This window comes from Carcharodon carcharias, chromosome 14 (genome assembly GCF_017639515.1).
Source record: "Carcharodon carcharias isolate sCarCar2 chromosome 14, sCarCar2.pri, whole genome shotgun sequence".
NCBI lineage: Eukaryota > Metazoa > Chordata > Chondrichthyes > Lamniformes > Lamnidae > Carcharodon > Carcharodon carcharias.
In genome coordinates this window covers 25,118,466-25,262,644 of record NC_054480.1, presented here as the reverse complement: position 1 = coordinate 25,262,644, position 144,179 = coordinate 25,118,466, and the positions used below count along the sequence as shown (strand labels likewise).

The 144,179-nt window shown below is 42.7% G+C and overlaps 1 protein-coding gene across 1 annotated transcript; it reads right to left on the bottom strand.

Annotated features, from left to right (window-relative positions):
• Positions 1-43,497: 43,497 nt before the first annotated feature.
• Positions 43,498-109,208, bottom strand: ntsr1 (neurotensin receptor 1 (high affinity)). The gene is made up of 4 exons (XM_041205441.1): positions 108,537-109,208; positions 88,387-88,588; positions 54,305-54,395; positions 43,498-43,747 (listed from the first exon to the last, which is right to left on the bottom strand). The coding sequence occupies exons 1-4, from the start codon at positions 109,206-109,208 to the stop codon at positions 43,498-43,500; spliced, it is 1,215 nt and encodes a 404-aa protein (XP_041061375.1).
• Between the last annotated feature and the right edge of the window lie 34,971 nt (positions 109,209-144,179).

The window sequence follows — 144,179 nt, the reverse complement described above, 5'->3', positions numbered from 1 at the left end:
AGCAGGTCTGGCAGCATCTGTGGAGAGAAAAACAGAATTAACATTTTAAGTCTGTATGAGTCTCCTTCAGAGCTAAAGAGAAGTAGAAATGTGGTGCATTTTATACTGTTTAAGAGCATGTGGAGCAGGTGGAGCAAAATAGGAGGTCAGGGATAGCTGGGAGCTAAGGAGAAATTTGACAAACTGTCATAGACACAGGACTAAGGGAGTGTTAATGCTACTGTTAAAGACTAAAGAAGGTGCTGATAGTGGCATAAAGGTGTGATAGCAGAATGTGTTAATAGCAGAACAAGGGTCAGTGCTCTGTGAAAGCAAAACATAAAAACAAGCGACAAATGGCCCTGTTGGGTGGGGGTGTGGGGGGTGCGGTGGTTCGGGAAAAAGGACAAATAAATAAATAAACAAACAATTAGATTAAAAAATGGGTAAAGATGGAGAAAAGAGTTCATGTTCTGAAGTTGTTGAACTCAATGTTAACTTTGGAAGGCTGTAAAGTGCCCAATTGGAAGGTGAATTGCTGTTCCTCCAGTTTGCATCAAACTTCACTAGAACATTGCAGCAGGCCGAGGATGGACATATAGGTACGAGAGCAAAATGGTGTGTTGAAATGGCAAGTGACAGTAAGATCTGGGTCACGACAGTGGAATGAGTGAAGGTGTTCTGAAAAGCAGTCACCCAGTCTGCGTTTAGTCTCCCCAGTGTAGAGGAGACCACGTTGGGAGCAGCAAATACAGTAGACCAAATTCAAGACGGAACTCCCAACGTCACCCTGCATCATTTCAATTTTCAGGTCAGCGGGGGCACAGGCGGGATGAGGTTTCATGAGGGATTTTAAAAAGTTAATAAACGTTTGATTAAAAGTGATGGACATGTCCCAACTCATGTGACAGTGTCACATGAGGGGACATGTCAGGGAAATTTTATTTTTCCACCTGCACCATTTTTAAATTTGGCGCCAATCCTCCTGAGGCAGCACTTAGCCTCAGGGAGATGAGTACACTCGTTCACGTACATGCACAAAAGAGCGCACTCTCAGCTGAGGGAACTCTCCCCCGCCCGCATAGTGCACTTCCTGGCGGACATCATGCTGAGCAGGCCTTAATTGGCCCGTCCACATAAAATGGCGGCGTGTCCACGCCTGATCCTGAACTCCCCCCACCCCCCCAATGGGGGAAAAATTCTTCCCATAGTATTTGTAGATGATACAAAATTTGGCAATATTGTCGATAGTGATAAGGATCGTTATAGTCTTCAGGATGACATGGTGAAATGGTATTATGAACGTATAATAATTTTTGTAATATTATTGTGCTTTATTGTAAAAGTAAGTTAATAGTGGGGTTTGGATAGTTTGTGTGTGTGTGTTGGGGGGATTTAATTCAATTGGAGACAGCTGGTCTGGAGGTTTGGAAGTATCAAAATAAGTCAGGTAGAGAGAGGTTTCGTAAACATGGCTGAACTCTTAGAATGTAAGGTGTGAGGAGAATTTGCATTTTTAGATAAATCAGGACAGTTTGAATTTCAAAGGGATAGTAGGATGTTTACATCTAACAAGATAAGCTAGGCCAAGCAGTGTGTTTATTTTCCCCAAAGGTTACTGACAATATTAGCACCATGAAAAGTTTATATTATGTGCAAGTACCTTTTCAAAGACATATGGGGCAATGGAATTTACAGATTAAAAACAGAGAAAATGTGTATCACCAAGAATGAAAGGCTATGTTGGGGAGAGGCCCTGTGACATCCAGCAGAAGCTGGCAAAACATCTTCAGGAACAGCCTCCAGCCATGTCTGCATAAGTCTGCTGCATTCAGTCCTTAAAGGTGATAACTGTGCTGGCCTGTCTTTCTAACTTTAAAATCTATTTTAGATTGTTGCCTTACAAGGGGGTGTATTTGGGAGTCAAATTAGATAGGAATTTTAGTATTTTCTAATATTTAGCATTTACTAGTATTAAGTAACTGGAATCTAATGTGGGTGTTTGGCATCTTTTCTTTTGTTAATAAATATTTTCATTTAAAACTTTAAAACTCTAAATGTCTTAGTGGACTCATTACTTCAGATTCAGTGTTCAATCTTCTTGTAATAAATACAAATTGCAAAACCGTTGTGACCACAGAACACAGTTTCCCTCGTGGATTTGGGTCTGCCTGGCACACATCATCTGCCACATCATAACAATGGGAAGAAGGATGGAGGAAGAAGTTGAATGTATACAGGTGTAAAGTGATGGATTTTGTGACGACTAATCCGGAAAGACAGTATAATATAAATGTTACGATTTTGAGCAGGTATCCATGTACACAAATCCTTGACAGGGACAGGGTAAGATATTTTGGTTGCTTGGATTTAAAAATAGAGGCATAGAATATAAAAGCTAAAAGATTATGCTGGAGCTTTATTAATCATTGATTAGACCTCAGCTGGAAAGTTCTAGCTACCACACTTCAGTAAAGGATTACTGGAATATTACCAGGGATGAGGGATATCAGTTATGGAACAGCTTGGAAAAGTTAGGACTGTTCTCCTTGGAACTGAGAAGGTCACAAAATGACCCAATAGAGGTTTCCAGGATGATGAGAGGTTTGAACAGAGTTGATAGAAAAAAACTATTCCCTCTGGTGAGTGGGTCAGTAAGTTGAGGTCATAGATTTTAAATCATTGGAAAAAGGTCTAGATGGAATATGGAATGGTCTAGCTGAAAAAGTGGTGGAAGCTGATTTTATAAATAATTTTAAAATGAAGAATTTACAGGATTACGAACAGTAAATGCAGATGTGGGACTAAAAATGGCTGGGCTTTCAAAGAGCCAGTAGAGACAAGACAGACTGAATGGACACGCTCTGTGCTTTAATTTTTCATGATTTTATGATCATGGAAATTTTAGTTATTCATAATCTGCTGAGGTCAGAGGTCTTCTTCGAGGTCAGTGCTGGTTTTCCTGAACAAATAATCCATTTTATTGCAACAAAACAAGGGGGTAGAATATTCCTCTAAGTGGTTTTCAAGTGGCACAATGGCTGAGTGCACCGTCTAGCAGCTAAATGGTGCCAATATAGCCGACACAATCACTTGCAGGGGCCCACCAATGGCAGCTAGGGTGGCCAACTGAGTAGTACCTTCTAAAATGTAAATCATGGTCCTATGTGGTATATGAGATGCCGATTTCATTTTAGGTTTCGACTGGGTAGTGCTTATGTCATGCTACACTGCACAGTTTCAGCTGGAGATCCAGCCAAAGATTAGCTCAGTCTTTTATTAAGTTCTAGCTTCTTTTTGTGGGATCAGGTGGACCCTGAGTACATTACTTGGAGCGAAAAAGAGAAACAATGTGGACCGTGGTTGCACCAGGATCCCCCACTTGAGAGCAGACCACCTGACTTATGTTTTTCCAGACTGGTGACATGCTGGACCATTCAAAATTGCAGTGACTCAGAGCTGATGGGCTGTCCCAGAGCATTCATTTTCCACCCACAGTCATTTGGTAATAAGGCCCAGTCCACAAAATGGACTGGGTCTCCCATGGCAGCTGACTGGCTGCCTGAAAACTGCACCGAGGGACAACTTACTCCAAAGAGTTTGAGGGAAGACTGCTATATATTTGTCCTGATGATAGATCATCAACATAAAATGTTAATGCTTTTCTCTCTCTCCAGAGATGCTGCCTGACCTGAGAAAGGTTTAACATATGAGGAATGTTTGGGGACTCTGGGTCTTTACTCGATGGAGTTTAGAAGGATGAGGGGGGATCTGATTAAAACTTACAGAATACTGAAAGACCTGGTTAGAGTGGACGTGGGGAAGATACTTCCATTAGTAGGAGAGACAAGGACCCGAGGGCACAGCCTCAGAGTAAGGGGAAGACCTTTTAGAACAGACATGAGGAGAAACTTCTTTAGCCAGAGAATGGTGAATATATGGAATTCATTGCCACAGAAGGTTGTGGAGGCCAAGTCATTGAGTGTATTTAAGACCGAGATAGATAAGTTTTTGGTTGGTAAGGGGATCAAAGGTTATGGGGAGAAGGCGGGAGAATGGGGTGGAGAAACTTATCAGCCATGATTGAATGGCGGAGCAGACTCGAAGGGCTGATTGGCCTAATTTCTGCTCCTATGTCTTATGGTCTTATGGTCTTATACCCGTCTGAACAGACTGTCTGTAACCTGCTTGACACAAGTGTGGACAGTTGATTGGGAGACACTGCAAAGATCACCCACCAGATGCATAGAAGTGGAGGGCAACTGTGAGCTTCAGAGGGTGTTCACCCACACAGTTAGGAGATATCTCAGGGCCAATCATCTGACAGATATAGGTGACTGTCTTCCTTGAGAGTCAGAGCCTCCTTCGGCACTGCACCTCAGTCATATTGAGCTTGCTGCTTTGCCGCCAGTATACCCTGGCAGCAGGATAGTGATGTCTTCTGCGGCCCCCTTCCACTTTAGACAACCTCTTGGCCCTGCACCTGGCCTCCCAAAGGTGGCTCCCCTGGAAGCTGATTGTCCACTCCTGGCCTCCTCCTCATTCTATCCCTCCCTTCCTCCTCAGAGGAGCTGCCTCCAGTGGAGATGTCAGAACCTATACCCCCAAGCTAAATGGAGGCCTCCAGAAAGCGGCAGACCCGAGAAAGATTACTGTCTGCAGACTGGTTTCAAGGCACACAAAAGGCTCTTGGAAATCAATATGAACTGCTAACAATCACACAGGCAAATTTAAAACACTTGCTACAATTAAAACTTTGTGGAGAACATGAACATCTCCTCTGAGTCCACATATCCCGCCAGTACATGACTTTTATTAATAAATCTCCTACCCGCCTGCCCGTTAGGCCCATGTGCCAACCCAAAGTTTGCACAGGCCCCTCAAAATCCTGGGCAATTGGCAAGTTAAGAGCCTTAACGAGGCCTTTAACTAATGGCGGGCGAGCATCCCGCTACTGTGCGTGCCCGCCGACCGAAATATCACGATGCCACGCGCTGACGTCGGGAAGCTCGTGTGACGTCAGCGTGCGACATCTTAAGCGCTGACGTGCGGGTTCCGCCACCTGCGCGTCAGCCAGAAAATTCTGCCCTGTGAATCCGTACCTGGTTTTCCAGTCTCCAATCAGCTGTTCCCTTTCTGTGATAGTCGCCAGAGTAACTGGAACATATAGGACTAGATCTTTTTGTCTTAAGGTAATTGGCCTGAATCTTTCCGGCAGCGGGCGCATCGGCGGGAGCGGGCAGGGGCATTCGCGGAGCCGATCATCGCCCGTGCCGCCATTTTTTGCAGACAGGCCAATTAAGGCCCGCCCGGCGTAAGACGTGAGCCACAGTGCTCAGCGCTAACTGTGCAGGCAGGGGCAGGAGGGAGAGTCAGGGCCAGCACTCTTTCCCGCATGTGCCTCCGTGCCCCAGGGAGATTGAAGGGCTTTTGAAATTATTAAATAAATGGATTTAAAATTTAATTAAACATGTGTCGCATGAGGGGGGACACGTTTTTATATTAGGGAAGGTTTAGGAAACCCCATCCCGCTCGTGGAAGAGGTTTCTTAAAAAAGCGTGAGGGCTGCTTAGCCTTTTCGCCTGCCTGCCAATCCTAAGGTTGGACGGGCAGCCTTAATAATTAGATTAGTCGCTTCCTTAATGGCCTTAATAGGCTGTTTAAATATTGGCGGGTGCGCAGCCCACTCCGGCGCATGCCTGCCGAATGAATCATCACAAGACAGCGCGATGACATCGGGACGCGCGCCCGAGGTCATTGTGCGTCATTTAACGCGTTGGCATGTTGGCCCTGCCCCTACACACTGACTGAAAAATCCTGCCCCGGGAGAGATGTAAAAAAGGTCCCTGACTCACTATCACCCATTTTGCATAATGCACAAAGTCAAGATCAAACACTTTTCCTTCTGTCTCCAGCTGTGCTCTGCTAAGTGGTCCTTAGGGACCACCTTGTTGTAAAGCCAAATTCCAAGCTTAACCAGAAAAGGGTTAATCCCACAATACTGCACTTACAGCAGGCAGTTTCACACCTGGGACCACACATCCAAGCTCCGGCTATAACATTGCAATTCTCTGGTCCACATTACCTGTGAGTGTGGCTACTTGCTGAGTGTGAGACTGCAAAACTAGCCCTACAAATTAATTAGAAACTGACCAAAAATGCAATAAGAATGCCTGACCTTTGAACAACTCTGATACACCAGTGGCAGCATTTAGCTGTCTACATTTTGTGCTTGTAGCCATCTCCTGTGCATTGGTGCTGCAAATGACAATGAGTCAAGGCTTCTTTTCAAACTGAAAGAAGAGTAAAAGCCCATAAACACAAGTGCAACATTCAATTTCTCCTGCATACATAATTCTAATTTATTAGAATAAAATGCTCAATTTAAGCATCCAGCAGTGAGAAAAGCTAAATGATGACAATTTACATCATTTTCATTTGCAAGGCAGCTACACAGTGCATGGAATGTGAAATTATCCCAAAAGAGTCCATATACATTAATAATAGTTGATAGTGTCTTTCATAATTGTTGAGATCTATATTGCACGTGCTACGGAATGTAATTAATGCTTCAGGTACAGCTAGTATCTAGTAGCTAGAGTTTCCACTGGGAAAACACATGCAGTTAGTTACTGATTCATATTGAAATGATTTTACATGAAGAGTGTCAATTGGATTGTGCTGTGTTTTAATAAATGTAGCGCTTTGGATAAAATGGTTCCCTCTAGACCAAGTCATTCATATTATTTGAAATTCTATACTTGAGATTCCTTCATATCCTAAGTGGATAGAACAAAACTAAAATAACTATTTTACCCACATGGAAATTAATAGCTCAATTCTATTCAGTAAAATGGACTCCTATTCAATTCTTGATGTTTAGTAGCAGTGCTGTTATAAAGGAAAACTACATTTATATTGTTGATTAATGTGCTGTTGGAAAAGCATTGTTATGTATGCTATTATGCATGCTGTGCCAAGAGCTGAAGGTGCTGTTTATGGGGGTGACTTAACCCTACCTGCCCAGTGGAAATGGTGTGGGTGGGCAGTTGACATCGCATAAGTTACTTAGCAGCTTCTGGATCTACTAGGCATCGACAGGTTCCATTTCTTCCCTGTTCTCCTGAACAGGAGGCAAGGATGCCCGCCCAAATCTGCCACCTGCCTCCATACCATAGTTGTGATGGGCCTGTACCAATAGCAGATGGCAAGGCCAGCTCTAGCACTCTCTCAGAGAATCCCTGAAAATTCTGAGGCAATTTTGCAGTTGCACAATAATCTAAAAATAAAGAAAGCTGGTTTGGAGTCTGAAAATTATAAACACTGTCCAATTTGAAAAATTCCCTGACCATCAACAGTTTAACTTGGATTGACCTGAATCTGTGTTTACTTAACATAGCTGCATCTCAGCAACAGGATGATAAATTCCATAATCCATCAGCTCAGATTTCCTGATGAAGTAACAGTGTGGCTAGTGGTGCTTGCCATTATTTGTATGCCAAAGTTCTGGCAACTTCAGGAGAGGGGCAGTGTGGTTAAAATCAAATATCCTGAGATTAGTCCCAAGTTATGTTGCTTGGCTGCCAGCTTTGCATAGACAGCATCTTGCTGTCAGCTCACCATTGAAATGCATTGAATGTTGTGCAGTTGCTTTATTTGCATGGTGGATATGAACTAAACTCTCTATACAAATTTAAGTATTGTCCAGCCAGTACAAGTGTTAATTATTGCCAAACAACTTCCCTGGGATGAAAAATTAAATAACTAATTTAAAATGAATTATTACAAATGTGGATCCTCATTCCTTCAAGGCTGTTGGAGATTAAATGTAATCCAGTTTTTCTTTCCCCGTCTTTATTTCTCTTTCTGTACCTGATTGCACTTTGAGCTCACCACTCTAATTAGTTGCTGCACTATTGTCCTCAATCCTTCAATCTGATTTCTTAAGGAGATATCCTGTTAGTTATGCCCTGTTCACTCCGGTCCCAGATGCCCTACTTTCCTCACTGCGCTGTTGTCCGCACACTTTCAGCAACATGCCATGCAACAAAGAATTAAAATCAAAACATGCATCAGCAAGTCTGACTCATGACAGACACTGTTAGATGCCTCGCTAAAGCAAACTATGACCTGTGGTGTAACATTCCTCTCCTCATAAAATCATATCTTCCACATATCATGAATAACATCATGGGAAATGTAGAGAAAAATAAACGAGAGTGATTCCAAGGGCAGAATTTTTCCATCTGTGAGCTGGGATGCGGGGCCCGCTTGCTGATGCGAAAATGACATGGGATGACATTAGGGGGGAACCCCTGACGTCATCCCGCCCAATTTAAATATTCAGGAAGGCGGGGGGGGGGACAGCGCGATCAGCTGTCCGCCTGCCGAACTGTCAATGGCCAATTGAGGCCATTGACAGGATAATTAAGCCAATTAAAGGCCCTGCCCACCCAACCTTAAGGTTGGCGGGCAGGCCAGGAGCCCCAGCGGGCTTCTGTAAAAACATGACATCTCATCCACCGGCGGGATGAGGTTTCATGTCTGTTTTAAAAAAATTTAATAAAGATTACGTGATATTTATTAACATGTCCCGTCTCGTGTGACATTCTCACATGAGGGGGACATGTTAATAATTTTTCAACTTACAAAAACTGTCAGCGCTCTCCCTGAGGCAGCACTTAGTCTCAGGGAGATGTGCGCTCTTTCGTGCTATGATAGTTGAGGAATCTCTCCCCCCACCGCACAGGAAGCACACAGCGCCTCCCCTCGGGCAGGCCGCTGGGCGGGCCTTAATTGGCCCGCCCACTCAAAATGGCGGCGGGGCCCCGTTTCGGCGGCAGCGATTGGCTGCCCGCCCGCTGCTGATCTGGTGGGGCCCACCCGCCCACCAAGGGCAAAATTCTGCCTCAAGACTATAATCTAATCTTTGAGCGAAAATTATACCAGGGACTGTGATAGTTAACATTTGAATAGTATAATTGCCATCAGAACCTCATGTCAGTCCACAGCCTTAATTGTCAGTCCCATGTACTCATCATTATATATGTTATGTGAATTTTATGAGGTTATTTTATTCATTGTGGAAGAGGTTTGAATGCCAGCAGTAAAACATGACTGCAGGTACACTCTGTGTCATTGATGTAAGAGGACATTCACACAGATTGATTAAAGTTTGTAGTGATAATATTGTAGTATTTCATGAATATAAACAAATAGATTTGCCATGGGCAACATGTACCATAAGTATTTACTAGCATCTGCTATTAATATTTCATAAATGCAATTTGTAAAATAGGTAATGACTGTGCATTTTGGGGAATCAATAATTTAAAGAAAACAAAAAAAAAAGGTTTAAGATAGTTTGGAAATGAAAGATTTTTTTTTGCAGCAAGTTGTTATGGTCTGAAATTATAGTGTGGTGGAAGCAGACTGATTGGTGACTTTCAGAAGGGTATTCAATGTATCCTTGATAGGAAAATGCTGCGTGGTTCTGGGGCAATAGCAGGGGAGCGGGACAAATTGGATAACTCTTTCAAAGTGTTGGCACAGGCATGGTGGGCTGACTGGCCTCCTTCTGTGCTCTGTGACGACCCTTCATCAATCGAAAGTAGCTACGCTATTTGAAGAGAATGTCAGTTTTCGGATGAAGGGTTACATGTGAAACATGAACCTGTTTTTCTTTACCATATACTAATCAAGCTGCTGTGCTCCCCTACAGATATATGCTGCTTGTAGATTCCTTTTTGATGCTTGTTACTTGTTTTCTTATGATAGCATTTGTCCCTTGTCCAGGAAACAACACCATCAGAAGGATGAGAAGAAATCTACTCAATCTTTTACACTGCAAACCAAACATATTTTATTTTGATACCGTCTCTACTGAAGAACAAGATATTCAGAGATGGGATTGTTTAATTCTCTTAATTATTCATCCTAAGGCTGAAAAACGCAAAGTATGCTGAATGCTGCAAAAGGTCATTTGTATTCTAGATGTACTTTTGTCGCATTGAAGTGAGGAAAATCCCTAACAGAGCATTAAATTCAGGGAATTCAGCCAAATTGGTCAACCCATGATTTCCTTACAGTTCATTTTAATGGATAGCAAGTCATGGGCCCGTGCATTGGGAATGTGACTAAATTCCATGATATGCATCTAACACAACTATGCTGGAAGTGCTGAAGCCAAAAGAAATTAATCATGTGCCACAACTGCACTCTTTCTCCCCATCAATGTGATTTTTTCTGTTTTCCAGCTGAACTATCATTAAGATCCAGCTGATGAAACCATCAATCTTATAACAATTGACTGTCGTTAATCTTGTGCCGAGGACCCATGGTTAACAAGAAATGCTTTGAAATTACTAACATAGCATACATTATAAACTGCAACCCTATCATAACAACTTGCATTTATATACCACCTCTAATACAGAAAATGATCCAAGGGCCTTATAGAGAATAGAAAGTGAAGGTTTATTCCATTTTTCTAGGACTGATTCAATCTTAAACCCCCACAGGCAGAAGGGTGTGCTTACCCATTGTTTCATCCAGTTTCCTAAATATTTAATCTTCGGATTTTAAAAGATTGGAATTTATTGGCTGTTGATTTGTGTACATTTGTCTGTTTTCATAGAATGATCATTAGAATATCTTCATTACATTTATATTAACATGTAACTTCATATTCTCAAGCCTTGTCCAAGTACATGAATGGACGCTAAAGGAGCCCTGTTCGTTTATTGATATGATTTCTCCTTTCTATAATTTGGTTTATTGTTTGATAATATTCTTCTAAATGCCCTTTGTCTACGAGACGTCTATTCACTCAGTTTCATGCTTAATTAAAGTATTTAATGATTTTCTCATGTCCGTAGACTTGGGACTAATATTATGCGGTGGGTATTGTTTTTGCTGTTCTACACCTTTTGATCTCAGTACTGCAACTAATCCATGAGCTATAACCCTCTTACCTTTTGAGTAGTATTGAGTACAATTGATGTTTGAATTTCACTGAAAAGGGCATTTAAAACGCTAAAAAATGAAACAAGTGCAATGCTTAATAAGATATTGTGATTATTTTGTTTTGACAGTCTTTTAAGTAAGGTCACTTATGTTGGGATGCTTTCTTGTTGTAATTTTTTTTTGTTACTTTAAACATTGGAGTACACATGCATCACTCATAACAATATAGATTCAGTTCTTTAATGAGGCATCATACTACATGATCCAATATCAGCAACCAAGTTTATCACACTACATGATTCCATATTGTGGACATGGATCTTTAATAAGCTCATATTACATGATCCAACATGAGCACTAAAGTGCACCACGCTCCACAATCCAATATGTGTACAACATACAGTGGTTCACCCACAACTCTTATATTAATTTTACATTTGATCTCAGATGTCATCCATGCCACCACTGAATTACAGTAAATCAAATACATAGAAGTAACATCAGAATAACAAGGCAGGGACATCAAGATGCACATCGCTTGTCTCAATCACTTCTAATCATTCTGTTACTACGGTTATGTGGCCCACTCTATTTTAGCACTATAAACACCAGCGACTATCCCAGACCATTAAAAACACAAACGAGTGCATTTCACACATTTCATAATTTCTTTAATTTTAAGAAGAACCGTTACCTTAGGTCAATTTACAACATGATCCCATATTCAGCAGAAACTGTTTTAACTCATTGCACGCTGATCCCACAAACAGCCCAAGATTTTGAGTTATGCAGGTAGCATGAACTCTCATTTCCACAACAGTTATATTTCTTTCTCTCTCAACTTTTGTAATACTATTCTCAAGCATTGTCCTTTCGGTTAACTGAGGCTAGACTGGTTTTTCTCAGTGATAGTGTGAACCAAGTAACACCAGATTATCTTTTATACACCTCTTCTGATTTTCATTTCCAAACTCCAATAGAAAGGTTTGGAATAATTGTATAACAAATGTCTGATGCAATGTCATCCTTTTTACACCATCAGCAAAGACAAAAATTACACCTTATTGGTCCATGTGTTTTAATATTAATGTTGCTTCATGCCTATTTCTCTAAAGGTACATTTTGCTGTAGCCAAAAAATATTTTAAAGTTCATGATAGAAGCAATTTAGTGTGACTACGATTCCTCATGGTTCAATGAGCAAGGAGTTCCTCAGAGTAGTGTCTTAGGCCCAGCCATCTTCAGCTGCTTCATCAATAACCTTCCTTCCATCATAAGGTCAGCAGTGGGGATGATCGCTGATGATTGCACAATGTTCAGCACCATTCGCAACTCCCCAGATACTGAAGCAGTCCATGTCCAAATGCAGCAAGACCTGGACAATACCCAGGCTTGAGCTGACAAGTGGCAAGTAACATTCATGCCACACAAGTGCCAGCCAATGACCATCTCCACCAAAAGAGAATCTAGCCATTGTCCCTTGACGTTCAATGACATTACCATCGCTGAATCCCCCACTGTCAACATCCTGAGGGTTACCATTGACCAGAAACTGAATTAGATTAGCCATATAAATACTGTGGCTACAAGAGCAGGTTAGAGACTAGGAATCCTGCGGTGAATAACCTACCTCCAAAAAGCCTGCCCACCATCTACAAGGTACAGCCAGGAGTGTGATAGAATACTCTCCACTTGCCTGCAGCTCCAACAATACTCAAGAAGCTTGACACAATCCAGGACAAAACAGGCTGCTTGATTGGCACCCCTCCACAAACATTCACTCCTCCACTGTCGACGAACAGTGACAGCAGTCAGCAGTGTGTACCATCTACAAGATGCACTGCAGCAACTCAGCAAGCCTACTTGGAAATCAGCTTCCAAACTACAACCACTAACATCTAGTAAGACAAGGGCAGCAGGCACATGTGAACACTACTACTGCAAGCTCCCCCCAAGCCACTCGCCAACCTGACTTGGAAATATATCACCATTCCTTCATTGTCACTTCGCCAAAATCCTGGCACTCCCTTCCTAACAGCACGGGTGGGGGGGGTGTATCTACACTGCATGCTCTGCAGCGGTACAAGAATTCAGCTCACCACCACCTTCTCAAGGGCAAATAGGGATGGGCAATAAGTTCTGGCCTAACTAGCAATGCCCACATCCCACCAATGAATGAAAAAACATCCCCACTGAAGAATTGGCAAAAAACTCCACAAATCTTTACTGGTCTAGTCTGTCTATAATTGTTTGGCCTTTGGTCTAGGCTGTCTATACATGTTTGGCCTTGGTGCCACAATAAAAGCTGTGCTGACAACACTATGCAATCATCAGTAAAGAACCACGTTCAAAACAGACTCTGTACTATCAGGGTTAACTCTCCTACTGGCAAAACATTCTTGTTACTGTGCAGGTATTCAGGAGAATGAAAACAGCAGACAAAAAATGACCATCCTTAGCCTGAGTTATCAAAGTCTTTGTAACATGCACCCAACTTCAGACCCATACCTTTGAGTTTAACAGTCTCACTTCCATTTTCCAATACCATGGGCCTGATGTTTTGACGCTGGTATAAATTCAGTTCTAAATTGTTAGGAACTAGTGATAATCTAGGATTATTGGAGGAAAAGTTCAAATTTGACCAAGGCACAAATTAGGTGGTAGTGAAATGGGCTCCTGTTAATCAGGTAGAACATAAAAACTTTTTGAATTTTAATTTCACTCCGTAAACTATCAGGACTCAAATTTCTTTTGTCAGATTATTTTCATAATTATTCATCTAAAAAGGTGCACATTTAGGTACCTGAAGTGACTACACCAATGGTGGGAGTGAAAATTTGTGTGCCAATGAAAATTAAAAAGACGGGGCAATTAAAGAGAGGTGTTGTAATAGGGCAACAAAAATTCTGGAAGCCTTTAGAAAAAATCAAAGTGCATCTCAATCTATTCGCAGTCTTTATCAGGGTTGAAAGAGCAACATATTAAGAAGTGACAAAAACAAAGCCATTAGGAATCCCATAGGACAGATGAATCTGCAGGCAAATGATGGAAGAACTCCATTTGACAGATAGGAGCCAAGGGTGATGTTGCATGTGATGGTTGCATTCCACAGCAATGTTCCCATCAGGCTACATGCCTATCCGGAAGGTGGAGGCACATACTAGCTGTAACTGATCAATGGATGTAACCAATGAATGCTAATGGTAGGCATCCTTGTAGCAGATGACAGAGCTTTACCTCTGGCTTTCTGTTGACCCTGATCCTATTAACTCACCTACAGACTTTGCCAAGTGGATGCAGCAATGCCTGCAAATACATACCTTTTAACATGAACATATGAAATAGGAGGAGTAGGCCATTCGGCTCCTTGAGCCTGCTCCACCATTCACAATAAAATCATGGCTGATCTGATTGTGGCCTCAATGCCATTATCCTGCCTATCCCTGATACCCTTTGACTCCCTAGTTAATTAAGAATGTATCTATCCGTGCCTTAAAAATATTCGGTGACCCTGCCTCTGCCATTCTCTGAGGAAGAGAGGTCCACAGACTTATGACCCTCTGAGAGAAAAATTTCTCCTCATCTCTGTCTCAATTGGGAGACCCCTTATTTTTAAACTGTGTTTCCTAGTTCTGGTCTCTCCCACAAGGGGAATCATCCTTTCAAGCCTCCTTAGGATCTTATGTGTTTCAATAAGATCACCTCCCATTCTTTTAAACTCCAATCAATACAAGACCAATGTGTCCAACCTTTCCTCATAAATTAACACCCTAGGAATCATTTGAGTGGACCTTCTCTTAACTGCTTCTAATGCAATTATGTCATTTTGTATATAAGGAGACAAAAATTGTACACAGAGCACCAAATGTAGTCTCACCAATGCCTAGTGCAACTGTAGCCAAACATCCTTACTTTATAAAACAAAAACAGAATTACCTGGAAAAACTCAGCAGGTCTGGCAGCATCGGCGGAGAAGAAAAGAGTTGACGTTTCGAGTCCTCATGACCCTTCGACAGAACTTGAGTTCGAGTCCAAGAAAGAGTTGAAATATAAGCTGGTTTAAGGTGTGTGTGTGTGGGGGGGGGGTGGTGGCGGAGAGAGAGAGAGAGAGAGAAGTGGAGGGGGGGTGTGGTTGTAGGGACAAACAAGCAGTGATAGAAGCAGATCATCAAAAGATGTCAACAACAATAGAACAAAAGAACACATAGGTGTTAAGGTTGGTGATATTATCTAAACGAATGTGCTAATTAAGAATGGATGGTAGGGCACTCAAGGTATAGCTCTAGTGGGGGTTGGGAGAGCATAAAAGATTTAAAATTATTTAAAAATAATGGAAATAAGTGGGAAAAGAAAAATCTATATTATTTATTGGAAAAAAAAGGGGGAAACAGAAAGGGGGTGGGGATGGGGGAGGGAGCTCACGACCTAAAGTTGTTGAATTCAATATTCAGTCCGGAAGGCTGTAAAGTGCCTAGTCGGAAGATGAGGTGTTGTTCCTCCAGTTTGCGTTGGGCTTCACTGGAACAATGCAGCAAGCCAAGGACAGACATGTGGGCAAGAGAGCAGGGTGGAGTGTTAAAATGGCAAGCGACAGGGAGGTTTGGGTCATTCTTGCGGACAGACCGCAGGTGTTCTGCAAAGCGGTCGCCCAGTTTACGTTTGGTCTCTCCAATGTAGAGGAGACCACATTGGGAGCAACGAATGCAGTAGACTAAGTTGGGGGAAATGCAAGTGAAATGCTGCTTCACTTGAAAGGAGTGTTTGGGCCCTTGGACGGTGAGGAGAGAGGAAGTGAAGGGGCAGGTGTTGCATCTTTTGCGTGGGCATGGGGTGGTGCCATAGGAGGGGGTTGAGGAGTAGGGGGTGATGTTGGAGTGGACCAGGGTGTCCCGGAGGGAGCGATCCCTACAGAATGCCGATAGGGGGGTGAAGGGAAGATGTGCTTGGTGGTGGCATCATGCTGGAGTTGGCGGAAATGGCGGAGGATGATCCTTTGAATGCGGAGGCTGGTGGGGTGATAAGTGAGGACAAGGGGGACCCTATCATGTTTCTGGGAGGGAGGAGAAGGCATGAGGGTGGATGCGCGGGAGATGGGCCGGACACGGTTGAGGGCCCTGTCAACGACCGTGGGTGGAAAACCTCGGTTAAGGAAGAAGGAGGACATGTCAGAGGAACTGTTTTTGAAGGTAGCATCATCGGAACAGATGCGACGGAGGTGAAGGAACTGAGAGAATGGGATGGAGTCCTTACAGGAAGCGGGGTGTGAGGAGCTGTAGTCGAGGTAGCTGTGGGAGTCGATAGGTTTGTAATGGATATTGGTGGACAGTCTATCACCAGAGATTGAGACAGAGAGGTCAAGGAAGGGAAGGGAAGTATATTCCATTTCCCTTGCAATAAATGACAACATTCCATTTGCTTTCCTAATCATTTGCTGTATTTGTATGCTAACTTTTTGTGATTTATGTACCCCAGGACACCTGGATCCCTCTGTACCACAGAGTTCTGCATTCTCTCCCCAATGTCGTTTTCTCTTTCATGCAATGTTATGCATAGTGTGATGACATTGGTGTGCTTCTGAAGCAACATAAAGGCCTTAATATATTTTTGCCATTGGGCTGGTTGTTATAACCAACTTTCAAAGTTTTCCCATCCCCTTGAATTTCACTGATGTTAATTGGCAGCCAAGGTCAGGATGCTCCCCTCTCTGTAGATGTGTAAGCAACTGTTGACAAGTGAGCCTTGCAGCTTGATACACTAATATCTTTTCAATAGTCCTCCTCATCTTCCTCCAAGATCTTGAGTTAGGGTTTATTGGGAAGAAAATGTTTTTAGAGCAATTGCTAGAAGGCTCATGAAACCTTAGGTGGAAAGAAAGTTAAGAGGTCAAAGTTTATCAAATTTACAAGGGTAGAAATTATTGACAATAGTGTTTTCATCCTTGCCAGTTTGAGCCAGATTAAGGGTAATTTTGTGTGGTACTCCCACGCCTACTAGGAACTGAACTGAAAGTGCCAAATTCATTTCACATAGGATCCCTACTTGCAACCTGACATAAGATTGGTGATTGAAAGTTCTGCTGCAAAAGCTAGAGGAGCTGTTACATGCAGTGCAGATAATCATTCATTCACAATTGCACAAACCCAACAACTGGAAAGAAAATGAATGTCAATAAAGGCCAGCCATGTCAGCAAGGTTTAAATCCCTAGAATTAATTCAAAAAATATTATTCTATTGAGAAAGTAGTGCCTTTTATAAACAGATCTTGTGAGACCAGAGCCTTTATGTACAGCACCAGAACCTTGAATTATGAAGGTACACTATATGGAAAGTACACTTGGGAAAAGTAGTTGACAGCTATACAGATGCTGTTTTTCTTTTCAGGTGAGGCAACTTCTTTCTCCATTCTGCACAATAATTGGCTTCAATAATCAGCTTCCAATGGGGTATAATGTTGCCTGTGGTTGGCAATTAGCCTGTGGCGATCTGCAAATAGATATTATGGTGGAATTACTCTTAATTGTCTCTGCAGGTGGAGTCAGTTGCATATTGTCTAGTGAAGACATGAGTTTACTATGGAGTAAATGTCCTTTTATCACTCCATGCTTTCTCAAGGTCACTGAAAATACTGAGAAAAAGAAATCAAAACATGAACCAAACTTGGTTTTATTAAACTTTTTGAACTTAGAAACACATGGTTGCCTGCAAGGGATAATACGTACTTTCACTCTAAACCCAATGTTTTTGCTCAATAACTTACTGTAATTCCTGTTCAAGTAAATGTTTAAGACTATAATACTTAGCAGTTAAGGTTTTGAATTTTTGAAGTAGTTTGATCCAATCTGACAACAGTCAAATTTGGATCTGAACAATTACATATTACATCAAAACCTTTGTTATCATACCATTAGCAATGCTAATGCCCCTTGATTTCATGGTCAGTAAAGAAGTAAGGGAGCTCACCATTGACCTTGAAGGAAGCTGCCCACAAGATTTCTGTCGCATGGATTTTCCCTTTCCTGGTATCAGTTGAATCTGGTGCCAAGTCAAGGGGATCTCGAGGCATCTGACAGAAATACTAACTCAAAGTATGGAGCCAATTTCACTGACAAGCTCACAGACTGCAAACCAGAAAGGAAAATGTAATGAATCTTTCACTTATAATTTAAATTTTAATATACGGAGTGAAATAAATGACTGAGATTAAGGTAGAGGCTTAAATATCTTAAATGAACTTTTATTAAAAAAAAGGAATATGTGGAATTTTATATCATAATGGTGAAATCTGACATTCCACAAAATATAAAATTAGTTTTCAGGGCCAGTGAGACTATTCAGCAATAATTACGCATTGAATACACCATTAAAAACCTAATGGCACCTTATTCAACAAAATGTAACATTTTCAAGGATTTTTACAGCAAGGCTAGTGGTTTAAAAGAGCAAATTCTGTCAGTTCACTGATTTCAAGTTGATTGCATTCTGCAGGAATTTCAAAAGGGCATCCGTCCGGAAAGTACAGAATCACGGATAGCAGCCTCTGTATCTCCGCATTTAACTGCTCAACTGTGGACTCCGGGCATTGTTGTTGTTTCAGAAGAGTAATGACAGTAAACACTGACAGTTTCACCATCGTTACTGTCCCAAAATCCAGGCCAATGTTATGTGAGAGCTGGGCAGCTGACCTTTGAAACTAAGGCACATCATTCTGGTGTCAGATTGCCACATTTGTCTAGTCCAAATTAGCTAAGATTAAATTTTCTGCATGATTTCATACTCAACTCATTGGCTAGTTACTGCAAGTAAGTTTGAAAATATTAATCTGTACAGTTTTATATAGTTTCTACCTGATAGTAAAGTTAGTTCCTTTGGGACTATATAGATGTCCTTTTGCTGATCCATTTTAGTACATATAAAATCTAAGCTCTTGTTCTCAACAAATTACCTTGTAAAATAATTGGGCATGACTCATAACAGTTTTGATTGCAATATTTTTCTGTTAATCAACTCTTTGAGTGTTACTCCGGTATCAAAGTAAACTGAAACAGTGAAGTAATGATGAAATCAATCAGTTTATTCCATAAACCTGTGCATTCAGCAATGTTCTTTAAATCTATGCAATCTTTAATTGTACTCATCATTCCTCTTGTGCAATAAAAACTTCACTTTTCAAAAGTAGCAGAGAAACAGCTGCACATTTTGAAAGCTATCGTTGTATTTCAGTACCCAAAGGATTAATAGAAATATCCAGACAAGAACAAAGTATTTGAGAAGGGATACCGATGTATAAGCAGCAATTACATTGGTTGTGGGTAATTTGAACCCTTTAATCCCCAAGCTTCACACCATTTAACAGAAAATTAACATCTAGGGATCTTTTGATCTTCTGAGTTGAACCAAATAATTTCTGATTTTGCAACTTTAAATCTTCCCTTCAAAACTTAACTCCAAACTTGAAACTCATATTATTGGTAACCAATATCACAAGTGAGCAACTTATGTCAGAATTTTGTATAGTTAGTTCTTAATTAACTGATCAGAATATCTTGTGAATTTAAAAGGTCAAATGAGTCATCAGTGAATGCAGTGAGCAGAAATTCACATACTGATAATCATAAGTATATTAATAGAAATTTGTGCACCATATTATCATCTGAATAATGCTTACCACTATAAGCTAATACGAAACTTAGATATTATCAGATAAACATCAATCTAAAAAATTACAGACACAATTTAATTTGTTAGACTGGACAACAACTCGAACACATTGTTGAACACAGAATTTCTTGACAATATAGTTAGGCAATACTTATAATATATAACACATTTTCTAACAGGAATCCTAACATAACAGACACAGTGTAGAGAACTCTCTGCATTAGGAAGCTAATATTCAGCTTCAGCTAATCAAAACCTGAAAATTTCTTTGTAAACATAAGAAAATGTACATGCAACTGGTAAATGCAAACACCCTCTTTACAAAAAGCTTTTTGAATGATCCCAAAAAAGAGACTTATGGAGAAGATCTGCTATACATGGCATATATTTATCATACAGATTTAAATGGATACCTCCATTGCAACAAAATCACTGGGATAACCTTGCATCAATGTTATTCAGCAAAGTAATGCAATGCAATGATATCATTTGTATTGCAGCATTATTCTTTCCAGAAGCTGTCTCAAGAATCCTTATTGAAACATTGGAAATTATATTCAAGAAATAGACATACAATGTTACACATTTTTGAGTTTATGTTGAATGATGGAATACAAAATGAAAAGAGTTCAACAAATCCATATTGGAACGGGATTGCAGCACAGAATGTAACATTTATCACATAATAATAGTTGCCTTTGCTTTGTGTGCCCAGTGCTATCTACTTGTATACTCTTCACACGTTAGGGGTGATTTGACACTCCCAGTGGGCAGCAGCAATTGTAGTGAATGAATTGCAGTCTGATTACTTAAGATGCTCTGAGCTTGATTGTGAACACACTCCTACTGGTTTGTGTATGTGCGCACACGTGTTGTATGTTCCTCATGGCTAATTTCTAAAAATTTATAAACTAGCCAATGACCTTTCAAAAACAGTTGAAGCTATGTCTGTCTGTGACCTTTGAACAATTGGAGTTAATCTGGTAGTATCAGTGAAATTCACACCTTGTTATCTTTGAAGAGATCTTAATGACCCCTGTGAGCTGCAGGGACCAAACTCAAAGAGAACTATACAAATGTCACTTGCATTTCAGAACCCAGGCTGGCCAACTGGAGTCTACTAGTTTTCTAGGACAAAGAGCCCTGCAAGGTTCCATTCAATTCTTAGTGGCTGGGATATTTAACAAACTTGGGGACCCAGATGAGGAATACATGTCCTTTGTTAAAGGTGGTGTGGAGAGATGGGAGTCCTCTGACATGAAGCTCTAGCTGGGAAACCAATTATACTGTCTTGCTGTACTGCAAAGCTCAGCCTGCCATCTTTCCATCTTGCAAACAGCAGCGCAGAACAGTGGCTCAGTCCAGGTTTGAATGCCTGGCCCCCATCTACACTGTTTCTACTGGAACGTCTGAAATTCTGTACCATTGCCTACAAGACTAATTCATCTCTGCCTGCCTACCTCATCATGGAAGTCATCTCTATGGGAAAAGTGAATTGTCCAGCATCAGTTTTCAACCTGCTGACCTCTGTGAAGGAGTACACCATTGGACTTTGATTCTGGACTTTGGACACACATGAAACAATAGTTCTTTCCTCTGTGGTCTTTGCCCTGTAAATCTTTCTTTCTCTATTCTCCTCTTTTATTGTGTGAATGAAAAGAAGGCAACATTGCTACCCTTGTCCCCCAGGTTGTTCTGGTATAGCTACAACATTGGCATCTACCTGGCAATGTGGAAAATTGCCAGCTATGTCCTGTGTACAAAGGGCAGGTCAAATCCAACCCAACCAATCGCCACCCCATCAGTCTACTCTCGATCATCAGTAAAGTGTTGGAAGGGGTTATCAATAGTGTTATCAAGTAGCACTTGCTTAGCAATAACCTGCTCACTGACACTCAGTTTGGGTTCCACCAGGGCCACTCAGCTCCTGACCTTATTACGGCCTTGGTTCAAACATGGACAAAAGAGCTGAACGCCTGAGGTGAGGTGAGAGTGACTGCACTTGACATCAAAGCAACACTTGACCAACTGTGTTATCAAGGTCCTCTAGCAAAATTGAAGTCAATGGAAATTGGGGAAAACTCATCGCTGGATGGAGTCATACCTAGCACAAAGGAAGGTGGTTGTGGTTGTTGGAGGTCAGTCATCTCAGTTTCAGGACATTACTGCAGGAGTTCCTCAGCACAGTGTCCTAGAACCAAATATCTCCAGCTGCTTCATCAATGACCTTCCTTCCATCATAAGGTCAGAAGTGGGATGTTTGCTGATGATTGCACAATGTTCAGCACCATTCGCAATTCCTCAGATACTGAAGCAGTCCATGTCCAAATGCAGCAAGACCTGGACAACATCCAGGCTTCGGCTGGCAAGTGGTAAGTAGCATTTGTGCCACACAAATGCCAGCCAATGACCATCTCCAAGAGAGAATCTAACCATCACCTCTTGACATTCAATGGAATTACCATCGCTGAATCCCCCAAAATCAACATCCTGGGGGTTACCATTGACCAGAAGCTGAACTGGACTAGCCATATGAATACTGTGGCTATAAGAGCAGGTCAGAGACTAGGAGCCTTGCAGTGAGTAACTCACCTCCTGATTCCCCAAAGACTGTCCATCATCTACAAGGTGCAAGTCAGGAATGTGATGGAATGCTGTTAGGAAATAGAGATAGTTAAGTAAGTTATATTGGTATTTGTAGGTGTTAGGAATAAGTTTTAGCTTTAATGTTTAAGCTTGATTTGGATTTCTGCACCTCTGTTAAGAAAGGTCAAATGCAGTTTTAGCTTCACTTTAAAAGGGTGCTTGCATTTCTAATGTGTTTTATGACTCCTAAGGAGAGGTTAAACAAACACAACAGTAGAAAACTGACTGTGGCCTAGCAACAGGGGGCCAGAGAGGCAGGTCCCTCCTAAAGACACGCTTACAGAAGACAAGAAATAGTTTGTTTTGGAAGCTGCTGGAGTTCAGCTGGTTTTTGAAAGTTGCTGCTAGGAGAGACTGGAGCAAAGGGGACAGATAGAAGTCCCAAGCTAAGGAAAACCCTGAAAATCCAGGGGAGGGAAGAAGGGAAAGTCCAAAGAAGACCTTCTTGTCAAAGGAAGGACAGGGACTTGGAAATTGTCTTGTTAAATGAAGTTAAAGGTGACAGGCAGACAGAAATGCTCCAGGTTTCAGGCTTATAGAGACAAAAGCTGCAGAAAGCAGTTTTAAAGCAAGAACAGTTTGCAAGAGGCAAGAAAGTCAAAAGGGATGGCTGAAGGTTTGTAACTCTTTGTTATGGGATGTGAAACAGTGATGTATTGTTGATGGCTGAGTTGGTTAGAGAGTGTGTGGAAGACAGCTTGAATGCACGTGGTGACCCAGGGAACAGGAACATCGGATGGAGAGTTCAAAACCCTGGAGGCGAACCCTTGCAGAAGGCATCTGAAAGAAAACATTGGTTTGGGAGAAGATTCCAAAGTGAGTTCTTGGAGAGTGGAGATTGGAAAACCTTGTGTGAAAGATGGAGTTCAGTGAGACTGGTTGGCTCATGTTTGGAGGGAGTTGAGGAGAGATCTATAGCATCTGGTTGAGGTGGCATCTGTCACTTGATTTCAGAGTGCGATGTGTCTGACCACAGGTCACCTATTGGGAGTGAGAGTGGAGAGTACCTAGAAAGAGTGGAAATTGCAGAGGTACTGGCAATAATCTTTCAATGTTCCCTGGTTTTGGGAGGTGCCATAGGACTGGGGAATTGCAAACATTACACCTTTGTTCAAAAAAGGTTGTAAAGATCTGCCCTGCAATTACAGACCCGTCAGTTTAACTTCAGTGGTGGGGAAATTTCTAGAAACAGTTATTCAGGATAGAATTAATAGTCACAAGGAAAAACGTGGGTCGATTCAAAAGAGTCAGAATGGATTTGTTAAAGGAAAATCATGTCTAACTAACTTGCTGGAATTTTTTGAAGAGGTAACAGAGATGGTTGACTGGGGCAATGCCATTGATGTGGTGTATATGGACTTCCAAAAGGCATTCAATACAGTGCCACACAACAGACTTGTGAGGAAAGTTATAGGTCATGGAATAAAAGGGACAGTAGCAACATGGATACAAAATTGGCTGAGGGATAGGAAACGGAGAGTAATGGTTAATGAGTGTTTTTCAGGATGGAAGAAGGTTTGTCGTGGAGTACCCCAGGGGTCAGTATTCGGACCCTTGCTTTTCCTGATATATATAAATGGTCTAGATCTTGGTGTGCAGGGGACAATTTCAAAGTTTGCAGACAACACAAAAATTGGGAGAATTGTAAACTGTGAGGAGGACAGTGTAGAACTTCAAAAGGACATTTTCACATTGGAGTGGGCAGATAGGTGGCAGATGAAGTTCAATGCGGAGAAGTGTGAGGTGATACACTTTGGTAAAAAGAACATGGAGAGACAGTTTAAAACAAAGGATACTATTCTAAAGGGTGTGCAGGAGCAGAGAGACCTGGGTGTATATGTACATAAGTCATTAAAAGTGGCAGGACAGATGGAGAGAGCTGTTTCTAAAGCATACAGTATTCTAGGCTCCATTAATAGGGGCATAGAGCAAGGAGGTTATGATGAACTTATATAAGACACTGGTTAGACCCCAGTTGTAGTATTATGCACAGTTCTGGGTGCCACACTATAGGAAGGATGTGAACACATTGGAGAGAGTGCAGAGAATGGTTCCAGAGATGAGACACTTCAGTTATGAGGAAAGATTGGAGAAGAGGGGGCTGTTTTTCTTGGAGAGGAGAAGAAAGAGGTTTTCAAAATCATGAGGGGTCTGGACAGAGTAGATAGGAAGAAACTGTTCCCGCTCATAAATGGATTGAGAGCCAGAGGGCACAGTTTAAAAATATTTTGCGAAAGAAGCAAATGCGAGGTGAGAGAAAACTTTTTCACATAGCGAGTAGTTCGGGTTTGGAATGCACTGCCTGCAAGTGTGGCGGAGGCAGGTTCAGTTGAGGCATTCATGAGGGCATTGATGATTAATTAAATAAAAACAATGTGCAGGGTTACGGGGAAAAGACAGGAGATTGGCAGTAAGTTAAAGTGCTCAGAGAGCAATGGGCCAAATGGCCTCCTTCTACGTTGTAACAATTCTGCGATTCTGTGGTACATGGATTGCGTACTTACTGTGGACATTAGACTACAAGATATCTTTTGTAACTTGTGTTATCCTTACAAATCTGTATTTATTTGTAAAGGTGAAGGAGTATTGTAATATAATTCATCTTTTCTTGTTGAATAAATGTCTTAATCTTTTGTTAAAAGTTCATTAGCTGACGCCTGTGCCTCTGTTTAGTAGCTATTCTCCACATATCTAAACAAACAAATAAAAGTTAAGATCTATCCAACTGAATTCCACTCTGGGATCAGGCTTGTCCAGGGGTAACCTCAGCTGGGGATCACAACAATACTCTCCACTTGCCCGGATGACTGCTGTTCCTACAACACTCAAGAAGCTTGACACCATCCAGGAAAAAGCAGCCCACTTGATTGGCACACCATCCACAAATATTCACTCCCTCCACTGCTAACACACAGTGGCACTATCTACAAGATGCATTGCAGGAACTCACCAAGCCTCCTTAGACAGCACCTTCCAAATCCGCAACCACTGTCATCTAGAAGGACAAGAGCAGCAGACACATGGGAACACCATCACCTCTCTCGACTAGCCTGATCCCAGAGTGTCCCCTCCAAGTCCCCCTCCAAACCATTCACCATCTTGACTTGGAAATGTATCGCCGTTCCTTCACTGTCACTGGGTCAAATCCTGGAACTCCCTCCCTAAAAAATACTGTGGGTGTACCTACACCACATGGACCGCAGTGGTCTGTTAGGAAATAGAGATAGTTTAAGTAAGTTATATTGGTATTTGTGGGTGTTAGGAATGAGTTTTAGCTTTAAAGTTTAAGTTTGATTTGTATTTCTGTATTTCTGGGTTAAGAAAAGGTCAAGTTGACTATTAATTTCACTTTAAAAGTTGCCTGCATTTCTAATGAGTTTTATGACTGTAAGCTAAGTTAAACAAGCGAGAGTAGAGAAACTGGGCTGTTTCTAGCAACAGGGTCCAGAGAGACATGTCCCTCCCACAGACACGCACAGAAGAAACTAGAAACAGCAGTTTGATTTAGAAGCTGTTTGAGTTCAGTTGGTTTGAAGACAGCTGCTAGGAGAGACTGCAGCAAAGGGAACAGATAGCCAGTCCAAAGCAAAAAAGACCCCAAAATCCAGGGAAGTGGAACAGGAGAAATTTCCAAGCAGACCTTCAAGTCAAGGAAGGGCAAGAACCTGCAGAAGAGCCTGTTAAATGAAGTTAAGAGTGACAGGCAGACAGAAAGGCTCCAGGCTTCAGGCTTATAGAGACAAAAGCTGCAGAAAGCAGATTTAAAGTGAAAATAGCTTGCAAGATGCCACAAAGTCCAAAGAGACAATTGAAGGTCTGTAACTCTTTGCTATGGGCATGTGAAGTGGGGAACTGTTGATGGCTGAGTCAGTGAGACAGAGTGCGTGGAAGACAGCTTGAATGCATGTGGTGACCGAGGGAAGTGAAACATCGGAAGGAGAGTTCAAAACCCTGGAGGTGAACCCTTGAAGAAGGTGTCTGAGAGAAAGCATTGGTTTGGGAGAAGATTCCAAGGCAAGGTCTTGGAGATTGGAGATTGGAACCCCTTCTGTGAAAGGTAGAGTGCAGTGAGACCGGTTGGCTTATGGGGTGACAAGCATCTGGGGGGGCGGCCCGGGGTGCGGGGATGGGTGAGGTGGGGGAGTTGAGTAGAGATCCATAGCATCTGGTTGAGATGGATAACACTTGGGGTAAAATTTTTAACGTGACAGGCGGGCACACGCTCAACTCACTCAAGAGTAAAATGACATGTGTTGACAACCGACGAGCATCCTGACGGCAACGCACAGTTGCTCGATATTTTATTCACTGGGTGCGCGCTGGAGTCGGGCGGGATGAGGTTTCCTAAAGCAAAGAAAAATAAAATTAAAAATTTTAAATTGAATTAATAACACGTCCCTGCTCATGTGACAGGATCACATGAGGAGACTTGTATTACATCATTTATTTCTTTATTATTTTCTTGAAAATGCTTCATCTCCCTGAGGCATCACCATGCCCCAGAGAGATTATGAAGCATGCGCTCATGTGCAGGTCACTCTCGCTCCGCTCGTCCTCCTTGCCCCGCCTGCACAGGCAGCACTGAGCACTGCCACTCGTGTTTCACCCTGGGCGGGCATTAATTGGCCCATCAGCGTGAAATTGCCTTCCGGCCTCAATCGCAGGCGGCGGTCGGCTTCTTGACCGCCCCTGCCGAGCCTGCCCCAACAAGGGTAAGATTCTGCCCTTGATTTCAGAGTGTAGCGTGTCTGACCACAGGGTGCCTATTGGTTTACATGGGCTGTGTACTTATTGTGAATGTTAGAGTATAAAATAGCTTTTGCAGCTTATGTTATCCTTACATATCTGTATATATCTGTAAAGGTACAGTGTGGATGAAGGAGTATTGTAAGATAGTTAATCTTTTCTTGTTTAATAAATATTTTATTCTTTTGGTAAAAGTTCATCAGCTGACTCCTGTGACTATGTTCAGTAGCTACTCTCCATGTAACTAACAAATAAAAGTTAGAATCTATCAAGCCGGGTTCCACCCTGGGATCAGGTTTGTCCAGTTGTAACATCAGCTGGGATCATAACAAAGTGGGGGACTCTTGCAGGATTTTGAAACATTGTCAACGGGTGATTGGATACAGAATAATAATTGGTTTGGGATTAGCATTATGAAGTGGGATTGGAAATCCTTGGGCATTGGTGGGATCTGTGAATCTGCATAAAATGAGTACGTGGAGGTAAAGGGGCACTGGACATAGGAATTGGAGTCGCTATGAGGCGTATTATACGGGTTGGAATTTGAAATGGCTTTGGAGGTTGCTAAGACTTTTTACAGATGGAAAATGCAACTCTGACTGGTTTAACAGAAACTAACCAAGAATAAGCTAATGGAATTGGCAGAGAAGCTGGAGTCTGAATTACCCAAAGAGGTGAAGAAAGCAGGCATAGTTGAGATAATAGCACAGCATTTAAAACTGGAAGAGATACCCGAAACTAATGAGTCACAGCTGAAGGTAGTGAGACTTCAGTTGCAAATGAAGAAGCTTGAACTTGAACAAGCAATGGAACTCAAGAAACTTGAATTGGAGGAAAAATGAAAAGGGCAGAAAAAGAATTGGAACTGAAAAGGCTAGAGGCAGAGGAACAATAAAAGCAAAAAGAAAGAAAAGAAAAAGAGTATTTCAAAGAGAAATGGAAATGCAAAAATTCAACCTCCAGAGGGAGAAGTTAGCAATGGAGGAAAAAGAAGAGGAACGAGAAAGGGAATACCAGCTTAAAAAGCTGGACCTTAAAAAAGAAATCTCAGATGCTGAGGAAGGTTCTGATGATGAAAGAATCTTCAACCCAAAACCTAGTGGTGAGATGTTTAAATTTGTGCAAGTTCTCTCAGAGTTTGAGGAAAGAGATGTAGAGACATTTTTTATCTCATTTGAAAACGTGGCTAAACAAATGAAGTAGCCAAAAGGAATCTGGACATTACTTTTACAGTCTAAGTTGGTAGGTAGAGCTTATGAGGTTTATCCTTCACTTTCAGAAGAGGTATTGGTGGATTATGATGCAGTAAAAATAGCTATGCTTAGTGCAAATGAGTTAGTCCTTGAGGCATACAGGCAGAAATTTCGTAACATAAGGAAACAGTTTGGGCAGACCTATATTGAGTTTGAGAGGGTAAAGCAAAGTAATTTTAACCATTGGATAAGGGCATTAAAGGTAGAGACAATGTATGAAGCTCTTAGGGAAATAATTCTCCTGGAAGAATTTAAAGATTCACTTCTTTCTGTAGTTAGAACTCCTGTTGAAGACCAGAGGGTTAAGAGAGTATACAGGCAGTGGAGATGGCAGATGATTCTGAACTGGTCCATAAATCTAAACCTTTTTTACATCATACCCATAAACCTGAGAAGGATAGAAGATGGGAAGGTGAAAGGAAGGCAAGTAGCCAGGGAAGTGAAAGGACAGTTGGAAATTCCCAGAAAATGTTTCCTCAGACCAGAAAGGAAGGTGCTGAGGGTGACAGTGAGATTTGAAAGCCTAAATGCTTCCATTGTAACAAGGTGGGACATGTTAGGGCAGATTGCTGGAGATTAAATGGTAGACCTATTGCAGTAGTTGGAACACCTAAGGAATCCTCAGGAAAAGCTGCATCAGAAAAGGAAATGATTGTTAAAAGTGTAGCAGTTGTACAGGTGAAACGCATACCCTCAGAACACACAGGAAAGGGGGAATGATTCAGGATATTCCAGAGAATTCTTCTTTGATTACTGGTGAAGGAAGTCAGGCTAACAGAGGGTCTGAATGTTTTGTGTCTGAGGGAGAAGCGTTCCCTTACTCTGCCAACAAAATAAGTAAACAGATTCAAACTTTGAGAGATACAGGGGGCATATCAATCTTTGGTGGTGGCTGATGATACAATTTGTGTTCCTGGTAGTTTTATGAAAGAAAAAGTATTGGTAAGAGGTGTTAATGGAGTTGATGAACCTGTTTCTTTGTGCAAAGTTACCTTACAAACTCACTTTGTAAATGGAATTGTTACTGTGGGAATTATTCCTAAATCATCTATTAAAGGGGTAGATTTTATTCTGGGTAATGATTTGGCTAGTGGAGACAGTAATGTGACAATGATTGTATTAAATAAGCAGGTGGTTGATCATGCTGATTTTAACCAACTTCAGAAAACTACTGTGGCCAAAAATGAAACACTTATTGCCAAAAACAAAAAAATTGAAGGGAAACCTGATTAATGTAGAAAATCAACTTTCATGTCTGAAAGAGGAGTTTGTTAATGAAAGGAGAGAATTGGTGGGAACAATTAAGAATCAGTAACAGAAAGTAGAATACTTGATTGAGGACTTGAAATGTCTAAATGATAAACTTGTAGAAGCAAACTTAACAAAGGTCAATCTTCAGTTAAAACTTGATGAACTTCAAGCTTTAGTAGTTGCTATGAAATAGCATGGAAAATGCCTTGATCGGGAAAAGGAATTGTTGGTAAATCAGAATAATTGGTTGAATGCAGAATTAAAAACCAAAACTAATGAACTGTTAGAATTTCATGGTGGGAAAGGCAAAGAGATTCTTGAACTTCAATGCAAACTGGAGAAGATAAAAGAGAAGATGTATGATATGGAGTGTCACTGTTCCAAAGTTGTTCCTGTGAATAAAAACTCCTTGCTAAATTGTGGTCCAGTTGAGAAAAAAACTGATCCAATTACTGATATATCAACCTCAGTAATGGACAATATGCAAACAACTAAAGTGCGTGCAGAATTGGAAATCAAAAATTGTCAATCAAAAGGACTAAAAGTGTAAAATGGCCTGGAAAAGTCAATGACGAGAGACACTGATTTACAACTGCTTGCCGGTGCTAATATACAAAATACAGCAGTTGGAATCGAGGCAAGTGGACAGTTTGCAAAAAGCCGTTCAAAACCTGGAAAGGAGGGGAATGACATAGTTTGTGGATTATGCAAAAGAGTTGAAGAGTTTGACCGAACGATGAAACTCCACTGGGAGAACATAATGGACATTGCTCAAAGAGAAGTGGAAAAAAACCTTTTCGAAGTGAGAAACAACAATACGATAAAAAGTTTAAAGATCAAAACTAAGCAGAAGTACAAACCCTTTTGTGTGAAAATAAAAAGCATCTCAACAACATCCTTGAAACGGCAAAAAGAGGTTTTGACCAGAGGAGAAATGAGGTGTTAACTCACAAAAATGCTATTTTGACTTTGTTAAACAGAGATGAGAATTTACCACATTTGAGTTCAGAAAATGAGCTTGAAGATGGAATTACACCTACAGCTAATGGCAAGGACGATTGGGTGGTAGACCTAAATGAAACATTCTTTGCTGAGTTAAAGACTGGGAACAAGAGGAAAAAGAAACATAAGAGTTGAGTTATGCTAATAAAATGATGTACAAATTTTACTAATCTTGTTACATTTATTGACTTTGTTTTAATTAAGTCTTTGTAATTGTACAATATGATGTGAAGTTGTGAAATGAAATGGAAAGTTTATTTGTAATGTATGTATTAAGCTATTGTTAGTAGTTTATGATGTTACGTTTTTGTGAGGCAGATGTAAGGCCATTGTAAAGAACACTTCACCATTGTGAAGCTTTCTTTCCTCCTAAGGAAAAGGTGTTAGGAAATAGAATTAGTCTAAATAAATTATATTGGTATTTGTGGGTGTTAGGGATGAGTTTCAGCTTTAAAGTTTAAGTTTGATTTGTATTTCTGTATTTGTGTGTTAAGAAAAGGTCAAGTTGAGTTTTAGTTTCACTTTAAAAGGTGCCTGCATTTCTAATGAGTTTCACAACTGTAAGCTAGGTTAAACAAACAAGGGTAGACAAACTGAGCTGTTGCCTAATAACAGGGGTCCAGAGAGGCAGGTCCCTCCCACAGACACACAGAGAAGGAACTAGAAACAGCAGTTTGATTTGGAAGCTGTTTGTGTTCAGTTGATTTTGAAGACTAGAGCAATGGGGAAAGATAACCAGTCCCAAGCTAAAGAAAATACCCCAAAATCTAGGGGAGTAGAACAGGCCTTCTAGTCAAGGGAAGGCACAGGAACCTGGAAAAAGTTCTGTTAAGTGAAGCTAAGAGTGAGGGACAGACAGAAAGGCTCCAAGCTTCAGATGTAAAGAGACAAAAGCTGCAGAAAGCACATTTAAAGCAAGAACAGCTTCCAAGAGGCAAGAAGGTCCAAAGAGACAACTGAAGGTCTGTAACTCTTTGCTATGGGCATGTAAAGCAGATGTACTGTTAGTGGCTGAGTTGGTGAGACAGGGTGCTTGGAAGACAGTTTGAATGCATGTGATGACCCAGGGAAGAGGAATATTGGAAAGAAGAGTTTGAAAACCTGGGGGTGAACCCATGCAGAAGGTATCTAAGAGAAAGCGTCGGTTTGGGAGAAGATTCCAAGGCAAGGTCTTGAAGAGTGGAAATTGGAAACCCTTGTGTGAAAGACAGAGTGCAGTGAGACCTGTTGGCTCTTGGTGTGACAAGTGCCTGGGGGGGTTGGGGGGGGGGGGTGCGGAGGTGGTGGAGTTGAGGGGAGAGATCCATAGAATCTGGTTGAGATGACATCTGTCACTTGGTTTCAGAGTGTGGTGTGTCTAACCACAGGTTGCCTATTGGTTTACATGGACTGTGTACTTACTGTGAACATGAGAGTATAAGATAGCTTTAGTAGCTTGTGTTATCCTTACAAATCTGTATATATATTTGTAAAGGTATAGTTGTGGGTGAAGGGATATTGTAATATAATCCATCTTTTCTGGTTTAATAAATGTTTTATTCTTTAGTTAAAAGTTCATCAGCTGACTTCTGTGACTCTGTACAGTAGCTACTCTCCACTCATCTAAACAAACAAATAAAAGTTAGGATCTATCAAGCCAAGTTCCACCCTCGGCTGGTCCAGTTGTAATATCAGCTGGGATCATAACAGGTTCAAGAAGGCAGCTGGCGACCACCTTCTCAAAGGCAATTAGGGATGGGCAATAAATGCTGGCCTAGCCAGCAACTCCCGCATCACATGAATGTATAAAAAAAAATCCAATGTGTACAAATAACCTAACCCCCTGAGTTAATTCTATCACGAGTTTGCTGTGGGGTTATCAAGAGAAATTCTATTACACCAAAACCAAGAGGTTGGGAAATACACCACTGCTTATAAAACAGTAAGCAAATCAAAACAACTTTCTGTTTATGGGTTGTGGTAAGGGGAGAAATTAACACCCCTCCTGTCTGTAACAATATATTCACAAATACAACTTGACATGGAAATATGTGTGTGTGTGTGGGTGTATTTCTATACATGTATGTGTGTGCACATGTACATGTATGTAGATGCAAATATATCTATGTATGTGTACACCTGAGGGACAGAGAGAGGAGTTTCCACATTTTATTCTCATTTCTGATTTTCCGCCCTTATTCATATTTCATTTGAGTGCTGTTTTGATGACATCGCTATTTTTCACCTGGTTTGAATCACATATTTTCATCCCTTTTGCATCAACACATAATGATGTCACCCAAGATCCAGTGAAGTACAATGGTTAAATCATAACACAAAATGCGATTATACTCATCAGGTCAGACAGCATCTGTGGAGAGAAGAACAGGGGTTAATGTTTCAGGTCAGTGACCTTTCATCAGAACTGAGGAAAAACAGAAATGCAATAAGTTTTGAGCAAGTGGAAGCAGTGGTTGGAGTGGGGGCGGGGGTGAGAGAAAAAGGGGAAGGTTTGTGATAATGTGAAATTAAATGACAAAAGATTTCATGGGACAAAATCGAAAGGGAGTGGTAATGAGTAAAGGGGTGGATTTTCTGGCGCTCCCCCCTGGGGTTGGGTTGGCAACTGGGGGGGAGGGGGCGGGTGGGGGAAAGTGGGCTGTAAATTGGCACCATGCCGTTTCTGATGCCTACATGCCCGTCCCTGCCTTCCCAACAATTTACCAACGGGGGAGGCTCCTGCCCCCACGGGCCAATTGAGGCCCTTAGGTAGCTAATTAAGGGCAATTTATGAGCCTCTTCCCACTGCTCCTGGGGTTTAACCCATGGTGGGAAAGGCCCACACAAGAAAACAAGGAGTTGGAGCAGGAGTAGATCACCTGGCCTGTGAGGTTGGTGTTCAACGGGGCGGGTGCCTCCTTTATGGGCTCTCTATGCCCATCAGAGACCCCCTAGCTATTCTCACCCCCCGTGTTTCCTCTTCCCCCTGCCCTGTCCACCACCTTGCCCCCTTCACCAGGGCCTGCCAGCCTGGCCCTAGTGAAATCCCAGGCTTTCCTTAAAGTCTGGGTTCTATCGCAGCATGCCTTCTTTGGGACTGGCTGCAGTCCCAGCAGTGACCACTGCTCGCGGTGGCATTGCTGAGACCAGAGAGCTGCCAGCTATTGGGAATGGCCAACAGCTCTCAGAGGCAGGCATTCCTTCCCAAATGGGGTGGAAGGCTAGCCTCAAGTTAATTAACAGCTGTTAAAAAGGCTGCGCAGCGAGCTGACAAAGCAAGATGGGCTCGCCCCTGACTTTTATTCCTGGGGGAGGGAGGTGGGGGTGGGGGGCGGGGGTAGTTGGGTGGGGATCCAACATGCCTCCTGTCTCTCTAAAACTCAGCCCAAAAGATGTACTTAGATGAGGTGTGAATGGCATCTGTCCAAAAGCAAAGTAAAAGAATAAAGAAAGAAATGAAAGAAACAAAACACACACACAGGAAAAAAATGGAGGCAGAGATTATAATTTGAGATTGTTGAACTCAATGTTGAACTGTAAAGTGCCTCATCAAAAAATGAGATCTGACCTCATGCTTGCACTGAGCTTTATTGGAAAATTGCAGCAGGCCAATGACGGAAAGGACAGAGTTGGAGCAAGGACATCAAAATGACAAGTGACAGAAAACTTGAGGTTATTCTTGTGGACTGAAAGGAGGTGTTCTGCCAACAACCACCCAGCCTCCCCAAGGTAGAGGAGACCACAGTGTGAGCAGCAAATAACTTTATATACTAAATTGAAAGAAGCACATGTAAATCCCTAACAAAAACAGAATTACCTGGAAAAACTCAGCAGGTCTGGCAGCATCGGTGGAGAAGAAAAGAGTTGATGTTTCGAGTCCTCATGACCCTTCGACAGCACTTGAGTTCGAGTCCAAGAAAAAGTTGAAATATAAGCTGGTTTAAGGTGTGTGGGGGGGCGGAGAGAGAGAGAGAAGTGGAGGGGGTTGGTGTGGTTGTAGGGACAAACAAGCAGTGATAGAAGCAGATCATCAAAAGATGTCACCAACAACAGAACAAAAGAACACATAGGTGTTAAAGTTGGTGATATTATCTAAACGAATGTGCTAGTTAAGAATGGATGGTAGGGCACTCAAGGTATAGCTCTAGTGGGGGTGGGGAGAGCATAAAAGATTTAAAAATATTTAAAAATAATGGAAATAGGTAGGAAAAGAAAAATCTATATAATTTATTGGAAAAAAACAAAAGGAAGGGGGAAACAGAAAGGGGGTGGGGATGGAGGAGGGAGCTCAAGACCTAAAGTTGTCGAATTCAATATTCAGTCCGGAAGGCTGTAAAGTGCCTAGTCGGAAGATGAGGTGTTGTTCCTCCAGTTTGCGTTGGGCTTCACTGGAACAATGCAGCAAGCCAAAGACAGACATGTGGGCAAGAGAGCAGGGTGGAGTGTTGAAATGGCAAGCGACAGGGAGGTTTGGGTCATTCTTGCGGACAGACCGCAGGTGTTCTGCAAAGCAGTCGCCCAGTTTACGTTTGGTCTCTCCAATGTCTCACACACCTTAAACCAGCTTATATTTCAACTCTTTCTTGGACTCGAACTCAAGTTCTGTCGAAGGATCATGAGGACTCGAAACGTCAACTCTTTTCTTCTCCGCTGATGCTGCCAGACCTGCTGAGTTTTTCCAGGTAATTCTGTTTTTGTTTTGGATTTCCAGCATCCTCAGTTTTTTTGTTTTTATATACATGTAAATCCCTGTTTTACTGCAGCATTTTGCTTTTGTATTAGAGTTTGATTGTTCTGTGTTTGATTAAGTGAGTTTGTTTACTATTGGTGATCACTGTTAAGCCTAGGTACGGTCCCAGGGAAAATAAAATAAGTTGTAAAAAGAGCTGGAATCCAGAGCTGAATCATTGGCCTGGATCTTCCATGGAGCGTTAATCGTTGTTGGGTTGCCACGATGCCCGTAATTTCCAACTTGATGCTGCGCCACATTTCTTCTGGTACCTTCCGAACCTGGATTGCCCAGAAATGTGAAGTGCAGTATCCACCAGAGACCTCTGTCAAAGTGGAGTAGAGCCAAGGGGAAGACAGGATATATTCCCTTTTTTTGGCACTAACTACCGCATGATAAGTTTAAATATCCAGTTTGAATGTTAGTGAATGGGTAAGGTGGGTAGGTGGCAGTTGGATACAGTGGCAGATAGATGAGGCAGCAGGTGGGTGAGGCGGTAGGTGGGTAAAGCAGTAGGGTGAGGTGGTAGTCAGGTCTGGGGTAGTCAGGTGGTAGGATAGTTGGGTTGGGTTGGGGTGAAGTCGGGTCGGGGTAGTTGGGTGGATGGGGGGGTAGTTGGGCTGGTTGGTGGGGTGGACGGGTCGGATTGGTAGTGTATTCGGGTGGCTGGGGAGCAGTTGGGTTGGAATAATGGGGGTAGTTGGTGAGGGGTAGTTAGGTGGTCATGGGCATAGTCAGGTGTGCTTGTGGTAGTTGGGTCAAATCATTAGGGGGGATAGTCGGAGGATTATCAGGTGGATGGGGGGTAATTGGGAGTGGTTGGGGCTAGTTGGATCACAGCAGTGGGGTGTTTGGCTGGCCTGGGGGTAGTCAGGTTGGATTGAGGGAAATTGGTTGGTTGGGGGCATAGTCAGATGGTTAGGGGGTAGTCAGGTGGTTGGGACAGTAGTTAAGTCAGGCTGGGGGTTAGTCGGGCGATCGGGGGGTAGTAGAGTGATTGGGGGATAGTCAGGTGGTCGTGAGGTAGTTGGGTCGAATCAGGGTGAGGGGAGATAGTCGGTGGTAGTTGGATCCTGTCGGGGGTATAGTCATGGGGGTCAGGAAGATAGACGGGGGTCAGGGGCTTATTGGGGTGTGTCAGTTATGCAGTTACCCAGATGTTAGGTTTTAACTTGTCTAAGATTTCCTGGATAATTAGCAGGTAAATACTGGGGAACTGTCCAAAGTCTCTCAGAATCGTGAGGCATTTGCAGAGGATCACGGGGAGCAGGAGAATTGCCCATCGGAAGTTAAAAATTCCTGGGCAATTCCAATTTAGGTCAGTGCATCAGGAGTTGCACAGGGTCCTGACACACATCTGTCATACATCCAGTCTCCAACAGTCCGGAGGCAGGATGATTTAGCCCATGGAGTCAACATTTTAAAGCATTGCAAATAAAACATGTTAGTAAACAAATTAGTGTCATCCCTGCATTGATCCAAGATGCAACATTTCTAATAGTGTTGACATACAGTACTTGTTCTTCTGACAAACCTGAAGTAATTATTTATTTACTTTAACTCAAAATTTGAGATCCCAGGGCATTATTCAATGTGAAAAATTTAACAGAAAAATATATATGAGTAAATAGGAAACAAAACCGAAAGAAAATGGTAGCAGGCTTTTTGTTGGACTGCACCACTACCTTGAGTCTTGGTCCCTTCATAATATGTGTCAGCAAGCAATACATTGCTAATTTTTATTAATGAGGTTCAAGCTTAATTATGAGCTGAAATGGCAAGGGATGTAATGGGTGCTATATTCAATGGTGGGGGAATTAGAGACGAAAGCAAGTTCTGAACTTCAAGCCAGACCTGGAGTCAATGCTGGAAATACTAAGTGCACGGTTTCAAAGTATCACCTTAGCAATGCCCAGTTCTGAAGTGTAACCCATTTTTCAGGAACAGTGAATAATATGAAGCAGAGCTAAAATCTTTTATTATGATTAATAGATGAATCTAGTTTCCATTAGCAGTGTACATGATTTATGCTGCACCTACATGGCGGGCAGGTGGACAGTTAAAATCCTTCAAGCTACTTACCCATTCTGCAGCTACGGGGTCCGATGGGTTCCAATTTTAACTTGCTCTTCTCAGCACTTGGTGAGGGTACCAGACCAAAGTTGGTCGGATTCGTTTTAGCGTATGCATGTCAGGGCCTCAATGATGCCGATGGGCTTCACCTCATTTGACATATTTGTGTAATTAATAAGACTTAAGTTATCAAATTGGACTGCACAGAAGTTTATTGATGAAAAGCCTTAATTTGTGTTATTGGGATGTTGTTAAGTCTTTGAGTTGACATATTTTTAAGTGCCAAAATATTATACTGTAGCTTTAAGAAAGAACATTTGCACGTTTGGATTCCAGTAAGTCTAACATTAGCAGTAAACAGAAGCCAAAACTGTGATGCTGATTGGCTAGAAGGATAGCCCGAGGGACAGAAGTGTAAGTAAAGGGTACAAGTTTAGATTAGTTTGCTCTAGGGAAGCCAGAAACACTCTTCCCAATGGTCAAGAATTGCATGAGTTATTAGTTGTATTGACACAGGTGCATAACTTGGGTTGAATGTTGCAAAAGCTACCTGCAAAAAGGGTATAAAAATAGGACACTTGTCAGAAATCTTTGCACATGCCAGGAGATAGAATTAATCTCATGACACTTGCTAAGAGAGCTCTTGTCAGGACAGAAAGCTGGGAATTAGTAGCAAGGCACTTGCTAGGAAATTAGCATTTGTGGGGGATATTGCCAGCCGATGGGTAATTGTCATAAATTGGGGATTGCCATAAGAATCCAAAAGTGACTAAATTGTCATAGGTTGGGGATTTCTGTAAAAATCCAGAAGCAACTAATATATTTGTCCCCAGGTTGGGGATTTCTGTAAGAATCCAGGTCAGTACTAAAATCCAGTATTAGAGCTTAAGTAATTGCCTTAAAAGAAAGAGAAGTCTTTGTTAAGAAGTTGCTTTCAGCTTGAGAAAGAGAGAGAGAGAGAGAGAGAAAAGTACTCAACAGGTAGCTGTAAAACATGCAGCTACAGCTGTTAAGTTGGACTGGGAAACCAAAGTTGAAGTCCTAAAGCTGCAAAGGGGTTTGCATGTATGTTCGAGTTAAGTTGACTAAGTTGAAGTCTCGAAGGGTGATATGAGTCAGGAGACCAAGTTCAAGTGACCAAGAAGACGAGAAGATTCCAGAAGTTCTGGGATCCTTGGGAAAGATGATGTATTGTGACTTGACTAGTGTAATGTTATGTATTAATCTTTGTTGCCTAATAAACCTCATTACTTTGCATTGTAAATTAGTGATTGTCCTTCTTGCCAACAAGGTTATTCCCTGACAAGATTTTTCTTACTCTAAGGTTTAGTATTGAGTCCAAATCCCAACAATGCTTCGAGACCTAATTGCAATACTTGTGCCTGTTGCCTGCCAGGCCAATCCAGCATGGAAATGGATCAGGCACAGGGGAGGCCAGCTTGTAAAAATGCTTTTGATTCCTTGTGAGACCATGAGGGGCAGGGGTGTTCCATCATGCCCCACAGGGAATCAGAAGCCATCTCTGTGATAATCTCACCTTCCCCCTCCTGATTGAGGGCGTCCAGCTTGATGGTTTGGAGGCAATCTTGTGGGCGTATCCCCCTAGGAAGGCAATGTCCAGTCATGCGACTTTGTCCAGATCCCTGCCTGGAATGAGTGGGGAGTCAGCCTTTAAATTAGGCCCAGCAATTAAAAGCCATTTAAAAATAAAAAAATCCCTGAATGGGTGACTTTTGAACTAAAATCAAAATTCCCCAACCATAAACTGAGTCCAAGTTAAAAATCAAGATCCACTGACTTATGAGAAAAGATGGTCCATCGGATCAAAAGTTTTGTAGAAGGCCAGCCTTGTGCTAATTCTGAGCGACGGGAATTCACAACAAATGCAAGTTATTTACATTACTGATGTTTAAGTGTTCTCCTTGCAAAAGAAAATAACAATAAGTTTTCTTTTAAAAGGCTATATAAGAATCAGGGCGCATCGATAACCATGAACTACGCTATTAAATTATAATTATAATTACACAATATGAAGTTACATTATTTACATTGCAGATAGATTTATGGGTAGACGTTAGAATTTTCCCTCTTTAGACTACTTTATTTATTCCTGGTAATGTAAAAATGTAAATTTTTGCGAAGCAATTTTCCCCTTGGATACAGTTTTCATATTTTCAAGTTGCACTTGGCTATAAATCCTATAATGCAGCCAATACGCACAAGCTGAATTACAATGAACTTCTTCAATTTTACCAAGTAAGTGGCCGCTTAGCAACTTGAGAAGTATAAAAGGTTTGTCATTAGGATTGTGCTGTGATTGCCTGCTTTGAACAGACCCACTATCAAAAACAGATTTCACAAAACGTATTACATTTTTTGTGAAAAATAATGTTGCTGCAAAATAAAATTGAAAATACATCCTGGTCCATTTTTTCATTGAAATATGATGGCCCAGAATTTCGCTCCTGGGCTGAGTATACAGAGTTGAGAGAGTTCCCGCCTCTGTGACCCCCAAACTTTAAAAACGGCTACTCGGACATTGGATTTTTGGTCGGGGGAGGGAGAGCTGGTTGGGGGTGGGGGGCGAGGTGAGGGGGCGATGAGCTAGGAGTTGGGGTGGGCGACCCCAGGAGAGGCGAGGAGGCTGCTGGGTGTGGAGGTGGGATTGGTGGAAGGCCTGCCTCGGGGCTCTGGCACAGTGTCCAGAAATAAAAAATAAAGATCAAAACGTAAAACATTCCTCCAGCCCTCATCCCTCACACCCTCTCACCCCCACACACTCCCCATGCTCCATCCATTCTACTCATGCCACCTCACACCTTGCACCAACCTCATGGCCCTTTATAGCCTCCGAGCCCATCCATGCCCCTGTGGCCATACCCCATGGCTTTTTATAGCCCCTATACCAACCTATGCTCCTGTACCCACCCCCTGGCCCTTTATAGCCTCCATGCCAACCCATGTTCTGAGCCACCACATGACCCTTTATAGCCCCTATGCCAACTTAGTGCCAACCCATGCCAACCCGTGCTCCCCCACCCACCACCCTTTGCTTTTGCACCTCTCATGCCAACTCGCCTATTCGCCACTATGGGCAGACCTCAGGACTCATGCAGAGATTAGATAAAATAAAGTTCCAAGTGTCTCTGCAGGCTTCATTATATCGAAAAAAAACCTCAAAAGCCCATTTTTCAAAAATCCATAAAGCCCATTTACTACACTGGCATTCTTACAACTACCTAAAGCCTCACCACAGCAAACATTTCATTCAAGTGCACAATCCCTTATAACAACAAATATCATAGTCCCACATCAAAGAATATACAACCACGTGTGGCTGTCAATCAAACTAGGAAATGGAAAGTACCCTACTGTGATAATAGATGATTGTGAAATCAGTCATGCAGCATTAATTCAGTAATGGAAAGAAAAATTGAAAATACATCCAAAGGACACTGAAATAACAAGCAATCACTTTTTTTTAAACACTCCAGACATTTGTTTTAAAAGATTTAGAGGCTGGAAATTTAAATGCCTCCACAGCTTATAGCTCCCTTTGACAGCTGCTTGGTACATTTTTGACAGCTTTTTCTGATTCGTTCATGGGATGTGGCGTTGTTGGCCAGGCCTGCATTTATTGCCCATCCCTAACTGCCCTTATTCAAGGGTATTTAAGAGCAAACCACATTGCTGTGGGTCTGGAGTCACATGTAGGCCAGGCCAGGCCAGGTAAAAACAGCACATTTCCTCCCCCTAAAGGATATTAGTGAAGCAGATGGGTGTTTACAACAATCAGCGATGGTTTGATGGTCATCAGACGACCTTTAATTCCAGAGTTTTACTGAATTCAAATTTCACCATCTGCCTTGATGGGATTTAAACCTAGGTCCCCAGAGCATTATCCTGGTTCTCTGGAATATTAGTCCAGTGCTATGCTACCACCCCTGATTTTGACAGATCTGTTAACAGTTCCAATGAGCCTGACTGTGATTAGTTTATGCACTTTTTATTCTTACTTATATCTACTCTTAACAATTACAAAGGGCATCTGACATACCCCAAAGGGCACCTGACCTCCACCAAAGGCCACCTCACCTCTTCCAAAGGTGTACTGGGACCAGATCCAAAGGGGTACCTCACCACTCCAAAGGGGTACCCAGGCTATCCAAACGAACCGACAAAGTTCATACCTGCTCTTACCTGGTCTAATCTGCAGATATCGGGTTTCACTCCTGGCCTACCAAAATCCCACTTCAGTGGAGGCAATTGATTACTTAAATGGCCAGCTGCCTCTGTAAACTGCGCATGTGTGAAAAAAAATGGGAAATGCCATGTTCGGGGGTGGGACTTCCAATTTCCAGACATTTCCGTTATTTTTGCCACGATGGAGAGCCTCTTCGTCATGGCAAAAATCTGGATCTATGTTTCTTACTCTGACATTATTCTTTTCAATTGTATAGCAGTAACAAATATACTTATTCCATTGATTGTTTTTAGCCCTTAGAAAAAAATTCTAACTGGAATAATGCACAAGTGTAATTTGTATCAAGTTATGTGGCAGATTTGATCTTCATGCTCACTCTTCTTCTTCAGGCCTGTAAAGATCATCTTTGCTTCAGGCGAATCCTGAGTGTGTCCTCACCCCAGGTAACACCTTTGTTTTTGTTTGCTTTAGCGTAAGAAAATCCTTCAGCCTGCCCAGTCTTGCATCCAAAGAAACCAGGCAGGTTTGGCCCAGTCCTGTGTTTGCCTCCATGTTTAATGTTGTCAAGCCCATCTGGAGTAGTTTTGCAAATTACTGTATTAGGTTTAAATGGCGTTGTGGTGTGTGGACAAAGGTTGTGCATTAATGTGCTAATTGTGGACCTGGGTCAGTGAAATCATATGTGATAAACATGAAAGTTCAGGATTGTACAAAGCTAATCTGTAATATAATTTAAGTAAATATTGAAGTACTACAGTTACACTTTCTGGTTAAGAAACTTTAAGCAGTCCCATTTTAAAAATTGAATCTTTCAAAGTTAACAAAGAGAAATTTCAAAGATTCGTGTGCATTGAAAGGAGAGAAATATTTTCACACACTGCCATTTGGTATCTCCTGCTTAAACGTTAAAAGAGATCATTCTCACTTTGATCAAAAAGAATATTAATTTTCTTTTGGATTCTTAGGGATTCATACATGACAAGTGCCTCGACGAATGGGTAATATATAATATTTAATTCAAGACCAGAAAGTTATTTGAGTTCACTCGGAATTTATGGTGAGAGTGCAAACTGAAGCAAATATAGGCATCAATGCTGGGACAATTATTTTGTCACATTCTGAGTATTTCCATCCTAATAGCATAGCAACGGATGTTACACAAAAGGTGCTAGAGGGGTAGAGTTTCCACTTGGTGATCTGGGTCCAAATTGTGCTAGTTTTGAGGAGTGTTTTTTAATTCCTGAAGTGTCTGGTCAAACTTATATGTATGTCACTGAATGTAAAATCCGCCATCAACCCAGCAGAATTGAGCCTTAAACAATATTCCTCGATATATTTAAAAATGGCAATTGATGCAGTTAGACTGATAACCACTCAAAATGGATTTATCACAAAAAATAAGCATTTTAATCAGTCCACTGCCTGGAACGAAGCCAATTTTAGATAACTCAAAATGATGTTAAAAAAAATATACACAACCATTTGCTAGTTTGATTTGTGTACAGTGGTCAGTCTCTGAGTAAGTTAAAAACATTATATCCAGAAGCTTTTAAAACAAGCCTATTCGTGTCCTTGCATCCAAAAGTTGTGTAATTTTAAGTGCCTTTTTGAAGGCAAACAATTTCACAATTAGTGGAAACTCCCAATGGTGATTAATTCAAGCTGGGGTAAGGCTGTTTTTGTTATGGGTGGGGTGGTTTCTATTATGATATTTTATAAACTAGCACAAAATATCACAGAAACTTAATTTATACTGGATGTAATTTGCAATTGAAATCCCATGCTCTTTTCCCTGGTTCACTTACGCTGAAAAATCAAGGCAACTTAATGGAAAATCCAGGCTGTCATCTTACAACTTTTACAATCTCCTCAATGCGATTATTTTTTAAAAAGTCTCAGTGAGTCACTAAGCTTCTCACTATTGTGATTGCCCCCAAAATTCATGATAGTAATTATTAATCGTGTTACTTTCTCACCCTTCTCTTTCAACTATTTGACCCCAGTTAGGATCTGCTAATAGATGGTTTCCCTGGTAGCATTACTGGAGTAGGTATGATTGCTGGAAATGCTGTTTGACTTTCTGCTAAGTGCAGGAGCCTTTGCCTTTTGTCGACTGAGAAGACAGAAAGAGCTAAGCGTTGAGAGGAAGTCCTGCCTGAAGTTTGCAGAGACCAGGTTGTACAGGATAGGGTTGATAGTTGAGCTGACGTAGAAGAGGACATTTGTCACCATGTAGAAGTAATGATAGAAATCGTAGAGAAAACTGGAAGAAGCAATAATAGCGATTAGGATTACAAAATTAATCACAAACATAGATTAAGAAATAAAAAACACATGCTGGGAATACTCAGCAGGCAGGCAGCATTGATTGAGAACATACTGTCCAGCATTTCTGGACGCAAGAACCACTCCTATTAAAGAAAGTTGCAAGAGAATTCCTCAAATATATAATATACAGAAACCTTCTGAAATTGTAGTTATCTATAACATGCAAATCATTAAACTGCATAAACATTATACGATCATCTTATTAAGGATATAGATAGATTTTAAAAAATGATTAGGTCTGCTGGCTTTCTTCTCTATGCTTAACTCTTGGGTGATGCAACTAATCACAGATAAACCTTAAAGAACAGAAAACATTTGTCAAATTTCTCCATGGCCCTTGAGAGATTCAAAATATGGCAGGATTCCAATCTATTATTCATCAACTCAGAAATATTACATCAGCTATAATGTCTCATAGAGCATTTGATGGCCTCTGTTTACTATTGGATCCAAGATTCCTACACTTATCCAAGTATCCAGTTGCTTTATAATAGGATTAATTGATGCGTATTAACTAATTTGTGATTCTTTATTATCTACATCACTAGTCTTTAAATGATCAGACTGCTTGTCTAATATCCAGTACTAGATAAGCAGAAATTTCCTATAAGTAGATATTGAGAGGGCCCAATTGTTTTCGGTGCCCACCACAAACTCCGTTTACTAGCTACTGACTCCATCCCTCTCTCAGGCAACTCTGAGGCTAAGCAGACTATTCACAACTTTGGTGTCATACTTGACCCCAGGATGAGCTTCTGACCACATATCCATTCCATCACTAGGGCTATTTCCAACTCCGTAACATTGCCTGGCTTTGCCCGTCTCAACTCATCTGCTGCTGAAACCAGCATCCATTCCTTTATTACCTTGACTATTTCAATGCATTCCTGGTCAACGTTGCACATTCTATCCTTAGTAAACTTGAGGCCATCCAGAAACTCTGCTTCCTGTGCTCTATCTTGTCCCATTCATCTGTGACCCCTTTGTTTGCTAACCTATGTTGGCTCCTGGTTAAGCAATGCCTTGATTTTAAAATTCTCATTCTTGTTTTCAAATCCCTCCACACCCTCGGCCCTCCCTTTCTCTGTCACTTTCTTCAGCCACACAACCCTCTGAGATATCTGTGCACCTCTGGCCTTTTGAACATCCCCAATTGCAAATCTTTCACCATTGGTGCTCGTGCCATGAGCTGCCAAGGCCCCTGAACTGGAATTCCCTTTGTTAACCTCTCTATCTCTCTTCCTGTCTTTCCCCCTTTAAGATGCTCTTTAGAACATATGTTCTTTAACCAAACTTTTGGTTATCTGCTCTAAGATCTCCCTTTGTGGCTCGGTGTCAAATTTTATCTGATAACACTCCTGTGAAGCGTCTTGGGAAGTTTTACTATGTTAAGAGCGCTTTATAAATACAAGTTATTGATGTCTCACTAGAGGTTCATCAGAAAAAAAATCAGGTAGTTGTTATAAAAGGAAATGTTAACAGCTTATATGGAAAGTTAACTGGCACACAGAAAATTATCTGGATAAATAGATATGTTTGGATTGATGTATCCCGAGGGTCAGTGCTGGATCCACCTTTGTTCCCTCTATGTATATATGGGACAAAATGTCAAAATTTGCTGAGACACAAAAGTAGGGAGAACATTGAGGAGGACTGCAAAAGACTTCAGGAAAACAGGCAACCCTAGATCTTACATCAATTCAGCGTTTGATAAAAGCTCAAAGTGACCAGTACAGATCTGACATCAAATGGTGTAATTCAGAATGAGTATTGATCACAGGTTATTGAAGCACTCCACAAGAAATCCATCAAACTTGTTAAATTTGTGGAAGCAATCATTCGTGTTCAAAAGTGATCATTAGACATTATAGGCATTAAGTGCGATCATTAGGCATCAAAGGGATCAGGATGATGTCAGCGCAGCTTCCTACAAGTTATGATGAAAAAAATGTTATGAAGTGGAAAATTTAGATTCCCAAACTTGTGCTCCAATAATTCACAGCTAGCAGGTTATCCAGAATATTGATGTGTGTCTAATTATGTGATTAATTATTGCATTGAAATTTCTACCGAATGTCACAGGGCCTTCTAAAAAGGTTTTACAGGATACAGGATTCGGTAGTCAAAATTGGAATAACTTCAATCATGTCAAAGCAGACTATTCTGGCAAGATACAACACACTTCACAAAAGTGATTTCACATGAGAACTATCAAGGAGAAGAAAAGGGTTATTTTTGCTCGATGGAAGCTCATGTCTTCAGCACCCTAAATTTCCCAGCCTGACGTCAAATTGCACTTTAAGGTGCATTTATAAAACAACAATAACTTTCACTATCATCCTTAACATAATAAAACATCCCAAGGCAGTTCACAGGAGTGTTATCGCACTTGGTAAGTGCTAAAGATTAGAATGTACTTTCAGCTTGCAAACATTTCTTGGCACACACACTGCACCTGTTTCAGCTAAACAAAATAAGTGACAGCAGATTTTTACTGTAGATCCTATCAACTAATAAACACCCTCAGGTGGCCTGAGCTGATTCCATATAGGCTTCCTTCCTTTCAGTCACACCTAAATCCCAAGTAGGAAAGGACCATCTTGCACCCAGTTGCTGCAAAGAGTTGAATTATATTATTTCATAACATACAACATGTTCTATAGATATATAAAATGAATTAAAGTGAAGGCACTAAGCAAGGAGTTCTAAGTTTTGAAAATCTACAAATTTGCAAATCTACAAATGCCATTAAAGTCACAGATATGAAGCCAAGTTAGTAATGTATTTTACATGCATTGATTATGACGGGAACCAGTGCTATAATTAGGGTTTTAGTTTCTGAGCACAGCTTAATAAAGACCATTTGTTTGTTGGCTATGTGTTGTAGTGGTCCTATATTTTAAATCGGTACACACAGCATGTCACGCATTCACAAATACAAAACAGATTTGCAACTGTTGAACCTTGTTTTTCTTGAAAGTAAAGCCAAAAAACAACTGAAATGACATGTGTGCAGTAAATGGTTTGGGGTAGGGAACCGTTAATCCAGTTCCAAAGAAGTGAAAAACTCAGAAGGAGGTCATTTGGCCAAACATATCTGTCTTGGCTCTTTACTATGCAGTACTGGTACCTGACATGTTTATAATTTTGAACATTGTGCTTAATGGATGTAAATGAGATTTGAGAGATTTGTTCTGGATTTGGGTTTGTGAAGTTTAACTCAATTTGTGTCAATAAACTCAATATACAAACTAGTATTGTTTTGCTCGGTGCCTTCATTCATAAACTGAGTAACATGCTGCATAAATCACAGCAAAATACATACAAATAGTCATCTGGTAGTACAGAACTTGTGTATTGCTGAAAAAAAGAGACATGTCTAACCTTTTCATCTTGCACTCATCAGGACACTGGCAAGAACACCAATATAAGGGGCAAAACAACAATTCATACTGTATGTGAAGAGAGTGCTAATTGGTTGTCAAGTGGTGTTGCCATGAAGAATGCACCATTAATGGTGATTGACAGTTAACAACCAAGTATCGTTTGACTTTTAAAGGAGGCAGCTTGACCCTGATTGGTCAAGGAATTGCCCTGAGGAATGAGTCAGCTAATGGCGGTTACTTATTTTGTTTAGCTGAAACAAGGGCAGTGTATGTACATATTCTTTCTGTCTGCAGGAACAATGCCCTGTACATTAATATATGTAGCTTCCAGTACATGCAAATGTGCCACATTGTGAGCCCGACTGACAATCTTAAATTGATTGTCAGCATAATTCTTGGCACATTGAGGATTATTTAGCAAATGTCGTCCAATCATGGAACATATCTAATGTTGGGCACTGAATTTTGAGTTTTGCTAGCATGGGCTGGTTGTATCCGTTCTGTACCCTACCAATTGTAAACAGAACCTGGGATATGCTGTTTGATATGATACGCCAGTCTTTGGGACGTACTGTTTACATACCTAGCATTATACTGGCACTGAAATTCATATACCACATTACTCATTTGTGTGATAGGCAGAATGCCTTTTTGGCTTGATGGCAGCATCCATAGATATTTGCGTTGCAGCACTACATCATGGTGATCTAGGCCCACCACCATTGCGTGAATCAGTATTCAATGAACTTATGAACTTGGCAACTCGAGCATTTGAGTTCAGTTTTAATGACACCATGTACGCCTGTTGGATCCTAGTCACCAGTCTGTTGGGACTTATGGATCCTGGTTACATGCTTGTTGTAGGATGGCCGAATTGGTACAATAGACAGAGTTGATCAGCAGGAGCTCCTTAGGTGGAACGTATTCTGTTTATCCACGAAGGTAATCAGCAGCTACACTTGTGTGCTTTCAACTCAAACTCTGTCTCCATACTACTGACTACTAACTACAGACTAGCGACTAAAAAGGTAGCCTGCGTTACTCCTCTATTGATTACATAAGATCATGTGATCTTCCTTTATAACATCCTTCTTAAAGGTATACTACACATTACATAAAACCATAATTACCACACTCAGAAACACATTTTACATTTACAAGTATAATTTTCTCAAAATAGCAAATTATTTACACAGATAAGTAATTTACAAATTCAGCCTTTCTGGGGATTTTCTTAAGCGTGTAGAACGTCTCCGCTCTACAGCTTCAGATGCTTTGTCAGGAACCTCCTTTTCTGGAGTTGTCTGAGCATCAGGTTCTTCGGCGGGCACTTGCAAATCTGTTTCCTCAACTCTTGCAGGTACAACAGACACATCAGACACATCTGTACTAGGTTGAGTTCTCTCAACAGGAAACACTGACCTGGTCATGAACACTGGTGAAATCATTTCTTGGTGATTTGCTTCTCTCTTCCTTAGATGATCCACATGTCCCCGTGTGACTCAGCCTTCCATCTTCACATGGTAAAATAATATCCAAGTCACTGTATTTATTTCACCTGGTAACCACCTTGGTCCTTCTCCAAAGTTCTTCACATATACTGTCTCTCCCATGGTAAGCCTCCTGTCACGACTATGCCAGTCTAGTGTCTAGTTTTCTGACTTCCCTGACTCCTTTCCACCTTCCCCCCTAAATTCGGCATTATTAAGCTCAATCTTGTCCTGAGACGGCGTTTCATCAATCATTCCGCAGGTGTGACAACTGTTGTTGTGTGAGGGGTGGTCCTATAATGGAAAAGAAAGCGTGCTAGCTTGGTTGCTATGGAATCTCCAGTTAACTTTTTCATGTCTGCCTTGAATGCTTGAACCGCCCTCTCGGCCAATCCATTTGAGGAAGGGTGGTATGGTGAAGATTTTACATGAGTGATACTGTTGAGGCTGATAAACCATTGAGACTCAGCACTCATAAATGCCGTGCCGTTATCAGATCCAACCACTTCTGGTAGTCCATGAATGGCAAAACTTCGATGTAGCTTCTCAACTGTAGCAGAAGTCGTTGGTGACTACACCTCATATATGTCCATCCATTTTAAGTGGGCATCAACAATGAGCAGAAACATTGTTCCCATGAAAAGTTCCACATAGTCAATGTGTAACCGCACCCATGGCCTTCCTGGTCACTCCTAAGGGTGTAACGGAGCTGTTGAAGGTAACTTTTGCAATTGTTGGCACTGCACATAATTCTTCACTGAGCTCTCTACTTTTCCATCCATCAGGCCACCATAGATAGCTGTGTGCTACGGTATTCATTCGGGAAATTCCTCAGTGTACACTATGTAGTTCAATCAACAATGGGTTTCTTCCTTTTGGAGGAACAATCATTTGCACCCCCCCCACAATAAGATACCCTCCTGGCTGGTTATTTTATGTTTTCTGTTAAAGTACAGTTTCATTTCATCAGATACATGCACTTGTGACCAACCATGAAGCACCTGTTTGTGTACTTTGGATAAGACTGGGTTTCAACTCGTCCAAACACTGATCTGTCTAGCACATACCAGTGATGAATCTCAGAAATCTAACAATAAACAAACAAGAAATTTAACAATAAAAATAAAGAAACAGCATTTGCAATTTGATTTCCAGGCCGATGGACAAAAGTATACACTTATGCTGCCAGGATCAATGCCCATCGTTGCATTCTTATTGAGGCTATGGGTGGTATAGCCTTGTCCTCGCTGAACAATCCTAGCAATGGATTGTGGTCTGAAACTATAGTAAAATGATGGCCATGTACACATACTGGTGAAATTTCTTGACAGCAATGTTGATTGAAAAGCCTTCTTTTTCTATCTGTGAGAGTAACCCTTTTCCGCTGTGGTGAACATTCTTGATTTTTATCCTATCGACCATCCCGTGCCATTGTCCATTCGATGGGAGAGCACTGTTCCCAATCCGCAAGGAGATGCATCACATGTCAACACCAATTCTTTCCTCTGGTCATAATGTACTAATAGATTTGATGAGTGCAACAATTGTTTCACTTTTATGAAAGCTTCTTTCTGTGGTGTCTGCCAACTCCAATATTGGTTCTTCTTGAGTAGATAATGCAGGGGGGCCAGTTATGTAGACAAACTGGGTAAGAAACGCCCATAATAATTGATCATTCCTAAGAATGATCTGAGCTCGGAGGCGTTCTTTGGGGCACGTGCGCCAGATAGATTACCTCCCTTGTTTGGAACGCTTTTCTTTTTTTTTAAACGCACTCCAGCCTGCAGGAAACATTTTAAGACTTCTTCTAAGTTCACCAACTGCTCTTTTTCAGTAAGCCCGGTCACCAGAACATCATCTAAATAAACTACAACCTGGGGCAGTCCCTGCAGTAAACTTTCCATTGTTCTCTGGAATATGGCACAAGCTGAGGAGATGCCAAAGAGCAAACTGGCATATTGGTGCAACCCTTTGTGTGTATTAAGTGTGACAAATTCCCAGGAGGTCTTCTCTAACTCTAATTGTTGATAAGCCTGACTCATATCAAGTTTCGTGTAGGTGGTTCCACCTGCCAGCTTGGCAAACAGATCTTAATTTTTGGTATGGGGTGTCTGTCCAGCTTAGTCACTTTATTAACTATCAATTTGTAGTCTCCACAAATTCGAACATTTTGGTCAGGTTTAAAGATGGGGACTATTGGTGCTGCCCATTCTGAGAACTGCACAGGTTGTATAACGCCCAGTTTCTCTAATCTGTCCAGTTCGGTGTTGACCTTTTCCCACAGTGCATAAGGTACTGGTCTTGCCTTCATGAATCGGGGGGGTTGCCTCTGGATTCACATAAATTTTTGCTTGCAGACCCTGGATCTTCCCAAGTTCATCCTTGAAGACTGAGGTGTATTTTTGTAGTAGTTTTAGTAACTCATTTGCTCTCAGCTGAAAAATTTCAGCCCATTCTAACTTTATCTCCTTTAGCAGTTTTGTCCAGAGAGGCTTGGCCCCTCGCCTGCTACCACCACCACGGGCAGTTTTACCAATTGGCTCCTGTAATGGACAGTTACTCTGCTTATGCCCTTCACTTGAATGTCTTCACCCATGTAAGTTTTTAATCTGGCATCAGTTTCTTCCAAATTTAATTTATGTTCACCATAATTCAGATATTTGCAGGTGTGTTCACAAATCACTGTAGTGTAAGCTTCTGTTTGCATTTCCATTCTAATAGGTCTGCCATTTACCTTCACTATTACATGTATTGGTTCTGTCTTTCCAACCTTCAAACTAAATAACGAATAAGTATCTGAATTTGTTGCTTCAGGCTCTTCTACACTGTAGATCTCAGTGGGGTTTTTTTTTGTTTGAAAGTCTGCCTAATTCTTTCCTTGCACTGTCTCATTAGGTGCCCGTTTCGATAACAATAAAAACATTTGATTTTTTTAAACTGCCAATCATTATAAGGTTGTCTATTTCCACCTCTGTTCCAATTATTTCATGTTTTCGCTGCTAAGTCATTTCTTTTTTATTTTTCTGCTAGCGGTGGCTGTTTCCCACTTCTTGGCAGTGTCTTGCATTTTCGTGCCCTTTTTGGCTCGGGCTTCCCGCCCAATGTAGAGCATGGCATCATTATTCACTCCCAGTGTGGCTCTTGAATGTCTTACTGCGCTCCCCATGGCCAGTGTTATCTTCTTAAGGTCCAAATTTGTTTCAGACAGTAATCTCTTCTGAATCGTGTCTTCATTCACACCCGCACGCAAAATGATATAGGAGCATGTCATTTAAAGATGTACCAAACTCACACTGTTCTGTTAACTGTTTCAAATTTGCCACATAACAAGCAACTGTCTCCCCCGGGGCTCTACCTCTTGAGTCAAATTTGAACCATTGCATCGTTACCGAGGGCTTTGGCCGGTAATGACCCTTCACGAGGTCCACAAATTCATCAGAACTTTTCCAATCTGAGGCACTGGGTGCCGTTGAACTCTGAATCAACCTGTAGGCTTTATTCCCACCCGTAGGTAAGAGGATCACTTGCCTCTTTTCCCCCCCATAATGTCGTTTGCTCGGAAAAAGAACACAAGGTGTGCAATATAATGAGACCAATCGTCCATGGCTGGATCGAAAGGATCAATTCTTCCATATTGTGGCATTTTGTGAGTAGATTGCTTCAACGATTAGGATGGAAATTCTACTTATGATTAACGGAAGAAATCAATAGAAACAAAGTTGGGCTGTACCTTGCAAGGTACAGCCCAATTTCGTCTCTCTTGATTTCTTCCATTAACTTGTTTTATTCTCAAAGCCAGTTTACTGTATCTTTGCTTTATCCTTGCTTTTACCTCGTCGCGTTTGTTGGATCCTAGTCACCAGTTTGTTGGGACTTATGGATCCTGGTTACACGCTTGTTGTGGGATGGCCAAGTTGGTACAATAGATAAAGTTGATCAGTAGACACTTCTAAGGTGGAACACATTCTGTTTATTTACAAAGGTACTCAGCAGCTATACTTGTGAACTTTCAACTCAATTCTTGTCTCCATACTACTGACTAACTATAGAGGTAGCCTGTGCTAGTCCTTTATTGGTTAAATAAGATCATGTGATCTTCCTTTCTAACATCCTTCTTAAAGGTGTACTACACATTACATAAAACCATAATTACCACAATGATCAAATAGATGATGTTGCCATGGGATCCCCTATAGGCCCAGCTTTTGCAAACATCTTTGTTGGGTTCCATGAGAAACGTGTCTTCGATGGAATGACACCTAACCTCCTACCCCTCACATATCTGAAATATGTGGGATATGTTTGCAATATTTAAATCTGCAGCCACATGTAACAATTTACTTACATGTCTTACTGGGCTCCATCCCACGCTTAAATTCACATATGAAACAGAGCAGTCAGAAGAACCCCCTTCCTTGACGTGTTAGTTGAGAAATCTGCCAGAGGATTCTCTACCATGGTCTACCACATGCCTACCTTCACTGGCTGATATACATGCTGGGATTTTTATAGTTGCACACGTTATAAGGTTGGTCTTATCGGCAAACTTGTAAATAGGGCCCGAACCATTTGCTCACCATGCAAGCTTGCTGCTGAAATAGGTTGCATCAAAGGTATCCTGCAGGATAGTGGCTACCCTGATCAGGTCATTTCGCGCCATTTATCATGCAAATTCGTGAATGGTCCTAAGGCCATCACTTTTGGCCTGGAAAAGTGCCCAGTCTACCTCAGATTACTTTGGAAGGGCAAGGTGTCTCAAAAGTTTGAGCAACTGGTAAATCTAGCTGTTTCATGCTGCTACTATGCAGTGGCAACATGAGTGGTATTCACCACTAACAGGATACTGCCATCAAGCCAAAAAGACATTCTGCCTATCACACAAATGAGTAATATGGCATATGAATTTCAGCGCGAGTGTGATGTTAGGTATGTAGCCCGTACGTCCCAATGATTGGCTGATTGTATCAAACAGCATGTCCCAGTCACGGGCATGATACAGACCATACCAAACCAGCCCATGCTTGCAAAACTCAAAACACAGTGTCCAACATTATATGTGATTCTGTAATTGGACAACACTTGCTAAATAATCCTCAATGTGCTAAGAATTATGCTGACAACCAATTTAAGATGGTCAGTTGGGCTCGCAATGTGGTGCATTTGCATGTACCGGAAGCTACATATATTGATACACAGGGTCCTGTTCTGTGCAGACAAAAAGAACATGGACGTACACTGCGTCTGTTTCAGCTAAACAAAATAAGTAACAGTCATTCGCTGAATCATTCCTCAGGGCAATGCCTTGACCAATCAGGGTCAAGCTGCCTGGTTTAATTTCAAACAATGCTTGGCAGTTAACTGAAAGTCACCATCAGTGGTGTATTCTCCAATGAATCAGCACTCTCTTCGCATACAATATAAATTGTTATTTTCCCCCTTATATTGGTGTTCTTGCGAGTGTCCTGATGAGGGCAAGATGAAAAGTTTAGACATGTCTCTTTTTTCAGCAATACTCAAATACATATAAAATAACAAGGCTCTTCTGCTTTCTTTATTCAATATTAAACATGAATATTGTCATCAAACTAGAACTCTAGCCAATTGCTAAATACTCACTCTGTCCAGAGGTGTTTGGGGACATAACAGAACATAAGTCGACGCATGTGATAAGGAAGCCAGCAGACAACAAAGGCAATAACCACAGCTCCTGCAAGAAAAAAACACACAAACCTTTAACTCTTACTCTAAATGTTATATTACTGTGCTTACTGAATTAATTTTTAAAGAGAAAGTAAAGGAAATTGAGGAATTCTGCCATAATAAAAATTCTTTGTGAAAGGATATCTTATGCTGATTTGTACAAGTAACAATTTTGTTGGGAGGAGTCAAGCTGTCCAGTTGGTGAAATTGTAGCTGGAAGAAATGACTTAAACGTTGATGAGTTGGTAATGTGTTAGACTTGGTAATCCATTCAATAATTTTAAGACTACATTGTTAAGTATCACAAAATAGTTAACATCATAAATGCAGAAACTTAATTGTAAAGTCCTGGGTATAATTTTCTCTACAGTATGGCAAATAAATAGGTAAGTCCAGCTTTCAAATTACTTTAGCTCACAAGAAAATTGATTCATTTTACAAAATTTAAAATTAGTTGTTAAAATGTGTACTATATATTTAGAAATCTGACAATTCTAATTTTCTGAGATAATGCCTGTTCTCCATAGTTATCCTCAAATCAGTAAACAGATCACGCAATAACTAAACAGGTGCTGCCCAGATGTTTGCTTTCAATGCGAGTTGCTCGGCAAAGTGATTTAAGCCCCAGAGGTTTTATGGGTCTACGTAGACTTCTAGTCAAAACCGCTCCAGATTATAGGCAATCAGAAACTTTTTGAGATGGAAACAGGAGACCTCTCAAGAATATTAAAGATTCACCTCAGAATGCTGCACTGTGCACACTCAATGACTTCAGTAAATGAGCCAGACTTGGAACGATGTGCATTTAAAGGATCCTTGAATCTGGATTCATTACAAAACGGTAATGGATCCATCAAAAGTGATACTGTAAAGTACTTACAACAAAGGCCAAACACTACAGGCATCTGAAACCTGAAATAAATACAGAATTCTGGGAGCACTCCAGAGCAGGATGCATAGAGTAAGAGAAAAACAGTTAAAGTTTTGGATAGAAATGTGCTGACTATTTTACTCAGGGGGTTAGCTTTTATTTAAATGTGCTGTTGGACTGCATGTGTTGGAAGAAGACTGTGGCCGGGATTTGCCGTGCCCAATGGCATCGAGCGTGTTCGGTGGCGTGAATGGGCAATATGGCGAGAAGGCCAAAAATCAGTTTTGCGGCATTGTGAAACTAGTTTGCGATTGTCTGCTCAGCCCGTCGTTGGCGAGCTGCATTCCCTGCCATCGGACGTCAGGAACCTCATTGTAATGCATCAGCATGTCATTACAAGGCCAGGCCACCCCCGGCTGGATCATCCGCCCACATCGGTGGGAAAACACGCCGACGTGTTTCACAACAGCAAATAGAAGGCGTGCACTTGGCTGGCTGCACTTTGCTTGGGACTTTGAAGCTTGTTTGCTTCAGTCAGCACTCGCAGTCATCAGCGCCAGGCTTCACAGACAGCACCACATCACTTTTAGGGAGGTTCACGGGCAGATCTCTACCTACCAGATCAGCCACATGTGGGTGGCTTTGCAAAAGTTACAGGGCTAGGGCTTGCTTGGGGAAGGGGGAGAAGTGGCCTCAGGCAAGGAAAGAGGCTGCAGGATGAGAGCTGTACTGGGGAAGGGGGGTATCCCAGGGTGTGTGTGGTGCACAGGTTGATCTGTGCAAGTGGCCTCAAGGTGGTGATGCCTGAGAAGTCAGTCTCCAGAGGAGATGAGGCCAGATGGATATTTGAGGATGTCTGTGTGAGAATGGGTGGTGCTGTCCCTTGAGCTGGCAGTGAGTGAGATGCCAGTGAATGTTTAATGGGTTTGAGTGTGTGAGTTTAGATTGATGAGGTGGTTGCCATACCCTGGCTGCACAGATGAGATCATTCATCCTCTATCTGTATTGGATGGCCAACCTCTTCTGTGCAGCATTGGCACTGATCACCACTGCTATCGCCTACCAAGCCGGAGTGGTAATGTTGCTGCCCCTCCTACAGCCAGACCGGGGCTAGAGGACATCACAGTGGGCCTCAACAGCATCCAATAGGTGCTCGAGGGCTGCAGGCTTCTTGTCTTTCAAGGACATGTCTTTTTTGCTGCAGTCCTGGGCTGGAAGAATTGATCGCAGCTGTACATTAAATTCAATGCCTGACGGATGAAGGGGCAAGGCGGCAGAGTGGCAGGTGAATTGGAGCACGCCCGCCATCGAAATGACTTGTACCCCAGGAATGCATAAGTAATGTGGCGGGTTTGGGATGATGCTGCGTGAAAAGCCGCCATTGCGGCTGAAGGGTAAAGCGTCGTTTTTCCTGTCCGCTACTGCACGGTGCAAATCTGGGACATTCCGCTCTGTGATTGATTTAATGTTTAGTTTTAGCATTGGGATAATAAAATCCCAAAATGGATGCATTCTCATTCCCTTCTGCCAGTAGATTTCATTCATTGTTGCTTTTAGAAGCAGTCCAACTCTCCCAGTTGGAAATAGAAATTTTCAAATTTTTGGATCCCGTAAATTTAATGGGCAGAATTTTGCCCTTGGTGGGCGGGCGGACAGCCGATGCCGCCCCCACTGAAACGGGGCCCACCGCCATTTTGGATTGGCCCGCCAAGCGGCCTGTCCAACAGGAAGTGCTATGCGCTTCCTGTGCAGGGGGGAGGAGGGATTCCCCATCTGTCAAAGTGCGGTCTTTTGCGCATGCACACGAAAGATCGCACTGCTCCCTGAGACTAAGTGCTGTCTCAGGGAGATTAATGACAGCGTACAAAATGTAAAAAAAAATAGAAAAATAAAAACATTATTAACATGTCCACCTCATGTAACAATGTCACACAAGATGGGACATGTTAATAAATATCACATTACATTTATTAAAGTTTTTAAATAGGAACATGAAACCTCATCACGCCAGTGGATGAGGTTTCATGTATTATCAGGAGCCCGCTGGGGCTCCTGGCCTGCCCACCAGCCTTAAGGTTGGACGGGCAGGGCCTTTAATTACTTTAATTACCCTGTCAATGGCCCCGCCCCCAAATCGCCGACGGGAAAATTCTGGCCAGTATCTGCTGGCTTGGTCAGGTTTAGAATTTGTGGGTTATACAACCAGAAACACTTTGTGAGGTAGCAGAGCTGGAATGTAAGAAAGGCAGAAGGGAATGTCATTAAATGAGTAAGTGTTGTGCCCAAGTATATAAGCTATTTAAGCTAGCTTGAAAAATGATCAAAATGGCGATGGGATGCTTGGCTTCATCACGAGGTATAGAATGTAGCAGCATGGAGATGTTACTGCATATAGAGCCATGATCTGACTCATAGCACAATTTTAAAGGGGGTTCAAGAACAAAGAGACCTGTGGGTGCTTGTGCACAAATCTTTGAAGGCGACAAGACAGATTAACAAAGCAGTTATTAAAGTACATGGGCTCCTGGACTTTTAAATAGAGGCATAGAGTACAAAAGGCAGGAGGTTATGCTAAACAGGTATAAGATACTAGTTCAGCTCCAGCTGATGCAGTGTGCTAATCTTGGGCACTGCACTTTAGGAAGGACGTGAGGGCTTTGGAGAGGGTACAGAAGAGATTTTCCAGAAAGCATCCAGGGTGAAGGGATTACAGTTACATGGGTAGACGGAAGAAGCCCTGATTGTTCTTAGAGCAGAGAAGGATGAGGGGCGAACTGATGGTGTTTAAAATCATGATGAATTTAGACAAAGGGTAAATAAAAACAAAAAAACTGCGGATGCTGGAAATCCAAAACAAAAACAGAATTACCTGGAAAAACTCAGCAGGTCTGGCAGCATCGGCAGAGAAGAAAAGAGTTGACGTTTCGAGTCCTCATGACCCTTCGACAGAACTAGTTCTGTCAGACCTGCTGAGTTTTTCCAGGTAATTCTGTTTTTGTAAAGGGTAAATAAAGATGTTTGAAGGGCCGATAACCAGAGGGTACAGATTTAATGTCATTGGCAAAAAAAAAGAGGCAATGTGAGGAAAAACAATTTCACACACAGAGGGCAGGATTTTACGTCCTGTGGGCAAGCGAGTGTGCTGATGTCATCATGCACTCACACGACCTTTCAGTTGGCGGGCACACGCGAGAGTCGGTAGTGCGCCTGCTGACAAATAAAAGGCCTATTAAGGCCCTTAAGCGGGTAATTAATCTGTATTTTTCACTGCTTGTCCAACCGTTCGGTTGGCGGGTGGGTGAATTGGCCAAGCGGCCTTTAGATTTTTCATGAAACCTCATCCACGGGGTTTCCCGCGGTAATTAAAATAAAATAAACATTTTTAAACATCATTTTAACCACGTTCCTCTCCATGTGACTGAGTCACACGTGGGGACATGTTTCTCTCATTTTTCAAATGTGTATTTTTGATCGTAAAATTCTTCTGCTCCCCGAGGCAGCTCTGTGCCTTCAGGCAGCTTTCAGTGTGCATTCCCCCTGCGCATGTGCAGACGTAGGGCTCACGCTTCTCCCACCCCCACCCCGGCAGTGCTGAGCTGTTAATTGGCGATCGCAGGCAGCAGACCATTTCGCGGCTGCTCCCAGACCCGCCCGCCATGCCCACCCAACAAAGGAAAAATTCTGCCCAGAGTGCTTAGTGCGGATGTGCTGCCTGATACAAGTTCAATAGTAGTCTCTAAAGTGATTTGGCCAAATGCTTATGGGGTAACAAACTGCAAAGGAAAGAGTGGGGGGGAATGAGACTCACTGGATTGCTTTTTGAAAGGGCTGGCACAGACTCAATGGCCTGAATGGTCTCCTTCTGTGGTGTACTGTTCTATGATCCTATGAAAATAGGGTTTTGCAGAGGTTTCTGAGGAAGAATTGATAGTGGTGAAGATTTTTTTTTTCAGTTCCAATCACAATTTTCTTGACAGCAAGTGGGTAGGACTGCACAAAACTAGAGTATCCTTGTGGTACTGGCATTGAGCTGGAATGTTAGAGGCAGGGATACTTGGTCAGGGAGAGAGGAGAGCTGGACTCTGAAGTTAATATTACGAAGGAGTACAGCAGAGGGGCGAAAAGATCAAAAGGTCAGATCTGTTGACAAAGATAGCAGTAGAGATGAAACACTTTAGGCAGTATGAGTATAATAATCTGTGGATTATTAATTGAGCCACATGCAAATTAGCATAGAGCAAGTAAGGTTAGAGATATAAATGTGTGGTTCAAAGGCTGGTGTGGGAGAAGTACCTCCGGGATGGTCTACATCTGAACCATGTAGGGAATAATATTCTAGTGAGCTGCATAACTAGTGAAGTGGAGAGGGCAAGGGATCAAATTTGGGCAGATGTGGTAAACAAAAGAGAAAGATGAGAGAGAAAGGCACTAATATGGGAAATGATAAACAGGATGTGACAGGAAGAGACAGAGATTACAAATCTAAGAGTAAATCAGCAGATAAGGCTAGACATTACAAAAATAATAAAATGACAACATTAAAGGCTCTGTATCTAAATGCACGTAGCATTTGAAACAAAACAGATAAACCGATAGTGCAAATAGAAGTAAATATGTACGATCTGATAATCATTACAGAGACATTGGGCAGGATATTGAGTTCAGCGAGCGGGTGGGGTGGGGCACAGTCGCCGACATGTAAAATGACGCGGGATGACGTCCGGCGGAACTCCTGATGCCACCCCACATCATGTCAATTTTCAGGTTGGCAGGGGCGCAGCCGAATGAGCTGTGCGCCCGTTAACCTGTCAACGGCCAACTGAGGTCATTTAAGAACTAATTGAAGTGCTTAAAGGACGTGCCCATCCAACCTTAAGGTTGGCGGGCAGGCCGGGAGCCCTGGCGGGCTTCAGAAAAAGTGTGAAACCTCATCCACAGGCAGGATGAGGTTTCATGTAGGTTTTTAAATATTTAATAAAAGTTTAAGTAAAAGTGATGGACATGTCCCAACTCATGAGAGGACGTCAGGGAAATTTTATTTTTCTAAATTTCACAGTTTTGAATTTGGCGCCGATCACCCTGAGGCAGCAATTAGCCTCACTTAGATGAGTGCATCTTCGGTTTAGGGAATTACCCCCACCCCGCTACCTGCACAGGGAGCGCATAGCACTTCCTGGCAGACGTCACGCTGGGTGCCAATCGGAGGCGCGCCCGCATGTGTCTGCTCCTGAACTACCCCCTCTCCTTGGGAGGAGAAAGCAAACATTACGAAAAAAGCAAAACTCAAACCCCAGGCCTCTGTGGGTGCATGGGTCTCTGGGACAAATTCATTGGATTGACTTCAACAGCAGGTGAGCATTTTGAAGATTTTGTGCCTATTATTTAAGTTTTATGTGTTTTGTATGTTATAAATTGCATAAAGTATATATACTGTATAAGGAACCAAAAGGGAGTTGGAAAAATGTTTGAGTGTTCTGATTAGCTTATGATTGTCCCTAACTGGCAACTTTCAAAACTTTAGAATGTCTTAATTAATTCATTTTTGTGTGGATTTCTTGTGTAGGATTCAAAACTTTTCTAATCATCCATTTTCCAATTAACATGATTAAATTCATAGACTGTGGTTGTTGAGCGAGCAAGTTGTGTTTTGAATATGATATTTTGAAAAGAGGCAGACAATATTTGCACACTCTGTGAATGTGTTCTAAGTGAAAGGATTTTCTAATGCCGGAAATAGATTGATAACTTACTTGAGAATACAGTAAATAAAATCTCCAACTTTTCTCAGATAATAACAAACTAGATAATAGATCAAATTATATAACCAAACTCTGAAGGACTTAGAACATTTACAGAACTCGGACAGTAGATTCACATTTTCGTATGCTCTCTACTAGGTGTCTTAATACCCAACCCAGTTGCAAGGTCACCAGGATAAAAGCAATAGACACTCAAGTTTAAAAACAGAAGAGCTGTTGATTGTTGCCTAAAGTGAAAGGATTTTGAGTACAACAAATCCAAATGATTATATTGCTTACTTCATGCTCAAACACTGTCCTTCACTGCACTTGTTCCAGAGGATTAGGCAAGTAATTAAAATAGATGTCATTATATGTCCCAGTACTTAATATGCAAGATTATATGGGGTCATAGCTGAAGAAGTACCTTAGCTCCTGAAATCCAGATGTTCCAGGAGACTCAGTACGAGCCTTAATCCTGAACGATCACTTTCAGTTCACAAATTAATAATTTGAGTCTTGCTGACACCATCTGCATTTTTATGATGACAGCATTGAGCTTGTTTTCAGAAAAAGTATGGTCATCTTATCGATTTTGTGTTGGGTTTCCTGCAATATCCCAATAAGACATGACCATACCTTTGTAATGGTGGAGATCGCAAACATGGCATTGAATAGAAAACAGCTGTTCTTTTGTTCACTTGTGTGACTAATGTTATTGCAGTTTAATTACATCCTCCAAAGCCTCTTGGATCTTCATTTTTGAAGCAGTGGAGGGCTTGTATTATTATATTGCTTCTATAATGAGATTATTATCACTTTCTCAGAAAGAAAGATGTCTATCTTTTGGATGAGACGTTAAACCAAGGCACCAGATGCCCTTTAAGATGGGTGTAAAAGGTCCCATTCACTGTTTTGAAGAAGAGCAGGGAAATTCTTCCCCGCCTCATGCCTACTATTTTTTCCTCAGCCAACGTCAATAAAACAGATTATCTCAGTGCCATTTGTGGACCTTTGTTGTGCACAAATTAGATGCCATGTTCCCTACAGTGTAACAGTGAATATACTTCAAAAGTACTTGATTGGTTGTAAACCACTTTGGGATGTCCTGAAGTAATGGAAAGCACTATACTAATGCAAAACATTCTTTCCTTCCATAACGAACATGTTCACTGTATACAAAATTAAAGGTAATATGACATAAAGTAGGAATGTTGCCCTGTAGACTCTCACTGTGGGGCCGTCACAGAGTTAAAACATTTTGCCTTAGCCCATTTCTCCCCTGTTCTTCAGAAGGAAATGTGGCCTCCTTCTGTGCTGTAACAATTCTATTCTGAGGATGTGATATGGTTCCATCGGCCCAGGTCAAACCCTGACATCTTACATGAATGATCATTGATAACTCGTGAGCATTGGTAGGAAGTGTTAACAGATTATTTGATAAGTGGGAAAATTATTTCTGAACCCACTGGTGCCCTTTTCTGACATCTATACAAGTGCAAACTATCTGAAAATACAAAGCTCTGTGTGTACCAGGCTTGTTTTCAAGAAGGAGTCAGGTATAGCTCTTGGAGCGAAAGGGATCAAAGGGTATGGGGAAAAAGCGGGAGCAGGCCAATGAGTTGGATGATCAGCCATGATTATAATGAATGGCGGAGCTAGCTTGAAGGACCGAATGGCCTACTCCTGCTCCTAGTTTCTATGTTTGTGTTCTCAGCGCCCTCCTTTACAGTAGCGAGCATGGATAAGTTATGCAAGCCAAGAAAAGCGGCTGAACAACTTCCGCCTCCTCTGCCTCAGGTGAATATTGGAAATTTTCTGGCAAGACAGAATGCTGAATATGGAAACACACCAGCGAGCATGGATCCCCAGTTTGTTTGTGCTCTTGCGTCAGTGGCGACTCCGTTGGCTGGGTTATGTGTGCTGAGTGTATGATGGCTGCATCCCCAAAGACAAGTTCTATTGTGAGCTTGTTATCGGCATGAGACTGACAGGTCACCCATGTCTGCGAAATGGGGATGTCTTGCAAGCGAGACTTCAAGTTGACTGGGATTGGAGTCAATGTATGGGAAGCTCTCGCTGCTGACTGGAGTGCCTGGAGGCAAACAGTTAGAGAGGACATGGAAAAAGCGGAGAACAAAAGAAAAGACCAGATGGCAGAAAAGAAAGCCTGCTAGAAGGCAAAAAACATCAGCCAACCTCTGACCAATGCTATTCATCTGTGCCAGCTGTGGAAGGGACTGCAACTCTACAGCCACAACACAATGCAGAAGTGACAGACACCCTGGGTGCAGTTCATCATCAGACGAGGCAGATGGATGCTGATGATGATTATAATAATAATAATAATAATAATAGTACATGTGGACTACCACCAAGAAATACTTGATATTAATCAGGAGTAAAACCCTGGCTGATTTTCCCTTAACAGACCAGAAGTGCAAAGACTAAAGTTAGAACTCCCACCACCCTATCACCCAGCTGTGATAAGCTGGCGTCTGCATGGTTCAGATATTCTCTGGATAAACAGATGAGGACAGAGTTTAACTCTAATTGGTAGCCATGTTTTCAATGCCAAGGCCCAACATTTCCCTCCCAAAACTTCTTTGTATCTCTCTCTTTCCTCCTTTAAGATAAACGTTAAAACCCACCGTTTTGACCAAGCTTTTGGTCATCTGCCCTAATATCTGCTTATGAGGCTCAATGTTAACTTCTGTTTGATAACACTCCTGTGAAGTACCTTGGAGCATCTTACTACATTAAAAGCACTATGTAAATGAAAATGTCAGTGTTTGTTGTAAATACTTTGTGTCAGAAACCATGACAAAGAGATCAGCCCTACTTGCTCGGCACATTTGCTCAACAGGTCAATTTTTTATGAGTCTCACTTGCAGTATGGATTCCCAGTCAAGAGGGCAGAATTTTACGCTTTCAGTAGGGGTCCCAAGAATGGGCCAGAAACCATGCTTCAGCCATTTGCAGGACCCCCTCCCCAACCGTAATTTATGGGTGCCAGGCAACTAATCAGTCATCATCAAGGCTGCCGTCCCTTTAAAGGATGGCTGCCCGCCCCCCAGGATCAGCTGGCCAATCAGAGGGCTGGCAGCTCAGCAGCGTCACTGTTGGCCACCACCGAGACTGGACCTGGAAGAAGAGGATGTCGGGGAGGAGGGGTCAGTGAGGGCAGGTGGCAGCCTTGCCACAGGGATAGCCATTGCAGCTGGGCCCCACCCTGCAGAGTTTGCAGAGAATCACCAGAATTCACCATACAGTCTTCTCAAGCTGGCAAAATGTCAACAGTGGCGGAAGAGGCCCTTAATTGGCCATTTAAGTGGCTCAATCGGCCTCCGGTCAGAAGGACCATGCCCCACCTTCCCGGCCACTGGTAAAATGCAATTGTGGCAGGAAGACAATGGGCACTCCTTCACCCCATCCCACGTCCCCTCGCTATCTTATAGGCACCCCGCCCCATCCCCAGAGGCCTGGGTAAAATCCTGTTGCAAATCATGTAATTATAGGCATGCTTCCAATGATCTTATATCCATTCATTTGAAGGAATGGAAAATTATGGACAATGCTCCTGCAAATTCCCATTAAGTGCTCCTGGCAGGCAGGACTCTACACTGGCATTGCACAATTATTAAACTGCCCCTAAATAGCTGAGTTACCTCAGATTAAAGACTCCACAGGAACATAGGAATGGAATAGGCCATTCCACCTATTGAGCATACTCCAACATTCAAGTCACGGCTGATGTGCACCTCAACTCCATTTTTCTGCCTTTGATCCATGTCCCTTGATACTCTTATACAATAAATATCTCTCTAACGCAGTACTGAAAACACAGTTGGCTTAGCCTCCACATCCTTTAGGGGAAAGAATTCCAGATTCCTATCACCCATTGTGTGAAAATGTGCTCCCTGGTTTCACTCTTGAATGGCTTAGCTCTAATTTTAAGATTATGCCCGCTTGTTCTACATTCCCTGACCAGAGAAAATAAAGATTCCATGAAAATGTAAACAATGCCAATTTGCCTAAAAGATTCACTCTGCCCCAAAACTCCACATCCAAATGTTCCTCCGACAGCAGGACACAGTCCGCTTGTCCGATTAAATCAGACTGAACGTTTTGGACAGTTTGTGAAATCATGAGTTCTAATTTTCACTATATTTAATACTAATGCAATGCCCTATGCTTTGCACTCACTGAGAAATTGCAAGCATTAGCTTGAGGAAAAACCATTAATCCCATCCTCACTCCGCAGCTGTCTGTCAAAGAACCATAATGTGCTCCATGTATTTAGTAATGTAAATGAAAATGCGAGTGTTGGTTGTAAATACTTTGTGTCAGAAACCACGGGGAGTAGGTGGGCACGCTGGCGATCGCCACCCACAATCGGCTGCGTGCAGCCATTTTACGTGGGCAGGCCAACTAAGGCCCGCCCAGCGTGACGCGCACCCAGCAGCACTCAGCGCTCCCTGTGCAGGAAGGGGTAGGAGGGAGAGTCGGGGCCTGCGCTATTTCGCGCATGTGCACGAAAGAACACAGAAATCTCTGAGGCACGGAGCTGCCTCAGGGAGATTAGTTTGAATTGGAAAACTTGAAAAAAAAAAAAATTTTTTAATTATTCAGATATGTGCCCTCGTGTAACAGTGTCACATGAGCTGGGACATGTCAATGAATTTTAATAAAAAATTTTTATTACCCGCCCGTGGATGAGGTTCCATGTAAAATGCGAAGGCCGCCTGGGCTCTTCGCCTGCCCGCCAACCTTAAGGTTGGACGGGCAACCCAGACAGTCATCTTAATTAGATTATTAACAGCCTTAACAGGTCTTTGACAGTTCAGTGAGCGTGCAACCGACTCCGGTGTGCACCCGCCGAACTGAAGATCGGAATGACCCGCAGTGACGTCGGGATGCACGCCCAATGTCACCGGGCGTCATTTTACGCATTGGCATGTGGGACCTTCCCCCTGTGCACCAACCAGAAGATTCAGGCCCATGACAAAGAGATCACCCCTACTGGCTCAGCACGTTTGCTCAACAGGTCCATTTTTCATGAGTCTCACTTGCAGTGTGGATGCCCAGTCACTAGGGGCTGAATTTTACGCTCTCAACATAGAAAGAAATATTGTTATGCTCAGCAGGAACATTATGCGTGTTTTTGTTTGTACATAAAGGGAATGCTGGAAAGGCTGTGTTTATTGCCATGTTGTCAAAGGCAGTGGTAGGACTTCTTAAATTCTTTCAGTTTGATGGTGTTCTTACAATAGAGCTGGGTAGAATTGTCATCATCTTACAAGTGGTTGCAAAATGGAAATATTTATGTTGCTTGCAACATATTTTTTAAAAAAAGAGGTTGGCATTCTTTGATTTTGTATCAATTTGTCTTCGTTAACTGCATTAAATGGTGGTGCCTCACAGCTCCAGAGACCTGGGTTCAACCCTGACCACGGGTGTTTCTCCCTGCGTCTGCATGGGTTTCCGCTAGGTGCCCTGGTTTCCTCCCACCATCCAAAGGCATGCTGGTTAGGTGGACTGGCTATGGTAAATTGTCCCCAAGTGTGTGACCTGTGATGGACTGGCATCCTGTCCTGGGTGTCCCCCACCTGGTGCCCATTGGCTGTCAGGATAGGCTTCGACACTGAGACCCTGAAGTGGTTCTGGAAAAGTGAGTGAGTGAACTGTATTAAATGTTTCATTTTCTGCATTTATAGTAAAAAACATTCAAAATGAAAAACATGTTTTAAAGATGTTATCACCCGCTCTATTAAAAGTATTTTCAAATCAAAATAATATAATTTTAATTAAAAGGATTATTAATTCTAGATGCAAAAACACATTCAGTGCATTTTTGATGAGTTTTTTATATTTAGGATAGAAAAAAATCCATAATATGTGTAATTTGTTAAATTCTGTTTTTATCACTGATAAATATTTAAGTATTTTTGAAAAATATCTCCAATATTTGCTTCAAATTTCCAGCATTGCCTTTGTCTTCATATTGATCATTGTGTATGGTCATAATTCCACATCCACGTGCTATTGTCTTATTGTGAATAAATTTGCTCTGAGTAAAGAAATAGTGGAACTAACCCTTACATGGATGCAGTCAAAGTGTTAATTCTGTTTCTCTCTCCACAGATGCTGCCAGACCCGCTGAGTTTTTCCAGCATTTTCTGTTACATAGAACTGATACTGTTCCAATGTAGAACCACCTATTCTAAAGACAATGGTTTCCTTGAAACAAAAGACAAATGATTTCTAGTACAATGAAGCTATTTCTACAAATGGCACATGAGAGACTCTTCTTTGGCATTCGGTCTGCAGCATGTTGTGAAGAGCAGAGTATTTTACAGGATCCTGAAATAGAGACAGATGTTCAATTGCGTCCAAAATCAATTGTACATCAAAAACCACTAGCTCATTTCCATAGAGTAGATTGAACATAAATATTTATTGATTATCTATCGGTCATGGTTGCATACACTTACAGATATTAACATTCCATTAAATATACCGAAGGGAGCATGAGTTGTAGATGGACGTACAACAGATTAGCATTGATTCTCTTAACCATTTTCCTTAGAGCCAGGTTCCTTGCCAGGAATGTGGGATTGGTGAATTTTCTCTCTGATTTCTGGCCTCTTGAGCATCCCTGATTTTGATTGCTACATCACTGCGTCCGTATTTTCAGCTGTCTAGACTCTCAACTCTGAAACTCCCTTCCCACATCTCTCTGCATCTCTACCGCTATTTCCTCCTTTTGGACACTCCTTAAAGTTGACAGGCGGGATTTTCCGGTCCCGCCGAAGTCAATGGAGTTTTGGCTGGTTTGTGGGATTGGAAAATCCCAACCTACCTCTTTGGCCAAGCTTTTTGCCATCTGCCCTAATCTTGGCTTATGTAGCTCGGTGTCAGCTTTTGCTTTATGAAGTGCCTCACGATGTTTATTATGTTAAAAGCGCCATAAATACAAGTTGTGATTGCTGCTGTGATTTAAATGAATATTTCAAACCTGCTCTTCATTTTAAACACTGATTCAGAGATTTGCAAGTGTGAGCTTTTAACCCATCTGCTAAATTCTACCAAGCCCTTCGACTGACCTCTAACCAGCAAATACTTGCCCTCATTTTAAAAAGCCTAGCATGGGAGTGAAGCTGGGAGCATTGGTAAAATTAAAGACGAGCTGCTCCAACTTTTTACCGGGCTTGATCACTTGCTGAAACACAATTCATTTTTTATAAAAACTAAGACGCAAAACAAAGCTTGCCCAGGATTCTGAATACGTGCTTTGGTCTTAATTTACCTCCTCTACTCCCACAAGAAGGGGCAGTGGGAAGGTAGGGTAAGAAGGTGGGGTTGTGGGGGGGGAGTGGTGCAGGCAGAAGGGAGGGGAGATTAAAATATCAGGAGTGAGCAACCTTATCAATTTTAACGTACATAAACCAGGCATCTGACAAGTTTCCTGCAAAAAGTAGGTATTTTAAAGATTTAACATTTCACAGCGATAGCCTGATGACACAATTAGTGCTGCAACTTAATTTTAACTGGAAGTCAGGGGGAGGCCCCAGTTGTCAGCTGCCCAGCAGTTGAACTAAGATTGCAGATGCTGAGTGCCAAAGGCAAATGCTAAAGATCTGCTCTTTTAGAATTCCTCGTGGACTGTTCCCTCCAGGAAACCTATGGCCTTCCCCAGCCCCGATTTTTAGCCTCTTCTCTTCCCCACTGGGGTCTGTTCCCAGGGCTCACGGACTGCAGCCTCCTCTGTGAGGTTTCTCTTCCAACCAATGGCCAAGTTGTCAATTGATCCAGCTAGGCAGGGGGCTGGGGCTGACCCAACAATATTCTAGTAAGTAATGAAAAACAGAAAATGCTGGAAAAACTCAGCAAGTCTGGCACTATCACTGTCTAGGCCAACATTTGTTGCCCATCCCTAGTTGCCCTTCTTCAGAGTCACATGTAGGCCAGGCCAGGTAAAGAGGGCAGATTTCCCTCCCTGAAGGACGTTAGTGAACCAGCTAGGTTTTTAAAACCATGATTTCATGGTCATCATCAGACTTCTAATTGCAGGGACAGAATTTTTTGCTGAGTGGGGATTTACACCCCCGACCTGCTCAAGCATAAAATAACGCGTGATGAAGTTGGGTGAGTGTCCCGATGTCATCGCGCACTCACGCGATATTCTGGTCGGTGGGTGCGCACGAGTCGGAACGGTGCCAGCCATCAATTACGAGGCCAGTTAGGGCCATTAAAAAGGCAATTAAGCTGTATTTTACATTTGCCTGTGCGATTTTGCACTCGTTGCACGGGCAAAACGGGCAGCCCACATTTTACTAAGCCTCATCCAAAGGCGGGATAAAAAGGGTCAGCAGCATTGCCAGCGTGAGGAGTTTTGGAGATAGTTTGCTTATTGGCACTTGGCAGCTTCATCTCTGTTCGGGGCTTCATTGTTAGCATTTCCAGGCTTCATTTCAGGAATTATCGGTGTCTCCAAGGCCTCTACAGGATTCAGACCATGTGGACCCTTCCAGGTATCAGACAGCCTTCCGTTACCCTGGTAATGGGGATTGTAGTCTCCGCTGGTGGCGCCTTCTCTGAGGAGGAAGAGAGGGACAGAAGGGAGAGGAGACCAGGTGTCCCAATGCAGCTTCCAGGGGAGGGATCTATGGGAGGAGAGGTTCAGGCACAAGGGGCGCAGGGCCAGCAGGTAGTCCGAAGTAGAAGGGGCCGCAGATACGCCACTATCCTGCTGCCAGGGTTTACAAGCAGCGATGCAGCTACCTCAATATGTCTGAGGTGCAATGCCGAAGGACCCTCTGCCTCTCAAGGGGGACCATGACCTCTATTTGCCAAATGATCAGCCCCGAGATCACCTCCAACTGTGTGGGTGGACACCCCATGCCAGTGGTGCTGAAGGTCAGTGGCCCTCAACTTCTATGCCTCTGGTTCTTTCCAGGTGTCAGTGGGGGATCTGTGTGGAGTCTCCCAATCAGCTGTCCACAGTTGTGTTTAGTTGGTGACAGAGGCTCTGTTCAGGTGGGTACTAACCTTTATTCATTACTGTACAGATGAGGCCAGCCAGGCTGAGCGAGTCAGAGGCTTTGCAGCGATTGCTGGGATCCCCCGCATCCAGGGTGCCATCGACTGCAGACATGTGGCCATCAAGGCACCAGCGGGTGAGCTGGGCGCCTTCATCAACAAGAAGGGATTGCACTCCATTAACATGCAGATAGTGTGTGACCACAGGATGCAGATTCTGCAAGTCTGTGCAACGTACCCTGGCACCTCCCTTGATCCTTACATCCTGAGACACTTCCAGGTGCCGAGGCTCTCCAGTGCTCCAGTCCAACTGGGTGGATTGCTGCTGGGTGACAAGGGCTATCCATTGATGCCTCTCCACCACTCAAGAACAGAGGCAGAGCAGTGTTACAATATGAGTTATGCCTCCACAAGATCTGCTTCCAATGCCTGGACCATTTAGGGGATGCAACACAGTACCCCCAGAGTGGGTATCACTGATAGTGGTTGCATGCTGTGCTCTCCACAATCTGGCACTGGCAAGGAGGGACCCACCGGAGGAGGATCTTGACTCAGCTGCACAGGCCACAGAGGATGAATCCAGCAGTGAGTCAGAAGAGGAGCACAGTAAGGAGAATGCTGAGGGCGTGGAGGCTGACCTCGGTAACCTCCAGAGAGGCAGGGACACCGGGGATGCCTTGATCCAACAATCCTTCAGCAATGCTACCAAAGATCCGCTTCCCCCTCATGCCAGGGCTGCCGCCTTCCTCCCAGATGTCTGAAAAGATCCTTTCCTTTGCACTCAAAGTCCACTTAATGCCTGTGGAATAAAGTTTAGAGCCACTCATGTCCAGCATTACATTCTGGCGTACCTGGACACTCTCTGCCTCTGCCTGCACCTGAAGTGAGTGTAAAGTGTCCTCACCAACGTGCACCAACATTCTAGCTGCTGACCTAATGCCCACTGAGGTGCTGGTATCTGCACTGGTGCCTGGTTCAGAGAGCGGGTGTGATGCAGCTACAAATGAAGCCTGGCATCAGGGGTCCAAGAAGTGAGTGTGTGCTGGCAAATCTACAAGGGAGATCAAGACATGTCATTAGTTAAAGCCATCACACTGTCACCATATGCCATGGTGGGATTTGAACCCAGGTCCCAGAGCATTACACAGGGTCACTGGGATATTAGGCCAGTGACAATACCACTATGCCACTGCCTCCCCCATATTTCCTTCCCCAGAGATGCTGTCAGACCTGCTGAGCTTTACCAGCATTTTCTGTTTTTATTTCAGATTTCCAGCAGCTGCAATATTTTGCTTTTATCTTAATATTCAAACAATTATTCCGTCCAGTAGTTCCCACTGCCCTGATGTCTCTTCCTTCAGGAAAAGGCTGGTGTGTGGTGCGTTATTCTCCACTGTTAAAATTTCTGCTCATCAGTGTCAACTGTTGCATTAGGGTGAGAATGCTCCTGCAACTTGAAGTTCCTCTTGGACTGAAAACTGATTTAACCAGTCACAATCTTGTAATGATGTAGATCTGGTGATCTAATATCGGAGTACTTCCTTACAGAGGATAGCCTGTAAATCTTCTGATAGAGTTAAACTAGCCATCGTTGAGATAATAACATCATAAGCAGCTTTAACTTTGACTGCTTTAACAAGTGTGGCAAATATATGGGACAGACTGCTCAGGGAGGCAGTACAGGTTGATAATGTTAGCATTAGAGCATAACTGGATATGTATTTATCAAAGAAAAAAATCCGAGAGTAGGATGTAGTTAGATTGTCACAGTGCCCTCTCCTGACCCTATTCATTCCTTTGGGTGGAATCGTCCCAGATTCGCACAAAGTGTGGTAGCGGGCAGGAAAAAAGTCATTTTACCTGCTGGACACAATGGCAGGTTCTCGCGCCATAGCGTCCCATTCCTGCCTCATTCATTATGCAGCCACAGGAAACGCACCATCTCACTGGCGGGCAGCCTCCGATTTGCCCTCCACGCCATTACCTCCACAAATCCTCACGCAGGGCACCACATTTAAAACTACAGCCGCATGCACACTTCTCAATGATTGCAGTCCAGGACCACTTCAGTGAAGACCTGGCCCCAAAAGCCAAGAAGAGTGCAGGCCCCCAATTTAGTGATGCATCCCTGGGATGCCTCCTGGACGCTGTGCAGGCTCAGCGGGATATCCTCCACTCCCGCTCTGGCCACAGGATACCCATCAGTGTCACCACTCTGGCTTGGGAGGCAGTGGCAGAGGTGGTCAGTGCCAATGCAAGAGATTGGCCATCTAGTGCAGAAAGAGGATGAATTATCTCATCCGTGCCACCAGCGTAAGTCAACCATCTCATCATTCTCAACTCATTCACTCACAAGCCTGTCAAACACTCACTGGCATCTCACTCACTGCCAGTTCAAGGGACATCACCACCCACTCTCTCACACAGACGCCCTCACATCTCCATCTGGCCTCATCTCCTCTGGAGACTGCCTCCTCAGGCATCACAACCTTGAGGCCACTTGCACAGATCAACTTGTGCCCCCTGGGATGCCCCCCTTCCCCAGTACAGCCCTGGCCCGGCAGCCTCTTCCCATGCCGGAGGCCACTTCTCCCCCTTCCCCAAACAAGACCAAGCCCTGCAGTCGCTGAAGAGCCACCCCTGCCTTATGGCTGGTTTGGTAGGTAGAGATCTGCCCATGAGCCCCCCCGCTAAAAGTGATGTGGTGCTGCCTGTGAAGCCTGGCGTTGATGACTGTGGGTGCTGCCCAAAGCAAGATAGACAAACAAATCTCGAAGCCGCGAGCACGATGGTGTAAAACTGATTTTTGGCCTTCTTGCCATATTGTGTCACCAACCGCCCCCCCCCACCCCCCATGACCCCCACGGCTGGAAAATTCCAGCTTATGTTTCTATCATTAACTACCAGAGAAAATCCAGCATTCAAATTGATCCAAATTTAATGCAAGCTCCAATCATGATTACTATCAAATCCAGGTCCTTTGAAGCGTGATGGCGTGTTCCCCCGTTCAACTGCGGATATATAAATAAATAAAGTCTTGTGACTGCTGAGGACACAAATTCAATTTATTGTAGACCTTTGAAACAAAGTCTGATTTAGTTACAAGATAAAAGTTTTATGCGTTCACAATCCGGAGAATGTGACCTGCAAGCTTTAAGGATTGGTGCTGGAACTCCCAGTCGTGCCATTTTGTGGCTTTACATCCACAATTCTCTAAATGTTAAGATTCAGATTTGAACTGGGTTACTATGGATGGTAGTAAGCATGGGCAGTCATCCCTACAGATAGAGAACTAAACTGCGATGGAGTGAGGCTGATGCCATGTATCCTAATGACTATTAATTGAGTGACACTGCAGAGGCCACTGGGAAATGGAAAGACACAGTGAGAATAAAAGATGCAAAATAACATACTTGCAGCAGCTACTTAAATGAATATGCTCCGTGTACTATAGATTGTGCATCGCATGCCATATTGCTTCTGTCATTATGAAATTGCTCATCTTCTGACTTACTGTGAGGAACACTGCAGGAAGTATGCTAGTTATTTAAAAAAAATCTATCAGCTTCACCCCCAGGATAAAACACCATATCAGATTTAATACTATTCAGCCCATCTGGGCAATACAGCAGGGACAGTCTAAAAGTCATTCATAGCTGCCAGTAGTTTCAAATATCAATAATGTATGATTTACTTAGGTTTCAAAGACTTGGCTACACTAGTGATGACTACCTTTTGTCCTTTCTCTATTTTGCTAATGCAAAGCAACAATTACTAATAGTCCAGGAAGTGGCTGGATGAAAGGATTCCCACGGCTAAAGTATCTAAAAACTCTTCATTTTTAATCCACTTTGAACTTAGATCAAGGCAGACTGCAGCAATGCAAGTGGTGTTATGATATGGTCTTTATTCTCACCTCAATCCTGTACCCAAAATAATTAGAGAAATTATTCTAGCACAGCATGGATGTCAATATTCCTTATTCCTCTCACCCCACTTCTCATGCATTCAGCCCTTATTTGGAATTTCAAACATCCCCCTCACAGCAACTAAATGAAAAGTCGCATATCTGCAAAACCAAGTCACAAGCCTGCAAAACCTTCCAACATCTCTTCAGTCTGATCTTTATCATGCCTCTTTTCCCTTTATGTAACTGGATGCTCAACACACACCTTTCAGGGTGACAACAGGTCTATTATAATATGTTTAGCAATTCTGTGCTTGGGGTGCAGAAGAAATCCCAGCACTGCAGGCTTTGATTAATAGTTTGTCTACTGCTGGAAAGTGAATGCTTTAACTTAACAAACGCCCATCATAGCAGTTTATTGATATTCATGAAGAAAAGAGACATGCTGTTAAAGCTTCTCATCTTGCACTCAGCAGAACAGAATCACAAGAAGACCAAATCTCAAAGAGAACAATAGTTTATACTGCATGAGAAGAGGGTGCTAATTTGTTGGCAAGTGGACTCTGATTGGTAGAGGCATTTCCATGGAGAATTCACCATGGAACAGTTAACTGCCAAGCGTTTGTTCAAATTCAAACCAGACAGGTCCATTCTGATTGGTATGGCATTGCCATGGGGAATGAACCAGGGAATGGCTGTCCCCCAAGCTTTTGTTTAGTTGAAAAAGACACAATATGTGGACATGTTCTTTCTGTTTGCAAAAAACAAGACCATGTGTGTAGACCATATGTAGCTTCTAGCACATGTAAGTGAGCCATACAGCAAGCATGACTGATAATCTTAAATTGGTTGTTAGCCTTAGCACAATTGTTTAGTAAGTATTGTCCGATTAGTTGTTTAATAGTACAGAACTTGAGTATTGCTGAAAAAAGAGATATTCTATCAAAGCTTTTCGTCTTGCACTCATTAGGATAGCTTGCAACTGTTGTGCCGGGACAGCAATCAAACTGTGAGCCCGTCTGGCAATATTAAATTTGTTTTCAGTGCAATTCTAGCGCAGTTAGGATTGTTTAGCAGTTGTTGCCCAATAGCAGAATCATATCTAATGTTGGACACTATGGGCAGAATCATCCCAGATTTGCACTAAGTGCAGTAGCGGGTGGGGAAAGAGATGTTTTACCCGCTGGCCGCAAGAGTGGCCTCTCATGCTGTATTGTCCCAAACCCACCGCATTAATTATGCATTCCCGGGAAACATGCCGTTTCAATGCCGGGAGGGCTCTCATTCGCCCACCATGCCGTCACCTCCTCATCACGCTGGAAGGCACATGCACAAATCTCTCAGTGCTTCTGGCCAGGACTGTTGCACAGAAGACAAGATGGCCCCAAAAGGCAAAAAGACTGCAGCCCATGGGCTTAGTGACGTAGCCCTCAAACGCCTTTTGGACACCGTGGAGGTCTGCAGTGATATCCTCTATCTCTGCTCTGGCTGAAGGAGGGGCAGTGGCATCACCAATCCAGCATGGGAGGCAGTGGCAGCAGTGGTCAGCACCAATGCCCTGCAAAAGAGGGCAGCCACCCAGTGCCGCTACAGGATGAATGGCCTTATCTGTTCTGTAGGGTTAAGTCGCTCTTCTCATCACTCCCAACTCATACACTCCCAAACCCATCACACATCCACAGGGATTTTACACCTCAAGGGACAACACCACTAACTCTCACACACACCCTCCCACCTCTATCAGGCTCACACCGACCTCTTCCTGTCCATGGCTCCGCTCACCACACAAACATTCCATGCAGTGCATGTGCCCCGGTCAGGCTGTCTCCTCTGTTTTCATGCAAGTGAAGCCTGCTCACATCAGCAAGGAGAAGTCTCAGGCTGGGGGTGGGGTGGCCCACATTAGACCCCTCACTCACTTTGAGGAGTGTGCCATCGTGCTGACTGGTGAGGACCTGAACCAGGCCTGTGGTGACAGTGAGGTCAGTGGCGAACACCCAGATGAGGATCCTGCACCAGATCATCCCTCTCTCAATGTAACTGAGTGCTCTCTTTGCTGCTTTTGATTTTGCTGCCATGCACTAATGGTCTCTACTTTGGTTCACAGAGAGCTCTGCCAAGCGACCAACACGCTCAGCCAGCCAGTCCCTCAGCTCCATCCAGGTCCTCACCTCCAGCCAAGACGACTCCTCTTCCCTTGAAGAGCTGGAAATAAGCAGCCTGGAAGGCCCTTAACAGCGCTTACCTACACCCCGCACCAGTGTTGAGATACACACTTTGGTGGGACCTAGATCCAGAGCAGGCTTGGGTCCACAATCTGGTGGTCACTGCATGGACACGTGCAGGTTCAGCCGAGCTCCCTGGCACCTGAAGGACTGCTGGGGAGCAGGCATCTCTGAGGTCTGAATCAGATGATGAACGTCTGGATTTGGCCTTCCAACTCATCCTGGAGATTCAGCAGAAGGCAGGGAACATCAGGCAGAGCTGTTGGAAGCCCTCAACAGAGTGGCTCATGAGTCAGAGGAGTGCGTTCGCCCGTTCTCTGATGAAGTGGTGCCCACATGTGCACGTATGGAGGTCTCATGGGGAGGATGGTGGATGCCATGGAGACCCTGGTCCAGCAGAACGCGGACAAGTGTGCAGACCTGCAATCCATCGTGGGAGCTGTGGATGAGTTCCTGCAGTGGCAACGCAAGAGGAAAAAGGGGCATCTCAATGACTCTCCAGGTGCTCTTTCCCCTCAAGGGGTCAGGCCGGAGCCCCTGGGCACCCGAAGGGAGGGGGAGCGGCAGTTGGACAACCCTGGGTCCCCCGCTCAGGAATCTCAGAGGCTGTCCACTCCCCCCAAGTCCCCTTCGCCTGTGAGACCCTCAACCTTGTCCTCTGTCACCGCAGAGGGAACAGGTGGATAACAAGCGACTCCAGAGGGAGAAGTGTTTGTGTGGCCTTTCGGAGCCTCAGGCAAGCACTCTCCCATGCGTGTGGATCCTTCCCGTATCACATTCATCTCAATGCCCTGACAATTTCAATGCTCCCTGCTGGGGTTCACTTTCAGTTGTCCACCTGAGCTGACCTGCATTTCCACCCACCCATTGATCACACTCCCATGCAACAACTGATCTCACCCACCATGACTCTCGCTTCCCTTTCAATTTAGATAGCATGATGGTGATTCAGTTTTTCATTCACTCCCCCATTCTTTCCCCTCCCCCAGCCATACATTTCCTTTCCCCCATCACTATTGACCCCCCCCTCGGCATCACCTTCCACTTTCCCTCCGTGACCTACCAGCCACAACTCTTTTCCTTTGGGGATGTCCAGGTGAACGTGCATGTTCCCTTCCTTCCTGAAAATCCCACTCCCATCCACATTAGCCTCCCCACCCTTCTCCTTACCACCCCCAGGGTCCGTGTCTGCCTCTGAGTCCTCACCAACTAGCCTTGCTGTCCCTCCTACAACTCCCATTGAATCCTCACCTTCCCACCCCAGAGCCCCACTCTGCCCTCAGTCAGTCTCACCATTCCCTCATACCACATTCACCCTCAGTTCACTTCCCAGGAGGCTGTCGTGGGCTCATCAGAGCCCTCCCTTGCACATTCACCTGGACATCACCCCCCTCCCCCCACCACAGGACCCTTTACAACCTTGGAACCCCTTCCCCCATCTTGGAACATCCTCCCCTCCTTGGAACCCCTTGACCCCTTGGAACTCTTACCCATCACCCCCCCCTCCCATGGACTCCCTCCCCGCCCCTTAGTCCTCCCCCTCCCCAAACCCGACCCCCACTTAGTCCTTCCTCCTTCCTGACTTCTTCCGCCACCCTTAGTCGACAGGCCGAATGGGCGATCACAAACTGGTTTCACAACGCGTGAAACTGATTTTTGGCCTTCTCATCATATTGTCTGCTCACACTGCCGAACACGCCTGATGTCAGCGGGCACGGAAAGTTCCACCCGATGTTGTGAGTTTTGCAAGCACAGGCTGGCTGGGTACAATCCGCCAATGATTAGGACGCATGGCCTATATATCTGGTATCACACCAGGACTGAAATTCACATACCACATTGCTCATTTGTGTGATAGGCAGAACATCTTTTTGGCTTGACGGCAGCATCCTGTTAAGGGAGAATACCCCTTGTGTTGTTACTGCATTGTAGCAGCGTGCAATAGCTAGTTTCACCTGATGCTCAAATCTTTGAGACATCTTACCCTTCCAGGTTAGTCTGAGGTAGACTGTACACTTTTCAGGACCGAAAGTGACGGCCTTAGACCCATGCATGAGTTTGCGTAATAAACAGCAAGCAATGATCTGATCAGGGTAGCCATTACCCTGCAGGATGGCTTTGATGTGTGCCCTACTTTGACAGCATGTCTCTTTTTTCAACAATACTCAAGTTCTGTTATTGACATTCATTGCCTACACTTGCAGAATGGACACTTGGGTGAGATAATGGCAAATGCCCATGGAACCAAACTCAACTATTATTCAGTGTCACAGGACAGAAGAGAAGTGAAAAGGAAGGAGAGAATGAAGGCATTATTTTCAAACTGGTCACCAATGAGCCAATGGGCAGGGTGCATAGCAGAAAGCAGCGGGGGGGGGGGGGGGGGGGGGGGGGGGGGGGGGAGGGCGGGGGGGAAGGCCACGGTGGGTAGAAGAAATGCAAGATCCACAGGTCAGGGATTAGATACAAAAAAAATAGTTCTTAAGTCCGGGAAGCGTGTTAAGGTAATATTGGCTACAGTTTGAAAACAATAACAACAGCTTTTATTTATGTAGCACCTTCAAGGCACCAAAACATCCCTAGGTACTTAACATGAGCATTATCAAACACAATCTGACACCAGCCACATAAAAAGATATTAGGGTAGATGACCAATCACTTGGTCATGGATGTAGGTTAAGGAGAATCTTAGGAGGAAAGAGAGGTAGCGAGCTGGATAGGGCCTCAGCAGCTTAAGGCATAGCTGCCAATTGTGGAGCATTTAAAATCAGGATGCCCAAGAGACCAGAATTGGCTAGCAAATAGAGTCTATTACCATAAGAACACAAGAACTAAGGAGCAGGATTAGACCACATGGCCTATTGAGCCTACTCCACCATTCAATATGATCATGAATGATCTTGGGTTTCAACTCAACTTTCATGCCCGCTCCCCATGTCCCTTGATTCCCTGAGGGACCAAAAATCTGTCTATCCCAGTCTTAAACGTATTCAACGATGGAGCATCCACAGCCCTCTGGGATAGAGAATTTCAAAAATTCATAATGCTTTGAGTGAACAATTTCTCCTCATCTCGGTCCTAAATGATCGGCCCTTTATCCTGAGACTGTGCGCCTGTATTTTAGACTCCCAGCATCTACTCTATCAAGCCCCTTCTGAATCTTTTACGTCTCAATGAGATTGCCTGTCATTCTTCTAAATTCCAGATAATATAAGCCCAATTTATTCAGCCTCTCATCATAGGACAACCCCCTTTATCCCAGGGAACAATCTCGTGAACCTTCGCTGTACCGCTTCCAACGCAGATATATGCTTTTTTTAAATATGGAGATCAAAACTACACACAGTACTCCAGATGCGGTCTCTCCGAAACCCTGTACAACTGCAGCAGGACTTATCTATTCCTGTGCTCTAATCACCTTGTAATAAAGGCCAACATGCCATTTGCCTTCCAAATTGCTTGCTCTACTTGCATGCTAATTTCTTCCTTGTATGAGCACACCCAAGTCTTTTTGAACATCAACACTTACACGTTTTTCACATCTTGAAAGATATTCTGCTTTTGTATACTTAAAAGTGAATAACTTTACATTTCCCTACAATATCTGCCATCTTGTTGCCAATTCTGTCTATATCTCTTTGCAACCTTTCCGTGTCCTGTCCACGGCTTACCTTTCCACTTAGCTTTGCATCATCAGCAAACTTAGATATATTACCCTTTGCCTCTTTATCAAAGTCATTACTATAGATTATAAATAGCTGAGGCCCCAGCAGTGATCCTTGCGGCAGTCCACTATTTGCTGCATGTTGATATGGCAATCATCTTGTAAAAACCAATTGGTAGTTAAACAGGTGATGGGCATTAATTATCCCAACTGAATAGAATAAAAAGGTACAGCTGGAACACTTTTTGGGGGAAGTGATTAGTATTGAGGATTTGTCTTGGGAATAAATTAGTTTTAGCCAAGTGATCTGTCTAGATTAATTCTTCCACCACAACCTCTTGTTGTGAGTAACATGGTAGCAGAGGATGAACTTTAAGCTTTGCTGATTGATTACTATATATGGAACTTTCAGTCCCTTTCCTCTGAGGGAAAGAAGTGTACTGTTGCTAACAGTTTAAGTTGTGGAATGGTGGAAGGATGGTGCAAAATCACAAGTTTTGACTATCCTCCAATTATTTTTCTGACTCTGAACCTTATCAGCAATGGAAGGCTGAAGTTGAAATGTGGACCTGGGTTGATGCCATACCCTGGAAGAGGCAAGACATGGTTTTGGTGTCATCACCACCAGCCAAAAGTAAGATAAGGAGTAAAGCATTTTCAGAGTGCAAAGTGGACGATTTGGATCATGAAGCGGGATTAAACTGTCTGACAATTTTTGGATAAGTTCTACAAAAAGGATGAGTTATTAGCAATGTATGAAGCTTGGATGATCCTTGATAAGTTTAGGAAATCAAATAATCAGTCCATGGAAGAATATATCAAGGATTTTGATAAATGGTACAGGAGGTTACAGTGATTTGAACTTGAAATTCCAGAATCAGTATTGGCATTTAAATTACTGGACTCATTTCGCATGTTGATTGTCTTTTAGTACTAATGGATTCAGTTCTGGGGGGGGGGAAAACCTCTCTTAAAGCAAATGGCTGCTGCCTTAAAAAAATTTCTGAGGAAACTGTTGTTCCCTGCCACTTTTTTTTTTAAGCAAATGTGAACAACTAAGCTGTAAAACCAGAGTTTGAGGATTCAGTGGTGACTGAATTTCATGGTTGATCAAATATTAGACAAAGATTCCAATACAAAGATGGGGTTAATGACCAGAAGTCTGACAACTCTAGCCAATTTGAGAGTCGGGACAAAAAGTGTGTCTGGGATGGTGACCATTGATGTTTTAACCCAAAAAATGCATGGGGAATAGTTAATCGGTGTTTTGGTGTGATTCCCAATACTATTATGCAATGGACTGCTCATAGCAAAGGAATAGTGTCTTTGAAGTGACCCATGAGACTGATTCATCTGAAACTGAAAATGACGATGATGAGTGCCATGATGGAATTGTATTGATCACTGAGTTTGAATCCAGTGATGAGTATCTTGATGGTAGATCCCTTCAACTGTGCAGTTTTGGACAGTCATTGCACTTTTACAGTGTGTGGCATGGACTGGCTTAATTGCTATCTGGAGTCTCTCTATGCGGAAGGTCAAGAAGTATGAAAGCTCTACCTGCTTCAGGTTTAAAGATGACAATACTCCAAATGGGTGCTCCTCCCTTGTAAGATAGCAGGGATCGATCTGTTTATCAGTACTGATGTGGTTTCTAGCGAGATACTGCTATCGAGTTGATCTGCGATGAAGGCTCAGATGACGTTAGATATGAAGAATGTTAGAGCAGTTGTGTTTGGGGCGGGGGTGGAGGAATGTGAACCTCCACTTACTCGATCAGGCCATTACTGCTTGCCACTAAGGAAGCCAGAGGTTTCTCGTCAAAAAGTTCAAAGTATTGTTAACCGCTGAGAATGAGAATTTGGTGGACAAAAAGTTCATTTGGAAATTACATAGACAGTTTGTACATCTGGCGCCACAGAAACTGAAGACTCTGCTTTGAGATATGGAAGCGGTCAATAAAGGATATGATGACCTTATTGAACAAATCACTGCTCAGTGTGAAATTTGCCTTAAATATCACAAGACACCACTGCTACCTGTTGTGAGCTTGCCACTAGCCAGGGAGTTTAACGATGTCGTGGCAATGGACTTGAAGGTTTGGGACAAGGATAGGGGTATTTTTTTAATACATTTCTTCGATTATGGCAACCAGATTTGGTCTATCCACTGTGACACATAGTAAATACAAAAGGACCATTGTTGATAAGATCATGGAGAAATGGGTGGGATTAGGAACATCAATGAAGTTCCTCACAGATAATGGTGGGGAATTCACCAATGAGGAATTAAGATATGTGCAAAGATTTAAACATAGTTATGTACACTGCAGCTGAGAGCCTGTTTAGTAATGGTCTTTGTAAAAGAAACCATGCAGTAATAGATGATATGTTACATGAAACGTTAGCTGATTAACCAGGTAGTAAACTGCAAATAGTGCTAGCAGGTGCAGTGAACGCAAAGAACTCTCTGCAAATGGTTGGGGGATACAGTCCGTATCAGTTGGTATATGGAAGAAATCCGAAGTTACCTTTGGTGTTGTCAGATGCTCCCCCCTGCTCTAGAAGGGACTAGCATTAGCTCCACTTTTTCTGCTCATCTGACTGCTTTGCATGCGGGCAGAAAAACTTTCATTAAAGCTGACGTTTTGGAGAACATTTGACGGGCCCTACGGCACTGCATAAGACCATCAGGAATACAGTTTCGACAAGGAGACATGGTATATTATAAAAGGGAAGGCATGAAAGAGTGGAAAGGACCTGGTAAGGTTATAGGGAGTGATGGGGAAGTAGTAATTGTGCAACATGGTAATCAAACTGTTAGGGTACATTCTTCAGTTAATTGGTACTGACTATACCTTTATAGGTTCTGAACAGGATATAGAACGCAAGGAAGCACCATGCACTTTACATATACGTACACTGGGTAGTTATGAGGAGCAGGTGACGGCAGATACTTTGTTTATATTCTGTCAACCCGGTAATACTGAGGCACAGGACAATGCTATTCATCCAAAATGGTGATTACCCAAAGTAGGAACAAAGGTAATATACACAAGGGACCAGTGTGTGGAGGGATGCCACCAACATAGGGAGAGCAGGAAAGGCTACTGTTAAATACAAACATTGGCTAAACATGCAGGATGAAGGACAGAAGACAAGACCTATCAATTGGCAAACCGAGGTAAAGATCTGGAAACCCAGAAAGCACAGTGAGTTCTGAAAGTGGTCGTGACCCTAGAAAAAGATCACAGACTTGCAAACTGAGTTCTTTTAGGAGGACAATCATGTAGTAGCAGTCCGGAAAGGGAGAGGAATGCGAATAGAGGCTGTAGCTTAAGGAGGACTAGAGAGCAATCTCAATAGAAGTAAAAGTCCTTATAACAGATTCTAGTAGCTGCTAATGAATTGGAAAGGAAGCCAAACGGAAAGAGTTGGAAGGAATTTGGGGTATATTCTGAAATACCTGAGGACAGCCAGCTTTATTTTACAGATGGATCTGTACAGAAAAGGTACTCCCAGATGGCACATTAAGGCCAAAGTGAGATTAGTAACCCAATGCTTTCAAGAGAGACTAGGAGATCAGGATGTCAGAGTGGACTTGCCCACTGCGGTGAAAGTGAGTTTGAAGATTTTTAGCTATTTTGGCATCCTATTCCTGGGAATGCAAATCGATTGATATAAGGCTGCATTTTTTACAAGGGGAGAAGTTTTAAAGGGAAGTTTTTTTGGAAACCACCCAAAGAAGCTAAGGTTGTAGAAGGAAAGCTATGGAAATTGAATAAGTCTGTTTATGGGTTGAATGATGTATTAAGCGTATGGTATTTTTTCGTGAGTTCTGTCTTGTTGAAAATTGGCTGCATTCAGTTAAAGGCAGACCCTGTGATGTTCTACTGGCACCATAAGGAGAAACAAGCTGGGATCTTTATCATGCATGTTGATTTCCTGTGGGGAGGATCTGTAGAATTTGAACCATGGGTAATCGAAAATCAAGAAGAAATGCCAGGTCGGAAAACAGGCTTCTGGAGCCTTTAAATAGATAGGTTTAGACATTAAGCAGAAAGTTAGGAGTGACATTGAATTAACAATCTTATCTAGAATGTTAATTATATCCAATAACTCATGGTAGATCCTCACAAAAAGAGGAGGGCAGCACAATGGCACAGTGGACAGCACTGTTACCTCATAGCTCCAGGGTCCCAGGTTCAATTCTGGCCTCAGGTGTCTGTGTGGACATTGACATGGGTTTCCAGTAGGTGCTCCAGCTCCCTTGTACCACCCAAAGATATGCTGGTCAGACAGATTAGCTACAGTTAAATTGCACCTCTAATGTAGGAGCATGAATGTGAGCCCTGCAATGGACTGGCATTCCTGCCCTGAGTGTGCCTGACTTAGTGCCCATTGCCTGTTATGATAGGCTGCAAGTCCCTACAGCCCTGAATTGGATAAAAGTATAAGAAAAGGCTCTTAAAAAGAGGATTCTGCTACCAAGGAAGAAATGGAATGGTTGAGAAGTTTGATTGGGCAGTTGAACTGGTCATGTACTCACACCAGGCCTGATGTTAGTTATGATGTGTTGGAACTGAGTACCATGATGAAAAGTGTAACAGTTGAGAAGTTCTGAGGGCAAATAAAATGCTTAAATTCTGAGATATGTGCTCAAGTTTCCAGCCTTGGGTGATCCAGAAAATTAGGTTGGTCATTTTTAGTGATGCCTCACATGCCAATCTTCCAGATGGGTACTCTAGCACAGCAGGGTTCATCATATTCTTGGTGGGAAAGAGCAATAAATGTTGCCCACTGGCTTGGGAGGCCAAGAAAATAAAAAGGGTAGTGAAAAGCACCCTAGCTGCTGAAATGTTAGCCTTGGTAGAGGCATTAGATATGGGGCTTTACTTATGTAATATTTCTGTCAATATATTGGACAAGAGGCAATGTGGGAAACGTTTGCCCATAGAATGTTATGTTGATAACCGGTCTCTTTGGGACAAAGTTCATTCCACAAAGTGTCACGGGAAAAAGACTACAAATAGACCTAGCCAGCATAAAGGAGATCTTAGAAAGAAAAGAGATCTCTACGAAAATGGGTTGATGCAAGTCATCAACTATCAGACTGTTTTACAAAAAAGTGCCTGGTCTAAAAATTATTAAATGTGTTGGAAGAAGGGTGTCTTATAATGATGCAATGTTTTTGTTTTATTGTGTAGGGTAAAAGAAATTTTGGGATTATAGACGTGGAAATACATGACATTATTTCCTTCAGTTTGTTTAAAAAGTGTTCAAGTTTTTTTGTCTTAAAAAAGGAGAATGTTAATATGGCAATTATCTTGTTTAACTACCAATTGGTAGTTAAACAGGTGATGGGCATTAATTATACCAACTGAATAGAATAAAAAGGTACAGCTGGAACACTTTGTGGAGAAACTAGTAGCACTGAGGAGTTGTCTTGGAAATAAACCAGCTTTAACCAAGAGGCCTGCCAACTTGAAAATACTCCATTTATGCCCACTCTCTGCTTCTTGTCCACTAACCAATCTTCTATCCATGCTAATATATTACCTCCAACTCCTTGCATACTTATCTTGTCTATTAACCTCTTGTGTGGCACCTTATTGAATACTTTTTAAAATCCAGGTATACAAGATCTACTGGTTCCCCTTGATCTACCCTAATTGCATCCTCATAAACTCTAATTCTGTCAAACAGGACTTCCCTTTAGTAAAACCATGTTGACTTGTTCTAATCATACAATGTGTTTTTCTGAGGGCATTGTTAAGAGTTCCTTAATAATAGATTCCAGCATTTTCCCATGACTGATGTTGGGGCCAAATGGCCCGTAGTTCACTGTTTTCTCTCCCTCCTTTCTTGAAAAGCATTAACATTTGCCAACTTCCAATCTGATGGGGCTGTTCCCTAATCTAAGGCATTTTGGAAAATCATAGCTCTCTGCAGCTATTTCTTTTTGGAACCCTACGGTGTAGGCCATCAGGTTCTGGGGATCTGTTGGATTTTAGTCCCTTAAGTTTCTCCAAGATTTTTTCTCTGCTGTTATTAATTTCTTCACTCTTTCTAGCCTCTACATTACTGTCAATTTCTGGTATGAAACTTGTCTTCTAATGTGAAGACATAAACAAAATATTTGTTCAATGGCTCTGCCATTTCCTCATTCTCCACTATATTTTCTCCTGCCTTTTCTAAAGGACCAATGTTTACTTTAGCTACTCTTTGTAAGAGTTTTTATAATTATATTTTAAAATCTGTTTTTACGTTTGATTAGTTTGCTCATTTAAAAAAAAAAATCATTCATGGGATGAGTGTCATTGGATAGGCCAGCATTTATTGCCCATCCCTAATTGACTTTGAGAAGGTGGTGGTGAGCTGCTGCCTTGGACCGCTGCAGTCCATGTGGTGTAGGTACATCCACAGTGCTGTTAGGTAGTTCCAGGATTTTGACCCAGTGACAGTGAAGGAATGGTGATGTATTTCCAAGTCAGATTGATGAGTGACTCGGAGGAGAACTTCCAGGCAGTGGTGTTCCCATGTGTCTGCTCTCCATGTCTTTCTAGGTGGTAGTACTTGTGGGTTGGGAAGGTGCTGTCTAAGGAGCCTTTGAGTTCCTGCAGTGCATCTTGTGGATGGTATACACTGCTGCTACTGTGTCGGTGTTGGAGAGAGTGCACTTTTTAGTGCCTTTTGCTGGTTTCTAAAACACTTCCACTCCTCAGACTTGCTATTTTTTTTTTTTGCAAGATCGTATGCCTCTTCCCTCAATCTAATACTATCCTTAATTTCCTGAGTGAGCCATGGATGGGTCTTTCTTGCTAAGTTTTATTTTTCAACGGAATGCATCTTTTCCCGCAGAGGCTATCAAAAATTGCCATTGCCGACTATATATCAAGTCATCATAGCGGGGTATTGGGAAAAGTTTTCAATAAGCAATAATCACGCCTCTTCATTCACTTTTTCAGAACCGCTTCATCCACTTCAGGGTCATGGGATTAATGGTATTTAAATACAAATATATTTTTATATTAAGCATCTTAACCTGCAAAATTATGGTAACATTTTTCAGTGTCATTTTTCCCCCCCCCTTCCATATGGCAAGCATTCCAATTTGAGCCCCCATTTCAGTTTTGTTCCCAGTTCGAATGAAGCCTTGCAGCAAATCATCACAGAAACTTATTGAACATTCCCATTCCTCTTCATCCTTGCCTGCCCCACCTACCACGACAAGAACAGTGCACTCTCTGTTTAACAGAGCTTTTCTCCAGAGCTCTAACTTTCCCCATTTAATTAAAAATATGAATAGGCTTCTACGATTAATGGAGTTCTCAGGATTGTGGTTCCTTCTTTATTTAGATTATGGGCAGGATCCTCCAGTCAGTGGGCGGGACCTGCTCACCAACACAGGATGACGTCAGGTGGAACTCCCGATGTCACCTGCATCATTTCCATTTTCAGGTTGGCGGGGGAACAGCTGAGTCAGCTGCATGCCTGCTGACCTCTCAATGGCCTACTGAGATCATTGAAACGAATTTAAAGTTATTAATGGACCTGCCCATCCAACCTTAAGGTTAGCGGGCAGGCCGGGAACCCTGGCGAGCTTTGGGGAAAAGCATGAAAGCTCATCCGCTGGTGAGATGAGGGTATTTAAATTATTAAAGGTTTCAATAAAAGTTATGGATATGTCCCAACTCATGCAACAGTGTCACATGAGGGGACATGTCAAGAATTTTTTTTTATCATTTGTGTTACAAATTATAATTCCAAGCCGATCTCCCTGAGGCAGCACTTAGCCTCAAGGAGATCTGTGCGCTCTGTTGCATGTGTGTGAAAGAGCGCCCTCCTGGCTGAGGATGTCACACTGGGTGGGCCTTAATTGGCCTGCCCATGTAAAAGGGGACTGGGTGGCGATTTCCTCGTGCTCGGGGACTGGGTGGCGATCCACTCGTGCTCGGGGACTGGGGGGATCCACTCGTGCTCGGGAATGGGGGGGGTCCCCTCATGCTCAGGGACTGGGTGGATCCCCTCGTGCTCGGGGACTGGGGGGGATCCTGGCTCAGCTGACAGTTCTGTAAAATGGAGTTGTCAACAGTGTTATATATTCTAATCTGTATATTAATTCTGCTGTATCAGAATAATTCAATTATTTCTGTGTTTTTAAGAGCCACTTTAAGCCTTTAATATTTATTCAGGTCTACATTGGCAGGAAGTTCCTCCACTTCCCCCAGTCAGATCTTATAATTTCAGCATAAGATCAGGGGAAACCTGTTTATACAATATATCTTGGATTTATGCAGTGTTTCTGAAGTTCTTTTCACAACCTCCAAGTGCTGCAGCCGTTTGGAAGAAGATCCCAAGGAAGATGCTGCTGCCATTGGTATGTGTGGCATACAGCTAACATTAAATAGATGTAAACACACTCCCTACTGGTCAAGTACTGTCAGCAATATAGAGGAAGACTGTATACATATCCACTTGTAGAAGCCAGGCAAAGTCTTTTCTGAAGAATGCATTTATTTTTATATAAATAATGAAAGGGTGATACGTACTGAGAACCTTGACTCCATGTCGGAGAGATTGGACACGGCTTGGCTCCACTGAAATGTTAAGTGTGGTCTGCTGCCCCTCAATTGTGCATACCCGGCTGTCTTGAGCTGCTTGCTTGAACATGGCTATTAGCTGATTGGCGATGATTGTATTCAAGACTGAAATTATTACCATGGGTATAACAAAGGAGAGAAATGCATTCACCTACAAATAAGACAAATGGATGCAATTAGAAAAGAGAAAAAAAAGCCATAGTTAACAGCAACATGGCTATATTAATGGCCCTGAAAAATCCAAGGGTTATGCTCCTTGCAGTTACAATAGCAACGACACATTACATTAAAAGGTGCTATTTCATATATAATGAAACACCACACGAGCATTATAAAACAAAGTGTGACACTGAGCCACATGAGATATTAGATCAGATGACCAAAAGCCCAGAATTAGGGGAGCACATAACTTAGAGGGTAATAGAGTTGGAGGAGATTAGAGATAGGGAAGGATTTGAAATCAAGGATGAGATTTGAAATCAAGGTGTTGCTTGACTGGGAGCCAATGTCAGTCAGTGAACACAGGAATAAGGGAATGGGACTTTGAGCTAAGGCACAGGCAGCAAAGTTTTGGACGACCTCAAGTCACTGAGAATGTGCCCAGTGGTGCCAGTGGGATGTATTTCTAACACTTGCCTGCTTTCTGAGATAATGTTTGGCACCCAGCCCCTCTGTCCAGAGTTCATGAAGCTCCTCTCCTAGATCTAGGTGTAAGGGACTGATCCAAATATTGTTATAAAAAGATTGTCTGCTACTTTGGAGTCTAGGCTTATTCCCTTGATTGGACTCATTCCCATTGGAGTGATCTGTGCTCCACTGAGAGTAGGTGAACTGTTATCTCTTTCAGCAAATTAAGAAATAATTGTAGGGGAAACATTTTATCAACATCTACTAACAGATATATTAAAAGCCTAAAAGTACCACCGCACCTGTCTAAGCACAGTAAAGGGACTGCTTAGTCCCTTTAAATATCAATTCAATTGCCTTTCAGAAAGAATCATGCTAGGATTTACTCAGTTGGTCAGCACTTGGCAGGATTTCTGTACTTGCATGCTAAAATTGCCTTGGAATCTGAATGACATTAAAATAACCTCATATTACATGTAGCACTGAGGCTAAACTGGTGTTCAGTGCCTGAAAACACATGGTTATCACGGCAGTAGGCAGGAGTCAAGCGGGAACAGGATGATAACTGGAAGCATTATTTAAAATGACACAGATCGTTGGTAATTTTTTTGATATCCACAGGAGAGTTTGCCTTAGAGCAGAAATAAATATAGAAAAAAATCTCCATTATTAAGCACAGTGCAATTTTGCCACTTCGGTTGCACGGAGAGGAGGTAGAGGAACAACAGGAGCAGTAGCTAGGCCTCTAAGGAGACCATATGTGTAGCGGAGAGGAGGAGCTACTTGAAGAAGGCCTTTACCAGCCTATAGGATACAAAAGCCTGGAGTCACTTTCCTGGAGCAGTGCCTGAGGAGGTTGTGCTTCTCCAGTCAGACCCAAACAGCACGATTCACTTGGCTAGATGGCAGTTACGCCTGTGGTGGTCAAAGGCTCTTCCCTTCCAGGCAACAGGTGATATTTCTCACATCAGTATGTCTGCAGTCTATCAATGTGTCAAACTGTTCACTAATGCCCCCTTTGCTAGGGCCAATGCATCAGTTAGGTAACTTTGCATTTCATCTGCCATGTTCTTGTCAGCTCAACTAATCTGCCTCTAGCCTTCTGCAGCCACTTTGCATCCTCCTCACTTCTTACATTCCCACCTAACTTTGTATCATTAGAAAACTTGGATATGTAATACAAAGTTCCCTCAATCCAGATTGTAAGTAGCTTGAGGCCTAAATGTTAATTGGATCCCAAGCCAGATGGTGAAGTATGACCCTAGACACAAACCCTTTCTTTGATAGTTGGCTACAGAATGCAGCATTACATATGTCTGCTTCTTACTTACTAACACTGAGGGTCCCACGAGTCTGTCTTTTAAACTCTTTTGCAAGAAACCAATGGATGTTAAAGGGTTGATCATTTGTTTAATTGTTTTAAGTGACTCTTTACATTATTGTAACAGAGTCAGTAAATTTTTCTTTTATACTCTTTTGAGTAACAAATCAAATAAAAAAGTTAATTGAAAGGGCACTGTAACAAAAACAAAATCTTTAAAGGAAACGTATCTAAATTAAAATATATTTGGAGGGGTGGGGATAAGATGCACACTAGTCCCTGCAACACCCCCCAATCACAAAAAGCCTCAAGTGTACTAATGGACACCACGTGCTCCCTTCCCTCTCCAAGGGTACCTGGTGTGGACAAAGCTGGGAAAGAGAGACAGACAGTCAGTTCGAATGACTCTTCAAACACCCGCTGCCTGGACCTGTTTTTGACTACCTTGGCCAAGCTGAGGAACAGATTAATGAGGAGGTCTTCTGACATGCCCACTCCTCTTTGCAGCAAGTGTCCAAACATTCGGAGCGTGGGGCTGAAGTGCAACCAAAGGATGAGGGGCAACTCCTTCAAATAATCATAAAGAGGTTGCATATAAACATATGTCCTCACATAAACATAGAACATGGATTCCTCAAGGCCACAGAACATATAGACTGCTTGAGAGTCCATGAACCATCTTAGTCTTCTATTACACAGGACCGTGTGCAACCCTCCACAGCAGATCCCTGATGGCAAAAGGGAGGACTCCCACATCGAGAGACCCGCTCCCCTCCCAAAACACAGGACTCGTCACCTCTGGATGGCAAGACGGAATGCCACACCACGACCATGGTTGATGAGGGTGAGGAAGTGGAGGGTGTATGCCAGCAGCCCACACAGGAAGCTCCTCCTGCAGAATAGAAAGACATAGAGGGAGTTTCCACGAGGTGGCTCAAATTGTGGGGCTGAGGTTCCTGAGGGATGCTTCAGGACCCGGTACCGATGTGAAATTCCGTCTGATTGGGGCCCAGTTTAGAAGAGAGACCACGGCATGCTTGAGCCACCTTGAATGCAGTTGAAGCAGAGTACCATGTGTCTAATTTTATTAAACAAATAAACTTATATTCAAATTAACAGCACCTTAAAGGGACATTGTAACAAAGATCAAAACTTTAAAGGAAACTTATTGAATTAAATCAAAACGTCACTCCTGGGGCTGATGATGTACTCCAGCCACTGCAGCGCCCACCAATCATGGAAGACCTGAAGCGTACCAACAAATACCGCAAGCTCCCTTTCCAAAGGTACTTGGGCATGGACATAATTGTGGAAGGGAGGCTGGCATTCTGGTATGGACCCCTCCACAACCCAGTACCTGAACCTGTTAAAGCCTTTCTCTTGTACTCTTTTGAGTATAAACAAAACTAAATAACTAATCAACTAAGGAAAACTGCCTGGACCTTTTTAAAAAGTCTTTCTTTCATGCTTTTTTTGAGTAAATGAATAAAACAATTAAACCAATTTAAAAAGTTGGTTATGCCTCTTATAGGTAATGTAACATGTTTCTTTTGTATGTGCTCAAAGCAATTAATCAGTTAAGGCCAGTCATGTACATCCTTTAACCTTGATATAAAAAATAGCATACCATTAACACCAAGTATTGATAATTTTATTATCCCACCGCTTAGCCTGCCAACTCAAATGTCCCATTTATTCCTACTTAATGTTTTAAAGTTTTTGTTGTTTTAAACCACTCAGGTCTGAGCCACATAGAGATCATTGTTCCAGGACTAATAACCACAGGAAATCTGCTAACAATGGCTATTGGGAGACAAGGACCACCAGGATAATCATCAAACATACACAGTTGGGTTCCTCAAGAAATGTTTCCAATGCTTGGATATGTTTGGGAGCTCATGGTAGTAGGTCACTTTACAACAGCCCATCCGGTCTCCCACAACATGGTTGCTGATATCTATTGCTGCACGCAGAGGAAGAACAGCAAAAGGACATCAAGTGAAAAAGGCAAAAGCAGCACAAAGGAAAAAGATAAGGATATCAGCATACAGCCAGAGATACTCAGGGTCATCTGATTTTTTGCAAGTGCTTCACTCGATTTATTCATTCCCTTTAAATGTTCTCCACACTGCCCTCCAGCCCCCCACCCCACCTAGGCATTTACCAGTTGTCAGTACTTGCTCTATCAGTTCTTCCACCCTGCAATAAAGACCCTCCAACTTGTGGGCCAACTATAGTATATATGACACCCTAATTTTGCAGGCTTGTAACCTGCAGGTGAATGTGAAAAGTTAAACAAGGTGGTTTTTAGAAATGGCTAAGACAGAAAATCCTTAACTTCATTTTTTCTTAAATGTTCTTTTTTTTAAACCATCCTATACTCCTTCAGGGTGCTTCCCCACCCACACCCCCTCCCCATGTTTCATCAGTATTATGAAATCCTGCTTAACCTCCCCATAGGGATCTGATTTCAAATCTATCCCATTAAGATAATATGAAACTCTTCTCCATGACTTGACAGCTAAATAAACTTTCTCAGTCCTGATGGGTTCAGATATGTATGCCAGATAATATGTGCCAGAGAATATTGCCAGATAACTATATATATATATATATATATATATTGGCTACCATGAGGCAGATTAGCTAGTCCAACAAAAGCAGCATGCCAAAAGAAGCCAAAATTCAAAATGTTTTATGCCCCCACTAAATGTAATTGTACAGGAATTGACGGATGTAATTGTATAGGAGTTGACAGCAAACAATAAGCCACAGCAAATTTGTATTGAGGCAAGATAATACTCCCTTAAGTGTCAATTCATATAAAGCTATTTGAATGGGTGGGTATTTTACAGATTTACCCTTTTACAGATCAGTGGCTACAGTTGACTGCATCAAATGCAATTAAAGAACTTCTCACAGCAGGTAAGCTTCCCTACATCTTCACCAGACCGTAGCCAGAGTCCAGTCTGTAATGAGAAAACCGTTCTTTTCATTGTTTGTTTTGGATTGCTGCACTGATAATTTATGATATTTATGAAGGTCCAAGTTCAATCTAGAATAAACATTGAGGAGGATAATAAGAGAGGCATAGAATACCAAATCTAGTAAGTTATGCTGAGCCTTTGCAAATCACTGTTCAGTTCTGGGTGCCACGCTTTAGGAAGGATGTCAAAGCCCCAGTGAGGGTAGAAAATTTTATTTGAATGGCATCAGGAATAAGGAACACCAGTGCAGCAGAGGGAAGAGGAAAAACTGGGGTTGCTCTCCTTAAAGAAGAGAGGTTGAGTGGAGATTTTATAGACGTGTTGAAAATTAAGGATTTTGATAGTATCATGCCCCAATAAATTCTGAATTTCAAACTCATTTTTATATTTTAAAACAGACCACAAAAGGCTGCAAAAGATGGCTGCCCAAGGGTCACCTGATTTCTTTTGTGGCCTGAAACCACTCTCCTGTCTCAAGAGGGAACAAAAGGAACACTCCAGACTGATGTTGCCTTTTCCTCAAACTAAAGGATATTATCAATTGAATGTTCCATTCAAACACAAATTCCCCGGCTGTCTCAAACTCTCAAGTTGTGCATCTGTGAGGCAGAGAATTTCATGGGTAGCACATTTAGGGAGATGGTCACACCACAGGTTGGGAGCTCACAGGCCACGAGGGAATGAGTGGCCGCCAGGCAATTTAAGAGAACCTGGTAGGTAGCTCAGGAGCTCCCTATATCTATCTTGCTTGCTAATTGGTTTTCCATTTTGGATACAGGTGAGGGTAGTGGTTCCTCAGGGAAGCCCAGCCAAAGCCTAGTCCATGGCACCATGGGTGACTCAGCTGCACAGGAGGAGGAAGATGAGTGAAAGAGCAATTGTGATAGGGGATTTGATAGGGGATCAGACAGGCATTTCTGTGGTGGGAAAAATGACTCCAGGATGGCGTGTTGCCTCCCAGGTGCCAAGATCAAGGATGTCATGGAGCAGCTGCAGGACATCCTTCTGGGGAAGGGTGAACTGTCAGAGGTCACGGTCCACATTGGTACCAGCAGGACATCCTCCTGGGGGAGGGTGAACAGTCAGAGGTCATGGTCCACGTTGGTACCAATGATGTAGTACCAATGATGTAGGTAGGAAGAGGAATGCGTTCCTGAAAGCAGATTTTAAGGCGTTAGGAAGGAAACTAACCTTGAGCAGTAATCTCAGGATTTCTCCCAGTGCCTTATGCTAGTGAGCATAGGAATAGGAGGATCGAACCATTGAACACGTGGCTGGAGGATTGGTGTAGGAGGACATCAGAATTCTGAGGCATTGGGACCGGTTCTGGAGTAGGTGGGACCTGTACAAGATGGATGGGTTACACCTTAACAGGACCAGGCTTACCATCCTCGCAGGGAGATTTCCTGGTGCTGTTGCAGAAGATTTAAACTAGCTTGTCAGGGGGGTGGGGACCTAAGGCGTAGCTCAAATTGGAAGGAAGTAAAGCTGCCAACAGGAATTAGAAAAGTAGTAAGGAAAATTAGAGGTAAGCATCAACTAGGATAGAATGTGGAATAATGTTAAAGACAAAGTTGAGGGTACCCTACCTGAATGCACACAGCATTCACAACAAGATAGATTATTTAAAGGTACAAATAGAGATAAATGGGTATAATCTAATTGCCAATATGGAATATATTTGCCAATACAGGATGACCAAGACTGAGAACTGAATATTCAAGGATATTCGACATTTAGGAAGGACAGATAAAAGGGAAAAGGAGGTGGTGTTGTGCTGATAATAAGAGAGGGGGTCAGTACATTAATAAGGGAGGATCTCAGATCGGAAGAGCAAAATGTGGAATCTGTTTGGGTGGAGTTAAGAAACAGCAAGGGACAGCAAACATTGGTAGGATTGTTTATAGTGTGATAGTGTGGGGCATGGTATTACTCAGGCGATTAGAGAAGCATGTAGCATGGGTAATACAGTTATAATGGGTGACTTCACTCTGTATATAGACTGGGTAAACATAATGAGCACTAATGCTGTGGAGGATGAGTTTCTGGAGTGTGTTAGGGATGTTTTCTAGAGCAATATGTTGAAGAACTGACTAGAGAACAGGCTATTTTAGATCGAGTATTATGTAAGGAGAAAGGAATAATTAATAATCTTCTTGCAAAAGAACCTTTAGGAATGAGTGACCATAATATGATGGAATTTTACATTATGTTTGAATGTGAGGTACTTCAATCCGAAGCCAGGGTGTTAACTTTGAACAAAAATTAAGATATGAGGGATAAAATGGCTGAGGTGAATTGGGGAAAATTCATTAAAAGGTATGACGGTACATGGGCAATGGAGAGTCTCTAAAGAATTTTTACATAGTTTGCAGCAACTATACATTCCTTCAAGGCACAAAAATCCAAAATGAAAAGTCAGTCAAACGTGGCTGACAAAGGAACTTAAGAATTGTATAAGATAAAATTAAAGGTCTACAAAGTTGCCAGAAATAGTAGTAAACCTGAGGATTGGGTGGGTTTTAAAATACAGCAGAGGAGGACCAAGAAACCAATAAAGAAAGGATAAAATGTGAACGTAAGCTAGCAATCCGCATAAAGACTGACAGTAAAAGCTTATAGGTACACAAAAAGAAAACTCTTGGCTAAGCCAAATGCGGGTCCATTAAAGGCAGAGTCAGGTGAATGTATAATGGGTAATAGAGAAATGGCAGAGATGTTAAATGGTTACTTTGTGTTTGTCTTCACCGGGGAAGATACAGGAAACCTCCCAGGATTAGAGCTCTAAGGGACTAGGGAAAATGAGGAATTGAAGGAAATTAGTATAAGAAGTTTGTATTGGAGAAATTAATCGGACTGAAGGTTGATAAGTCCCCGAGACCTGATATTCTCCATCCCAGCGTGTTGAAAGAGGTGGCTTTGGTAATAGTGGATTCATTGGTGATCATCTTCCAAAATTCTATAGAGCTTAGAATGGTTCCTGCAGATTGGAAGGTAGCAAATGTCAGCCCACTATTTAAGAAGGGAGGGAGAGAGGAAACAGGGAAGTACAGACCTGTTAGCCTTACATGAGTAGGAGGGAAAATGCTGGAATCTATTATAAAGTATGTGCTAAATGGACACTTGGATAATAATGCTCTGATTGGGCATAGTCAACATATAGTTATGAATGGGAAATCATAGGCAGAATTTTGCCCTTGTCGGGCGGGCTCAACGGGGGCAGGTGGGGGCAGTCGGGGAGCCGACCACCGCCCACGATTAGGGCCAGACTATGATTTCACGTGCCAATTAAGGGCCACCCAGCGTGAAACACGTGCTGCAGGGTGGGAGGAGGGTAAGTGCGAACTCCGCGCATATGTGCACTGGAAAAGATCCCTGAGGCACAGAACTATCTGCCTCAGGGAGTTGAGCAGCTTTGAAAATAAAAGATAAAGATTTTTAAAATGTTAAAGCATATCCCCTCGTGTGACTCTGTCACATGAGCAGGGGCATGTTAGAAATTAAAGATGAAGTTTAAAAAAAATTTTTTTTTTTAATGACGGATCGAAACCTCATCCTGCCCGTGGATGAGGTTTTGCAAAAAATGCAAAGGCTGCCTGGCCTTTTTGCCTGCCCGCCAACCATAAGGTTGGACAGGCAGTAAAAAATTTAAATCAATTGGATTGTTAATGTCCTTAATTGGCCTTTTTAATTGTCGACGGGTGCACTGCCAACTTCTGCACGCACCGGCCAACCGAAATTTCACACGAGTATGTGATGACCTCGGGACACTAGCCTGACATCATCATGCATCATTTTATGCTCAAGCAGGTCAGGCATGCGCCTGCTCGCTCAGTGAAAAATCCTGGCCCATGTTTGATGAACCTGTTGGGAGTTTTTTGAAGATGTTACTAACAGAATTGTGTTATGACGTGGCTGATGATGTGTGCCAGGTGGACCAAATTCACGAGGTTAACTTGGTCGCGCTATCACAATGGTTTTGCAATTTATATTTATTTCGAGATGCATGCACTGGATTCATTCAAAAGTAATAAGTCCAGTAAGACTTTGAGATTTAAAAAAATAATTAAATATACTTATCAACAAAAAAGATTTCAAACACACATGTAAGACTACAAATTACTATTATAACTCGTAAAATTCCCAATTAACCTGATTCCCAGTTACACCCCCTTTATAACAATGGTCCAAAAATGGATTTTAGGTTTTAAACAGATCCAACAAATTAACACAATATCCTGGACAGCAGAATTCCAAATGGCTTTTTCTCCAGCTTCAGTTTCGGTAGACAGCAGGCTTACGCACAAATGTTGGAGGCTTTATTAAGGCTATTTCACACACTTCTGTTAGATCTCACAGGGACTTCTCCTGACACATAGCCTCATTCTCCTTTATATATGTTTCTCTCTTTTAATATGTAAATTCTATTTTCATACGTCTTTGAAAGTGTATTTTCCACACAATATTAAAAACCCTCATGTCGCTACTATTTAATATCAGTAACCTTTGAGAAAAACAAGCACATTCCTTAGCCTTGCTTATCTGGCTAGTTCTAAACAGGCTAAAATCTCTTTGAAATCCAAATCTCCCTTTATCTATCTAAAATGCAAAGTTTCTTCACACCTTACATGCTAAACCAGTGTCCATGTTTACTCATTAGCATGTCAAGCACCTAGCTTCTTTTGATTAGTTAAAACTTGCACTCTCTTGACTCCAAATGTAATTAAATCACATACAATTAGATGCAAATACTTACCCCCATAAACCTACTTCACAATAAACCAGAAAATATTATGAAAATTATTATACTTTCATGACAACAGATAAAGGGGAGCTGGTGAATGAAGTGTACTTAGATTATCAGAAAGCTCCTCATAATAGGAGGTCTGTTAGCAAAATTAAAGTACATGGAATAGGAGGTAATATACTGGCATGGATTAAGGATTAGCTAACAGGCAGAAAACAGAATAGGAATAAATGGGCCATTCTCACGTTGGCAGGCTGGGACTAGTGGGGTACCACAAGGATCAGTACTTAGGCCCCAGCTGTTCACAACGTATATCGATGATTTGGATGTGGTGACCAAATGTAATATTTCCAAGTTTGCAGATGACACAAAGTTATGTGGGAATGTGTGTTCTGAGGAAGATGCAAAGCAGCTTCAAGGAGATTTGAACGATTTAGTGAGTATGCAAGAACATGGTAGATAGAATATAATATGGAAAAATGAGCAGTTGTCCATTTTGATAAGAAGAACAGATGTGTAGGCTATCTCTTAAATGGCAAGAGATTGAAAAGTATGGATGTACAAAGGGTGTCCAAATTGACATAAGTCACTGAAAGCTGACATGCAGGCACAGAAAGCAATTAGGGAGGCTAATGGTATGTTAGTCTGTTCACAAGAGGATTTGAGCACAGCAGTAGCAAATTCTTGCTTCAATTGTATAGAACTTTGGTTAGACTGCACCTGGAGTATTGTGTGCAATTTTCATCCCCTCATTTTAGGAAGGATATTACTGCCATAGAACAAGTGCAATGAAGGCTCATCAGACTTGTTCCTGGGATAGTGGGACTATCCTATGAAGAGAGATTGGGCCTATATTCTCTAGAGTTTTAAAGAATGAGAACTGATCTCATTTGAAATCTACTTAAAGGGATAGACAGGGTAGATGCAGGTAGTTGGGGAAACTAGAACCAGGGGACACAATTTCAAAATAAGGGGGAAGCCACGTGGACAGAGATGAGGAGAAACTTTTTTCTCAGAGGGTTGTGAATCTTTGGAAAATTCTACCCCAGAGGGCTGTGGAAGCTCAACCATTGAGTATGTATAAAGCAGAGATTGACAGAGTTCTAAATACCAATGACATAAAGGGATATGGGGATAATGTGGGGAAAAGGCATTGAAGTGGATGATCTGCCATGATCGTATTGAATGGCAGAGCAGGCTCTAGGGGTTGAATGGCCTACTCTTGCTCCTATGTTCCTATGCTCAAGGTGTTAAACTCAGAACAGAGGATGTGTACGCAAAATAACCACCACGTTTTGTTTTGAAAAACACTTTGAACTTGTGGAGGCCACATGATGAGGGAACCATTTTGTTGCCTATCTGCTTTTAAGACCAGTAAGAGGCTACTTGCAGACATAGAGCTCCACCAAAAGCCATCAAATTAGCTGAAATCATCAAGGTACTAAACAACAATACCTTGAACTTGGAAGATCGTATCAAAGAGAAGGATTCCCTAATATGTTCCAGTTAGAGTTCACCTGAGAACCAACCTCCTAGAAATTCATCTACAAGAAACCTCATAGCCTGTTGAGAATCCTTTGCTTTATAAGACCTTCCCTTCAACTAAGGCATCAACTTCATCTAAGAAACTACAGGCCTACCACAAAAGAGGCTGAGATAATTATAAGCTGTAATAATTTATTACCTCCATCGGTATCTAATTTTTGTGTATGCGAGACCAGTGAGTGAAACATTGCATTAAATTCGGGGCAAGTGTATGATAATAAATAACCTTTTTTATTTTTAAACTCTCAAAAAGCTTGCTGATGGAATTATTTAATTGAGACACTCACTCTGAGGGTAAGAAAGCAAACACACATTTCTCACATACAAATCTCATGATCATGTGCAGTAAAAAGAAACACAAATTCTGTCTGTGACAATAGAATGAATAAATAATAATGAACTGTTTCCAATGGCAAAATGTATGGTAACTAGAGGACACATTTAATGTACAACATAAAACAAAAAAAATTCTAAAAATAATGCGCAGGTCAGACAGCATTGTGAAGAGAGAAACAGAGTTAAGGTTTCAGGCTGATGACCTTTCATCCTGCTCAGTTGTGAACCGTGGATCACAGCTAAAAATCCAACTATCTGTGGTGAGGTGCTGCATGGTAAGTATGAACCCTGTGACGATGCATCCTTCGAAAATCATCTCCCCTGAGATTGTTGTCCACGAGGTCCATCAACTGCAATTGCATGGGTGAAGGCCCTAGCAGGGATAAACATCACTGGCAAGCAATGTTCCCTCAACTTCTGTTTGCTCTGCATGATGCCTTTAAGATTGACAGTGCCTGCACATGTGAACATTTTAAAGGGATGTTGCTTGTGTGTGGCATATTCACTGTCCGGCACATTCCAAATCCTGCGTGGTCAGTCATCCATGCAGCTTAAAGGGAACAAAAACAGAAAATGCTGAAAAACTCAGCAAGTCTAACAGCATCTGTGGAGGAAAAAAAAGAGTTAACATTTAGAGTCCTTATGACTCTTCTCCAGAGCAGCTATGACTCTTCTCCAGAGCAGCTCTGAAGAAGTCATAAGGACTCAAAATGTTAACTTTTTTCTCTCCACAGATGCTGTCAGACCTGTTGAGTTTTTCCAGCATTTTCTGTTTCTGTTTCAGATTTCCAGCATCCGCAGTATTTTGCTTTCAGCTTAAAGGGAACTTACATATTAGCATTAATATATTATATATTAGATTATAAACATTGTCATATAGTATTACCTATTAGAAGTACAGGACAGGTAGATAAAGTGGTTAAGAAGGCATTAGGGATACTTTCCATTATTAGTCGAGACAGAGAATATCAAAGCAGGCAGGTTATGCTCGAGCTGCATAAAACACTAGTTAGGCCACAGCCAGAGTACTGCATCACTGCATTTTAAGAAGGATCTGATTGTGCTGGAGAGGGTATATTGGAGATTTACGGGGAAGTTTTCGGCAATGGAGAATTTCAGCTATGAAGAAATATTGAATGGGTGGGATTATTTTCTTTGGAATAGGGGAGTTGGGGGGGGTGGGGGTGGGGAAGAGATTTAATTGAGGCATATAAAATTGAGGGTCCTAGACAGAGTTGCTAAGAAGGGCCTATTTCTCTTAGCAGTACTACAGTACTTAGCCAAGCATAATCATGGACCAATCCAATGGAAGTCCATGTTCACAAACATCTTCTTAGAGCATGGTACCTGAAGGAGGAGAAGCATAATTTTCAACCTGGTTGTAAACAATGTCATTTTAAATAATGCCATTTGGTGGTAAGGATGTGATCGCAAAACTATCCAATACTGTGTCATCAATTATTCTGCTCCTGGAATGAATATTTATTTGCATTTTTGTGACTGAGTTATGAATTCAAAGTGAACAATAAGAACAACTCACAATGGATTCATATTCAGCCCCATATGCTGATTGAGTGTATAGAGCAAGAAATTAGCTTGAATAATGTTATCATAGAAACATACATGTTCATAACTAATTCCTCTGTTACTATAACAGCAGTGCTAATCCATTTATCTTAAATGAGCTTATGACTCCATTAAAATGTTGGTGACAGGAATAAGATACGAGTTTGTTAAACATTCATAACATTGTTCTGTCTGTAATATTGTAGTCTGAATTCTGTATCCTGTGCTAATGTATAGTCAAACCACAATCCAACAGCAGTCTTATCAGTATTATGCAGTGAATCAAAAGGTAGGAGGTAGAGCACTGGTTGAGTGTAGATAGTATAGGAATTACTAAACTAATTATGGGGAAATTATATACTAATTAATAAGTTAGGAAGGATTTGGAGAATGGGTGGGAACTGTAGTTGAATAAAGTTCAGTACTTTTGTTAGGATCTGTACCCATCCAGTGGACTCCGAATAGACCATTAAACTCAGCCTTTTAATTTAATGGACTCAATTTAATTTATTGACATTACTCTGGAAAAGCTCTGAAGCTGAAGAGATACCATTTGGAAATTGAATTAAATGGGTACACCTAAATTGTGTGATGAAGGTAGTAAACAGAGCAGGCCTCTTGATAAAAGCAGTTTCCCAAATTGCGAACTAACATCCACACACGGAAAATGTTTTGTTTATCAGATTTTAACAAACAAGTGAACCTTCGAATATACATTTTATGTAAACATTCCATTTACACCTCTACTTGTCTCATTCCCATCTTCTTTTGCCTAGAACTATTATACCTTTTGTCATTTAACCTCTCCTGCCCTCTACCTTATTACAAGCCTTCTGTTATGTTCTTTCCTCCCCTTCTCCTTTCCCTGCCTCTGCACTTGTTTCTTTTTATATTCATTCATGGGATGTGGGTGTTGCTGGCTGGGCCAGAAATTATTGCCCATCCCTAATTGCCCTGGTTTAGAGGGCATTTTAAAAGTCAATCACATTGCTGTGGGTCTGGAATCACATGTAGGCCAGACCAGGTAAGGGCAGCAGATTTCCTTCCCTATAGGACGTTAGTGAACTAGTTAAGTTTTTACGACAATCTGCAATGGTTTGATGGTCATCATCAGACTTTTAATTCCAGTTTTTTTATTGAAATCAAATTCAATTAAAAAAAATATGCTGTGGTGGGATGCAAACCAAAGTAACCAGAGCACTACCCTGGATCTCTGCATTACCAGTTCTGTGACAATACCAGTCTACCACCACCTCCCCCGTCGCATCTGTAACTTTTTCCAGTGCTGATGGAAGGTCATCAGCCTGAAACATTAGCTCTGTTTCATTCTCCACAGACACTGCTTGACCTGCTGAGCACTTCCAGCATTTTCTGTTTCCATTTCAAATTTCCAGCATAGAGTATTTGCTATTTAGCATTCAAGTGTCAATATTTTGTTTTAAAACTGACTCAGCTCAAATGACACTACAACATGCAATTTAGTACAGCAACCACCGATAAGTACAAAAATTGTTGAGTATATCTAAAAGGAACCTGAGCACCATGTAAAATAGATTGTTTCTAACTTATTCCAATGATAGCTTCTGATCTATGAGATTACAACAACTTTCCAATCCGGTGTAATATAAAGCTATTGGACCACAATCGTCCACTAATTTGGTCATTCTGTCAAAAAATTCAATCAGGTCAGTAAGGCAGGGAGGGCTTCAGTTTCCTAAAGCCATGCTGGGGGATGAATAACTAAGAAGTTCTTCACATGATCATAATTCACAAACTTCATAATAGCCTTTCAGCATCTTCACTACGATTGACATGAAATTGACAGGTATATGATTTCCAGAGTTGGATTCCTTCAGATTCTTTCACGTTGGGCCAGGTTACATCACTCAATCTTGGTGCATTAGGAAGCCCACCAGAAAACCAGCATGCAATGTCATGGGGTATAGAGGAGTCCAGCACCAACTTGGAACTGGGCATTTTCCAGAGCTTGGAGCCCATCCCCTCCAGTTGAAAGTGGGTTTCCAACTCCATCAGCATTCTTGTAGAACCAATCATGATGCAGCATCTGCTGGATGTCTTAAAAATGCACAAGCAGCAACCACTCTGTCTCAGTAACACAGTGGATGCTCAGATTTCTGCCAAGACGGTCTTCCAGGGTGTCACAGCTGTTTAACAACCTGCTATCCAACAGATCACTATGATTGTTGAGGCGTTGCCCTGGGAGAGTGGCCGTAGCTCGATGGAGAACAAAACTGCTGTCCTCATTCATCCTCCCACCACTGGCACTTTGCCAATGTTGTTGCCTATCAGCCAACAAGCCCAGGCTGCTGCCACCTATGGTAAAATAGTGCAGCCTGAAGCCTGGCCTTTTCAGCCCTGCGTTGCTTGAGGTCACCCTCCAAGGCCATCTGCAATCTCCCACATAAAGTCAGGAATCCTTCTACCAGCGTGCGGCAGGCAATGCAGTAGCATGGTGTAGGACAACTAAAAGAGGAAAATCTGCACAAAAGACAGGCACTAAGGGAATGCAAAACAATGATTTGTTTATGTTTGTGTGGAATGTGGCATGATTTAACTTACAAACTTGCATTGGAATGTGTATTTTGTGTTGTCATTTATTTTTGCATTGTGGCCAAGAGGACATGTGATTATCAGTGACAGAGCAGAGATAACAATTACGGATCTGTTCATGTACAGCCCAGGCAGAAAGAGGCTGGCTAGGTTGCGGCCTCCCTCTCTCTTCCTCTCTTGCCTCTCTTCTTCGGCCTCTGTCTTCCTGTCCTGATGTCTCTGTTCCTCAGCTTCTCATCTGATAGGTGATGGCAAGGCTGTTTCCTTGTGATGGCAAGATTGTGCAGCATGCTTCATACACACCAAATCTTGAGACCCACTCAGCCAAGTACTGCAGGGCTTCTGCACGATGGCAGAAATCTGAGCTTCCACTGTGTTACTGAGAAGTTCAAGCAACTGAATCATTGCTTCTAGATGCCAATGGTCTGCTCCATCAGATTTCTTCAGGCAACATTGCTCTCGTGGATGCTTGCTGCACACGTTTGTGAATTGGTGTCACAAGTCATGTTACCAGAGGATAATAATTGTTGCCCAGTAGCGTTTGTCTGCCATGGTGGTTGAAATGAAGCAGTCACAGAGAAGTATCTCAGAAGGAGTGCATCATGGGTGCTGCTAGGTCACTGACCAAGTTGATGATTGAGGGAGTGAAATCCTTTGCAGTTCAGGAAGGTGGCAGAGTTGACATGAGGCATACGCAAAGCAATGTGCATGCAGTCAATGGCATCACACACTACTGAAAGCCTGCAGTCCTTAAAAAGCCTCATGTACACTCAACCTGTTTCTCTCTGACAAGAGGGAAAGAAATGAAGTTATCTCTCTTTGCATAGAGAACCTCCATGGCCTTCCTTAAACATCAGTGCACCGCAAACTGCACAATGTTGCTAATATATTCAGCAGCAACTCGGAAGGAGGCTGACACGTTCATATCCACGGTCACCTTCACAGCTACTGGCAGTGCAGTCCTTGCCCTTCTTTGAACTGTGAACACTTGACAGATTTCAGTGATGGCCTCCTTAGTGAAGCACAGACATGTCAACATCAGTTGTCTCTGACATTCAGGTAGGGTAATTGCATCTGAACACCCTGGGTGGATATGACTCAAAGCTCTTCTTTCCCTCCTTGTCCTCTCTCTTCGAGCAGCTTGTCCTGCTCTTTGTGGCCTCTGTTCATTCTTCCAGTCATGCTCAACTCTAAGAGGAAGACCTACTAGGTCATCCATATCTGGAAGCAAATGATTTGTGCACAAATATTTAGGCTACCAAAAAAATTCTTTGCACTAGCCAGGTCTCTCCCTGTAGACTGTTAACTTTTAACAAGTATGGGAAGGCACCCAAACTGCATAGAGTTCCAACAACAGCCAGTTTCCAGCAAATAACCTGTGAGTAGTTGATAATCCCTTTAAATATGCTGGTGGGGCCAGGGGGAGATTCTTCATGCCATTGAAAACAACAGCTATGAGGGGTCAAAAGAGAATGCAGGCTGGAACTCCAAAATGGCAGCACTGGCATCATATTGACATTGCATGCTGACTGATGTCATGATTTGCCTGCTCTACATATCTCTGGCAGACTTTTGGTGTGTGCAGGCTAAGCCCTTCATTAAAAAAGCATCTGGCGCACTTTGCCTCAGAAGTGTATATCGGTACCACAGATTTCAGAACATTAAAGGGTTTCATGGTGCCCAAACAATGGGCACTACATTTTCATCGCCTCTACATTTTGGTGAGTGCATCATGACATCAGGCATGAATGTCTCAGCAATCTCCTTAGTGACATCGTGTACATTGGTCAAAATGTCATGGCCAACTACACACGCCCATAGAATGTCAAGTCCCTCCCCGCCCCACGCACCAAACCCCACCCCCAAACCCCCACCCTCACCTCTCCCCTGCCAGCTAACTGTCTTAGAAGACAAGCAGCTGGTATGTTACAGAACTAAATACTAAAGAGTTACTCAGTTATCTCCCTCTTCTGAGAACCAGGTTACCCTGTAGAGGGAACTTGATAGACGTCTGCTAAAAACGCCAGTTAATTATGCAATTATCAAATTTCCTTTGGCACCAAGTAAGACAAAAATATAGAATCTGTTGCATTTGTCTTATTTGTTCTACAGAATGAAAAACCTATACAAAATTAAATGTATGGTTTAAATAGTCATGTAATTGTGTACAGCCAAAGTGCTCATATAATCTGCACTTGATTTGAATATCAGGAATGGATATGGGAGATAAGGAAAGTTTATATTTGGTCAGTGCAACTAATAAAAAAGGGGGAAAATGCAAAAATAAAACTAAGGGGAATAAAGCTGTACTCATAGGCAATAAGAAAAATCTGAACTGCTTTCAACCAGATTGTCAAAACCATTAACCTCTCCAGTTCATCTTATTATGGACACTGCACTCTGTGGGGTAATTTTTTTTTATCTTCGTCGGCTGGGCAGTAACCTGGTTGGGTGGATTGCCTGCCCTTTATAGAATCTGCCTGCTTTTCATTCCATTTCATGTTTAAGCATCAAAGATCAAAGGCCAACCCACTATAAAAGGATAATAGAGAAAGCTGTTCAGTTATTCATGCAACCTTTCATTCTCATGCTCCTCACCAATCTTCATAATTAGCTTTGCAGGTTATATTCCTAAAGAGTTATTGAAGATTCAGCATGTTCTATTAATCAAACATTCAATTTCAATAGAGGAAAGCAAACTTGAAGTAATCACTCCAAAGCAGCATAATTTATGAATACATTTTATGAAAGATTATTCGGTAGGAATAAGAGGACTTGTATTCTGATGCAAACGCTTCACAGACACATAAGTACTATATTATGAAAATAATATGATTTATTCCTGCTACTGAGTGCAGAAAGAAAGCTCAGATTAATTTTAAAGAGAACAAAACACAAGCATGGGTAAACATTAACCGTGGGAATAACAAGTTGCCTCATTCAAATTATCTAATAATCCAAATTTTCAGCATTAAATTCTCACTTGCTAAATTTTTAATGTCGCTTAATTGAAATGATTGGGTAATTTAATTTTTAGCACTTATAGTTCTTACACTGGCAAATAGCACAGTTGTTATAAGTAACTGGCATTAAAGTGAATGTTTTGAAAGCCATGTGGACAGGAAGAGCTGAATTGTACTTCTCACATGGCTCTGTTCAGGTGTAACAGTTCTGTGCAGGTGAGCTTAAACTCATGGGCAGGGTTCAGCTCATTCCAATCTGAATGCCAGTCACATTTCCAGTGTTTGAAAAGAATTGACAAGGGTGTGTTTTTCTCCCAGATTCAAAGCCTGAGAGTGAATGATCTGGAGAATTTTTAAAGTTTACTTAATATTTTAGAGTGACTTTGTATGAATGACAGCACTAAACTTCTTGGAAAATTTTGAAGTATAAAACTATCGAAAATTTGGCCCAAATTTTCACCAGAGTACCAGCCTTATTCATAGAAGGCATAAAGCTTGGCCATGCAAAGAATGGGAAGAATGCTGAAAGGTACTCTTGTGAAATAGGGGTTTAGGTATATTGTTGAGACTGAGCAGAGAGTGTCCCTAGCTGAGGATTTTGCTGGACTCGGGAGTGCCTAAGGTTGATGCTAAACCCAAAAGTAGTAAAGCATTCCATGTAGTGCCGATTATTTCTCAGATCCCCAACATGTATTTCCTTTTACCCAATTAAAGCCCAGGAGTGAAGAATGACATCCTGTTGCAGAAGCAATGGCGATCTGTCCTCCAAATGGCCCCAGGTGGCAGCTTTTACAGCCAGGCAATTCATTTTTTTGGGGGGAGGAGGTGGGGGGAGTAATTGTATGAATTCACTGCTCCTGCTGCCTAGTCCCTGCCATCGATTCACTCTGTTCTGTACTTCTGCTTCCAGCTTTATGTCCCTCACCCTATGCTTCTAATGAGGTTCATGCGCCCAATGTCACCTTCTGCATTCCTCAATGCCTCTGGCCTTCATTTTCCTCTGTGTCTCCAAATCCACTCTGGTGCATCCAGTTGTGCATTTACACAGCTATTTCTGTGGCACCAAGTCTCCTTCCTTCTATTCCAAATGGTTCCCTGACAACTGGGCATCCTTGTCCCTTGCCTCACCCTGAAACCCCCGCCCCCCACAAATCCTGCTCCCAGCACCACCCGCCCCCTCCCAATGTATCTCTGAGTGCTTGGGGGGGGGGGGGGGCACAAGGCCTACTTTGAAAGTTGGTGTTTACTCTTGCTTTCCGTGGAGGTGTCTCTAAGAAAATCACCAAATCAAAAAAGAAACCACTGGGAAACCAACACCAACTAAACAGACAGGGGACAAATTGGAGAAATTAGGTCAAATCGATAAGCAATTTAAACTGGTTAGCTCTAACACATATTCGCCGCCAGTCCAGGCATGTATACAGTCAATCACTCACCTGGACGACAGTTTTGACAGTCGATTCCTCCACTATAGTGGTGCAGATCAAATCATCTGGATCAGGGACGCTATTGGCGTACATTTCTCCCATGGTAAATATCATTGGGGTGGCCAGCAGGAAGGAGAGGACCCAGATGATGGAGATCAGCTTCTTGGTGCGGCTGGTTGACATCAAGGTTTTGGCTTTAAACGGGTGACAGATGGCAAGGTAGCGCTCGATGCTCAGGCTGGCGATGTTGAAAGCCGTGGCGTAGGTGCAAGCGTCCCGGAGGAAATAGTAGCCCCGGCACACGGCGTCCCCGAAGGCCCAGGGGTGGTGCACCCAGATGAAGTTGTACAGCTCGATGGGCATGCACAGGAGCAGGATCAGGAGGTCGGAGAGAGCCAGGCTCGCCAGGTGGTAATGCACGGTGCTCTGCAAGTTCTGCAAGGACTTCTTCTTCACCAGAGTGTGCACAGTGATGAAGTTTCCCAGGGAGCCGAGGAGAAAGAGGCCGATGTAGATCAGAGTGACGACCACTTTGGAGTAAACGTCGGTATTCACATCCAGATCGCTCTCCCCCGCCTCTGGCTCCACATTGGTGAGGTTGCTGGTTGGAAATTCATCCGAGGGCAGATTGTCATTCAAATCACCGCTCCACTCCAAACTGGAGTTCAGGATAAGGCTCATTTTACCTGTGTGTGTGTGTGTGTGATGGTTACCTTGCGATGGTTCGGAGAGAAATCTTAGAGAAGACTGAGCGCTCAGTGATCCCAGTCGCTAAGATGCACTGACTGCTGTTGACTGAAGCAGCGCTTTTTATAAATCTGGATAACCCCCACCCCCCACTCTCCACCCCCACCACCCCAAGACCTTTCCTCTGAAAGCGACGCAATGAATGGAGAGGACTGGACCAGAATAAATGGGCAAATGGATAAGATTCAGTTATTTTTGTTCATTACAATCAGTTCACTGAAATTAATATTTGGTTGTATTACAGTGACGGAGTTCGATGGGACAGGGAGTCACGGCTACAATACACGAGGGATAGATATGGCAGAGTCTGTCAGGAGAATCTCTCCGTTTTCGGTGTTTTGCTCTCCCCCCCCCCCCCCCTCCCCGTTTAGAGTTTGCTGCGCCGGGCGCGAAAAGGTCAGGATTTAACCCTGGCCTTTTTGCTGGTCAGCAGCTCCCAGACCCAGTGTCCAGGCATCATGTTCGGGTTCGTTTGGCAGCTTAAACCATGTCAAGGAAGCGGCCAATCGCTCTGTTTCCCGGCATTTTCCTGGTTTTTTTTTAAATTTCAGATTTCCGACACCCGCAATATTTTGTATTTCGGTTAAGAGAATTCCGAAGGACTGCGCGATTTCATGTTTCATACGTCGAGATGGGAACCTGCCAACCCGTTTTGTTGTTGTTGTGGTTGTTGCTGGCAGTTTTGTCAGGGTGGACAGCGCCTTGTGGACGGTGTATGAAGGTCGTGGCGACCGCTTCAGTTTACTGCGCCCTCCGCTTCCCAATGTCCTCACTTCGGACAGTTCACTTGTTGCAAGTTCAGGGAGCCAGCGGAGATGAGCCAAATGTTAAAAACAAAAAAACTGCGGATGCTGGAAATCCAAAACAAAAACAAAAACAGAATTACCTGGAAAAACTCAGCAGGTCTGGCAGCATCGGCGGAGAAGAAAAGAGTTGACATTTCGAGTCCTCATGACCCTTCGACAGAACTTGAGGTCGAGTCCAAGAAAGAGTTGAAATATAAGCTGGTTTAAGGTGTGTGTGTGGGGGGCGGAGAGAGAGAGAGAGTGGGAGGTGGAGTGGGGGTGTGGTTGTAGGGACAAACAAGCAGTGATGGAAGCAGATCATCAAAGGATGTCAACAACAATAATACAAAAGAACACATAGGTGTTAAAGTTAAAGTTGGTGATATTATCTAAACGAATGTGCTAATTAAGAATGGATGGTAGGGCACTCAAGGTATAGCTGTAGTGGGGGTGGGGAAAGCATAAAAGATGTAAAAAATAAATAAATATTTTTTTTTCTTTTTTTCTTTTTATAATGGAAATAGGTGGGAAAAGGAAAATCTATGTAATTTATCGGAAAAAAAAGACAAAAGGAAGGGGGAAACAGAAAGGGGATGGGGATGGGGGAGGGAGCTCACGACCTAAAGTTGTTGAATTCAATATTCAGTCCGGATGGCTGTAAAGTGCCTAGTCGGAAGATGAGGTGTTGTTCCTCCAGTTTGCGTTGGGCTTCACTGGAACAATGCAGCAAGCCAAGGACAGACATGTGGGCAAGAGAGCAGGGTGGAGTGTTAAAATGGCAAGCGACAGGGAGGTTTGGGTCATTCTTGCGGACAGACCGCAGGTGTTCTGCAAAGCGGTCGCCCAGTTTACGTTTGGTCTCTCCAATGTAGAGGAGACCACATTGGGAGCAACGAATGCAGTAGACTAAGTTGGGGGAAATGCAAGTGAAATGCTGCTTCACTTGAAAGGAGTGTTTGGGTCCTTGGACGGTGAGGAGAGAGGAAGTGAAGGGGCAGGTATTGCATCTTTTGCGTGGGCATGGGATGGTGCCATAGGAGGGGGTTGAGGAGTAGGGGGTGATGGAGGAGTGGACCAGGGTGTCCCGGAGGGAGCGATCCCTACGGAATGCCGATAAGGGGGGTGAAGGGAAGATGTGTTTGGTGGTGGCATCATGCTGCAGTTGGCGGAAATGGCGGAGGATGATCCTTTGAATGCGGAGGCTGGTGGGGTGATAAGTGAGGACAAGGGGGACCCTATCATGTTTCTGGGAGGGAGGAGAAGGCGTGAGGGCGGATGCGCGGGAGATGGGCTGGACACGGTTGAGGGCCCTGTCAACGACCGTGGGTGGAAAACCTTGGTTAAGGAAGAAGGAGGACATGTCAGAGGAACTGTTTCTGAAGGTAGCATCATCGGAACAGATGCGACGGAGGCGAAGGAACTGAGAGAATGGGATGGCGTCCTTACAGGAAGCGGGGTGTGAGGAGCTGTAGTCGAGATAGCTGTGGGAGTCGGTGGATTTGTAATGGATATTGGTGGACAGTCTATCACCAGAGATTGAGACAGAGAGGTCAAGGAAGGGAAGGGAAGTGACAGAGATGGACCACGTGAAAATGATGGAGGGGTGGAGATTGGAAGCAAAATTAATAAATTTTTCCAAGTCCCGACGAGAGCATGAAGCGGCACCGAAGTAATCATCGATGTACCGGAGAAAGAGTTGTGGAAAGGGGCCGGAGTAGGACTGGAACAAGGAATGTTCCACATACCCCATAAAGAGACAGGCATAGCTGGGGCCCATGAGGGTACCCATAGCCACACCTTTTATTTGGAGGAAGTGAGAGGAGTTGAAGGAGAAATTGTTCAGCGTGAGAACAAGTTCAGCCAGACGGAGGAGAGTAGTGGTGGATGGGGATTGTTCGGGCCTCTGTTCGAGGAAGAAGCTAAGGGCCCTCAGACCATCCTGGTGGGGGATGGAGGTGTAGAGGGATTGGACGTCCATGGTGAAGAGGAAGCGGTTGGGGCCAGGGAACTGGAAATTGTTGATGTGACGTAGGGTGTCAGAGGAATCACAGATGTAGGTGGGAAGGGACTGGACAAGGGGAGAGAGAAGGGAGTCAAGATAACGAGAAATGAGTTCTGTGGGGCAGGAGCAAGCTGAGACGATCGGTCTACCGGGGCAGTTCTGTTTGTGGATTTTGGGTAGGAGATAGAAGCGGGCCGTCCGAGGTTGGGCGACTATCAGGTTGGAAGCTGTGGGAGGGAGATCCCCAGAGGAGATGAGGTCAGTGACAGTCCTGGAAACAATGGCTTGTTTTTCAGTGGTGGGGTCATGGTCCAGGGAGAGGTAGGAGGAAGTGTCTGCAAGTTGACGCTCAGCCTCCGCGAGGTAGAGGTCAGTGCACCAGACAACAACAGCACCACCCTTGTCAGCGGGTTTGATGACAATGTCAGGGTTGGACCTGAGAGAATGAAGTGCAGTAAATTCAGAGAGAGACAGGTTAGAATGGGTGAGAGGAGCAGAGAAATTGAGACGACTAATGTCGCGCCGACAGTTCTCAATGAAAAGATCAAGAGAAGGTAAGAATCCAGAGGGAGGGGTCCAGGTGGAGGGAGAATATTGGAGATGGGTAAAAGGATCCGTTGAACTGGGAGAGGACTCCTGCCCAAAGAAGTGAGCCTGGAGACGAAGACGGCAGAAGAAGAGTTCAGCATCATGCCGAGCCCGAAATTCATTGAGGTGAGGGCGTAAGGGTATGAAACTAAGTCCTTTGCTGAGCACTGAACGTTCAGCATCGGAGAGGGGAAGGTCAGGGGGTATAGTGAATACACGGCTGGGGTTGGGATTGGAAGATGGGGTGGGGACGGAGGGACAGGCCGGGGTGGAGGGTCCTAGATGGGTGTTGGTGTCGATGAGTTGTTGGAGCTTGCGTTCCTTAGCACTTGAGAGAAAGAGAAAAAGTTTCTTGTTGAGGCGTTGGATGAGCCGAAGGATAAAATGAAACTGGGGGCACACGCAGCATGATGCCACCACCAAACACATCTTCCCTTCACCCCCCCTATCGGCATTCCGTAGGGATCGCTCCCTCCGGGACACCCTGGTCCACTCCTCCATCACCCCCTACTCCTCAACCCCCTCCTATGGCACCATCCCATGCCCACGCAAAAGATGCAATACCTGCCCCTTCACTTCCTCTCTCCTCACCGTCCAAGGACCCAAACACTCCTTTCAAGTGAAGCAGCATTTCACTTGCATTTCCCCCAACTTAGTCTACTGCATTCGTTGCTCCCAATGTGGTCTCCTCTACATTGGAGAGACCAAACGTAAACTGGGCGACCGCTTTGCAGAACACCTGCGGTCTGTCCGCAAGAATGACCCAAACCTCCCTGTCGCTTGCCATTTTAACACTCCACCCTGCTCTCTTGCCCACATGTCTGTCCTTGGCTTGCTGCATTGTTCCAGTGAAGCCCAACGCAAACTGGAGGAACAACACCTCATCTTCCGACTAGGCACTTTACAGCCATCCGGACTGAATATTGAATTCAACAACTTTAGGTCGTGAGCTCCCTCCCCCATCCCCACCCCCTTTCTGTTTCCCCCTTCCTTTTCTCTTTTTTTTCCGATAAATTATATAGATTTTCCTTTTCCCACCTATTTCCATTATAAAAAGAAAAAAAGAAAAAAAAAAATATTTATTTATTTATTTATTTTTTTTTTACATCTTTTATGCTCTCCCCACCCCCACTAGAGCTATACCTTGAGTGCCCTACCATCCATTCTTAATTAGCACATTCGTTTAGATAATATCACCAACTTTAACTTTAACACCTATGTGTTCTTTTGTATTATTGTTGTTGATATCTTTTGATGATCTGCTTCTATCACTGCTTGTTTGTCCCTACAACCACACCCCCACTCCACCTCCCACTCTCTCTCTCTCTCCGCCCCCCACACACACACCTTAAACCAGCTTATATTTCAACTCTTTCTTGGACTCGACCTCAAGTTCTGTCGAAGGGTCATGAGGACTCGAAATGTCAACTCTTTTCTTCTCCGCCGATGCTGCCAGACCTGCTGAGTTTTTCCAGGTAATTCTGTTTTTGTTTTTGTTTAAGCCAAATGTTGTTGGCGATTGTTCACACACAGACTGAAACAGCCGCTCGGTTGTTTGGGAGGTGTGACCACTTTTAGCCTGATAAAAATCCACTGACACCTCTGTGACCTGCAACCGCCCCATCACCCTGCCTCTCTGGAAAGATGGGAGATTAATGCAACCGGTTTAAATGCCAAGCGGTTCCTGCATCTGGAAACTATTTCGTATGGAAGGGCCAGGAATATTGTTCGAGCGTTAGTTCTTTCAGATAACCCGTTCAACCCTGCAAAAATAAATGCCCACCCACCCACCCAGATTTATTTTCCTGACATTCTCACTGTCAAGTGTGGGGGAAGGAACTAGTCACCATTGCAATCGGGTCGGCAGTGTAATTTTGTCCGGCAGACACTCTCTTTCTGGTTTACAAAGCGAGGCTGGCCCTGTCAGTAATGTCCTCCCCTGTGTATGATCAGCTGAAAACCGGACAAGACAAGCTAACACAGTGCAGAGGAGTTCGAAGATACATGGCAGCTGGAATTGAAAGTTGGCACTCCTATAAATGAGAGCTGGCTGTTTTACTGCCACCAATACACTCTGTGTTTCTTACTTAAATAGTTAGAATACAGTCGGCCCCTCCTGTCAGTGCTGGCTCTCTGGGGGAAGCAATTCACCTCGTGCCACTTCTCCCGCCTTTTCTGCCTAGCCCTTCACGTTTTTCCTTTTCAGATCATAATCCAATTCACCCCTGAAAGGCTCGATTAAAGCTGCCTCCATTGCACTCTCAGGCAGTGTTTTCCAGATTCTAACTGCTAACTAACTCTGTGAAAAAAGTTTTTCCTCATGTCACCAATGTTTCTTTTAAGAATTATCTTAAATCTGTGTTCTCTGTTTCTGGATCCTTCCACCAATGGAAAGAAACAGTTTTGTCCTATCTATTCTGTCCAGCCCCCTCATGATTTTGAATACCTCTATCAAACCTCCTCTCAATCTTCTCTTCTCCAAGGAGAACAGCCCCAGTTTCTTTAATCTATCTACATAACTAAAGTTCCTCATCCCTGGAACTGGTCTCCTGAATCTTTTCTGCAGTTTCTGAATCTTTTCTGCACTCTCTGGGTTATTGATCAGATCTTCAGTGAATTTTTGAGATTGGCTACCTCTCCTGAGCAATAATCCTGATTTTTCACAACAAATTTTATTTTGCTGGAAATACTAATCTGAGCACTGCAGTTTTCAAGACATGATTTTAATTTAAACCAATCTTGTTTGGAAGAGTGTACTATAGGCCCCCAAACAGTCAGAGAAATAGAAGAGTAGATATGTAGGCACATTTCAGAGAAGAGTAAAAATAATAGGGTAGTAATAGTAGGGGATTTCAACTTCCCCAACATTAACTGGGTTGGTCATAGTGTGAAAGGTTTAAAGGGAGCGGAATTTTTAAAATGCATCCAGGAGAGCTTTTTAAGCCAGTACGTAGAAGATCCTACAAGAGAGGAGACAGGATCCTGGATTAAATCCTGGATTTAATTTTAGGGAATGAAGCCAGGCAAGTGGTAGAGGTATCAGTGGGAGATCATTTTGCAGATAGTGATCATAACTCCATTAGATTCAAGGTTGTTATGGAAAAGGACAAGGATGGGCCAGAAATCAGAGTTCTAGATTGGGGGAAGGCCGATTTTTAATAAGATCACATATAATTTGGCCAGATTGGACTGGGAGCAGCTACTTTTAGGTAAATCTGCGTCAGAGCTGTGGTACTCATTCAAGAAGGAAATAGGGAGAGTACAGGGCCAACATACTTCTGTAAAGACAAAGGGTGGGACCAATAAATCCAGGGAACCCTGGTGTTGAGGGATATACAGGATTGGATAACGAGAAAAAGGGAGGCTTATGGCAGATACCGAGGGTTCAAAACAGCGGAAGCCCTAAAGGAATACAGAATGTATAGGGGGGGGGGGAACTTAAAAAGGAAATTAGCAGAGCAAAAAGAGGGCATGAAAAAACATTGGCAGGTACAATAAAGGAAAATCCAAAGTTATTTTACGAGTACATTAAGAGTAAGAGGATAACCAAGGAAAGAGAAGGGCCCATTAAAGACCATAGTGGTAATTTGTGTGTGGAGCCAGAAGATGTAGATAGGGTTCTAACTAAATACTTTGTGTCGGTGTTCACAAGTGAGAGGGACGACGGGGGTATGGAAATCGGGCAGAAGGACTGTGATATAATTAAATAAATTAGCATAGAAAGGGAGGAGGTTCCAAGTGGTCTGGCATGCTTAAAAGTAGATAAGTCTCCAGGCCCGGATGAAATGTATCCCAGGCTGTTGAGTGAGGAGATAGCAGGAGGGCTGGCAATCATTTTCAATACCTCTCTGGCCCCAGGAGAGATGCCAGAGGACTGGAGGACAGCCAAAATGGTACCGTTATTCAAGAAGGGAGGAAGGGTAAACCAGGGAACTACAGGCCAGTCAGTCTATCCTCACTGGTGGGAAAACTGTTGGAAGCAATTCTGAGTGACAGAATTAACCTACACTTGGAGAGGCAGGGATTAATCAAGGACAGTCAGCATGGTTTTGTTAAAAGGATGTCATGTCTGACCAATTTGATTGAATTTTTTAAAGAGGTGACCAGGTGTGTAGATGAGGGCAATGCATTTGATGTAGTCTACTTGGACTTCAGCAAGGCTTTTGATAAGGTCCCACTTGGGAAACTGATAACGAAGGTAAGAGCTCAAGGGATCCAAGGCAATTTGGCAAATTAGATCCAGAATTGGCTGAGTGACAGGAAGCAGAGGGTGATGGTCGAAGGGTGTTTTTGTGACTGGATGCCTGTGTCCAGTGGGGTTCCGCAGGGATCGGTGTTGGGTCCTTTGCTGTTTATGGTACATATAAACGATTTAGATAGTAGGAGGGTTGATCAGTAAGTTAGCGGATGATACAATAATTGGTGGGGTGGTAAATAGTGAGGAGAATAGCCTTAGATTATAGGAGGATATAGATGGGCTGGTCAGATGAGCTGATCAGTGGCAAATTGAATTTAATCTGGATAAGTGTGAGGTGATGCACTTGGGCAGGACAAACAAGGCACAGGAATACACGGTGAATGGTAGGACCCTGGGAAGTACCGAGGATCAGAGGGACCTTGATGTACATGTCCACTGGTCCCTTAAGGTAGCAGGACAGGTAGATAAGGTGGTTAAGAAGGCATATGAGATACTTGCCTTTATTAGCCGAGGCATAGAATATAAGAGCAGGGAGGTTATGCTGAAACTGTATAAAGTGCTGGTTAGGCCATAGCTAGAGTATTGCATGCAGTTCTGGAATCCGCATTATAGGAAGGATGTGATTGCACTAGAGAGAGTGCAGAGGAGATTTATCAGGATGTTGCCTGGGCTGGAGAGTTTCAGGTATGAGGAGAGATTGGATAGATTGGGGTTATTTTCCCTGGAGCAGAGGAGATTGAGGTGGGACATGATTGAGGTGTACAAAATTTATGAAGGGCATAGATAGGGTAGACAGGAAGGAACTTTTCCCCTTGGTGGAGGGATTAATAACCAGGGGGCATAGATTTAAGGTAAGGGGCAAGAGGTTTAGGGGGGATGCGAGGAAGAATTTTTTCACCAGAGGGTGGTGGGAATCTGGAACTCATTGCCTGAAAGGGTGGTAGAGGCAGAAACCTTCACAACATTTAAAAATATTTGGGTGTGTACTTGCGATGCCATGACATACAAGGCAATGGGCCTAGTGCTGGAAAATGGGATTAGAATAGTTAGGTACTTGTTTGACTGGTGCAGACTCAATGGGTTGAAGGGCCTTTTTCTGTGTTGTAGACCTCTATGACTCTATGACGAAGCACAAAGGCCTGGAAATTAACAAAGTTGTTGAACATCATATAAACAGTTAATGCACATATGCAGTCTGTTTTATAAGGATGATACTAGAACTGAAAGATTTTAACTACTAGGAAAGACTAACAGGCTGGGGCTCTTCGCTGAAGAAAAATGACCGAGGGGTGACCTGATAAGGATTTCTAAAATTATGTCACTGTTGGATCGAATAGACATAGTTAAGCTGCTTCTACTTCTGAGGGAATCTAAAACTAGGGGCTGTCAATACAAAATAATCACTGATAAATCCAATAAGGCATTCAGGAGAAACTTCTTTACTAAGAGGAGTGAGAATGTGGAATTCACAGCCTCATGGAGTGATTGAGACAAACAGCATGGATGCATTTAAAGACAATCTAGACAAGTACAAATAGGTGAAAGGAATGTTGAAAGGCTGAGATGGAGTAAAGTGGGAGGAGGCTCAAGTGGCTTATTACAAGAAGACAAGAAACGTTGGCATAGACTTGTTGGGCTGAATAGCCTGTTTCTGTACTCAAAGTAATAAGCCACGTGTTCAAATTATCAATCTATTTAATTTCCAGGCTATGGATGTTTCTCTCCTGTGTACCCAATTCTGACTCCACCAAATGGTCAGTGGACAAAAGTAGCACCTGGTGTGGAATAGAGTCACATAGTTCAAGAAGATCCCACCCTGAATCAATGGTCCGAGTTGGGTTAGCTGATCACAGGGAGGGTGGGTTAAGTTTATTGGTGGATGGGAGGAGGGGAGGAAAACACCACAATATATCTTTATATGTGTCTGCCCAATTCTTTGTAGTTGAGTGCAGCCCTGAAATAGTTGACTCCAATGCCACTGCTTTCAAAAGGAGAACAAAATCAGCCTGGGTTCCCACAACTGATCCCCATTCAACAAGTCATGTTTGAAAATATGTACATGTGGAACCTTGGATATGGGCTGGATTAGACATGGCTGTCATACCCTTCTAAAGTCAAATAGGTTTCCAATGTTCGCTATCTAGTCTCACAGAGGATAAATGGTTACTGGGTGAAGTATTGTTGGTACACTTGAAACCATGCCCAATTTGAGTCTTTGATGGAAGAGCAGTGTAGAATTGTGGAAATAAGCATTATGCAAGCTTCTATTTTTGATGGTGCAATTTATTTTTCTGCTGTAGATAGCTTATTTACACCATAACATTCTAATATAGTCTCTTTGTATTTTCTATACCAATGCCTGTCATTCTTCATTTAACATATAATAGAAATTTCCCCAATTTACTGCAAATGCATTGATCTGCTTATCTTAAATAATACACTGAACTAATAGTGGCATGATTTTCCTTTACTTGAACATATGCTACCTTGATCCATTCTGTATAATAGATTGCCAAAACAAGCCATTCCTAGTCAAAGCACCTATAGTTATTTCTTCTAGGTTATAAAATGAACTAAACTCCAAGTGAAATAATTCCTCATATCATATTACATTTATTGATGCGAATGTTTCACAACTGTTCTTTAATCAGGCTAATTGTTCTTTTAGAAAATGTCAAACACTAAATATTATAAAGTAGAATTTAAAAAAAAAACTTATTAAACTATTTTTTTGCAATACTTTCTCAGGAAGGCATGAATTACTTTAATACAGCCCAAACCAGGATTAACTTTATCTGCACAGTTCTTACTGGGCCACAAAATGGACAGAGTTGCTGAAAATACATTCGCACCAGCCGATTTTCTCATCAAGCAGTTTGAGTGTCAATTAATTGGTCTGTTTAAACAAACACCAAAAGGATTTCTTCAAAGTTGTTCGTGGAATTTCTAGAATAGAATTAAACAGTGCCAATGCACAGTGCTGTAAAAAATATTGAAAAATGGGACTTATTTGCTGAGTGTTTAGTGAAAGTCCATCAATTTTGAATAACAAAATATTAAAAAGTATGATTTGTCTCAAGTTTATACAACCAGTTACATTTGTATAGATATAGAAATTAGAAATCTAAATTATATTAGAAGGTACATCCAAAAGATAAATCTTAACTATCCACCAGAATACTAAAAACTACTTTGTTTCTCTGCCAAGTTTGGCATTTAAGGGTCTTTTTGAAAGTACAAACATGGAATAGAATCTCCAGATTAAATAGAACTAAAGTCAATGTAATTCTGATTTTTATTTCATGAGAAAAAGAATACAACTCTATGAAATGAAAATATGGATTGGACCATTTAATTCTTTACTAATCCATTTATTATGGATGAAGATGAAAAAAATCTGAATTTTGCTGTTTGGCAATAATGGACCAGAGTTATTTATGTTTAGAAGCGCAGTTCTTAAATAGGAAAGAAATGTGTGCAATTTTTCTTTCCAGAGTTCTTGAGACTATCTCAGTAACATTCCTGTTTACTCTAGTAATTCTGGTTAAGCATAACATCCACTAAAGCAAATATTTATTGTGTAGGTGCCCAAGGAGTATCCGATAGCAAGCCCTTCAGTATTGTTGCTAAGAAACTTAAAGCAACCGGCTGTAAAAATCTGCACATTTTCTACTAATAGCACAGCTGGAAGCATCTAGCTATGAGTATTGGATTGGAATGAACAGCATGGAAAAGCTTTCTGGGAATTGAAATATTAACAATTTAAAGGAAGAGTTAGAATACTATGAGAAATATTCTTCACTCTCAAATGTTCTTCACTCAGCTGGATCAAAATCCTGGAACTCCCTTCCTAACAGCTGTGGGTGTACCACTACCACATGGACTGCAGCGGTTCAAGGAGGTAGCTCACCACCACCTTCTCAAAGGCAATTAGGGATGAGCAATAAATGCTGGCCCAGCCAGCGAAGTCCACATCCCCTGAATGAATAAAAAAAATTATTGCCAATCCTAATAGCCCTGAGAAGGTGGTGGTGAGCCACCTTCTTCAACCGCTGCAGTCCATGTGGTGTAGGTACACCAACACATGTCAGGAAGGGAGTTCTAGGATTTTGACCCAGCGGCAGTGAAGGAACAGTGATATCGTTCCAAGTCAGGATGGTGTGTGACTTGGAGGAGAAGTTGCAGGTGGTGGTGTTCCCATGCATCTGCTACCCTTGTCCTTCTAGATGTTAGAGGCCGCGGGTTTGAAAGGTGCTATCGAAGGAGTCTTGGTGATGCAGTGCGACTTGTAGATGGTACACACTTCTGCCACTGTATGTCGATGGTGGAGGGAGTGAATGTTGAAGATGCTGGATGGTGTCCCAGTCAAGTGGTTTGCTTTGTCCTGGATGTTGTCGACCTTCTTGAGTGTTGTTGGAGCTGCACTCATCCAGTCAAGTGGAGAGTGTTCCATCACACTCCTGACTTGTGCCTTGTAGATGGTGGACAGGCTTTGGGGAGCCAGGAGGCGAGTTACTCACCACAGAATTCTCAGCCTCTGATTTGCTCTTGTAGCCACAGTATTTGTATGGCTAGTCCAGTTCAGTTTCTGGTCCACCCCCGGGATGTTGATAGTGGGGTATTCAACGATTGTAATGGCATTGAATGTAAAGGGGAGATGATTAGAGTCTCTTGTTGGAGATGGTCATTGCCTGGCACTTGTGTGGCGTAACTGTTACTTGCCACTTATCAGGCAAATCCTGAATGTTGTCCGGGTCTTGTTGTATATGGACATGGGCTGCTTCAGTATCTGAGGAGTCATGAATAGTGCTAACCATTGTGCAATCATCAGCGAACATCCCCACTTTTGATCTTATGATGGACAGAAGGCCATTGATGAAACAGCTGAAGATGGTTGGGCCTAGGACACTACTCTATGGAACTCCTGCAATGATGTCCTAGGACTGAAATGGATGTTGCTAGCAATGCAGGCATTTATTACTCATCCATAATTGCCCTGAAAAGTTAGTGCTAACTGAATGGATTGTTAGACCACATAGAAAACAGACAAGGTAAGGATAATAGGTTTATTTCTCTAAAGAACGTACCTACAAACAATTGGGTTATTACAACATGCTGACTTTTACTGGTGCTAGCTTTTATCTCCAGATTTTTAAACAGAATACAAATTATCTAATAGCTATGGTGTGTTCAAAAATTTAATTCACTGGATTGTTGGTGTGTGTAAAAGATCAATTTCTGCCAAGTTGCATAGACTAGTCTTGTATTCCCTTATATGAGATTAAGGGGTGATTTAATGAATCTGCGAAACTGACTACAATTCTTACTCTCTGTTCCCTCTTCCTAACCATTTTAAATTGTAATTTACTATCAATCCTTTGTTACGATGATGTGTCATACAGTATATTAATTTATAATGTCATCGGCTGGACATATATTATCTACGTATGTATTCATAACATATGGAACTTTTTGAAAAGAACACTTTTGCTAAGCAAAGGACACTACAGCAGCTAATATGTTGCATTTGTGAAGGATACAGGCTGCTTTATGGAGACACGGACTCTATGGAGTTCTCAGACAATGGCTAAGGTAAGTCTAGATTAAATCCAGAGAGGGGTCACATGACACAGCTCATGGGTGAAAAATAGTGGATTTGAACTAAGTCAAGAGAGTGCCATAGGAATAGAAGAAGCAACAACCTTATCCTCCACCTCTCTTCTGAAAACTGTCCCATTATAGCTGAGTTGTTTGTGGTTTGAAAACCCACCAGAAGATCCCATTGCTGGAAAGCTAGAGTTCTTAAAGGAGAATTCCAAATCAACACCACTATGTGCAAGAGTTAAGTGTGTGTGTGTGTGTACGCACGTGTGCATGTGTTTGTGTGTTTGCTTCAGTGGGAAGTTGAATATATTCAAATGTTTTTAAACCATTTTGTTAATAATTTCTGTATCTTTACCTAGGTGAGTTTTTACAATAAAACTAACTTCATTAATTTAAGGGATCTGGCTGTCTTATTCCTTGCACTGAGCTATACACGATTAGCATATATATTCAATTGGCAATATCACCTCGTTTTAAATTTAAACTCTTATAACCCTGAGGGGAGGCAGTGACTTGTGGTATTGTCACTGGGCTGGTATTCCAGGGATCCAGGGTACTGCTCCAGGGATCCAGGTTTGAATCCCACCGTGACAGATGGTGAAATTTGAATTCAATGGAATGAAAAGTCTGATGATGACCGTTCTGGTGGGTTTTCAAAACACATCAGCTCAGCTATGATGAGAGAGTTTTCAGAAGGAGAGAGGTGGAGGGTAAGGTTGTTGCCCCTTCTATCCTTGTGCCTTGTGGCAGTCTCTTGAACTAACAGGACTGGTAGTTTAAATCTTGCATATTTCACCCATGAGCTATGTCATGTGATCCCTCAGTGGTTTCAATCTAGACTTAGCTTAGCCATTGTTTGAGAGCTCCATAGACTCGGTGTCTCCATAAAGCAGCCTGTATCCTCCACAAATGCAACATAGTAGCTGCTGTAGTGTCATAAAAACCCATGTCCTTTAGGGAAGGAAATCTGCTGCCCTTACCTGGTCTGGCCTACATGTGACTCCAAACCCATTGCAATGTGGTTGACTCCTACATGCCCAGGATGGGCAATAAATGCTGGCTTAGCCAGCGACGCCCATGAATGAAGAATAAAAAATAAAATAAAATAACCAAGTCAGGAGTGGGACAAAGAGAAGAGTCAGTTCACTCCTCCCAATTTGGTCATAACAGATATTTGGGCGCTTATGTTTGTCATTTTAGCCCATAAATGAACAAGAGTAATTGGAAGTGGGAACTAAAGTAATCCCTAGACATAATTTAAAAATGCAAGTACAATTTTCTTGTGTACGAGAATGATCCAAGTGAACCAAAATATCCACTTTCGAGGCTAGTGTGTTTTTGGAACAGAGTGAAATATCTTGGAACGGTTTAAATACATTATCCAGTGACAAATTGAGATTTGTAGCTAAGTAGTTGGAGCTAGAATTTTGACCAAAAGCTGGGGAACAAAAAATTTAAAGACTAGTGGCCAGCAATCTTGAAATTGAATTAGAAGAGCGAGAGACATGTGTTCAGCCTGAAACAGACAAACTTGCTTTAGCAAAATTGCGGTCGGAAAGAAGAGTCTGGAGCTAGAATTTCAAGAGAGAGAAAAAGAAAGAGAGGCAGGAGAGAGAAAAGGAAAAAGAGAGGCAGGAGATAGAAAAGGAAAGAGAGAGGCAGTAGAGAGAAAAGGAAAGAGAAAGCATTTCAAAGAGTAAAAAGAAAAGAAAGCATTTCAAAGAGAGAGTGGCAGGAATGGAGGGAAGAAAGTGAATTTCAATTAAAAAAGCTTAAACTAAGAGGGAGGACTACCCCTCAATTCAGTGAATGCACCAATAGGAAGAGACCTGCCCCCCCTACTCAGGGCCAAGTGCGCAGCTGCTTAAACTTGCCCAAGCAATCCCAAAGCTTGAGGAGAGGGACATAAAGGCATTTTTCATTTCATCTGGAAAATAATTGCAAAACAAATATAATGGACCACAGAAAACTGGACACTGCTAATGCAAAGCAGGTTAACAGGCCCACAGGGTTTATGCAATGCTTTCTGAGGAGACCTTTGCAGATTATGAGATGGCCAGAAAGGCTAGCTTCAGTGCCTGAAGCTTATAGACGGAAATTATGAACCCAATGAAAACAACCTGAATAAACTTATATTGAGTTTGAAAGAGTCAAGCAATTTGCTTTTGATTGCTGGATGCAGGCGCTTAAATTAGAGACTACCTATGAAAGCCTCAGAGAGGTCATTCTCTTTGAAGAATTTAAAAACTCGCTCCCTACCTTTGTAAGGAAACATGTAGAGAACCAAAAGGTTTCAAAAGCTAGATAAGCAGGCAAGGTGGCTGATGATTATGAGCTTGTCCATAAGCCCTTACCTCAAGGGCAGAATTTTCGCCCTGTTGCGGGGGAGGATCAGGAGCATGTGCATGCAGACACGCCGCCATTTAACATAGGTGGGCCAACTGAGGCATTTGCGTGTGAAAGAGCGCACTCATCTCCCTGAGGCTAAGTGCCTTCTCAGGGAGATTGGCGCCAAATTCAAAAATGTTAAATGTAGAAAAATAAAATTTCCCTGACATGTCCCCTCATGTGCCACTGTCACATAAGTTGGGACATGGCCATCACTTTTCATTAAACTTTTGTTAATTTTTTAAAAACCTACATGAAACCTCATCCTGCCGGTGGATGTGGTTTCATGCTTTTTCTGAAGCCTGCCAGGGCTCCCGGCCTGCCCGCCAACCTTAAGGTTGGACAGGCAGGTCCTTCAACGAGGTCAATTACTTTTTAAATGGCCTCAATTGGCCGTTGACAGGTCGGCGGGCGCATAGCTGATTCGGCTGCGCTCCCGCCAACCTGAAAATTGAAATGACATGGGGTGAGGTCGGGGGTTCCACCCAAAGTCATCCCGCGTCATTTTACGCGTCGGTGAGTGGGCCCCACCCCCCCGGACCCTGCCCCCCGCCGTTCGCCGACCTCAATATCCTGCCCCAAGGGAAATACTTTTTCCGTCACCTCCATAAGCCCAAGAAGGATAGAAGGTGAGAAGGTGAAAAGAAGGTGAACAGTCAGGGGCGGGAAAGAAAAGCTAGGAACACAAAAGGTCTCCTTCCTCTGGACAAAAGCAAAGGTGCTGAGTGATGCCCAGAAGCCTATGTGCTCTCAATGCAACAAGATGGGACATCTTCGTGTTGATTACTGGAAGTTACTGTGAAAGCCCTTGCTTTCTTTTTCTTCAAGCTAAAACTTGCTCCTTTCTCTGAGCCTATTGCCTATCCCTTGCTTATAACTGGAAAATTTGATTTTCACCACCCCATGTATTTCTTCTGCATGCTATACCTTTTGCTAAATTATTTCTTATTAGCATATTTACCTAACCTATTCATACCTTCTTACTTGTGTTTTTCAATTACTTTCAAGACCACCAAAAAAGGTTTCTCATGACACTGTCCTTCTTTAACTTAGTGGTCTCCAGCGATGAGTAGCAATTTTTAAGTTAATATTGAAAACATTTATTCCATTTAAAGCTTATTCATATATAGTAGAATGTTTTGGTACAGTGTCACATTCCGTGATTCAGTAAACTGCTTATTACAATGCACATTTCTGCTCAAGTACCACAGTTTGGCGTAAAAAGGATGATTTCATGCTCCCAATTTGCTGGTGGGAAAGCTGTCATCACAGGGAAAGTGGATCAGAAGTTAGTTTAAAACATTCTGAAAGTAGTCCTGTGAGTGCGGTGCTCCAGGGAGAACACATAATCATGGGGTGAATTACAGTTCCCCACCAATGTGTTTGAAGGCAGGGTCACATAAGATAAAGCAGGTAACCAGCCTACACCTTTTGCCCACATCGATCTGTCCTCTATATTACAGGGAAATGGGTAAGGCACCAGGCAGCCCATCCATTTTTAGGCCTATTGAGGCCCTTAGGTAGACAATTAATGGCCACTTAAGGACCTCATTCCATCTCTGCTACTATAATACATAAGGCTGGGGAAGGTGGAAATAAGGCACAGATGCATTGTGCGGGCTACTGTCGGAAAGGAGCCCCTCGGGGGCTTATCTCCCTTGGGAAGTCCTCTGTACACATTGGGGGCACCCTCCTCAAAATGTTATCCCCAGCCCCATTTGTGCCTCCTCCCCTGGCCTCTCAAACCTGACCCTCCCCCTCTTCCCTCCACTCATTGGAGTCTCCAATCCCTGCCCGCCCACAATGCCCAGACTTACCATCAAGTCCAGGAGACAATCTTCCTCCTTCCTGGGATCTGCCCAGCAGTGACCACCTCTCTCTTTGGGGGCAGCTGGGTCTACAGAGCTGCCGGCTAATCTGATTGGCTGGTAGCTGTCTAGGACAGGACTTCCCGTGCTTGAGGAGCACAAGTTGCACTCTCAAGTAATTAAGGCCACTCCCAGTGTATTAGCACTGTGGAACAGCCAGCTTTCAGTCAGTATGGTGCTGACCTACTGTTCGGCCTGGGTTTGGATAATCCAACCGCCCTGTAAAATCCACCCCCATGGTGCTCAGCGATAAATGTCAATTTGGGACAATAAAATATCAATTACTGCCCAAATTATATGCATATAGAGAGGAATCTGATCAGCAACAAGATCTGATACATTGGGAAGAATCCCCCCACCCCCCCCCCCACCCCCCGCACCCCGTCAATGGGGGAAGTGCAGGAGTGGGCGAGTGCAGGCGCGCCTCCAATCAGTGCCCCCAATTGGGGGCGTGCCGCCATTCTAATTGGGCGGGCCAATTAAGGCCCACCCAGTGTGACGTCCACCAGGAAGCGCTATGTGTTCCCTGTGCAGGGGGAGGGAGATTCCCTCAGCCGAGAGTGCACTCTTTCACGCATGCACACAAAAGAGTGCACTCATCTCCCTGAGGCTAAGTGCTGCCTCAGGGAGATCAGCGCCAAATGTAAAAATGGTGGAGGGGCAAAAATAAAACTCCCCTGACATGTCCTCTCATGTGACACTGTCACATGAGTAGGGACATGTCCATCACTTTTAATTAAACATTTATTAAATTTTTAAAAACCATCATGAAACCTCATCCCGCCCATGGATGAGATTTCATGCTTTTTATGAAGCCCACCAGGGCTCCCGGCCTGCCCATCAACCTTAAGGTTGGACGGCCAGGTCCATTAATGAGCTTAATTACTTTTTAAATGCCCTCAATAGGCTGTTGACAGGTTGGCGGGCACCCAGCTGATTCGGCTGCACCTCCACCAACATGAAAATTGAAATGTCCAGGGTGACGCCGGGAGTTCCGCCCAACGTTATCCCACATCATTTTACGCGTCGGCGAGCAGGCTAAATATCCTGGCCATTGTTACACAAATCATATTGGTAAAACAATAACTGTATTGATGTGTCAAATACAACAAAAATTATTTTCTGAATTTTAGGCTTAAGAAATATAGTCAAACAGGTTTGTATGCCAAACAAGATTGAAGAAATCCATTATAATCTTTCATAAGTTACAAACATTGAAATGGAAAAAAAATCCCTCAACGCTTGGCAGTTATCAACAACAGCAACTTATATTTGTGCAGCGCCTTTAATGTATTGAAAACGCCCCAAGGTGCTTCATAAGATTGTTACCAAACCTTGTTTGACACCGAGGCATATAAGGTGATATTAGAGCAGATGACCAAAAGCTTCATCAAAGAGACAGGTTTTAGGGAATGTCTTAAAGGAGAAGAGAGAGAGAAGATAGAAAGGAAGAGAGGCTTAGGAAGGGCATTCTGATCCCTTAGACAGCAAAGAAACTATATGACCATTACCAGCCTTATACTGTGCAGCATGCTGGGGCTTCTTACTACTTCCCTGTAAATAAAGGAAAGGCAGAGATATGGGGTTTGAACCAAGCATCAATGTTCATGGCAGCAAAAAACATTTACTATTTTATGTTATGCACAACAGGTTCTGACGTGCTGATTTTGCTTTCCGATAAACCAATTTTACAACCAGCTATTGGAGCAAAAATATTCATAACAGTTGTAAATGATCTTAATTATATCTTAAAAAATGTTGAGTGCTGGAAATTAAAACACCTTTTTAACTGAAAAAGATAACCATGATTAGGTTAATTTGAAACCTTGCAATTTAATTTTTTAAAAAAGCTTTCTATTGACCCTGGAAGCTTATTGCAATTTTATATTTCTAGTTTTTACCCCAAAAACTATGCAGTCATTTAGCAATAAAATCATTTATGCATGGAAAATATTCAGGTTTGTGGAAAATATTCAGCCTCATGTGTAGTATTAGAAAACAATTTCTCACCACTGATTATAAGAAATACTAAGTTCTTCCTGATAAATCTGTATTACATGCAGGAAAAATGAATTGCACTTAGCATTTTGTTTCAGTCCTCAATAACCTAACTCATCATTTGGTATCTTACAAATGTCATCCAGCTTTCTCGGATCTATATCCTCTCTCTTACTGGGAATGAAATCAAATCTGATGGAGGTGAATGTCTGGCTGTTCGCCATGGCAACAGCAACAGAGACCCTATAGGGCTGTGCAAGTTCAGGTGAAGTTAGTTATTAGAGAGCAGTAATGCTAATCCTCAGCATTTGCTTGAGTGACCTCTAAATCAAAATGCATTAGAACTAAAGGGTATTATTGGAGTTTTATGTGAAAGGAAACATTTAGAACAAATAGATTTTTCATCCAAGTTATGAGATATGGAGGGTAACCTACATTCGTGCCTGTTTATTGATTTGATGTGGCACTAGAGTGGGAATGTCAAGTTATAACTAGAATGATTTTTGTGGGAAGCCAGAGCAGAAACAGATGTGTGATCTACCGTCACATAAAGTGAACTGAGGACAAACAATGAAAAGGAAATCAATTGAACTAATGGAGCATGGTTATACGAAAGCAAAATACCGCAGATGCTGTAAACCTGAAATAAAAACAGAAAATGTTGGAAATGCTCAGCAGGTCAGGCAGCATCTGTGGAGAGAAACAGAGTTAATGGGTGGAACTTAATGGTCAAGGCAGTGGGTCCATCCATTAGCTGCAGGGCCAGTGGCAATCCCACTGTGGTCATTTCTGGAAGGTCCATCAGGATTAAGTCCTGATTAGGCAGCCTACTGGTTACCATTGGGGCTCCCAGCTCCACCAGGGGGAATTTTCTGCTGTGCCTTCTCCTGAAGGATGGCTGTCTCACCTCGAAGAGGTGCCAGCCAACCAGAGGCCAGCAGATCTCCAGTACCAGCAGCATCAGAATGGCAGGAGTCCCAAAGATGAATATTGTTGCTGGAGTCATGGAACGCAGGTGAGTGGGTTAGATTTCCAGGGCCAGTCAGGGAGGCTCCGCCAAGGTTTGTGGCTACAAAGGGCAAGGGGTGGCTTCTCACAGGTCACTCCCTTGCCACTGGTGGGTCCCTCCTTTAGGCATAGGATACCTGAGAAGAAGAAACTGCCCTTCACCTGCACCCCTACCCCCCTTCCACACAAGGTTGCAGGCATGCCCATCAAGGTTTACCTGGCATTGCCCACATAGCATGGCAAGTAGAGGCCCTTATATGGTCATTTGGACTCTGAAGAAGAGTCATGTGGACTCGAAACATTAACTCTGTTTCTCTCTCCTCAGATGCTGTCTGACCTGCTGAGTTTTTGCCGCATTTTCTGTTTTTATTTGGCACAATGGACGCAGCTTTTCGGTTGCACCGAAGAAAGAAACTGGAGGCCATGATTGCTGGCTATTATCTTCCCTTCACTGAGACGCTATAAATCTGGGAGGAAATAAGAATTCTGCAAGAAACAATCTTACATAATCTTTTCATCCTTTCGTTCTTCACATTCTTGAATAACGATGCTCTCAACTGCTCGAGCAGTCTATGCCCTGCCTAGTTGCCGAAACTAGGGTTCGGCAATTGGGGGTCGCCCTTTTAGGACAGAGATGAGGAGAAATTTTTTCTCTCAGAGGGTTGTGCGACTTTGGAATTCTCTGCCTCAGAAGGCGATGGAGGCAGAGTCACTGAATATTTTTAAGGCAGATGTAGATTAATTCTTGTTAGGCAAGGGAATCAAAGGTCATCGAGGTGAGATGGGAATGTGGAAATTGAAACACAAGAAGATTAGCCATGATCTTATTAAATGGCAGAGCAGGCTCGAGGGGCCAGATTGTCTACTCCTGTTCCTATTCCTTATGTTCTTATGCCACCAAAAATGGTAATCAGAATCCTATTTATATCATAGGATAAGGATTTGCATATTCAGAGGACCTCCAGCCTAAAATAGGCAGGCAACTAATTTGTCCAGCTGTAGCTGATTAGAGAATGGAAATGGGATGCTAAGATTTTCCTCTTGATTTTCAGGGGGCTTTAGTGCAAGTAGGAATTCATCTCAAGCTTCCTACGAACCTAAAGTTGCATCTTCATTCTTTTTTGTGTATGGTTTTGCATTTTTGAACAGCAAACCCAAATTAATGTAAATCATACGCTGCAGAATAAGTGGGACACTCTTCACATTCTTCTATCACCTCAGAAGGCAGGAAGTATCTTACAACATACATACCACTTACTTATACATAAGCTTTGGTTGAACAGAAGCAGAAAATCAATGATATTCTAACAATATAACAATCAAACTAAGCATAGTGAATTTTCTTTAAAAAGTTATCTTCCATAAATCGTTACAGCTTTTTTCAGCACATTGGAACGTAGGCTCAAATGGTAAAAATGCATGATTTTCTTTACTCAGCTCCTATTCCATCCCACATCTATAAAGTCTCAGTGAAGGGAAGATTGAAGGACTTGAGAAAGACCCTGGATCATGAGGTATCTTTTCCTTTGAACTAGAGGTAGTCTCTTTGAAGATTGCTCTGAGCAAACAGTAATCAAACAAAATTGTATATTATTAAGCAATAAGATCCAGGAACTGTGGGCCTACAGTTTCCCCCAGATATAACCAAGAGGTTGTAAGAAAAATTGAAACCAACGTTGTGCCCATTGTGCCAATGTCAAATGTCACTCAAGTATTTCTCCAGTTTCATTAGAATACCACCAAACTTAAAATGAACAAAGGCCCCAGCTGTTCATGCTGGCTTAAGAAAGCCACACCAGTATATTTCCCCTTTGAATTTAAAAATTTAAATTTGAACTCATTTGACTATCATTCATGCACATCAGGCACAGCACATTTAGGAACTTGGAACCAGGAAAGCTTTTCAATTTTTAACAAGACTTAGACTTGTGTCATAAAAATGCAATAAATACAGAGCAGACCTCAGTGAGGATAAATATTTTTAACAGTGCTGAATAAAATGCAAATGGAAAACCATAAAAATGATTGTTTCCTGCTGCAACTGAAAGTCTGTGTTCATTGTTAAGACCCCGGAGCACATTAAATTGATGTAGAGATTCATTCCAACAGCAGGCTTGAAGAACAACGGTAAACAATCAAGTGGACTTGGGTGTGTTGTAATTATGCATCTTGCTAACTGATGTCCAAAATTGTGCAATGTCTTAAGGGTTTAAAATGGAGGACATTCCAGTCCCAGGTCTCCAGCCAGTTGTGTTTCCAGTTCAGCTAATTCTTTATTACACAATAAAGGGAGATGTTACATTTTAAGATTACTATCACTAAGGTGAAATCACAATGTGGCAATGTGAAGATATTAAAAAAGGTTGCAATTTCTCCTCATCTCAGTCCTAAGTGGTCTACCCCGTATCCTCAGACTGTGACCCTTGGTTCTGGACTCCCTCACCATCGGGAACGTCCTTCCTGCATCTACCATGTCTAATCCTGTTAAAATTTTACAGGTTTATATGAGATCCGCCCTCATTCTTCTGAACTCCAGCAAATATAATCCTAGCCAACTCAATCTCTCCTCATATGTCAGTCCCGCCATCCCAGGAATCAGTCTGGTAAACCTTTGCTGCACTCCCTCTATAGCAAGAACATCCTTCCTCAGATAAGGAGACCAAAACTGCACAATATTCCAGGTGTGGTCTCACTAAGGCCCTGTATTGCAGCAAGACATCCCTGCTCCTGTACTCAAATCCTCTCGCTATGATGGCCAACAAACCATTTGCCTTTTTTACCACCTGTTGCACCTGCATGCTTACCTTGCAACTGGTGTACAAGGACACCCAGGTCTCGTTGCACATTCCCCTCTCTCAATTTATAGCCATTCAGATAATAATCTGCCTTCCTGTTTTTGCTACCAAATTGGATAACCTCACATTTATCCACATTATACTGCATCTGCCATGCATTTGCCCACTCACTCAGCTTGTCCAAATCACACTGAAGCATCTCTGCATCCTCCTCACAGCTCACCCTCCCACCCTACTTTGTGTCATCTGCAAATTTGGAGATATTACATTTAGTTCCCTCATCTAAATCATTAATATATATTGTGAATAGCTGGGGTCCAGCACTGATCCCTGCGGTACCCCACTAGTCACTGCCTGCCACTCAGAAAAAGACACGTTTATTCCTACTCTTTGTTTCCTGTTTGCCAATCAGTTTTCTATCCATCTCAATACACTACCCCCAATCCCATGAGCTTTAATTTTACACACTAATCTCTTATGTGGGACTTTGTCGAAAGCCTCCTGAAAGTCCAAATAAAATACATCCACTGGCTCCCCCTCATCAACTCTACTAGTTACATTCTTGAAAAATTCCAGTAAATTTGTCAGGCATGATTTCCCTTTCATAAATCCATGCTGACTGTCCGATTCTGCCACTGTTTACCAAGTGCTCAGCTATTAAATCTTTTATAATGGACTCTAGAATTTTCCCCACTATGTCAGGTTGACTGGTCTATAATTCGCTGCTTTCTCTCTACCTCCCTTTTTAAATGGTGGGATTACATTAGATACCCTCCAATCTGTAGGAACTGTTCCAGAGTCTATAGAATCTCGGAAAATGACCACCAATGCATCCACTATTTCTAAGGCCATTTCCTTAAGTACTCTGGGATGTAGGTTATCAGACCCTGGGAATTTATTGGCCTTCAATCCCATCAATTTCTCCAGCACCATTTCCCTACTAATACTGATTTCTTTCAGTTCCACCCTCTCACTAAACCCTGTGTTCCCCAACATTTCTGGTATGTTATTTGTGTCCTCCTTTGTGAAGACAGAACCAAAGTATGTATTTAGTTGGTCAGCCATTTCTTTGTTCCCCATTATAAATGCCCCTGTTTCTGACTGTAAGGGACCTACATTTGTCTTCACAAATTTTTTTCTCTTCAAATACCTATTGAAACTTTTACAGTCAGTTTTTATGTTCCCTGCAAGTTTACACTCGTACTCTATTTTCCCCTTCTTAATCAATCCCTTGATTCTCCTTTGCTGAATTCTAAAGTGCTCCTAATCCTCAGGCCTGTTGTTTTTACTGACCAATTTGAATGCCTCTTCCTTGGATCTAATGCTATCTCTAACTTTCCTTGTAAGCCATGGTTTGGCCAACTCTCCTGTTTTACTTTTGCGCCAGACAGGAATAAACAATTGTTGCAGTTCACCCATGCGCTCTTTGGACATTTGCCATTGCCTCTCCACTGTCATCCCTTTAAGTAGTGTTTCCCAATCCATCATAGCCAACTCACGCCTCACACCATCGTGGTTTTCTTTATTAAGATTCAGGACCCTAGTCTCAGAGTCAACTATGTCAATCTCCATCTTGATGAAGAATTCTATCATATTATGGTTGCTCATCCCCAAGGAGCCTCGCACAACTAGATTGCCAATTATTCCTTTCTCATTCCACAATACTCAGTCGAGGATGGCCTTAATGCCAACCATAAGGTTGGCGGGCAGGCGAAGAACCCAGGCGGCCTTTGCATTTTTCATGGAACCTCATCCACGGGCGGGATGAGGTTTTATGAATGATTTTTAATTTTCTCAAAAATTTCTATTGAAGTTAATACACATATCCCAGCTCATGTGACAGTTTCACATGAGGGGACATATCATAAAAATTTTTTTCCAACACTTTATTGAACTGTTAAAACTTAAAACTAATCTCCCTGAGGCGCAGAGGTGCCTCAGGGAGATTTCTACACTCTTTCGCGCACATGTGTGAAAGAGTGTACCCCCGACTCAGGGAACTTCCCCCCTCCACTCCCCACCCACACAGGGAGTGCACCGCACTTCCGGGTGTGCGTCGCACTGGGCAGGCCTTAACTGGCCCATCCATATAAAATGGCGGCATGGACCCGATCGTGGGCGCCGATCGGGTCCATGTCTGCCCGCATCCGCCCCCGCACAGCCCCCCTAACGGGGAGAATTCTACCCTTAGAACTTTATGGGCGGAATTTTATGACCCCGACCTGGCAGGGGCAGGGCCAGAAAATGTGGCGAGTGGTTCAAAGCTCCATTGATTTTGGTGGGAATGGAAGAACCCACCAGCAGGGCGGGCCGTAAAATTCTGCCGATACAGCAATGTTGCCAAATGGAAATCATCAACAAGCCACAGGTTGTGGCTGGGGTTGTTTTAGCCACATGTAATCATTTAGTAGAAAGAAACTTACAGGCACTCATGATAAGACAGATCTATTTCACATGTCTATATTTACTCAACAAAGATGTAAGACTACTTAGTGCAAAAATTTGCAGTCTTTCTCTTCCACCAACTTTTGGAATTCAGACACACTACTGTAATTTTATCAGACACAACACATCTTATTGCAGCCTTTGGATTTTTTTTTAGCAGCTGCAAGCAGAACTTTGACTTCCTCAGAGTGATTGCTGACAACTGTAACTGGAAGGCTACAGTTGATTTGATGGGATTGACAGACTTAGATCATGACCACATCCGAATAAATTTAATCAGATGAGAAAAAAAACAAAGAGAGCAGGTTTCATTTCTGCAAGACATGAGGTCATTAAGCTAATTGAATAAGAAATTGGCCATTTTGTGATGTTTATTTAATCACTACCATTCCAACCCACAAAACCAATTCCTCACTGAGATCCTCCTCACACTAATTGAAAAGTAAGATTGAGTTGACTTAGCTCTGAAATTAACACACTTTACAAATTCAAGATAACTAGCTTACGTTTTTGTATCAGAAACATTAAAAATAGTACTAACAACAGTAACTTACATTTATATATCACCTTTAACATATGTTATCCAAAGACACTTCACCAGAAGATTATTAAGCAAAACCAAATCATATAAGGGTATCTTAAGTCAAATGGCCAAAAGCTTGCTCAAAGAAATAGGTTTGAATGAGTGTCCTGAAGGGAGAATGCAAGGCTAAAGGGCAGAGAGGTTTTTTTTATTCTTTCATGGGATGTAGGTGTCACTGGCTAGGCCAACATTTTTATTGCCCATCCCTAACTGCCCTTGAGAAGGTGGTGGTGAGCCATCTTCTTGAACAGCTGCAGTCCATGTGGTGTGAGTACACCACCGTGCAGTCCACAGGATGGTGAGTGGCTTGCAGATGGTGGTTTTGTCTTGCAACTGCTGCCCTTGTCCTTCTGGTTGGTAGAGATCATGGTTTGGAAGGTGCTGTCGAAGGAGGGAATTCCAAAGTTTAGGGCCTATATAGTCAACTGAAGGCATGATGATCAATGGTGGAGTGATTAAAATTGCAGATGCTCAAGTGGCTAGAATTAGAGGACCATGGATATCTCGGAGTCTTGTGGAGCTGGAAGAGATGACAGAGATATCAAAGGGCAAGGCTGTGGAGGGATTTGAAGACAAGCATGAGCATTTTAAAATCAACATGTTACTTAACTATAATGTAGCCAATGTAGGTAAGTGAACACATTAAGGACAAGTGAATGAGCTTTGCAATAACTTGGATTACAAAAGTCTATGGACAGAATTTTTAGGTTGGCAGGCGGGCGCACGCCCAATCTGATTGGATGTGAAATCGTGCGAGATGACATCAGGTGACCCTCCCAATTCCCTCCCGCACTTGCGCGATATTTCAGTCGGTGGGCCCGCGCAAAATTCAGAAGCACGCCCACTGACAAGAGGCCAATTAAGGCGATTAAAGTTGCAATTGCGTTTAATTTTACATTGCCTATCCAGCCTCACAGTTGGCGGATGGGTGAATTGGCTAGGCAGCCTTTGCATTTTTCTTCAAACCTCATCCACAGGCAGGATGAGGTTTCCGTGATTAAATAAAATATAAATAAATTTCTGTGCATAGCATTTTCAGTAGCTAAATCTTCAGATGATTTATAACGATGCATGGACACTTTCTTTCAGCTTCTGAAGCCTTTATTTTTGATTTTTCAGGTCTTCAGCTCCCCGAGGCAGCTCTCTGCCTTCAGGGAGCTTTCATTCAGTGCTTGCCCGCACCCGAGCTGACATCAATGCCTGCCCTCATCCCACCTCCACCCCAGCAGCGCTGAGCATTTCACCAGGCGCTTCATGCTGGCTGACCGTTAATTGGCCAGCCAGCATGATATCGCAGTCCATTCCCTAACCGATCCTGCACCCGCTGATCACGCCTGTGGACCTAAAAATTCTACCCTATATATTTATTACTAACATGACAGAAAGAAGTAAAAATGTTCCATCTTGTTTGGCCTTCAAATGCAGATTTGCCAAAGTAAGTAATTCGTCTTCAGCTGAGGGAGTTTTGTGGATGAGGAAATAAAACAAATATTCTGCTTCCATACAGAACATGAGTATTGCTGAAAAGAAAGACATGCTGTTGAAGCTTCTTGCCTTGCACTCACCAGGACAGACACAAGAATTCCAAATTTCAAAGGGAGCAACAATTTATAATGTTTTCAAAAGGAACTGATGTTTATCCCGTTTCCCTGAATGGTAGTCGAACATTTACAGAGAGTCCGGGATATGTTTTCAGCTGAAAGAATGTTTGCAGATGGGAATGAGTGCAACAAGGCTGCGAGGAGCAACAATTTATATGGCATGAGAAAAAGATAATGATTGGTTGGCCAGTCAGCGCTGATTGGTTGAGGTGTTGTCATGGAGCTATAGGTCACCATGCTTTTGTTTAATTAAAAAAGGTGCAATACCTACACATGCTCTTTCTGCTTGCAGAAGACATATGTATGAATATATATAGCTTCTAACAAGAATAAATGAGCTACATTAGGCACACAAAAACTACCCTACAAAACAATGGCTACACCAATCAGATCATTGCCTGCTGTGTATCATGCATACTCATGAATGGGCCTAAGGCTGCCACCTTCAGACCTGCAAAGTGCTCAATCTACCTGGAAGTGTAAGATATCGCAAAAATTTGAGAAACAGATGAAGTTAGTCATTTCATGCTGCTACTATGTGGTGGCAACATGAGTGGTATTTTCTGCTAATGGATGCTGCTGTAAAGCCAAAAAGATGTCCCGCCTATTATACAAGTGAGTAATGTGCCAAATGAATTTCAATTGCCGGTATGATACCAATCCTACAGCCCCAGCAGTGTGGCATTCAGTGCAACAAGACTAGTGCATTGCTATGGCAGGTGGGCTATATATGTTGCCCTCACCTCGAAGTTACCAGCGAACTGAGGTCCAACTTGTGCTTGCTACCCCTTTTCAAATGGGTTTGAGGCCAGCGTAGTTTCCCACTGGCGTGAGGCAAGATTGGCAGGTCTGACAAGATTCCAGTGAGCAGTTGTTTTAATGAGCATTCATGAGATGTTAATGAATGCAAATGGCATTCACGCCAGTAGTCAGTGGGATAACCAACCCACCATAAACCCAACCGTGCAGCACCTGCTGAACAATCCCAAGCGTGCTAAGAACTACACTGACAAACCAATTTAAGATTATCAGCCAGGCTCACAATGTAGCTAACTTACACTTACTGGAGGCTACATATATTCATATGCAGGGACCTGGCCTCTACAAGCAGAAAGAGCATGTTCAGGCATTGTACCTTTTTTAATTAAACAAAAGCACAGGGATCAATGGCTCCCTTGTGTATTCCCTATTGTTCATTCCAAATTGTTGCTTCCTTTGAATTTGGGTATTCATGCATCTGTCCTGATGAGTGTAAGATGTAAGTTTTTGACAACATGCCTTTGTTTTCAGCAATACTTCCACAGCAATTAAGGAAGGTAGCCCCTGAAGCTCAATTACTGCTGAAGACACAACTAGTTACAATATTGCCACAAATAATTAATTCTGGGAGGCATATGACCATATCACATTATTTATGAAGGTTTCTAGTAATGCAGGTAGAAGAGTGAATACTTTATTAGGAATAATTGAATCAAGTGAGACAATTTAAACATCTGGGAAGAATAATAACTATAGACAGCAGATGTGCCAAGGACATAAGAGCCAGAATTAAAATGTATAGCTGTGATTAATTGATGGAACAGGCTTTTGCCTGGATAACTGATTAGAGAACTGTAGAAAAGATTAGCAAAGAGTTTGCCATGGAATGTGGACTGAAACTTGGACATTGCGAAAGTGGCAAGTCGGGCTTCTAGCGAGATTTGAGAGAGGCATTTGGAGAGGCATGGAGAAAGTAAAGTAGATAGGCAAGTAAAGTACTGAGGAGATATTGTCAATTTTGGTATTATCAGGACAAAGCAAATTAATTGAATTGGGCACATGCTGAGAGGGAGTGGAATGTAGGAAGAAGCATTAGAAGAGCAAAGGGAAGGAAAAAATACTAAAAGGCGGGAATAGGAAGGATGTTCCTGGACTACCTGAAGAATGGGCAATTGCATGGACAATGAAAGATAGAAGCACAAGAAAGAATGGTTTGGAGAAGGATGAATTGAGCCACAGCCAACGTGAGGCAGACCACTGATAAGTCTAGTGTCAGTACAACATGGTTCTTGTCTTTGCACCAATTTAAATTTGTGTAGAATAATTCTGGTATTAAAGGTCCTGTCTGATTTCAGAGTGATGCAGAGTGAGAATTGTTCCTCCAAGAAGTCTTATTTTGCTTTCTTCAGTGTCAAATTAGATTTTAGAAAGTTGGCAATATCCAGGGATCCTGTTCTGAATTCAGTAGAAACTGGGCAGAGCTTACACACAAACAGTTTCCCAGTTCCACAGTGGCCTAACCAACAGTAATTAAAGGGATTGTTGAAGGCCACCACAGAAAGGTAAGTGACCTTTCTATGCTTTTATATCTGTAGTATTAGGGGGACCAGGAGAACCCCCATCTCCTTGTAATGCCATTGCCTGCAACGCCCCCTACCCCCTCACCTATCCTTTTATATTCCTTCTTTTCAAATGCTTAGCCCATTGGCTTTAAATAATTTTCTAGTCTCTGCCTCAGTAACCACTTCTGGTGAAGCTGTCCATGTTCTAAAAGCCAGCAGTACTAAAACCTTCTTCCTCTCTGTTCCCTGATTCTTCCGATGAGAATCCCCGGTCTCCATCCCCTTATTCCAGTAGAATCAATTTTTCACTATTCACTCCCTTTTAAGATCCTCAGGTTTCAATCACCCTGCATGGCTGCTGCTTTCTTGGGGGACACCCCACTTACCATGTTGCTACTGCTGCTGGCCTGATTCTACAGGAAATGCTGGTCCCCACAGCCACCCCAGTTCCAAACAGTCTCAATCCCCTTTCCATAAACCTGACCCCGTCACCCTCTCTGCCGCCCCACCTCAAACCACATAACCCCAGCACCCCCGTCGGCCCTGCTTCTCTTTCACTGCCCCACTATCTAGGTCCTAATCTCCCCTTCCCACCCCCCCCCCCCAAACATAACATGAACCAAAGACACGAGCCGGTTACTATCATTCTGGATAAAAAATTCAGTTAAAATTTACTACAGAAGAGAAAGGAACAACTGCAGCTACCTGACTAAAGGAGCAAGGAGTTAATGCTGCTGACTGAATTTTTGCACAAGGATTAGTCACTTAGGGCAGATTTTTTCGCTCAACGTGTGGGCACACGCCTGACATGCTCAAGTGTGAAATAGCACATGATGACGTTGGGTGAGCGCCCCAACATCATCACACACTCATGCAATATTTCGGTTGGGAGGCGCATGCAAGAGTCAGCAGCGTGCTCACCGACAATTAAGAGGCCTATTAAGGCCATTAAAGTGGTAATTAACTGAGATTTTTCATTGCCCATCCAATGTTATGGTTGGCGGGTGGGTGAATCAACCAGGCGGCCTTTTGCATTTTTCAGGAAACCTCATCCAAGGGCGGGATGAGGTTTCCAATATTAATTTAAAAAAAATATGTTTGGACAGAATTTTCATCGTCCATATGTTCCAGTGACTGAGTCTGATGCGTGGGCATTTTTCCCGCTTTTTAAAATCTTGATTTTTTTTTTGCATTAAAATTTTCAGTTCCCTGAGGCAGCTCTCTGCCTTCAGGGAGCGTTCATTCTGCACTTCCCTGTGCCCTCACTGAATTCAGCGCTCGGCCTCCTCCTGCCCCCACCCTGGCAGCGCTGAACCTTTCAGCGCACCTTTCACGCTGGCCTGCCGCTAATGGCCAGCTACCGTGAAACCACAGTCAGGGGTCGATCGCGGTCGAGGGTCCGTTGCCCGGTTGCTCCTGGGCCCACCAATCACGGGTACCTGCCGTACTAAAAATCCTGCCCCTAGTCAAGATGGGAGTGTAGGTTTTCTTCTAACTGTTGAAAGTATCAACCCATTTACATGTATTTTGATGACATCCATAAATGATTCACCTATTGAAACCCATTGGGTGTAAGATGTACACTTGAACGTGAGTACTTTACTAGTTAATATTATAATTCTTGGTAGCTGAATTTCAGTAAGTTCAAAATAGGAAAAAATTGGATCTTGCTGGCTTCAATCCTGGTTAAACAAGTCTTACACTGAGGTGGAAAAGAGGCAGCCAGCCATAGTGGATTGAGTTAACTGTTAATAGATAGTCACTTTATATAGGAAAATTTAGTCCAGCATTTAGAGATACTGTAGTTATTCAGAATGTATATCAGGTTTGGCAAAAGAGGTTTGCATGGTAATATTAGCTCAAATCCTATCTTTAAAATTCAATAGAATTTTGTTTTGAAAGATTAATCAATGATGCTTGAAGGAGGCTGATGCATCAGAATATTTTTGCTTAGTAACTTCATTTGTATTTATGAGAATACTATTGAAGCTGTCTGTCATGATAAACAAGGTATTGGAACTGGAGAACACGCAATGATATATTATTATTTTATAAGGAGGCAAGTTTATTACAGTTAGTTCTTTTGAATTTTACATTCTTAAGATGCATCGTAGTTGAGCAGCTATACTAGGTGTTGAATTGAAAATGCTTTTATATTGAAATCATCAGTCACAGAGGTGAAAAATGGGCTAATCAAGAAGCTTTATTTATTTGGTGATTATTGTTTAGTGAACCATAACTAAATTGAATTTTTAAATGTGACGCAAGTTTATATGAGAACATTCATTCTGAATTAAATCTTGGGGCAGAGTACTGAGCTGGGTGGGCAGGCATGTGCCCAACCCAGCCGAGCATAAAATGACACGCGACGGTGCCAGGTGAGCGTCCTGAAGTCATTGCATAGTCCCGCGATATTTTGTTCAGTGGGCGTGCATGGGAGTCGGCAGCGCGCCCACCGACAATTGAAAGGCCCATTAAGGCCATGGAAAAGGTAATTAAATTCGAATTTACGCTGCCCGTCCAACCTAACGGTTGGCAGGCAGACGAAAACGCCAAGCGGCCTTTGCACTTCTTAGGAAACCTGATCCACGGGCCAGATGAGGTTTCCTAAAGCCAGTAAGAATAGAATTAAAATCTTACACTTGAATTAAAAACATGTCCCTGCTCGTGGTGACAGAGTCACATTAGAGGACATGTTTTATGACGTTTTTATTTTGTTCATGACTTTTTTTAAACAGCGCTTCATCTCTCTGAGGCAGCTCCGTGCCTCAGGGAGATTGAAACGCTCTTTCGCCCGCATGTGCTAAGTTCACGCTAGGCCTGCTCTCCCTCCTCCCCCCGCTCCCACAGGCAGTGCTCAGTGCCGCCGCTTGCTTTCCATGCTGAATGGGCCTTAATTGGCCCGCCCGCGTAAAATCGTGATGCAATCGCGGGTGGTGATCGGCTTCCCGCTGAGCACCCCCACTAAGGGCAAAATCAGCCCTTGGTGATTTGTGTCATGATTTTTCTTTTCCTTTTCTCAGATCTTTTCTCTAATAATGTTGAAAAAAGCAAAGTGAACCTTATAAGCTAAAATTATATTATTACTCCTGGTGTCCACAAAAGACTCCAGTCCCTGTGGAGCCCACTGGTGGTGGGTGACTTCAAGGGTACTGGGGGGCACCACACACTCCTCCTTCAGGGCCATCCAGGTACAGAGGAGACTACAGAAGAGAGACAGGCAGTGAGAGCAACAACCACTTCCTCCCGCTCCTCCTCGCTGGCTACATCCATTATTGTACCTCTTGATTGTTCTTATTTCCTGGTTGAAACACCTTGTTTAATGCCTCAGCAATACAATTTTAATTTTGTTTAAGCTTCCTAAAGATAAGTACTGGATTGATTTTCAATGGCCTGTTCAAACTTTAAAGAGCCTCTGCAGTGACCAAGTCAGCTGAAACACTGGTTTAGGTAATTAGGGGCCTGATTGATGCTTAATTGATTGCCCGCTAATGCTTATTAAAGAGTCTGCATGGCATTTTGATGGCTAATGCTTGTCCTAATATCCTCTCTCAACACTGACCAGTTGTTTGGCAACAAACAAGTCATTGAAGAGGATTTTGAGCACCACTTAAATGTCTGTGACCTTTCTTTCACTGTTCATTTGCTGCTGAAACTTTGAACAAGACTTCTGAAACAGATCAGGAGACTTTCAAGGACACTTCGATAAGTCGTCACCAACACTAGATCAACAGTTAATCCTGTAACTCTCTGAAGTCTTCACCTAAGTGCTGTGAAACTCTATTGGACTCATGACTAGGAGATGTGGAGTGCTTAGTCATGGGCTCCCTTGGCCTGCAGAAGGAATGTGAGATGGGCATGAGGCTACAGAGAACAGCATCACCTGCTGGAGGAAAGAGGGTCAGGAGGGAGAAGTGGACTACTTCTCCCTTCTCAATGTTTCAGGACATCCGTCCTCCCCTGGATCTCCTTCACTTGGACCTCCAGAGCCATGTCTGACCATCTGTGTACCCTCTCTAGTGGTGCCTAAGCCATCCTAAAACCTGCCATTGTGAGTCAATGCTGCCCACTTCACATCCTCAGTGGAAGTGGATGCACGGAACCCATATAAACTAGTCTTTGAAAATTGCATCTAATCAGTGCTTGAATGCTAAACCTGCAGGTATCACAGTTTTAGCATTTTGAGGTAAGTCCAAATTATGGTAATCAGTAATTAGGACCAAAACCGCATTCTAAATCCAGACATTCAAGCAGGCGTATTTTATTAGCACAGCACCTTTTTGGTGCCTGATTTCACACTTTGGCCAAAATAACTGCCCCTCATTCCTCCAACTCCGCTCCCTCCATCTACTCTATCTTTTAAAATATCATTTATTGTTTTTCTATACCAATTGAAATATTGTGGTCAAGAGTCTTGAAAGTGATACAACAAACATCAGCAACCACTGCACTTTCAGCTAAAATTCAGTTGAGCCGAACATCTGCAAAATTGACATTTTGTGCTTTCAAATGGAAAATGTTTAGAATCTGCCATGATCTGACACACTTTAAACTTCACCGTTCTTTATGAGCATGGTTATTTATCACATTTTTATCTCAAGAAACAGTGAAGTAAGATTAATGTGTTGTCCTTATGTTACTTGATTGTTTGTGTTCCTAATAATCTATCGAATTTTAAGGAAAACATAGCAGTTGTTTTAAATAAGAGTAGAAAACGTTGG

Excerpts from the sequence above, each read along its gene's own strand:
- ntsr1 (XM_041205441.1), bottom strand. The coding sequence starts at position 109,208 with ATGAGCCTTATCCTGAACTCCAGTTTGGAGTGGAGCGGTGATTTGAAT. Across the intron at positions 54,396-88,386 it reads ACATGGAGTCAAGGTTCTCA|GAGCTGTGGTTATTGCCTTT; the intron begins GTACGTATCACC and ends TTTTTCTTGCAG. Across the intron at positions 43,748-54,304 it reads CCCAAACACCTCTGGACAGA|TTTTCTCTACGATTTCTATC; the intron begins GTGAGTATTTAG and ends TGCTTCTTCCAG.